The sequence below is a fragment of the Gouania willdenowi genome, chromosome 7, assembly GCF_900634775.1.
Source record: "Gouania willdenowi chromosome 7, fGouWil2.1, whole genome shotgun sequence".
NCBI lineage: Eukaryota > Metazoa > Chordata > Actinopteri > Blenniiformes > Gobiesocidae > Gouania > Gouania willdenowi.
Window position 1 is genome coordinate 25355685 of NC_041050.1, and position 144179 is coordinate 25499863.

Consider the following 144179-nt stretch of genomic DNA (forward strand, 5'->3'; position numbering starts at 1 on the left):
CGGGTTCTAATGACGAGTCCAGTCTGTGTATTCACTCCACCTTATTCCTGCTGCTGCTACTTTCTGACCATGGATGTAAACTACACAATTCAGAGACTACAGTACAAAACTACATATGCTTATGACCCTGTGTTATGTGCATTAGAACTGATAACCTTTATTTATAAAATGACATTTTCTAATGAAGTTTCATTGCTTCAAAGTAACTTCAGCACACTCAACCATATCCACATTAGTTCAAATAAGTACAATAGTATGAAGTGCATTATATACAAAAAGTAGATTTGGAATCTCTATAGGTTTCCTCACTGTTTTCACCACATAACTAACATTCTTAAACATGTACCAAAAGTTATTCTCATAAATCCCCAGACAGAAATTTTAATTACTCAAAAAAGTTTTTTTTTTTTTTTTTTTTATCCCATTGGTTTGCTGTCTGTCATATGGTCATTTGACTTGAACTTTGGAAATGTTTTGCGCATTGCATTGTGGGATTTGGAGTCCCATAGAAGAATACAAAGACAGTACTGAAGCAGAAAAGTTTTTACATCATTCTAACCATGATTTCTTACGTTACTTCGTCTTTCAATTTTGTTTTGCTTTGTTCGTTGTCACCGTGATATGACATCAGTCCAGATTCACCGTTTACGTGGAAGCTAAAATATCAACATCTGTCTTCGTTCTGTCGGTGAAATCAGCAGAAATGTCACATTGAGTTTAGGGTCACAATGGTATCATCAGTAGTGCATGAGAACAACTTTTGGATGAAATACAGGTAGAGTTAAAACTAAAACATAATTTACAGTATGTGTTTAAGCAGCTCTAACATCTTATTTTTGTCAGTGCACATGTTTATGTCACATTCTCTTGTGACTTTAATGGGAAAAAGCTCCTTAGACAGTGCTGATGGTCAACAGACTGTGCACACTCGCCAATCAACCACAAATGATTTGTAAGAAGCACAATTACAGCAATTTATTGTTTAGAAATGCTAAAGTGAAGAAAAAAAATGAACACAAAGCAGGTAACACAGGTCAAAGACTTTTCTTTACAAGTAACTATTTCTCTCACTGCGATGGAGGTGTGCAGTCTCAGAAAGGTGAAGAAAAGTCGAGTCCAAACCGTCAAAGTTGAAGCTAAAGAACAAAAGGACGACCAAACACGGCCAAGCTTCTCCATTACAGTCTGAGACCAGAGCTCTGTGCCAGAAAGCACACAAACACAGCAATCATACAAAAATAGAGTCCAATTAATCACCAGAGAACAGTTACTTGGTTTATATGTGGATATATTACTTATCAAAGGCTAGATTTGTTAAAAAAAATTAAATAAACAGAGAAGATACCGGCCACCACAGCAACACATTATTTAGCATAGCGATGAGGAACAGAGGAATCCATCGCACACACAGCGACAAAGAAATGTCCAAAATCTGTACACATTTACACAACTCTGAGGAGAAGGATATGAAAACTGTTGAGTCATGTGGTCAGCTTTAAAGCTTTCCTTCCAAAGAACCCTGTACGCCACCAACACACGGGCACAGGAAGCCCACTCGCCCCCCAACACACACATAGGGGGCGGGACTAGTCCGTCTGAGCCTCGCCTAACGGCTTCCTCAGCATGCTGCCCTCACTGTGCAGCGACCTGGAGTCGATGCAGGGCAGCAGGTGGGGTGTGTCAGTGTGTTTTTGAAAGGGGGGGCAAGGGTGATGGGAGGGGGGGAAGAGGTCACACCTGTTGTTTGCCCAGCTGGGCGCTGCCGTCTCTGCCACTTCTGGCTGATGATGGAACAAACTTTGGGATAATTATGGGGAGAGGGTTTCTCTCTTCAGCCCGAGGTCTCCCCGACCCGTCATCAGGTCCAAACCCATTTTCCACATGTCCACCTTCTTCTTCTTCATCATCATCGTCGTCGTCGTCATCCTCGTCATCATCATCAGACATATCATTAACATCTGAATTTACTTTGGCCTCTAGCATTGGCTCTGGTCTGGCCTCAGGTAATGAAGGGTCTTGGTTGCCATGGAGACCTGTTTTTTCACAGCGATCTTCAGCATCGCTGTCGGAGTCGATGGCGATTGGCTCAGAGATGTCAGGAGGTAGGCTGCTATTGATTGTCCTGGTATTGGCGGCACAGGCTCCTCCCCCCCCTCGTTCAGCTAACAACTCCCTGTGCCTCTGCAGTGCCTGCTCTGACACCCCCATTCGCTGCCTCGACGTGCGCCTCTTCCCACTACAGCCTTCGTACGCTGAGTCCTGTTCGAAGGGCAGCGGGTGAGCCACCTGGTTGAGTTCATGCATGCTGAAGCCAAGCAGCACACTGGAGCCTAGGGTCTCGCACTCCTGCACACACTTCCTCCGCTTATTGACAAAATGGCTGGAGATGTCGGACTTCCACAGCCACAGGCTGGCGGCCAGCTTTTCCACCTCCCGCTGTGTTGGATACGGAGCTTGATTGAAATACTGCGATAGAAAGGACTTCCTGGCTTCATACGATTGGTTCTCATGTCCTTTTGGGTCCAGAGCGAGAACTACAGGTTTATCTGAGCTTTCTACATATGAAAAAGGATCGATGAGGTCCCGAGGGTGGGCCCTCTCTCCGGGGGGGCCGGCCCTTCTCCGTTTGGGAGCGCTCGATTCGGAGCTGTCAAAGCTGGCCCGTTTCATGGCCGTGCTGGACGCCTGGTTGAGGCGTGGGGGCCGGCTGTCCTGGCCATTCTGGGACTTGCCCACGCCTCGACAGTGCACCAGGTGCAGTGTGATGGTGGAGGCGGTCATGTTGCTCGTGTAAACTCCCAAACAATGGATGCACTTGTAGGTGAGCTTCTTCTCCACGGGGTGTACGGTCTGGATCACCTGGTGCCGGTCCCTCAGATGGTGTGCGAGGGAATCCGAGATGGGGCCTTTGAGGATGGAGAAGCAGAGCGGACACAGCGTCTTGCCCACGTCCCTCTTGTAGGGCACGGATGCCTGTTGAGCAGCCGGCGAGCACCTGTCCGACGGTGCGGGGGCTGTTTTGGGCGGGTGCGGAGGCATCAACCTCCGTCCTGCAGTGGTCGAGGACGTCGGGTTGTTGCTGTTTTGAGCGTGAAAGGCCACAGATTCCTCCGGGGCGTCTTTCATGTTGTAGGTTGTAACAATCAACTGAACGTTTTTTGGATTGCCCTGCTGCAGCGTGAGGTCAAAGGTCAGGGGAGAGTCTGTGCGGGGGCCAACCTTCACGTCCGGGTGCGATACCCTCATGTGGGCTACCATCTTCTCCACATCATTAAAGGAGGCGCGGCAATGAGGGCAGGACAGGCCATGAATTAGCATGTGGTTCAACAGTGTGTCACTGGGAAGGTAGCGGTTACAATACAGACACTTACTGGTGAAGTTATGGATCTTCATGATGTAATTGGCCACAGCCGGCACTTTCTCCGCTTTGTGCTCTTTTTCAAAGTGAGAGCTGTAGACGTTCTCTGGGAAAAGCTCGTTGCAGATGGTGCAAATTTTCCACTTCTGGGTGTAGGACGTATTGAAGGCCGACGAGCCGCCTTTCTTGGCCGTGACAGAGGCAACGGTCGTCGCTGCTGCCTGAACACGTGGGCCCAGGGAGTGGGATTTAAAGGAGGAGGAAGCTCCGCCCATGACCGGGCTCCGAAGGGTGCTGCCAGCTAGAAGCTGCTTTGCTGCGTGTGACTGCTGAGGTATGGACACCTGAGCGTTCCCTGGTAACGTTACCCGAACCTGTTGACCACCAATGGTGAACGGCTGCGTGTTTCCAACTTTCAAACCTGCAGTGTCATATTTCAGTCCCGATAGAAGACTCTGGGCGCTGAAAGAGCCTTTGGATGGGATGGAGACCCGTCCCAGCTGCTGGGAACCAGCAGACCTGGTGTTGGCCAGGACGGCCCCTTTGGGACCCATTCCAATGATGGTTTTGTCTCCTGGGCTTTTCTGGGGCATCATGATGACGGCTTTGGGACGGGGGATGATCACACTCGTGTGTCCTATCATGGCGGTCACCTGGTATCCAATTCTTTCGTGGTCCTCGATGACATGCTGAACTAGAGCCTCGTACGTGCGTGGAACAAAGAGACACTTCTTACAGTGAATCTGGTTGATGCTAACATTGTTTGTGTTGCCTTCTCCGTTGGCTGTGTTGCTCTTCTCTCCTGGTCTCACGATGTAGGGCTGGGCTACCTGCTGAAAGTGTTCCCTGTAGATGTGCTTTCGCACCACGTTGTACAAAGGATCCCTGTACGTGCACTTCTTGCAGTAGTACACTGCCTGTTCCACGTTTTCGCTTCTCTTCAGCAGCCCATCCTTCATGATCCCGCCGGCTGCTGTTGCCATGCCGACGGAACCTGGACGTATGTTGTGATTGGGCATGTGAAAAAGTTTGATGTGCATTTCCAAAGTCTTTTTCTTGCCATTGTACGTGCAGTAAGGGCAGTTGAGCAAAATGTTGTTCTCAAAGTCCTCGCTGTGCACGTTACGAAAATGGCTTTTGTATGCAGAGAAGTACTTGGAGGAGAAGAGGCAACCCGAGCAGCAGAAAGGTTTGGATCTGTAGTCCTGCAGACAGAGAGACAGAAGTCAAACACACGACGACCCTCGCAGCACCATCAGACAACAGAAAGTACGACGTGTGCCTTGCTCACCTGCACTTTGGTATGTGAAGGCTCCCACATGCAAACATCCTCCCAACTCGTGTGTTTCATGTAAACATCTGGAGGAGTGAACTCTTTGAAATCCTTCAAAACAAAGAGAGCAGAAAAAGAAAGAGGACGTTAATCAGTCGTCTTGTATGACTTATTCCTGGAGTGAGTTGATGACTTCAATTATTTGAGCTAATAAATTAAGCAATTTTATATAGTTCTGTTAGATTATACTCCCTTAGTTTCATGTATGTACAGCAGTCGCTTCTTTCAAGGCCTAAGAACTGCTTGGGTTTTTGTTTAAAAAAAAAAAAAAAAAAAAAACATTAATCTGATTGTAAAAATTGCACACGCAGTAGTTTCTATAACAGAACTTATTAAAAACAGAAACAAAAGTTGAAATTCTGTTGAAATCTTCGTTTAACTGTTTAATTTACAAATAATATTTTGTAATGAAAACACTATTTTTAATCAAAAAAGCAAAACACAAACACAAATGTAAACATCTTGGCAGTCTTGCATCTTTTTAGGATTGTATTATATGGGATTGTGAACTAATTGGTTTGTATTTTAGCTCTGTAAATCAACAAAAAACTAACATGATGTGAACATTTTTAGCTCATTTTGAAGCTATTTACATCAAACCTTGATGATATCTTTTAAATTAAGATTTTAAAAACAACAAGTTCAGCTGAACATACATTTTTTCAAAACTTTAAATTGGGACTAATGTACATAGGAATAAACAAGCAATTCACATTCAAATAATCACAGTAAAACAAAGACTGAGAAATTTTAAGTTGTTTGGGACGATAATTATTTTGAATCAGATGAAGACAATGTTGCCCCATAGATAAATAAATCAAAGATTATTTGTTTGAAAAAAAGATGGAAAAGGTTGGATTTGTTGCAGGAAAGTTTGTTTTGATCTCCACTGTAAACACTTCATTTATCATTTATATTGCAGAAAACGTTTGGTGCATTGTGGGATATGGAATCCTGAGATGGATGCATAGAAGTGTTTTTACCGATTATTGTCCTCCTTGTCTGGAGAAGAAACAACAAATCACAGTAAGAATGAAATAAAAACAACTTCTCTTCATCCATCTACGGGATTCGACATCCCACAATGCAATGCACCAAACTTTTCCGACAATGTCACCAAGAGAGTGTTTACAGTGGAGATCAAAACAAACTTTGGAGCGGCAATTTCCATTACAAAGGCTTCTCAATGACCTAAAAATGAAGAAGCCAATGTCAAATCCAAATACCATAATTTCATTTTTGCAATATCACTTACTGTATCAGCACTGTTTGTACACAAACGCAGTCCATACACTTGTATATTATCCAGCAGAAACACAGCACATTCTGACAAAGGAGAGAAGAACATGCACTCAATGAAAACTTACATCCAGGTGCTCCTTACAGAAGTCCAGGCCAATGTCTCCCAGGACCTTTTTGACATTTTTCCTCGCTTTGCGCAAACTCCCGAGGTTATTGACAGGAAGCTGGAACATTCTGCCAGCCTGCGCAACAAAGACACACAACAGTCTGCAACTATCTGACAACACCAAACAGGTCAAGATGACTGCTGACAACCCTCACATTACAAAGTTAGTGTCCATATGTTTATGTAAGGACATTAAAAACATGTTGAAATAAGAGCTGTGGAAAAAAAAGAACAATTTGGTTTATCTCAATAAAGGATTGATAATTGTTTTGATTAGGAAACATTTCTGGTGTTGGTCCAGTATTTCATTTTATTTCACTTATTGTTATTAAATTCTTTCACTCCAAACTTACCATTCTGGGATTTAAAAGGTACAAATACGTAAAAACAAACAATCAAATATGATCAAAACAAAAGACTGGAATAATTTTCCCTGAAACCTTCCAGAGACAGAACAATTCAATATGAATGTGGGCCACTGGCAACAAAGTGCTTATTTTCAAGGCGCCCAGATGCTGTAAAAAATAATTTGAAGTCTGAGCCATCATCCTCCAATGGAAGACAAAAAGATCTTCAACCTGTCCTTCCGACAAGCTGTAGTCAACAGAACGTGCCAGAAGTCCACCACCACATGCCAAAGAAACTGAATACAGCAGCATAAGAACAACTAAATCTGAAAAGGCTCTGCTACAGGGCCTCTGATTATCCACTATCACAAAAAGCAGAATTCACGTTTTGACACAGAAATTAAAAAAATAAAAAATAAATCTGACTTATTTTGGTTTCCTCCTCTTTATTTAAAATCAAGCCCCAACATGACATGAAATGCCTCACATTCATGTTTTGGGATATTATCAGGCATTTATATATTTGTCACTGGAAAACGAATGAATTAAGTTCCAGAAAGTTTGTCAAACGGAGGAATATGTCATGATAATGAATGCAGAGCTTCATCTGAAGTGCGTTTTTAATACGGCTCTGGTACAAAGACAGGTTTAGCTGTTGGTGTATTAGTTTACCTGGTGACCTCGTTATGGCAGAAGCATCTACAATCACATGACTGCGCGGGATTTTGTGCCAAATATGAGGGTGATTGGTGGTAAAGGTTTCACAAAAGTTTTGGGATCATAAGGATCGAAAGCAACCAATTAACAGGCCAGGCTATTGGTCCAATGTAGATTAATCTGCGATAACTAAAATCAGTCCGATTATCTGGCCGCAAACATTTATTGGACTGGCTTTATGAAGTCATGTAAATAAGTTGGTAAGTGAACTACACTGAATAAAATATAAACGCAACACTTTTTGTTTCGCTCCCATTTTTCATGAGCTGAACTCAAAGATCTAAAACATTTTCTATATACACAAAAGACCTATTTCTCACAAATATTGTTTGCAAATCTGTGTTAGTAAACACTTCTCCTTTGAGAGATAATCCATCCCACCTCACAGGTGTGACATATCAAGATGCTGATTAGATATGATTATTGTACAGGTGTGCTTTAGGCTGGCCACAATAAAAGACCACTCTAAAAATGTTCAGTTTAATCACACAGCACAATTCCACAGATGTCACAAGTTCTGAGGGAGCGTGCAATTGGCATGCTGACTGCAGAAATGTCCACCAGAGTTGTTACCCGTGAATTGAATGTTCATTTTTCCACCATAAGCTGTCTTCAAAGGTGTTTCAGAGAATTTGGCAGTACATCCAACCGGCCTCACAACCGCAGACCACGTGTAACCACACCAGCCCATGACCTCTACATCCAGCATGTTCACCTCCATGATCGTCTGAGACCAGCCATCCAGACAGCTGCAGCAACAATCGGTTTGCATAACCAAAGAATTTCTACACAAACTGTCAGAAATCGTCTCAGGGAAGCTCATCTGCGTGCTCGTTGTCCTCATCGGGGTCTCCACCTGACTGCAGTTAGTCATCGTAACTGACTTTAGTCGGCAAATGCTCACATTTGATGGTGTCTGGCATGTTGGAGAGGTGTTTTCTTCATTGATAAATCACGGTTTTCACTGTTCAGGGCAGATGGCACACAGCGAGTGTGGCGTCGTGTGGGTGAGCGGTTTGCTGATGTCAACGTTGTTGATGGAGTGGCCCATGGTGGCGGTGGGGTTATGATATGGACAGGCGTATGTAATGGACAACGAACACCGGTGCATTTTATTGATGGCATTTTGAATGCACAGAGATACCGTAACGAGATCCTGAGGTCCATTGTTGTGCCATTCATCCGCGACCATCACCTCATGTTGCAGCATGATAATGCACGGCCCCATGATGCAAGGATCTGTACACAATTCCTGAAAGCTGAAAAAATTCCAGTTCTTGAATGGCCAGCATACTCACGAGACATGTCACCCATTGAGCATGTTTGGGACGCTCTGGATCAGCGTATACAACAGTGTGTTCCAGTTCCTGCCAATATCCAGCAACTTGGCACTGCCATTGAAGAAGAGTGGACCAACATTCCACAGGCCACAATCAACAACCTGATCAACTTTATCAGGTTGTTGAAATAAAGCAAAACTGCACATTTCAAGGTGGCTTTTCATTGTGGCCAGTCTAAGGCACACCTGTGCAATAATCATGCTGTCTAATCACCTGTCAGGTAGAATGGATAATCTATCAAAGGAGAAGTGCTCACTAACACAGATTTGTGAACAATATTTGAGAGAAATAGGTCTTTTGTGTATATAGAAAATGTTTTAGATCTTTAAGTTCAGCTCATGAAAATGGGAGCAAAACAAAAAGTGTTGCATTTATATTTTTGTTCAGTGTACAGTGTATACAGCTATTGGCATTTAAGACCATTTATTATATCAGTAATATCACTACAGAACAGAACATAGTCCTGATGACTCTGTAAGCAATTGTAATATTGATAATCAGAATGAAAGGAGCAGCATCTTCCCAGTGTGAGGTCAAAGGTCATCGATGCTGTTCCAAGCAGAGAACCTGCAGCTTACATTCTCCTCTCAAACAGGAAGTAAGGCTCAGTAATGAGAGACTGCTTGAATAGTAACTTTCAGGTTGGTTTTGTTCTGTGCTTCACGCTAACCGTTAGCGGGCGCTACAGAGCAGTGCCATTATGTAAGCTTTCCTACATTTTGCCAACCACCCCCCCTTTTTCCCTCCCTGCCTTTAAACACCATCATAGAATGGAGCCTCCCATTGAGTCAGCAGCAGCAGCAGCCTCTCCAATATGTCTGCAGTGGAGGAAGAGGGGGAAAGGGATGGAGGGGGTGTTATAGGGAGGAAGGGGAGGGACTGAAGGAGAGGAGGAGGACAGAGGGAGAAGAAGAGTGAACAGGGCAAGGTGGAAAAGTGTGAAAAGGGGCCGTGTGGAGATGGAAGGGGGGAGGGAGGGCAAGCTCAGATGGACTGGGGGAGTGGGTGAGGAAAGACAGGGAGGGAGCTGATGGACTGGAGGGGGGAGGAACGGGTGAGGAATTAAACAGGAGCAGAGTGTTGGGTGGGGGGTAGTGGGGAGTGGAGCAGCGTTTTCTGCTGAGCACAGGGAGGACTCCTCCATCTGCAGTGCTGAGGGACAGTCAGGATACCCTAATCACAGAGACATATAGGGACATCTATAGACATCACAGAGACATATAGAGACACCTATAGACTTCACAGATACATATATAGGGACATCTATAGACATTTATAGAGACATCACAGAGACATATATAAAGACATCACAGGGACATCTATAGACATTTATAGAAAGATCTCTAGACATCACAGAGACATATATAAAGACATCACAGGGACATCTATAGACATTTAGAGAGACATCTCTGGACAATTACAGAGACATATATAAAGACATCACAGGGACATCTATTGACATTTATAGAGACATCCATGGACATCACAGAGACATATAGGGACACCTATAGACATCACAGACACATATATAGGGACATCACAGGGACATCTATAGACATTTATAGAGACATCACAGGGACATCTCTAGACAATTACAGAGACAAAAAGACATCACAAGGACATCTATAGACTTATAAAAACATCACAGGGACATCTATAGACTTATAAAGACATCACAGGGACATCTATAGACTTATAAAGACATCACAGGGACATCTATAGATAAGTATTGAGAGATATATAGACATCACAGAGACATCTATAGCGACATCACAAGCTTGGTTTCCATTACAGATTTTTGCAAAATAAAAGCGATTTGTGTAAATGTTCATTAAGTGTAGAGCTTTGAATGTGTGTCAATTAAACGTTGCTTTGGGCAGGAGCCTCGCAACTCCCGTGAAATCTCTTCCCGCAAGACTTTGCCGCAGGAAAATGGACGCTCCAAACCTCCTTATAACACTCCTTTGTTGTTTCACATCTAATGTGGCAGTAATCATTTTTTAAGTATAACACTAAGAAATGTCCCGGTATCCTCTTCTGTTTACACGTACTGAGTAATGAGAGAAGTGATCATGTGACCAGGTACGATGACGTGTATTTGCGGAAAAAGTGTTTCCATGGCGGTTTTGCGACACATTTCATTATCAAAACGTCTGAAATACCTCCTCACGAAAGCGTAAAAACTTTTTTGCGATATTTGAGTGTTTTTTCGAAATTTGGGTGTTTCCATTACCAGTTTTTATTGCGCCATTTAGATTTTGCGCATTTCCAAGGGTAATGGAAATGCAACTACAGAGACATACTATATATCCGACATCAGAGACATCTATAAAGTAGGCCTGAGCAATATAACAAGATTTCGGTTTTTGCAAAACAGAAATTTACATTATCGACTAGGGTAAAACAGTAGATCTAATACCTTATTTTGTATCAAAATACTTGCTTTCTCTACTTCTCAGAACATGATATGCTCATTTAGATAGATTGCTGAGTGCATCCTAACCCAAAACTTCCCCTAAACAACTCACTCACACATGCTGTCTCTTAGAGGAGAAAAAGTAAAAATGGCACATATTGTGCTGCTGTTTGTTAATAAATGTGTTTGTGTGGTATTTTGCGTCAGCAAACTCGAGCCAGAACTGTCTTTCTGGGAAGAATTGAGTTAAAAATATTAAGGTTCACATTGTATATCGTCATTTAAAGGAGAAAAAAAAAGTCCAGATATGAGTTTTGGTCCATCAGGATATATCAGACACGCAGCAGATGACTTTCAGACAGACAGTAAACAGCACATCTATTATTGTGTCACTGTGTCAGTGATGCCTGACACAGGTTGGACTGTATAACTGACTGTCAGTTCGTGAGAACACAGAGTTGTGATCGATAATCTGTGAGGTTCCACTGCCTTCTCCAACCAGTCCCTCACTGTGTTCAGTGTGTAGTTCGATTCCTGGAGTCTCTGACAAAGAGCACTGTACAGCTAGCAGGCTAAGCTAACTGACACCAACAACAGACAGCTCCCTAACCACAGAACACCGTCGGTTAACTGACGGTGTTCATCGGTGCGGTTAACGGATACACGGCGGGTTTCCAGCTGCCCTCGGCTCCGTGTAGCTAACGCTCACCTGGCTGCTCCACTCCTCAGAGCGAAGGGAAGCTTCACCGCGGGTCTATCCCCCAAAGATCCCCTCAGGCCACCACAGGCAGGGCTCCGACCCGGGCCTTGGTGTCCCCGGCCGGCTGCAGCGGTTCGCCTCGGTCAGCTCGGGAGTCCCGGCTTCATCAGGCACTTATAGCCTCCATTCCCCGGAGCGAAGGGTCCAGACACGTCGCGGGTATGAGGAAAGCACGGAGTGTAGCTCTCCGTTAGTATTCCTCTGTGAGTGAGGCGAAGATGCAGCTCACCGCAGAAGAGGCGCAGTCCATTCTCTGCGCTGACAGACAATACACCCCCAGCTCACTGCACATCCAAAATGGCGCAAATGGAACGAGCGGAAGTGACATCCTCTGATTAGCATAAATAAGCGTATGGGGAGCCTCGCGAGGACTGACTCATTAAAGCGAGTGATTATTTCGTGAGTCAGTCTGGTGTAATTAAAGCCTTTCTGCTGGTGAACGTGTTGTGTTGGTTAGTGCTGAGTGTTCCTCTCTGGTAAACAACCAGGAGCAGCAATGCCAGCAGCCCACCGACAGGTGGCGCTCTGCTACACGGGGGGGGCAGGCTACCGGTTGAGGCGCATGCGCAGTCTCACACATCTGGCCTCCCACTGACAGGAAAATGTTGTTTCCCTGAAGTGCCGCAAGGTGGAGCTGAACAACTGTTCTGTATTATAAGCAGGGGCGCACATAACTTTTGTGGTGTGGTGGTCAGGGAAGCTAACCATCCATCCATTTTCTGACCCGTTTGCTCCTTCTCTCAGGGTCACAGGGAGGGAAGCTAACTTTATTCAGATAAAAGTTTCCCATGAAAACCTCACAGGAGGAAACGAACTGAGTGATGTTTGGATTACGTGACATTTCACTTGAATTGTAAGTGAAAATGAATAAAAACAGCACCACAACGTGTTTGTTCTTTAAAACCTCACAGAATGTAAAGCTAATGAAACGACTGAAAACAATGCACAAAAATCTGGAAACCAAATGAAACAACAGCTTTTTATGCATCAAAAACATTTAATATCTTAAAATCTCAGATACCAAATCCCACACTCGCCTCAGGGCCATTGGCTGTAGTTCTCTTTCTGGCATGGACTCACAATCGATAGATGGTAAATGGCAAATGGACTTGATTTTATATAGCGCTTTATCACCACACTGAAGCAGTCTCAAAGCGCTTTACATATCAGCTCATTCACCCAATCACTCTCACATTCACACACCAGTGGGACAGGACTGCCATGCAAGGCGCTAGTCTACCATTGGGAGCAACTTAGGGTTCAGTGTCTTGCCCAAGGACACTTCGACACATAGTCAGGTACTGGGATCGAACCCCCAACCTCTCGATCAGTGTAGTTCCGATGCCCTTTCTTGGTCTCGATGTCGATACCCAGTTGCATAGTATCGATCGATACCGATACATGTCAATACCGCAGTGTTTAAAAAAAGATATGACCCGTTTTTCTTTTAATTGTTAAGAGCTGCATACTCACTTCGATGTAAAAATCATTGCTATCATGGCTTGGTCTGGCACTGCTTAAACCTTTGTGAAACACCAACACAGAGTAAATGCAGGATAACTTTTTTTATTACTTACCTCTGACAGAAGAGTACACTATAGTAGATTGCTGTCTGAAAAAGCTGTAGCTAGATTTAAAGATTTAGCTCCATCATTGCTTACCTCCGATCCATATGATATTGCAACAGAGAGTAGCTGTCAATGTCCTACGACAGAGAAAATAGATTTTCTTATCAACAGTGCAATGTTGTCACTGTACACAGCTCTGGAAGCTGTTGCACCACTTAAAAAGAAGATAAGTCATAAAAAGGTTGCCCCCTGGTATAAATCTGAATTGCGTCTTCCAAAACAGGCATCGCGAAAATTAGAAAGCTCTCCTCAAACATGGCGGAAGTTCATATTGCCTTTAGAAAAAGCTTGTTAGCTTATAAAAAAAGCTGTCCACAAACCTAGAACCTCTTATTATTCAACTTTAATAGAGGAAAATAAGAATAATCCTCGGTTTATATTCAACACTGTAGCCAGACTCACCAAAAGCCACAGCTCTGTTGAATCAGAATCAGAATCAGAAATGTTTTTAATGGCCATGTACAGTTTTAAGGACAGTACAAGGAATTTGTCTTGGTAGTTGGTGCACAAAAACAAACAACAAAAAATAAATAAAGAAACAAAGAACAACCCAGCAACAATAATAATAATGATAAATATAAAGGATGAGGGATAAATAAAGGATAGATAGAGAATAAAGGATAAATATAAATATATATATATATATATATATATATATATATACAGTGCAGCAGATAATGTCATCATGGAGGTGGTGATCGGGGGGGGGGTCATGTGGATGGTGGTAGAGGGAAAGAAGCTGTTTTTGTGTCTGGAGGTTCTGGTCCTGATGGACCGAAACCTCCTTCCAGAAGGGAGAGATTGAAACAGTTTATGACCGGGGTGGGAGGGGTCTGCCACAATCTTTCCTGCATGCCTCAAAATCCTGGAGGCGTACAGGTCCTGGAGGGAGGGCAGATTGCAGCCGATGACCTTCTCTGCTGAGTGGATGATACGCTGCAGTCTGGCCTTGTCCTTGGCAGTAGCTGCAGCGTACCAGATGGTGATGGAGGAGCAGAGGATGGACTGGATGATGGAGCTGTAGAAGTTCACCATCATCTTTGTTGGCAGACTGAACTTCTTCAGCTGCCGCAGGAAGTACATCCTCTGCTGAGCTGAACCATCTATTCCTGTTATTCTGAGCAGTGAAGACTTCATCAACTTCTTTACTGATAAAATTCTAACAATTAGAAACTAAGCTAATGCCCCCCCTGCAGGAGTGCTCAATATTTTTTTAAACAAAGCAGCTCCTGAAACATCCCCAACATGTAGCTTTTGTTTGCATAGTTTCACTCCAATTGGTCTATCTGAACTGACCTCAGTAGTTATTGCTTCTAAACCAACAACCTGTCTTTTAGATCCAATCCCAACTCCACTTTTTAAAGATGTTTTTCCACTAATCAGCACTATGGTGAATTGGTTTAACACATCTCTAGTAACAGGTCATGTGCCACAGACCTTACTAAGGACTCTTTTTTTTAATTTTTCTTAAGCGCTTTGAGATGACTTTGTTGTAATTTGCACTATATAAATAAAATTGAATTGAATTGAATTATGCACTTTTTTCTGAAACCTGAGTTTTGAATCTCAACCATATGTGTTTCTGTGATCAGGAATGATGAGCTACGGGGTAACGCAAACACTGTCAGTAGATTCTTCTTCCGTTCAGGACTGGGTATCAAAAGTAATTTGAAGAGTTTGATGCTGTAAATGGTACCGGCGTGTTAGTTAATACTTGCAGATACCAATCCAGGGACCCCTCCCGATACTAGTATCGGTTACGGAACAACATTAGCATTCACCATCTGTGAGGTGATCAGTAATGACAACAAGCTTGCTAAAGATACGCTCTATTTTCCACATCTACAGACTTAAACGAGTGATGTCTGGTGATCTTGGGAAGCTACAGACCAGAGGAACACTTTGGTGCTATAGCTAGAAACATCCTTGACCCTGTGTCAGTAAAAGCCCTAAAAACTGACCTCATCAGGAAGGAAGAACATTAACACAGATCAACTGAGGTAGATCTGCAAGTGGACTGAGATCATGCAAAGAAGCCTGTTTTTGGACTGTAGGAAGAAACCAGAGTACCCAGAAATAAACCCATACAAGCAAAAAAAGTTCCCACAAAAAGGTAATGAGCTGTTGTTTTGGCATTAGAGAGAACAGTTATATACATATTTAACTGGCTGCAGCTACTATTACTATAAAGGAAAAATCAAACCCAAAGCTCTCAGATTTCACACCTAATTTATGATCCTAACAATTTAAATATTTAGAACCATTTCCATATTCATTGAATGTTGTAGAAAAAAGTTGTTAATTGATTATTTCACAAAAGCTAAAATAATGTGTTAGTCTGGTTTCAATTCAGCTCACAGCACACCAACAGCTCTTTTAAAAGTCACCAATGATCTGCTATTCACTGCAAACGACGGCCATGGTTCATCCATTAGATCTTAGAGTGGAGTTAGAAACCACCACAGTGTACAGGGTTCCCACACTTTTTTCACAATGATTTTTCAAAACTTTTCCAAAATATTTTACCAGATTTCCATGACTTACCGCGGTCCTTTCTAGTGTACTAGAGGTCTGAAAGTGTGGAAATAGGCTATATTTCCAAAACGGTTTCATTGTTCCATGACTTTTCAAGACTGCTGTTTTTCAAATTCACATTCTAGAACATAAATGGACAACTATTGGCCGGGGGGCCACATGTGGTCCTCTGTATAATTTAGTGCACCCCCCCCACCCAAAACAAATACATAAAATGCCTAAAACATAGACAAAAAGGCAGAAAAAAAACTTACAAAAAAGACATACGACTTTAAAAACAAAAATACACAACAAGGCAGAACACAAAAATGACTCAAAAAACACACAAAATGACAACAAAAATTCATAAAATGTCTAAAAAAAACCATAATAATGTATACATTATTAATCACCATAGTAAAAAATTTTCTCTGCATTTTACCCATTTTAGCATAACACAAGTGGGCTGTCCATTGTAGGCGCCCCGGGGAACTGTTGAATGGCCCAGGTGAGGTTCAAACCAGTGACCTGCAATTACAAGTCCACTTCCTTAACCACTAGATAACCAGAGTACCAAATGGCAGAAAAATACAACAAAATGACAACAAATATATACAAAATAGCTAAACATACACAACTAAAGTAAACAAAATGGCAGAAAAATACACAAAATGATTTCAAACAGACACAAATGGCAGAAAAACACAACAAATATACACAATAGCTAAACATACATAACTTAAGTACACCTATTAGCAGGAAAATACACAAAATAGCTAAACATACACAACTACAATATAAAAACGGCAGAAAAACACAACAAAATGACAACAAATATACACACAAAAGGCTTTGTTGTTTCCTGGATTAATGTTCCAATCAGTCATTATTGTATTCTATCCCCAGATGGAACAATCACATTTTTTGTGTAATAAAAATTGTCCATCTCTGTTCTAGAGGAATAGAGGAGTGGGTAGTATGAGCTGGAAACAAAACTTTCAATATTTCAGTGCAAAGAACAGTTTTGACAACAGATGAATAAATCTAGAATCCTGAACAACACAGGCTGATGAAGGAGCTTCTTTAAACCCTCGTGTTAATCCCACACTGATCACTGCCTAAAAAAGAAGAGTTTCCATCCATCCATCCATGCATCTGTTTGTGCTGAATGATTAACACATGAATCAGGACTGAAAAGCTTGACAGCATTAGAAAATAGAAGCAAATTAGATCAAAAATGTTGAATATATTTTGATCATTTATTATAACAAATGCAGAACTATTTATAGGCCTCAAATTGAGTGAGCTACTGCCATGATGCATTTTAGGTTGTATAAATACATAGAGCTGACACAATAATAAAACAGAGATGAGCGTAGCAGGGAATGTGTGGAGGAGCTCAGGGCACAGCAGTCGCTCTCGTGTTGTTTGGAGATCTCTGGTCTGCACCCATTCACCATCACTGATCTTCTAGTGTTAATGCTAACAGCTAGCAGTACTGCAGCATTAGGTCACATAGTAATCAATTACTCTTAGTTACTGGTCTACATTAGCTGTTACCGCTGAGAGAAACGCTGCACGCTCTTAGAAAATTTCATGTCGTGGCGAAGAGAGTGAGAAGTCCTTTTACAAATGACACGATCTCGTTTCCTCCCAGTTTGGACTCACCATACACTCGATCCACAAAGGAAATGGGTACCTAGGAGGGAAGGGGAGAGGAGAGGTGAGGCCTCTGTGTTCTCAGCAGGCTTCTTTTTCACAGTGTCTGCCAAAAAATTCCCAAATTCCGTTTCAGGGTTTACCCATTTCCGTGTCACATTACACTTTCCTGTTTTGTTTCCGTTCCATCACATTTCCCTGTTTAGATTACTTTACTGGCTATTAAACTTTCTGAAATCATACCAAACATGATAATTAGGGTTAATACAGTCAACTACTGTTATTAATTTGACATTTAATATGATTCAGATTAAAAAAACAGAATGGTTACGTTAAAATCTCTCCAAAGTAGAAATCGACCGATATCGATTTTTTTAGGGCAGATACTGATTTTTTCCCATCAGCCTTAGCCAATGACCGATACGGACTGCCGATTTTCTTGAGCCAATATTTGGAGCCGATACTACTTTTGCTCCCTCAATTTACATCATAATAATTACACAATGATGATAAATGCTACGAGTCTCAATTTAAAAAAAGGAAAATTCCTTGAAATGAAGAAAGGTGAGGTAAAATGACAACAATTAAAAAATATTTAACAAATATTAAAAACAGGTGATGTAGAACAATATTTCTGCTCTCTGTCAATATTGCGCATCAACAAACGCAGCAGCCCGCATCAGTCGACGCCAATACACGTAAAAAACGCAAAAATCAGCCGATAATAATGGCCGGCCGGATGTATTGGTCTATCACTACTCCAAAGCAACACTTTACACACTCAGCCTCCCATTTAACAGGAAAACTACCAATGGATGGAAATGTGTGAAACTTTTAATCACAGTAAACTAACCAGAGAATATCCATCACGTTTTGCACAAAACCCTGCACAGCCGTGTAATTGGAGACGTGTAATTCTGCCGTGACATGTCACCAGAAAAAACGATCACCAGTTCAGTTAATACACCCACAGCTAAACCCGTCTTTGTACCAGAACCTTTTCACATTTGAATGCAGTCATAATAATTTGAACCACTTGTTCATCACAACACATTGAAAATGAATGCAGAGCTTCATCAGGATAACATGTTCATCACATTTAAGTGTTCTAACAACAAACCAGTTTGTAATCCATTCATATGACAAGACATGGACTGTGTCTGATAACTCCTCACCTCTCCGACTGTGTAGTTGAGCTGTCTGGCCCGGACGATCATCTCCATCTGAAACACGTATCCTTTGGACACGCAGCGCTCCACCAGACTCTCCAGGACATGTTTCTTATACAGCCTGAAGGCAGAGAGACGAGCAGAGCTGTAACCAACAACTACCCAGTCTACAAATAACAGGAGTGTGTTCAGGACAAACTCCAAATATGACAAGCACAAGAATTTCTAAAATTAGAGAATGTTACAAAAACTCTCGGGCAGCAGTGTGTTCTATTTCAGAGGCAGTTTTTAAACTTTGTAACAGGGTACACACATAAGGATTTCCTAAATCTGTTTTAGAGATGTTTTGTTGGTTACACAATCCACATATAAAAGGTAAAAAAATGACAGAACTTTCTGTCCCACCATTTATTTTCCTCCAAGACATACAGTAAATCTCACTTGATCAAACATCATGATCTAATTCTGCATTCCAAGCAACTCGGAACTCTGGATTTTCTGACCTCCTACTTAAAAAAGTGATTTTGAACAGCAACTGACGTCGGAGCTCCTACTAAATAAATAATAGCGGTCAGCCATGTTGGAGATATTTCCCCATGTTGCTCCTGAACTCCGAGTCATGACTCAGAGTAAGAGACATTTCTTCCACATGAACGCTACCTAAAGCTGCCTGTGAGGTCTGAAGCTCCAGGTCTAAAGTCAATTATATACCCAACAATAAACTCTCTATACAAAGACCTATATACAGGTACATTTGATTATGTCTGTCATCTTGTATGTAATCATATGTTAACAATTAAGTGATTTAGTGTTAACACATCCCTCCCAAAGCAGCGGGCTTCACCTAACCAAACATTATCTGTCAGACAGAAGCCGTTCTACGATTCTTGATTATAACTTGCTAAGTTAAGTGTGTTGATTTCAGCCTGGCTACATGCGCGCTCTAGAGACAAAGGTGAAGATTACAGCGTCAGACCAATCACAGAGAAACTGTAGAGCAACTTACATCTTAATTGAGAAATATTTCTTTAAAAATATTGTAAAATATGCAGTAAAAGCAGCAAGTAATTAATGCAGGAATTGATGAGTGTTAATGCTTAAATTAGTGAGATTATAAACAGACATCAACTGTTCAGTTTTACTTTCTCTTTCTCTTTTACCGTGTCCGTGGCTCTGATGCTGCGTTTATACAAATCAGCCTAAATCATAAGGTGGAATATATTCATATTTCATATTATATTACAAGACTGAGGCTCTTTGCATCACCACAGAACACATAAATGAATTAACTAATTTATTTATCGCTCTGAAAGCGTCTGATGCACGCAGGTTTTATCAGCTGAATTATTTTACTTATTTTACTTTCTCAGTCCATCAGATAAAAATCTCTATATTTCCTTTAGGATGTCATCAGTAAATGAAAGGATTGCATCGATGCCTAAATATTCTCTCCTGTCAGCGTCACATTAGATCCACACAGTAACTTGTTCACAATGATCCTCCTTTTATTCGACAGGTCGTTTTCTAAGAGAGCTGATTGGTCAGGAGGCGGGGCTTTAGTACTCGCTCAGATCCTAGCCAGAACAACACCTGGTCCCGACCAAGTTAGGTGTTCAGCCTGTTACCGTGGTGATTTAGCTCCGTAAAACAGCTTTGTAGTCCAGCACACACTGATTCAATCCCGTAAATTAGCGCGATGAGAGGAAATCTAGCTTTGTAGTACAGGCCCAAAATGACTTAAAAAACAAAAACAAAAAAAAAACACAAAATGAGACGGAAAAATACATACAAAATGGCCCAAAAAAATACAAAACAAAAAAAGAAACTGTGCAAAATGACTTCAATGACACAGTTAATGACAAGGAAAAAAAAATCACTAAACAACTCCAAAAACACACAAAATGAGAGAAAAATATCCAAAATGACAGCAAAGACAGATCGTAAGTTTGAACTTGGAAATGCAGAGTTCTGAGTTGCCTTGAATGAAGCGTTTCGTGTTTCTCAGTCAGCTGCTTATTAATTGGCTACATTCCGTTCCACGTCACAAACCACAGGGTCATGAGTCGGGAGCTTCCCTCACGCACACAGATGAGGTTTGGTCGTAAATATTAAACATGTTCAATATTTACAACCAAAGCTACTCGTGTGTGTGTGTGTGTGTGAGAATTGTCGACATCGACCCGTTTCAGAGCAGATTCAAATTCACTCTGAACAAACTTCAGAGCACAGGATCATCTTATAAAACATCAGATAATCTGGAGTTAGCATTTTTGAAGTATTTCACACAAAGCCACATTGTTTAGATTTTTTTGAGGATTTTCTGATGTAATTTGAAGTTTTGAATCATGTCAAACTAATCAATAGCGATGCACCAAAATTCCGGCCACTAAAAATTTGCATGATAATTTATTTCGGTGTTTCGGTCTTGGCATTTTATTTTTGGTTTCGGCCAAGAATTTTCCTTTCGGTACTTTCCAACTAACCAATTAAACTTGTTAGAATTTTCAAGCATGATAGAAATATGAACGCTACCTGAAGCTGCCTGTGAGGTCTGAAGCTCCAGGTCTCAGCAGCACTTGACTCAGAAAGTTGGCCCCACGACTGTGAAAGAGAAGAAAACATTATAGATAAAGGAGAATAAAGGCAGCTCCAGTCTGTTGCTGGAGAAAAAAAAAAAACTCTGAATCGTTACCTAATGAGTTTCCTACGCAGGTCCCAGCCGTACACGCCCCCATTCCCTCGGTACCGAGTACCGGACACCAGGTCATAATCCCCCTCCTTCTGCTTCCTGGTAAGATAACAAAAACATACACGGAGGCATCAGAACTGTTTCTTCTGTATATGACCCAAAAGGATTCAGAAATAAAATGTGGACACTTACTCAATAAATTCTGGGATAAATTTGGGCTGAAAAAAAAAAAAAACAAGACAAAAAAATAAACACACTTGTTTGGGGAATTTGAGTGACTTCCACTGAGTATGTGTTGATGAGCACATGGTGGAGGGCTGCACTCACATGGTGGGAGAGATCTGCATCCATGATGATGACAAAGTTCCCAGAAGCGTGTTTCATCCCATGGATGTAGGCAGTACCTACGGCAGGAAACGAGAGGAAGTTTGTGACTGAACACACTTTATAACAGACAGTGCACACGTGTTGGTCCTACCGAGTCCCAGTTTCTTTTCTCTGGGTCGGAGAAGCTGAAGCAGAGATGATGCAAGGCATTATTTCCAAACAGTTTCCATTACAATCCGTTTTTAATATGACAACAATTAAAGCTGCTCAGCAGCAAAGGTCGGGGCCAGGCAGTTTTAGGAAATTCTGAGCAACAAGTGGAGTGTGGGAAGATGACAAAAGGTGGCATCTAATTTGCATCAGTTTAGGCTAAAACTCACAATTTCTGGCACAAGAGATGATGCTCTATGTCACTTTTAAAAGTCTGTCAACAATTCAGTTTTTATGACAAAAATCCCCAAAATATTGCATCAACATTAGTTTTTAAAAGTAATTATTGGCTCAATAAGTTAAAAACTAATGTTTGAAAATGACATTTTTGCATTGACTTCAATTGTTAGCACGAGAGTGAAATTAAAAATTCTATTTGAAAAATCTGTTTTTGGGATACATTTCTGATCATTTTTAAACATTTACAATGACTCCAAACTTTTGTCATTTTTTAAAATTAAATTTGAAAATGTATTTAGCAAGAATTACCATTAACAGTCAAACATTTTGTTGCACTGTACACTTAATTATTGATAAATCCTAAATCTGTGTGGAGAGTTTGTGCAGGACAGTCTGAAGATGTCGCTGTAACAAGTGTGGTGTCAATTGATCAATAATTGTGGGGGGAGATAGGTTTAATAAATGAAATATGCAATAGGTTTAACAGTAAAAACATTTCTACAGTAGAAAAAAAAAGAAACAAGTAGGAAATTAAAATCAAATAAACAAATCTGAAAAATAATATACACACAAAATGACTTGAAAAAAAAAACATACAAAATTACAGAAAAATACAAGTAGCACAATTGTACAAAAAATAAATAAAATTACACACAAGACGACTACAAAAAAATAACTGAAAAATAAACCAAGCAAAATTACACAAAATGAGAGAGAAAATACACAAAATTTTAACAAAAATACACAAAATTTCAACAAAAATACACAAAATGAATCCTGCATTTATGCTCAGATTAGTTATTAGTCTAAATGCTGACATCAATGTTGATAATGTGACCCTCAGATCAGATACAATCATACTGTAATAACACTGCTCATTTCTGGAATAGGAGATTATTAACTGTTCAAACTCACTATTTTGTTGGATCCATAGATTTTCTGCAACTGCTCCGCTACCTCCAACGTCCCATCGGGGCTTCCGTCATCGATGATAATAATCTCGTAGTTATATCCGCTGAAAATCAGAACAAATAAAGATGGTTTGATTACTAATTGCTGTAAAGTAGCGTCTGTTTCTCCTAAATGAGTTGAATTATTATTTATTGTTGTCTTGCATGAAAACTGTGGTATGTTCAGGAAAAGCTACAGTATGTAGGCCTTTAAAATCACGGACATATGAGAACAGACGCTGCATTTAATCGATCTCAAATGGTTTGCTCACAGTGATAATAAATAGTCATCCATAACAATCGATCCATGACAAGAACAATGCAATTATAATGGTAGTGATGGCAATGATAACAGCACTAATAATAATAATCAAATGTAATATATACCCTAAAATAAACTCTCTAAATAAAGATATGAATACATTTGTATAATGTCTGTTGTCTAGTATTTATATATATTTTAGAAAAATAGAACATGGATTATCCTTATCTTTGATACATGGATTATGTAAATAGATCCACTGCACCCCTGTTTGTGTTTGACATTCGCTTGTTACCTCGTGCACTGATCTGATGTTAACATTAACAGTTGTTTGTTAATAAAAGTGGGCTTACCACTAAAACAAACATACATATGTTATTTGTATGAGGATAAAATTAGGTTATAACAGTCAGGTTCGGATATAAATATCTGAATGCCTGTCGGGTTCGGGTAAGAATAAAAATGTGGCCCGATCCGCACTCCGACTGTGAGGCGGTTATTTATTTATTCACCGCTCACGTGACTGTTTACTGCAAAACCTCCGCGGAACCAAACAGTAGTTTGGTCCAAGCCGTCGAGAACACGCATCGGCGCCATTTAACGTCACGTACGAAGGACTACGCGGGAAAGTCGTTACCGAAATTGCAGAACAAAATCCATCACACAGCCTGTATAAGGCAATAAGGAGAAACAGTATGTGTGTGGGTTCATTCTCTTTGGTTTTGAACGCTTCATCCCTCATTAGCATTAAGACTTAAAATGTATGGTTTTTTTTTTTTTCATAAATCCTGCTCTAGATGCTCCTTTAACGCACTAGTTGCAATTAATAAATTACAGGAAAATAAAAAAAATAATAAAAAAAACGCCTTTAATAGCTTTTCATTGCACAAGGTCCTGGTATACCCATAATACTGATGCACAGACTACAACACACAGACACTGCAACAACTTTATGAGGTGCTTTGTAGACGTTAATTTTAGTTAGTTTTTTTCTAAAAACAAAAGCCCAGTTGTGTGCAAATTGTGCAAGAAAGAGTTTGCCGAATACCGATCACCAGAGCTCATAGAGCCTTCAGAGGTCCTAGTCCGAGCAGACAGTGTCTCCAATCCACACTGGACAATATGACAGGGTTCAAAGCCAAAATGAATAATTCCACGACTGACAAATGAACAAAGTCACTGGATAAATGATTGTAGTGGACAGTCAACCACTCTCTGTGGTAGAGGATGTGGGCGGGGCGAGAAGCGGTCCTACAGATAGCATCATCTGATCCACTTTATGAACTGCTATGTAGAAAGACTTTTTTTTTTTTTTTTTTTTAATTCATCAGCTTCATCAGTTCTTCTGTTTATTTCATGCCACAGATATTCTAAGTATTTCAGAATCAGAATCAGAATCAACTTTATTGACCAAGTAATGTATGTTATACACACGAGGAATTTGCACTGTTTCCAGTTGTCAAGAATATTCTGTACAAAGTGCTATTTTTTATATTTTAATACACAAAAACACATTTGTTTCAGAATAAAAAGCATAAATATAGCTTACTTACATTTCTGCTTTATGAACAATGCAATCATGATATTGGTTTTCATTGATTCAGTCATATACCAAAATCCATTTCAATTGTTGCTTCTTGTGTCGAATATTGTAATAAGATTAATATTGATTTATCAAGATAAACTAATTACAAAGTCTCCAATTAATTTGATTTACTTTTTTTTTTTTAAATGTGTCCCACCTCTAAATAATAATACACAACACTACTCAAAAGACAAACATAATGACAAGGATAATACACAAAATGATGCAACAGTTTACAAAAACAACTAAAATAACTCCAAAAACACAAAATGATGACAAAAATGCACATAAGTACTCGTAAAACACACAAGACTACAACAAAAAGCACTAAATAACTATTCAAACCACACAAAAACAATACTACAACAAACGCACACAAATAAGACGTACAAAATGACATTAAAATAAAAATGATGATTTTTTTTTTTTTTTTTTTAAATACACAAAACGGCACAAAATTGTACAAGTTCAATAACACAATAAATGAGAAGAATAAAAAAAAAAAAACAATAAACAACAACAGAAAACAACAATCAACACACAATGAGAGGACAATATCCAAAATGACAACAAAAACAATCAGAAACTCGTTGTTCTTTCTTGTATTAATGTTCATATTGGTCATTATTGTAAATGCAGCCCAAATGAGTTAAAAATGAATAAATAAATAAATAATATGATATGAAGTTCATGAATGACGTGGTCAAATATGGTCCCAGACCCTGACGGGTGACAGATTATGAGAATCGTGATGAGCGCTAAGCAGACAGTCTGTGTGTCTGTGTCTGTACCTACGGACGACTCACCTCTCATTGAAATACTTGACCAGCAGCCACACGATCAGAGGCAGGTTCTCTCTTTCGTTGTAGGTCGGAAGCAGCACCGAGTATTTATCCTCCCCTTTACCGCCCGCCATGTCACCAACTGGCTACAAGAGATCAACGTTTCCGGTGTCATGAACTACTTCCTGTAGGTCACTTTCAAAATAAATGATGGATTCATAAATGTACTAGTTATTGTAATGGTTTTTATAACTAACTTAAGTAAGGGGCTTCCTGTCAGCAGAAGGGCCCGTTTGAATTTGTATTTTAATTGTTACATTAATTACTTTAAAGGAGGAACAAAAATACACTTGCTTGCAGCTGCTTTGAAAGAGATTTAATTTGAAGTTGAGTGGGCTTCTTTGATCCGCTTCATGTTCACACAAGACCAAACAAACTGGATTTGCTGGTGTATGCATATATAATGTCTATGGGTGTATGTATTAGAGTGGACATGGGTCCTACAGGGGCATGCACACTAATAGCGTAGTAAATATTTACACGTATACGTACAATATTTTTGGTATTTTAATTTTTCCTATGGTAAACCCTAATTCTAACCCTAAAAATTAAGATTTCCTTTTTTTCAAAATGACTAACGCGCATGCGCTGTTCGCAGGTGCGCATGCCCACTGTCTACCTGTTAGTCTATTCATACGGAATCGTATGAATAGACTAACAGTCTTTTCATACGGGAAATACCCTAAAATGTTTTGTTTTTTTGTATATGTATTTTTAAAGGTGGAATTTGCCGTGTTAAATATTTTAAAATGAAAAAATATGTATGACAAAAGTGGGACACGAACACACATTAGCAGAAGGAAGAATTCTTGAGTGCAGTCCCTTAGACCAGGGGTTCTCAACTCGTCTCGCCCTGGGACCCACATTTTGCCTCGGTCATCAAATCGCGACCCACTTTTTTTTAATTTTATTTTTTTTTAATTCAACCAACCACATGTAGTTTTTTTTTTCAAAGATAACTGTTGAAAACACGCATATATAATCTTTTTTTTTTTTTTAAACATAACTATATATATTTTGCTGTGCAACATGCATTTCATAGCATGCCTGTCAGAAGAAAAGTTTCTTTCAATATAAAAGACCAACATGACAGACGTTAAGTAGTTTTTTTTGCTCAGCTTTCCTTGACCCACCCAGTACAGGTCCGCGACCCACTTTTGGGTCCCGACCCACCAGTTGAGAATCACTGCCTTAGACCACTCCTACATCCTGGCACAGCGACACAAAGCAGGCACATGTTCTTCGCTAACTGAGCACATGTGGGCTGATATTTCTTTTTTTTGAAAGGCAGATTGATCTTAAGTCTATTGATTGACAAGAAAGGTCCATCTATAGGCATTTACTCTGTTTATACATTCATTTTTTTATGTTCACAGAATAACTTTTAACACCAAAAAATGCATTTTTAATATATTTTTGATTTTAGTTAACTAACCACACATGTGTGGTTAGAGATTAAATTACCTGAGCTGGATTTAACAAAGCTCAGAATTAAAAATGTAAAGACAAGAGCTCAGTCAGCTTCATAAAAATGAATGTAGTAAAGACGACTCATGACACAAAGGACGAGAGACACTCTCACAGTATAACTCACACCATGGTGTTTCCTAAGTGTGGACACCATGGGCGATGCTTTTCATTCTCTTTGAGGCAGTTAAGGTTAGAATGACAGATACAATACAGCGAGGCTAAAATACAGTGCATGAATACATGGACATGATAACTAAAGTTTCCAGTGCGAATGCTGACAGAATGCTTTCATCCATCTTCAGAGACTTTTCTACATCACAAAGCTCTTGGAGTCAGTCCCAGCTGATGGGAGGGACCTTTATGGCACCAGGACACACAGACCCCTCCCCTCCCTGGGATTTGTCCTTATTCTACATCAGGTTGAGCTTCAACTTCAGTCAGCGTTGAGTTCAGCTTTGACAGCCCCCCAGGAAAGCTTTCCAGCGCGATCCTCAAACTGTCCTTCAGCAGTCACTGAGTCAGAGGGCCCCTCCCTCAAGGCTGGTAGCCATAAAAAAGGTCCTCTGGAAGCAAAGATAAAACAGTCATCAGTAGGAGTGGCGAAAAATAACTTGATATTTTATTAATCGTGATTTTATTGTTGATGAATATGAAGCAATTCTAAATCAGTTGTAGATATGTTAGCACCTCCAAATACACAAATTCAATTAAACTCCACAGTTTCCCCATGCTTCTATCACATGATGACAACAATTTTTAATCTCAAATTGTTTAAAAAAACAACCTTCTAAATCCTTTCTATCTCATGCATTTTACCTATAATTATTCCATAAAATTACTCAAAATTAGACAAAAAATTGGTCACAAAATCTTGATATCGTCACTTACATTAATGATAATAATGTCTTGGATTTATATGGTGACACTATGATGATAAAAAGGTGTAATCGCTGTCGTGTGGTAGGCCACATCTACATCAGGCATGAGCTAACCTGTTTGAGGGGGGGCTCTGTTGCAGCCTCCACTGCTGTCACACACACCCGGGGGTCCAATTTCACCTGGCTTACCAGGAGCTCCGGGAAGTCCAGATTTTCCTGGCTTACCAACCTCTCCTTTGGGACCTGGGACCCCCAGCTTGGATTCACCTGCTGGTCCTGAGACACAGAGACAGAACAGGGCGTGTTGATGGAGAGCTGAGGTCACAGTGCATGGTGTGTGTTGGAGTACCTGCAAACCCTTTGAGCCCCGGGGGCCCCTGAGTGTTGGTCCCTGGGTGGCCTTTATCTCCGAACGGGCCCCTCCTTCCTGCACAGAACCCAACCCCTCGGTGAGCTCCTGCTTCATTTCATCAGACCAGGAACTTCAGAGTAATCTTACCCTGCTCTCCTGGATATCCAGGCTTTCCAGGTCTTCCTCTGGAGCCCACATGCCCCTGGGCCCCTCTAGCTCCTGGTGGACCCTTCGGCCCCGGTATACCAGGTTCTCCTGGGGCTCCCACTGGTTCCTCGATGGGAGATGGTTTCCGACTGATCTCGTTAATTAATGCGTCGAGTTTGAGGACTTCCTCTGAAAAAGAGAACTTCTTAGCTTCATCCTGTGACGAATGAAGCTTTAACTGTGTGTCTACTAGTCCCTCCCTATAGCCCCTTCCTCTGGCCCCTCCCTGTCCACTCACTGTGCACCAGTTCTTCGCAGGCCTGTGTGACCAGCTGATAGATCATGGACATGGACTGAGGCTCTCCCTGTGAAACAGCAGCAGATCCATCAGTGTAGGTTTGACTTCAAGTGAGTGTGACATTAAAGGCCCCTCCCCCCCTTACCTTTTCTCCTCGTTCACCTTTATTCCCCGACAGGCCCTGTGAAGCATAGCATAGAGCTGTAACCATGGATACTGCATCATGTACCTGATTGTTTTTGGTACTCTGGTCCCACCGTAGGTCCGACAGTTCCTGATGGACCCCGATCACCTATCGGTCCTGGGTATCCTGGCATTCCTTGCAGACCCTGTAGGAGACAAAGAAGCTTGAATGGTGAATGGACAGACTCAGAGATATAGATCTATTATAGATCTATGAGCAGTGCTACATAGTCATGTGACATAAGGCAGTAACTGATACTTGATGCTGCATTACTCCATTAATTTTATGTAGATTAGTGAATTAAGTCTAATTTATAGATTAGTGAATTAAGTCTAATTTATAGATTAGTGAATTAAGTCTAATTTATAGATTAGTGAATTAAGTCTAATTTATAGATTAGTGAATTAAGTCTAATTTATAGATTAGTGAATTAAGTCTAATTTATAGATTAGTGAATTAAGTCTAATTTATAGATTAGTGAATTAAGTCTAATTTATAGATTGGTGAATTATGTCTAATTTATAGATTAGTGAATTAGGTCTAATTTATAGATTAGTGAATTAAGTCTAATTTATAGATTGGTGAATTAAGTCTAATTTATAGATTGGTGAATTAAGTCTAATTTATAGATTGGTGAATTAAGTCTAATTTATAGATTAGTGAATTAAGTCTAATTTATAGATTAGTGAATTAAGTCTAATTTATAGATTAGTGAATTAAGTCTAATTTATAGATTGGTGAATTAAGTCTAATTTATAGATTGGTGAATTAAGTCTAATTTATAGATTGGTGAATTAAGTCTAATTTATAGATTAGTGAATTAAGTCTAATTTATAGATTGGTAAATTAAGTCTAATTTATAGATTGGTGAATTAAGTCTAATTTATAGATTGGTGAATTAAGTCTAATTTATAGATTGGTGAATTAAGTCTAATTTATAGATTGGTGAATTAAGTCTAATTTATAGATTGGTGAATTAAGTCTAATTTATAGATTGGTGAATTAAGTCTAATTTATAGATTGGTGAATTAGGTCTAATTTATAGATTGGTAAATTAAGTCTAATTTATAGATTAGTGAATTAAGTCTAATTTATAGATTAGTGAATTAAGTCTAATTTATAGATTGGTGAATTAAGTCTAATTTATAGATTAGTGAATTAAGTCTAATTTATAGATTAGTGAATTAAGTCTAATTTATAGATTGGTGAATTAGGTCTAATTTATAGATTAGTGAATTAAGTCTAATTTATAGATTGGTGAATTAGGTCTAATTTATAGATTAGTGAATTAAGTCTAATTTATAGATTAGTGAATTAAGTCTAATTTATAGATTGGTGAATTAGGTCTAATTTATAGATTAGTGAATTAAGTCTAATTTATAGATTAGTGAATTAAGTCTAATTTATAGATTAGTGAATTAAGTCTAATTTATAGATTAGTGAATTAAGTCTAATTTATAGATTGGTGAATTAGGTCTAATTTATAGATTAGTGAATTAAGTCTAATTTATAGATTAGTGAATTAAGTCTAATTTATAGATTGGTGAATTAGGTCTAATTTATAGATTGGTAAATTAAGTCTAATTTATAGCTTGGTGAATTAAGTCTAATTTAACCGGTCACTTAAAGTAAAAATGAGTTGGACAGCCCTGACCTATAGGGGCCGTTTGAAGACACTTACCCTGAGTCCAGTGAGGCCCGGCGGTCCGATGCTGCCCTCTGCCCCCCTGATGCCCTGTGACAAAGGTTCAGAGAATTCACAGATAAAGAGTTAAATTTGGAAGTCAAGTCAATTTAAAAAAAAATTATGAAATAAATAAAAATACAGAACCAAAAATGCCAGAAGCTGCTGCTGTGATCACTCACCTTTGGACCGGCCATCCCCTCCTCACCCTTTGGGCCAGGAGGTCCTGGTACGCCCTACAGGGAGGGTTGAAAGCAGATGGTGGCTTTATGAAGTGCACAGCAAATACTGACTGTTGGGCTATGAATCTACCTGTATCCCAGGTCGCCCAGGGTCTCCCTTCTCTCCCCTCGCTCCCGGAGGACCCTAATAATCCACGAGAAAAGAAATTAATGCAACACAGATATTTCACTGACACACACACGCACACACGCACACACACACACACACACACAGACACACACCATTTTTCCAGTCACTGCCATCCCTAGGGGGCCTGGACTGCCAACGGCTCCGAGGCCTCCTTCAAAGCCAGGTTTTCCTGGGGGGCCCACCTCCCCCTGAAACACACATCACATCACAGCATTAGTTTAGTGTAGAAAGTCTTTTGCTGAAAACTCTCAGCACTAAAAAGGCAGAATCAGACCTTCTGACCGGGCTCCCCTTTCTCGCCTTTTGCTCCTCGAGGACCAGGTTTCCCCTGTGAAAGTAATTAGATCATCAGAGAGCAGTTCAGTGCTGGTTCAGTGCTGGTGAGCGCACGGGATAATAGAGGAACAATAGTGACATACGTTTGGTCCAGGCTCACCAGGAGCTCCAGGGATGTCTGAGGAGCAGGTACAGGAATAGGCAGGAGCAGGGCAGCTTTCCTCATCCCTCTGAGACACACACACACACACACACACACACACACACCACAGAGTCGACCTTACAGTAGAATCCACCACCACCACCTGCTCCTGCTCACATGAACTACACCACATCACAAGATTTCCAACACAAGTCAGTTTAAAACTTCTGGTTTTAAGCTCTGAAATAAGCTGATATGCGATTTATTTGGTGGCAGGTTTGAAACACAATGATCCTGATTTATCAACCTTTGCGTGAAAACAGGTGCAAATGTGAGTGCACGTTGTGTCGTAGGACAGGACCAACGTGGGACTTATGAAACATTCATATCTGACCAATCACAGCGTACCAACGATTGGGTGATGACAATGAATTGCTGAATTTGATCGTCATGAACATGTTACGCCTTCAACTATTCCTGGTTCGGAGGCCCCGCCCACTGAGGTCAAACAAATATTGGCAAGGAAATAAAATATTTCCGTGAAATAAAACAAAGATGTGCTTTTCAGTAGTGTGAAAACTGGAATGTGTTGAGCTCATTTAAAAATTCTCTGTGGAAGAGAATAACGGAGGAAGTGAACAGCGTTTCTGTATTGGAACGGACTCAGGCTGAGGTTTGAATGAAATTTTCAATAATGGCAAATGATGGTTTGAATGAAATGTTACTCATATACAGCCTAAAAGCGTAAATCCCTGCTATTTGATCAAGACAATTCTTTACATTTAGACAAGGCAGGCTGGCGAGTGCAAACAGCGCTCCTCTAATCCGTGTGCATGCTGCTGAACCTATGCGCTCCTATTGAAGGAAAACCAAAAAAGTGCAGGTATCAGTAGCAATGTGGGCTTTTTACAATGTATTTTCTTTTCTTTTAATAATCCGTTTTGATCTGTTCTAAAAGTGTGTCTGCGGGTGCTTGAATGACAGCTGAGGCTTGTTTAATACTTTATTTTTAGTCTCAGACACATTAGGCTCGGCTGTAGCACAAATCCACGCACTCAGATTTGCGTACACGAAGTCAGACCTGACGTGAGATCTGATCATAGCGTACGATCACATCAGAATTATTACCGAAGCTTGCGTGAATGTACGCTCAGATCTGAAAGCACGCACAGTTAATAAATGAGGGCCATTGTGTCGACCCTCAGATTACATTCAGAGGTTTACATGAACCCAAACAAATAGTAGGGTAAAAATTATCCTAAAATTCTTGTTTTTTGGAAGTCTGCATTTAAGATTCAACCTTGACTCTTTGAAAAGTGTTTTGAGACACAATTTCTGTATGTCAGACTAGAAAAAGCCCAGAGGTATGAACCGTAAGAGCTCATTAAATAAATAAAAAGGGGCAAATGCAGTGAAATGATCCGAGCATCTCAGCTGAAGTGGCTGATGTTGGACCACTGTGTATGACGTGATGTAAAAATGCTTCATTGTTTTCATGCTTTTCTACAAAAAATCAAACCCTAAATAATAATTCACATGCTGACCACTCCAGGAAGATCACAGCAGGTATCCTCTGAAGCCCACGTGGTGTTACAGACGATCTCAAAGGACTGCAACTGGAACTGGAATCAGAGAGCAATGCAGGTCAGACACACACACACGTACAATCGCACACACGTGTTCCCTACACGTAGAACACGTGCTGTGCGTAGGGAATCATCTTCCATGGGACGCCACAATTTGCACTCTGGGAGGCACAGAAGGCGATAAAAGAGAGCTGTAATGTGACTGCTGCAATGACCAATCAGAGGAGAGAACTTGCAGATATGCCGAACATGAAATTCACATCACGAGTCAGGATTGTATGGAAAGTCCAGTGAGTAATTATTAATTGATGTCACCTTGATAAACACAAACTAGTTCATTAGTGAGCTGCAAAAACTCTGACATGTTAACTAGTCAATCATTGATTAATGTAGTTAACTAGTGCATACAGTTGTATGTTTAGTTAGTGAAGGCAAATGAGACACTTCATACCCCGCCCCCTCTCCAGGTTGCAGCGGTGACACTCGGTTCAACTCCACCCTGTTCGGTCATTTTTGTAGTTTGATAGAAGAGATACGATTATCTATTATCTATTGTTATTTACACAATGTCAACAACAGAAGACTTGTCCATCCAGCCTTACATGTTGGAGCCAGAGTCGGACCCGGCGGAGCGAGATGAAAATGAAGATGATGAACCTGCAGAACTCTAACAAGTGAGCTAACACAAGCACCGAGCTAAAGCTAGGGCCAAGCTAACGTCACAAAATGCATTTTAATAAAGTCTTTTCGGAGACAAAAACGGCAAAATGTAATGACTAATGAAAACTTTAGACTTTAATTAAATCACGTAGGCCATATCATTAAGAATCTAAAACGAGCACACAGCGCTAACATATGAAGACGGTGCAGCTGCTAATGCTAACAAAACAATGACAGGGACGTCTTATCATCACACTTTTTAGCGTTATTTACAGCTTACCGAAGTGCTGTGTTTGTCGTCTCCAAAGATAGAAGGAATTGAACCCTCAATCAGACAAAGTCTTTCGGCAAATCCTTCTTTATACTGGTGGAGGTTGCAGAAGCAGTCATCATTGAAGTGCTTCGCGCACACAAAAATGACCTTACCCACAGATGTCGGTACATTTCTGTGAAAAATAAAACTCAACCAGGCACTTTGAAAAGGTTCTGATGCTGGGAGACATTGTAATGAAGCGTGTGGGTTACTACATCCAACAACTGAACATTTTGACTTATCCTCTCGTAACTTCGGCATCCTTGAGCTTGGACTACAAAATAAAAGCGAGAAATAAAAATGGCGGATTGCTCGAAGTGTTGGGCCTGGAGTCGATGTCCTAATTTGGCAGATCCGCTGCAAATACTGTGACGTTATTCTTCAAAAAATGTAATAGAGAATCAAAAAATCGAAACAGATTGAAAAATATGACCAAAACAGAATATGAAGATATCAACAAAGCACCTGAAGAGATTAATTTAACTTTTCTGTACTTCTAAACACTCTAAATATACAACAAAATGCATTTAAGGGCTAAAAAAGTGGATTTAGCATGATATGTCCCCTTTAAGCCTTTGAGCCCTTACTAGTAAATAAGGTGGACCCATGTTTACTAGTGAACTACTAGAAGTAAGACATCTACTAGTAAAGCTAAGTAAAGTAATGATGGTCAAAGTGTGTACTAACTATTACTAGTGTAGGGAAAATTAAGCACTAGTTAACTAGTTACAGAAACAAAAAAAATAATGATAAGGTGGGAGGAGCATGCACCGAGGCTTCCTATTGGCTCCCCAGTCTATATTGAAACATGACAACCGATGAAAACTCAGGATTTAGTTGTTGTCCGCCTGTTTCATTTACACTATAGTTCACTAGTGACCATGTTACCTCAGGAAATGCAGCATGTTAATGTGAAAGTGCATCTTAGTGTGTACATTTTAACACGTACCATGAGCAGTCCTTACTAGTTAACTGTTTAGGGTCTATTGTGAATTTACATTTCAACTAGTGAAACTTCACAATTGTACTAAATTGTATCAGATGCTGAATGGGCGAAAAAAGAACACGTTTATGTTTAGTTCTGTTTGTGAGTTTAGAGGAAAGACACGCACATCGATGGCTCTAAATAAGCGTGCCGGATCAAAAAGCAGCACAGTGAAAAAAAGTGATAGAACCGCACAACTGTGATGCTCACCAAAATGTATCTCACACACACACACACACCCACACACGCACGCACGCACGCACGCACGCACGCACGCACGCACGCACGCACGCACGCACGCACGCACGCACGCACGCACGCACGCACGCACGCACGCACGCACGCACGCACGCACGCACGCACGCACGCACGCACGCACGCACGCACGCACGCACGCACGCACGCACGCACGCACGCACGCAACACACACACACACACACACACACACACACACACACACACACACACACACACACACACACACACACACACACACACACACACACACACACACACACACACACACACACACACACACACACACACACACACACACACACACACACACACACACACACACACACACACACACACACACACACACACACACACACACACACACGTACCAGTGCAGACCCACTGTTGGGTCCTCGGGTTTTCACCAACTTTCCCAGTATCTCAAAGCCGTCGGTGGGTAAGTTACCCAGAGGGCGGGCAGGCCTCTCCCCGACAGGCTGACAGTCAACAGACAGGGACACGCCCACCTGGCTGACGGACAGGTGAACCTGTGTAAAGAGAGCAGTGAGAAGAATGACGTGGGCACGTCAAGTTTTCATTTTAAACCCAAATACCCTTAAAAAGGAAGTGAAACATTTCGATGAGGGAATATGTTTCATTTGCTAAGTCGGTGCCTTATATTCATTTTCCCGCAGTTAATACAAGTCCATACACATTTGTTGTTGTTGCTGCTGTTGTCTTTTTCGAAATGCACATCTTTGCACAGGATCTGAACATTTTTGAAAATCTGTCCTTTTATTTTGATCCTTTATATTCTCTATGTATTTTAAAATCCTTCTACTGTTAGTTTACACAGTGGCTCAGAGAAAAACTTTTTTTTAGATTTTTCTGTATGTCCAGCAGATGACTTTGACTTTGATATTTTGATTAAATGGTAATGGAGCGGGATGCTACACTGAGTTCATGATGTGATAGAATAGACTATAATGGGCTTGCAATTACGATATGATACAACATTTTTGGAGAAGAAAAACAGGGAGTTTTACAAATTCATATAAAATGTAGATCAAATTGGAAAAAAAATCAACAGTTTCCTAAAGCAAAGAAGTTGCTCTTTACAGCCAATACTGATGATTATGATCATTTTTCGTGATTGAAACCAGTTGTTTGATGACAGTTACAGTATATATGTGGGACAGAGATAAAATAGATCAAGAGGGACTGAAAGAGGCCAAACATGGGCAGATTTTATTGAAAAATGTGAATACCAACTTAAAAAAAAAACCTCCACAGAGATTCAGAACATTTTGAATGAATATTGCTTGGCTTTTCTCTCATTATTCTTTTCTTTGTTTACATTAATTTATATTTCTAGAAGGCAATTAGGAATATTATTTCTAATCCTGTTTCAATGGTTAAGAGATATACGCATGCATTTAAGATTTTTCAAGGACAGATAATTTTAATGCATGTCTGATTTCAGATTTTTTTTTGTCTTTGTTATAAAGGTAAAAATGCATTTTTAAACCATACAGGGAGATAACTACATATATTATCTACTATATTGTATATTGGAGTTACAAGGCATATTTAAATACACGTAGAGTACCTATTGAGTATATGCTAAGGCCGGGCAAAGTGTCCTCTTTTTTGGAAATGAAAATTCAGTCATCCAATGCTCTTTATAATTTTTATTTCAGCAGAAATTCTAAGGTTTTCATGATTAATTATCATTCAACACGTGTTTTTATTTTTATCCCACCTTATGGAAGCTGCCATAGAAGAGCTTGTGGACCTGCGGCTGGTCAAAGTTCAGTTCCTGCACTTCTCCCCTGTAGTCCAGACTGAAGTACATCAGATGCTTCATCACAGCTTTAAAACACACAAATCAAATATACAGAATCAATGCATTTGCTTGTAGCTTACACAAACGCACAGAGGACAACTAAGACATTAAACATAGAGCACACAAAACCTCTCATTGGTTAAAAAAAGGTCAAAAATGAAAGAAGAAAGCATAAGAATGTGTCATCATGGCTCTTTTTGTAGCTGCAGTGTAAAATAAACTGTAAACTTTAGAGCTATATCCTCCAATGCAGTGTTTGACAATCGACTATTTCAGGGTTTGACACGAGTCACTCACGATCAATAACAACCCCCATCTTTGGCTGAAAGTCATTGTCCGTGAGCTGCCACAGAGCAAAGGGCTCCCTGGGTGAGTCGGGCAACACACGGAAAGCAATGCTGATGGTGTGCTCTGGAGAGAAACCAGCAGGGTGGATGAATCTAGGAGACGGAAAAGGACAGAAATGTTTACAAGATTTTTAAAAAAAGTGTTAAAGAGCTCCAGCTAATGATTCATGATGGCAACTGGGAGCTGCAGCAGAAGAGCAGTGAGGCCCTCACAATCGGCCCTCGTTCTAAATTTGTAGGGCCCCCAAAGAAAACGAATATATGAAATTACAAAAATACACCCAAAAGGACAACAAACATAACATATATAGCAACAAAAGTACAAAAAAACTTTATGGAATGACAAGATAAATGGACAAAATTAACCAAAATAGGCACAAGACAAATACAATTACAAAAAACAAAATGACTCAAAAACACACAACATTACAGAAAAATATACAAAAGAACAACAAAAATACAGAAAAATTACGCAAAACTATACAAAATGACAAATACAGAAAATGAACCAAAAGTTGCACCAGACGGCTAGAAATACACAAAAATAACAGAAAAATGTACAAAATAAAAACAAAATTACTTAAAATAACAAAAAACCTTTATATATTACAGAAAAATACACAAAAGGACAACAAAAATGCAGAAACGTATATATAAAACAACCAAATTACAAAAAAGAACTATATAAAATGACAACAGAAATACACAAAATGAACCAACAGTTGCACAAGACAAACAAAATGACATTCACAAAATGAGAGCAAACATACACAAAATGACTCAAAAACTAAATTACACACAAACACACAAAAGGACAACAAAAAGATGGCAAAATAATGCAAAAATGTACAAAATGACAACAGAAATACACAAAATTAACCAGAATTTGCACAAAAACAACATTACATAAAATAACTAAAGAAAACGTAATAAATTACAGGAAAAATACACAAAAGGACAACTAAAATACAAAAGTTGGACAAGATGACTGAAAATGCACAAAAATAACATGACAACCAACCACAACACAAAAACACAAGAATGACTCCAAAAACAAGCAAAACAAAAACAAAATGCTATACTTCTCTCCTGTGTTAATCCTCAGGTTGTTCATTATTTTAAATACTGACATGAATGTTGAAAAGGTGGCCCTTAGATCAGAGTCAGACAATCACATGTTAGCGTTCCTCGCTGTGATCACAGCGCTCTATCCATGAATGAGCGTAAAGGCGTGTCTCACTTGGTGCTCTGTGTCAGCTGGACGTCTCTGTACAGGGTGTAGGTGGGCAGGGTGTTGAAGGCAAACGGCTCTGCAGCTACACCGTCCACTGATGAGTAAGCGCTTTGGGTCAGACCAAAGGCCTCCATCATGTTGAACCCTGAGGCAACGCCACAAATCACAAAGGATGAACAGGTGAAGCGTCTTCAAAGCTGAAGTAGGTTTGGGCAGACTGGGGCTAGGTTTACCTTTCACTATGCTGCTTCTGATGGCCACTTCAGGACACACTGCGACACAAGAGGAGAGTGTGGATTACTTTACTAAAACAAAGTCAAATCTGCAAGTCTTCTTCACTCACTGCAGAACAAATGGAGGCCATTTATCCTGTCTCTTAATTGGAATGATTACTAAGTTTCTAATTGTATGTATTTTGAATTATTTTAAAATACACCTGTCAATCACTAAGGACAGAGATGAGCAACTATTATCACAGCGGTCGCAGAAAAAATGTGATTGTATGTGATCTGAGAGTCACATTATCAACATTCATGTCATCATTAGAATAATGAACAAACCAAGCATTAGAACAGGAAAGAACAAAGGGTTTTGTCTGGTTTTGTTGTTGTTGGTTTTGTGTTATTTCAAATTTTGACTGTTTATTGTTGTTTTGTGTGTTTTTCGAGTCCTTCTGTTGCATTTTGTTGTCATTTCGCGTAATTTATTGTCATTTTGTATATTTTTCCTGTTATTGTTGTAGTAATCCTGTTTGTTTTTGAAGGACATTTTTGCTAATTTTAGTGGCCTTTTGTGTATTTTTGTTACCGTTTTGTGTATTTGTTCTCATTTCATGTATTTTTTTTCCTCTGTACATTTTGCTGTTGTTTTGTGTATTTTGTAGTAATCTTATGTGTTTTTGGAGAAAATTTTGATTATTATAGTTGCCCTTTAGATATTTCTGTTCTCATTTTGTGTATTTTCTGTTTTTATTTTTCTGTTATTTTGATGATGTCCGAGGTGCGTTTGTGCATTTTTGTTGTTTTGTATATTTGTCTGTTATTTCTCTGCAGTATTGTATTAATCGTGTGTGTTTTGGGAGTATATTTAGCTTATTTTAGTTGTCTTTTGTGTAATTCTCTTGTCATTTCTGTTATCAAGTGTGGCCCCCGGGCCGCCAGCTGCCCGTGTCAGGCACAGGCCCTCGATGTTAACTCAATCCTATAAAGAGAGGGCACATTGGCTGATGTGGGATTATATTTTTAAAAGCAGGGCTCTCAGTGGGGGGGTAGGAGTCACCTTCGTTGTGGATGGGGTACATCCGAGGATGGATGGGGATGCTGGCTGGAGCTGATGCTGAAAAGGAAAGCACATGATTCAATACAGTTCTGCAGTGCCGTAAATACTCCACAGTTTAAACTTCAGGAGCTCTTCTTCACTGTCACGCTTTATAAAAACACATATAAATATATAAAAAACTGGTAAATAAATGGGACATAAATAATTAAATGTCTTACATTTATTTCTACACTTATTTATTTCTACATTTATTTATTTCCACTTTTCTGTGTCTGTATGCTAATGAGGTAGGAGGGACTAACCTCAATCTCATTCAGGATTGATCAACTGAGCGATCCAATCAGATCTGTTCCCGGAGAGACTTCCTCTTAACATTACGGGAAGTTGCCAACCACCTTGATAATTGTGAGTTTATTTTGAGTATAGATGGTATAACTAACAGAAGTGATTTTGCCAATATATTAATCTTCATCCAAGCCATGCTGGTCTGCTGTAACAGGAAGTGGATCTGATTGGATCACTCAGTTGACCAGTCCTGAATGAGATTGAGGTCAGTCCCCCCTATCTCATTAGCATATGGACACAGAAATGTGGAAATAAATAAATGTTGGAATAAATAAATGTGAAAATAAATAAATCTAAGACATTGAATTATTTATGTCCTATTTATTTACCAGTTTTTATTAATTTATTCACACATTTCATTATTTATTCCAATATCTATTTATACAGTTATTTATATATTTATACTTTTGGCAGATTTGGTCCTCCATAAACAGAAGGTGCGTGAGAGTTAGTAGATTGGATGTTGACCTTTATTGGTCTACTTCCAGTGTGTGGCAGTGTGTGTGTGTTTGTGAGGAGGCGTAAGCAGACCTGTTGGGTGGAGTATGGAAACAGCAGCGCCCTCTGCAGAACCAAGAAGAGAGTGCACGCTGATGCGATACAGAGTCGCAGGATGAAGAGCGGTGAAACAGTGACTGCTGCTAGAGTCATCAACGATTTCCTGTGTCGTCCTGCCTGAATCTATAGAGCGCGCACACACACACACCCACACACACACTGAAAGTGAGCACAGACACAAAAACTGATAATTCCTCCTTAGTCGGAGTGGATTACCTTTGACAGACTGGATGATGATACGATAGCCGTCGACAGCAGACACTGGTCTCCATGACACACAGATACTAGAGTGGTCTGACCTGACCACACTCACGCTGCTAACTCGCAGACTGGCTGGAGACACAGAAACAGCTTTCAGGTCCACATGGTGACACATCTGTCTTTATATTACAAAACCTCAGTGCTGCATTTGACACTGTTAATCACATTCCATTCAATAACCTGACTGTGCTAGTTCAGATCTTACTTACAGGACAGTGACTGCTTTGTCTTTTATACAGTATGTGGGGTTCCTCAAGGGTTCATTCTCGGTCCACTTCTATTGAACATCTACATGCTCACATTATAGAACATCACAACATCTCTTACCATACGACCACTTTATGCTGGTCCTCAAATTACTACACTGGCTTCGTGTGAGTCAAAGAACCAATTATGAAATCCTCCTCCTTGTTTACAAAGCCCTAAATGGCTTCAGAGCAAAATCCATCTTTGACGTTAGAATCAGCATTTATTTAAAGATCCTGGAGACAATCTCTAACATTTTTTAAATCGTACCCTTATTTCATCCAAAAGTTGTTCTTTTCCACTTCTGATGCCAGTGTGACCTTAAAAACTCGACCAAAATGACATTGGTTGTGCCAAGAAAAATCTGGTGGATGTTGATTTTGTGGCTTTCCACGGAAACACCCGAAATGTAACATCTCACGGAGTGACGTTATATCATAGGGGGACAAACCACTGTCCTCCAAAGAAACACAAGAAATCAAAGAAAGAATAAAGTAAAAACACATCTTGAATATTAGAAATGTACGTTTGAACATCACAGTCCTATTTATTTAATTGTGACAAGGGACAATGCACATTAACAGACAAATATGTAAATGTTCCAGATTGTAGCCACAGGCTAGTTTCCATATGTCTAACCTTGTGTTGTAAATTTAGTGTGATAACAAGAAGCATTTCCTTTAAGTTGTAGCGAAACCATGAAAAAAAAATAGATTCTACTTCCTCTGTCAGCTCAGATTTCGCCAATGCTTGCCTAATCTGTCATGAAACTTTTCCACTATAGCGGCATCTTTGTATTCTTGGATTCCTCAATCCCACAATGCAATGAACAAAACTTTTACAAACTTCAAGCTCATCACCATTTGTCAACAAACCCAATGTTTGTGATGGAGTCAACAACTATATTGTGAGCGGGAATTCAACCTTCAACACTTGTTTGTGAGTAAACATAAAAATATTTGAGGCCTTTATCTGTGTTAAAACAGGTGATGATAGTAGGGATGTCCCGATCCGAGATTGATATCGGACATCGGTCTGACATCAGCCAGAAAACAAATATCGGATTTGATCTAAAATCTTTGATAGATATTATATTATATTTATTCAATTGTAGAATACTGTAGATATTATGTTGAAGGTTAAAATTTACAGTATGTTAACAATTGGTTAATAATAAATGGGTGTGGAAATTGGAAGTGAAAAAGCTGTATCAGGACATTGCTAGATGATAGCTTTAAGTGTTTTACTCAAGACCACAGTATTTGAGACCAAGACTTGCCCAAGACCAGAATGCATTGAGACCAAGATGAGACCAAGACCGAGAGAAGACAGAGGCCATGGAAATCTATTTAAAAAAACCATGACAAGGTTAAACTGTTAAGAAACTTTCATTCTTTAGTTTTAGTTTCTTTTAAATACATTTGACAGACAAAAACTGTGTAAAACTCTATCAAAGAACAAGTCAAAATCTCAACTCTTAACAAATTATCTTAACTCTTGCATGGATTAAAAAGCCACTGAGAGAACGAGACAAGGCCAAGTACTTTCGAATCTGACATAAGACTGAGACCTTTAAAACGTGGTCTTGAGACTGAGACCAAGACCGGTCTCGAGTACCACAACACTAGCTTTAACCCACAAGTATTCTTCCACCTTTGTCAAGCAACATTAAAACATTAATGTTTACCCATAACGCAGGCAACATATAATTAAATAATAACTGGTGATTTTGAATGACACACAGACAAAAGATGTCTTCACTCTTTAAAGTGAATGGATGTAAGCTCCCTCTGCACTCCCTGAAAACCTGAAAACAAGCCCCGAGTGTCACTTACTGGTTTTGCCTTGAGCTGAGCTGCTGCCCCCCTCTCTGTTGTGGTACTCTGCAGTGACTAAGATGCTGTAACGAGTATCTGGTTCCAGTGACTCCAACAGAACTCGGTTCTCATTACCTGGAACCACCACCTGTCAACAGAACAAACCGAGGTGTGAGACGTGTGTGTGTGTGTGTGTGTGTCACACCCTGATCAACTGCGCACTCACAGTGATGTCCTGGGGTTCAGCTGCTGTCAGTTCCATATACGATACTCGATACTGCAGGACGTGAGCGTTGGGAGGAACCCAGCTCACCACCAGGCTGATGGCCGTCTCCTCAGACACCGTCACAGTGGACGGACCTCCACCTGACACTGCAGCCACACAAGCACAGCATCAACTCTCATCCACCGGCAGCTCGAATGCTTCAGACATCATAAGCTTTAATGTAATCTACACTGGGAAACTTACAGTTCATCATACAGAGTAGGAATAAATAAGTGGAAAAACCACAAAAATATTACTACACAAAATATTTACTGCTGTCAGCAGCAAAATAAGAATATCAGTGTTTCATGTTGTGGAGAGTTTTGTAAACTAATAGTTTTAGTTATAACTTTCATTGACTATAATTTTTGAGTGACAATAACTATGAAGAATTAAAGAAAACACATGCAAACAAAAATTAAGATATAACATGAGACAAAATCTAATCAGAACTAAGTTTCTTTTTTGGAAAGTAACCAATCAAAAATGTTTGTTACGTGGAAGGCGGGACAAGCTTTAATAACATCACATGTCAGGCTGATAAACGAGAAAATACGACAATATATTACCTGCACTACATATATACAGTATATACTGTATATGTTCATATTTCCTCCTCTATCTTTTTATCATTCTCTATCTAACCACCAAAACAAATTCCTTGTATTGTAAAAACAAGACTTTTTCTGTGGAGCGTTCTAACAAGATCCAATGGCACCAAATATCTTGCAATCGAGCACAGAAACACAGAAAAATAGAAATATTACTTTTGGTGACATTGCCACGTTTCCCCATGAGATGGAATTACGTGAAGGTTTGTAACGGCAATTTGTGGAGGTTGCATGTTCTCCCTGTGCCTTTGTGGGTCTAATTACAATACATAGCTCCATTCCAAAGACATTACATGTCTTTGGAATGGAGACAAACAACGTGTAAATGTTTGTGTGTGTGTGTGTGTATCTCACTGGTGCTGTAGCGTATGGCCACAGCTTCACTCTGGGCTCCATCTCCATAGAGGGCAGACAAAGAGATCTGATATTCCCTGTTGTCCTCCACCTCCTCCAGAATGGCTCCTTCACTGTCACCACTCGTTGTCAGCTGAACACACAACGACAAAACACACCTTCATACTGTGTACGCACACACACACACACACGCTGCTCTCCACACCCGTGGTCCCACCTGACGAAGGTCTCCTCCACTCAGAGAAATCCACTTGATGAGGTAAGAGACGACATCTTCTGCTGCAGCTTTCCAGCGCACAGTGAGGTCCGTGCCTGAGAAGTTTGCCACCCTCAGATCTGATGGAGACGGTACCTTCACTGAGAGACAAGGGATGGGATTAAAGCTGCATGCACAGCACACAGTGATGGACGGAGTCTGTTCAAGACGGCTTACATGTGGTGATGTTCGAGGTGAGGGCTGCAGACAAGCCTTGTGTGTAGTGAGATTGGACTGATACAAGGTATCTGGACAAGGACGACAAGTTCTGCAACAACACCGAGTTGGACCCTGTTACCTCCACCTGCAAAGACACTTCATGTCAAGCACTTAGAGATGAAGCAGCTGAAGCTACAGTTTGCACAAAGGAAGAACTTTAAACACCATTGAGAAGATTAAATTCAACTTTGGACGATTATCGGATCAACGATTCTGGATCAGTTTGAAAAATAAGAGTTACATCACTTGAACTCGACTTGGACTGGAGTCACAAATTTAATGACTTTAGACTTGACTTAACAAAATCACAAAGAACTTGTAACTCGACATAGATTTGAACACAAATGACTCGTGACTAAACTCGGACTTAAGCCTATTGTCTCAGGAAGACTTGACTTCCTACTTTTCCATGACAAAAGATTTTATAAAATGCAAATATTAATAATGATCAATAAGTCTGCTCAAACCCCTGCGGGACTGCACTCTGCCATCTGAAGGCAAACTGGACTGTAATTGACAGGTCCAGCTTTAAACAAACTGACAGCCAATCAAAAAGCAGCTAAAAACATCAAGGTGGGCTGAGACGTGCGCACACTAGCTGAATTTATTTGTTTATAAAAGCATTATGTCAGATTATATCATTATTATTTGACAAATATGTGTACTCTGTACTCTTTATCAATTAAATAAACTTGCTCTGTAAAATGGGACTAGCTGTGGTATAATATGGACTCATGAGGACTTTTGACTTGGACTTCAATGGCCTTGACGTAGGACTTGACTCTGGATTTTTGTGTCATGACTTGATACTTACTTGAGACTTGAGAAGCAGTGACTTGTTTCCACCTCTAGAAAAATCTCTCATAACTAGAAAAAATTTAAAAATTCATATCTCGGTTTGTAATTGACCGATCTTTATGAAAATTGACAGAGTTATGTCGGGTTGGTTCTTTAAATACTCCACAGAGTTTCATAACTGACAATATCTGGAAAGAGGAGATTTAGCTTTGGGAGGGGCTTTGCACGCTATGAGTGATCTTGTTTACTAATAGTTTTACTCATTAGCTTTAGAACAAGGTTTTCCAGGTCTGATCGTGTGTGCTGGGAGGTGACCTGTCTGAATGATTGGGTGTGGTTAGAGGGGATATGTCTGAATGATTATGTGGGGAAAGAGGTGACCTGTCTGAATGATTCTGTGGGGTTAGAGGTGACCTGTCTGACATCACTGCCATGGTTGGTGCTGTAGGTGATCCTGTGAGCGGGAGCGTCTGAGGAGCCTGGCACCCAGCTCACCCTCAGCTCGCTGTGGGTGATCAGTGGGAACTGAATGCTCAGCGGAGGAAGAAGGGGCACTGCCACAATGAAGGAGGAGAGAGAGAGAGGAGATCAGTGGAGATCCGATGATGGTCCCAGGGCTGCTGCAGCTGCTGCTTTGAGGCGTCTTACACGTGGTGCCGATGGCAGTGACCGGGTCACTAGGCTCCTCGTCGTAAAGAGCGTACAAGGTGATGGAGTAGTCTGTGGCCGCCAGTAACCCCTCCAACTCCACAAGCCTCTGTTCGCCACCAAACTTCTCCTACATGAGCAAACGGAAGCAGAAAAGGTCAGTGAGTCCAAGGTCGTGCTTCATCTCACGCTTAACAAACTGCTTCCACCTCCTTGGCATCATCGGGCTCCCCGTGGCTGATCGCAGAGTACAGGACCATGTACTGGGTGGCACCAGGAGCTGGATCCCAGCTCACCCTCAGGGAGCTGAAGGAAGGCGGAGTCACCTCCAAGTTGGTGGGTGTGGCCAGGGGCACTAAAGGAGGAAATGTGAGAAAATGATCTGAAAACCAGCTTCAGAAATCCATTTTAGAATAAAACGTTCTTGTTTCTCATCACTAGTCCTCAACAACCTGTACCATGAAGCTTGATTCATGTGCCATGAATCAAGCTATAATAACAGGCTATGATAGCCTGTTATTATAGCCTGATAACAGGCTACAATCATAATGGGGGGTGAGTTCTGAATAGATTAGGCAGGCTGGATAATGAAGGACCGAGGATGTTATCCAGCTTCATTGAAGCTAAAACACAGGCAGGAGGTAAAGAGTTTGAACCATCTTAATTAGCTTAGCATTCATGTAACACTGGGATAAATGGGATTATTAATAAACATGGGATAATATCTCCTGCAACAATTTATTGCGACATTAAAACGTCACAAGATCTATAATGAATGGTGGACGCGGGTTAGCGATATCGCCATGTCTGTCCCAGATCAGCATGTCTTTGCAACTACATGAGACAAAGTCAATGTCCAAAGGTCTCAAGTGCTGCCAGGAAATGTGGATAAGCTAATATTGTTGAATTTTTTTTTATGAGGTGGTTTAGTTTTAATTTTAAAATGCCATGAATTGTCATTCTGCGTTCTACTGTATTTGCAGAGTGGAACATTTTGCACTTTAAACAGAATTTTTTTGGTCTTATTTGTGTTGTTTATTTAATTTTTTTCTATTCCTATTCAGTTGAGAAGTTAGTATCCGTCAGGTAAACTTCCAGTAAAAGCATTGTTACTTTTACAACAGTAACTATTTCGTATCATGAACTCTGTTTATCCTCCCATCTCTATTTCTATTTTTATATTGACTTGCGTCATGTTTTTTGGTAAAAAATGTGGAAAAAGACGTTCATCTTTGAGAAAATTAACCACCCGTGTGGTGTAGAAGTCTCTAAACACACTCCAGTCCAGCAGGCAACAGTAAACATCCTATTTTATGTGTAAGTGTTGTTGATGTGAGGATTTTCGTTCCACACACAGGTATGTACGCATTGGTCAGTGAGGTTGTAATGTGCTGCACACAGGAGCTGTAAAGCTGATGGAGGATATAAAAAACCTTTATGAGTGGGTGGAGCACCTGACACAGACTGTGGTAAAGCCCACTGTTGCCAACGCTGTGGGTCCGTTACAGAAGTTTAGGGACAATAAAGCAGGAAGATTAAGTACTTAGGCGCATGACAGAAAAGTACACAAAACGACAACAGAAATGCACAAAAAACAAATAACAGCCAAAAAAGAACAAAAAAACAGACACACAAAAATGACAGAAGTATACACAAAACGACAACAGAAAAACACATTGAAAAGCCAACAAAATGCAATCAAAGAAACATCTCCAAAGACACATGAAATGACAAAATAAATACAGAAAAAAATATTTTAAAAACAGATAAAAGAGACTAAAAATGCACAATAAACTCCACAGACACACAAAATGACAGAAAAACACACAAAAGAAGAACAAAAATACACAAAACTGACTCCAAAAACAAACACAAAACCACACAAACCCTTTGATCTCTCCTGTAATTCTCAAATCATTATTTTAAATGCTGATATATGTTGATAATGTGTCCCTCGGATCAGACAATCACATTTTTGTGGCCTGTGATAAAGGCTGTCCATCTCTGATTTAAATACTTCCTAGAGCTCCAGCCTCTCCTGATTCAGTGAAACCAGGGCTGGTTGGGAGTGATCTGGATCGTGTCTGATTCAGAGGCCTCCCTTTAAAGTAACCAATCACCAGATCCATGGGGTGGTTTAGTAAACGTGTGTTAAGAAGCTTTCTACAGATATCTTACATGTAGTGACGGTTCCTCTAAGTGCCAGGCCAACGTTGTCCTTATAAACCGGAAAGATGGACACGTGGTACAGAGTCTGAGAGGAGAGGCCATGAAGCTGTGCGCTGGACTCTGAGCCAGGCAGAACCACCTGGAGACAAAACACGGTCACACAAAACTCGGTCATTTCTGCACAGATCGCTCTCAGCATCTCACATTTACTAATTCAGCCGACAAAGCAAAAGGAGCTGTGGGAGAAATTATAAGAGTTGGACTGTTTTTCAGGCATTTCCAATGCAGTAAGTGGAGTGAGGTATATAATATATATATAACTGAATTGAACAAAATGAGGGAAAAGGTACACAAAAGAACAACAAAATGCACAAAATAACAAAAAAAACACAAAAAACAACAGAAATTATGACAACAAAAATACCTAAAATTACAGTGAAACACACAGAAGATAGCTTAAATAATAGGGTGTGCCAAAATATCGATATCGATATAACGCAATATTTGTCTTGCCGTACGTTATCAATACACTGGTGCCAAATATCGATTTTTTAATTCTTTATTTATTTACTTTTTATTGATTCAGTTCAGTCAATAAATTCTGAATTTCTTCAGTGACAGATATCGTAATGCATCGTGAATGAAATTTCTTGTAATATATCGATTATCACAGAATCGCTGTATTGTGATATTATCGCAAAAATATCGTGACAGTATCGTATCGTGAGGTACCTGGCAAAACCCAGCCCTATTAAATAATCAAACTTACTCCAAAAACAAACAAGATGACTACAAAAATACATAAAAATAAAAGAAAAATATACAAAATAACAAAAAAATACACAAAATGACAATGAATTAAGCAAACAGCAACAAAATCAATCGAAAAACATACAAAACAACAACAAACACACACAAACCCTTTTTTGTTTCCTGTGTTGATGCTCTGATTGGTCATTATTCTAAATTTTGACTGGAATGTTGATCATTTGACCTTCAGATCAGGAACAATCACATTTTCGTGGCCTCGCTGTGATAAAAGCTGTCCGTCTTTCACCAACAACATCACAATTCAATGAAAAGTAGATTTCCCTGAGGAGCTTTGACTTTGATAAAGCGTGTTTGAGTGTTTAAACTGTGAACAATAACTTTAGAGATCATTCAAAGCATCTTCTACCTCCTGTGCACTCTGGCCCTCAGCGCTGTGGTAAACCACTCTGTACTGCTGCACTGGCAAGGCTGGGTTGCTCCAGTGCAGCTTCACCTCTCTGGAGCCGAGCTGAGAGAAGCGGAGGTCGGTGGGGCTGGGGTAGGAGAGAGCAGGGTCTGCTGTGGGACCAGGATCCATTCCTGAACACAGAACCACAGAGTACACTGAGAACCTGATGCACAGACGCTGCTGCTGCTCAGACGCACGTACGCTTGGTGATGCCCCGATCCTTGATGCGCCCACACAAGATGTGCACCAGTCTCGCCACCAGTTTGCTAAGCAGAGGGAAGTCGTTGACGTTGTACACGTTCAAATCCACAGGCTCAGAGGCAACCTGTCTCAGCTCAGCTTCGTCAGCGTTTTTCACTCCTGAGTAACACAAAAGCACGACAGAATGTTGGACAGAACCAAAGTAGGAGGAGCTCAGACGAACTGGGACGACTCTGAGCGATGACCTCACCCACAGCCATGATCTCCACGCCTGCGTTCTTCAGACGAGTGGCTGCAGCAACGGCGTCATCCTGAGACTTCCCATCAGTCAGCAAAACCAAAAATACAGGTATGTTTGAGCGCGCCCCAGACTCCTCCCTCATGTTCTCCTCCATCACGTGGAGCAGGGCCTGGCCTGAGTGAGGAAAGAACGGTCACAAACCAGCAGAACACGATTCCACATACATTATATCACCTGTGAACGTGTTTCCTCCCTTATATCGGAAATTTCTCACGGCCTCCAGCAGCTGATGTTTGGTGGTGAAGTTATTTAGGTGCCACTCGGTGCGGGGGTCCCCACTGTACTGGGTCAGACCTGAGACAAGAACACAAAGCTCTAAAACACGTGTCAAACTCAAGGACCAGGGGTCAAATCCGGCCCTTTGGAGCGTCCAATTCAGCCCACAGGAGAAAATGAAAATTACAGAGAAAACATGAATCATTGTGTGAATGAACCTCAACAATATTTGCAGGTTCACAATTTTCCCAGTGCTTATATCGCATGATGGCAATCATTTTTAATGTTAAACTGTTGAAAAACATTTCTAAATTCTTACAAAATCTTTTGATTTTCCTCAAATTATTACATAACGTTTTCCTTAAATAAATAGAAATTGTCACAAAATCAAGGAAAAGACCCGGTTGTGAGTGATAAAAGTCACTTATTATTTGGATATTGTCTGTTTCTTCCATGTTTTGTATTTTATGTATACGTAGAAGAGGAAACTAGTCCACAATAATTAACTAATCACTCGATTTAGGGTGAATCCTGGAGTATTTTAACCCAAAAGTTTGCCTGAAAAGTCTGCTTCGTTTGGGGCGGGGTCAGGGTGAACACCAAGACAAAGTCAGCTGCAGTGTATAAAACATTACAAACAGCTCGTATGCAGACAGAAAGCTGTGAATAGAGGCAGGAAGTGTGTGGATGTTTGAGGAAACCCATTTTTAGCATCTTTAGGGCAGACCATGCAGCCAAGTTTTCCCTGAGCGCCACCTGCAGGTACCTCCTCGTGCTGAGTTAAAGCGAGTGATTGAGTCACTGACGAGCTTTACCTTCACCCTGTTATCCACATCTCCACACTGTATAGAGTTATTGAAAAATCAAAAACAAGCAGTTCTGTAACTGACAGGGTTTTCCTGTCACTTTGGAGCAGATCAAAAAGTGAGCCAAATCAAGGTGGTAGAATTATTAAGGGTGTCCCGATATGATATTTATATTGGTGCAATATTAGCAGAACATAAAATAATAAAATATCAGATCTATATATATTGATTTTATTAGATTTATTGAAGTTATTTTGCAGGGTCTTTTTTAATTTTGATTTGATCATAGAATGTTCTTCTGTTAAAGGTTACAGCAGCTCGACTGTGGTGGGAATTAGTCATAGTTTGTCAAAGATTTGCCTTTCCGCTCAAAAATTTTAAAAAGAAAGTGCCTATTCGTACGGTTGCAGTACGGACAACCCCACGTGCTATTGGTACGTTTACCGAAGTACACGTATGTAGTGTCTTAGGGTTAGGTTAGGGTTAAGTTATACCCTATATCGCAATCATTTTTAGGTTTAGAGTTAGGTTTACGGTTAGGTTTAGTCTTAGTCACGTGACCTAAACTTGCCGATGACTGACCTATCACGCAACCTAAACTGGCCAATGAGGGGCACTGCGTTTGGATAGACTGTTGGTATATTGATACGGTAACCGTACGGACAGCCACTGCCTTTAAAAAACATGAAGGACAGTGAGGTACCAAATTAATGCTCTGAAACATGGACTTTCATAGAGAATGTACATCTCTCTCTTTCTCTCCGACTGTGATTCTCACCAATCTGAACATGATTGGGTCCGATGTGGAAAGGAGTCATCAGGCCCTCCAGGAATTCTCTGATCCTTCTGAAGTTGGTGCGTCCGATGCTCCATGAGCCGTCCACCAGCAGCATGATGTCCGCTGCTGCATCACTGTCACAGGCCAAAGGTTTTCTTGGAGACGTGCCTTAATACAAAGCAGGAATCGGGGGTCACAGGAGCAGATGGCAGAAAGGTGTCGTGTTTGAGAGCAAGCGTGTAAATATTGTGTGCATGTGTGAACAATGAGCACAGGCATTTCTGCATGTTTATTTAGCTTGTTTAAATCAGCTTAGCAAATTTAACTAAAATCTGTCTAGAATTTTTTTTAAATATCCTTGCTCAAAAACCTCTTCTGGATACTGTATCCACAATACCTCCTGAATCATCTCCAAAGTCCTATGAACTGTTGCCGGTCAAAACAGGAATTGTGTTTTAGTTGTTGTTTTGTGTAGTTTTGCATGTGTAATTTTATTGTTTCAGTGTTTTTGTTGTCATTTTTGTGTTTTTGTTGTCATTTTGTATACATTTCAGTTATTTATTTGAAGATGCGTATATTATTGGAGTCATATGTAGTTTAAAATTACCTTGCTTAAATGAACGTATTTATATCATGCTTCATAGGACAGTGGATCTCTGACGGAGAATTTTTGGATAGGTGAAGCCCGATAATGGAGAGATATCCCTGGCATACGTATCCAGCTTTGTAGTACAGGCCCTGGGTGTTTTTGTCTTGTTGTTACCTTCGAGGTAATGTTTTCACCGGCATTCATCTGTTAATGTGGATGTTTGTTAGCAGGATATCTCCAGTAGTTCTGAATGGACATAAATTACATTTTGGGAGCTGACAGACAATGTCAAAAGGAAGAAAGAGTTTGATTTTGGAGATTATCTGACAGGTATTGTGGATACAGTATTCAGAAGAAATTTTTGGAGCATAAAGTGGATGTATGACAGGTGCTCTTTGAGTGGTCTTGTTTTCTATATTTTTGTGCATTTGTGTTGTCATCTTATTTGTTTTTGCAGGTACTTTGATTATAATAGTAGTCTTTTGTGTATTTATTTTCTCATCTTGTATGTTTTTAGAGTCATTTTGAGCATTTAAAAATTAGTCAAAATTAGCCTGAGGGCCACCAGTTGCCCATGTCTGCAGTAGTCGGTGCTTCCACAGGAGGGTTTGAGGTTTAAATGGAGTGCAGAGGGTTGAACAACTTTAAAGAAAAGCTCAGAATAAATCTGCACTAAAATAAATCCAGTCAGTGCGAGTAACACATTTTACATCAGAAGTTGATCACAGGTTACCTGTAACAGGCGGCAAAAAGAACGGTTTCCCATCCTGCTCTTTGGTGTCACGCTCTTTCTCTTTCTTCCTCTTCCTTTTCTCTTTCCCGCTTTTCTCTGGGGCCTCATCGGGGAGTTGAGAAGGCGATTCTTTTGCCGAGGTCTCTGTAGTAAAGAAAATAATTCACATGGGGAGTAAGTAAATAAGTAACAAAGGTGTCCCGATCCGATATTGATATCGGTCCGATATCAGCCAGAAAACGTATATCAGATTTTACCGGACTGCATCTAATATCACTGATATAGGCGCTCCGATAAAAATTTCTGCTCCAGTACTTCTATCCATAGGTGACTGTGGTTCACACTCCAACAAAGTAGGTGGCGGTAATGCACCTTAACTTTGATGCTGGTCTTGTAATTTTATTTTTTAATTATTTTATTCAATTGTAGAATACTGCAGATCTTATGTTGAAGGTTAAAATGTATGTAACCAATTGGTTAATAATAAATGGGTCAGTTTTTCTCATACCTACTGTTGCTGACTATTGTTCTCTGTTTGAGTAACATCACTTGATCGCGACTTTTCTTACATCCCACACTACAAAATAAGTGATAAAGTATGTATGATTCGTGCTGATATCGTATCGAATCAATATCGGTATCGGCCGATACGCAAGGCTGCGATATCAGCAATGTATCGGAAGTGAAAAAGTTGTATCGTTACATCCCTAGTAAGTAAGTACATTTCATTTATAAAGCGCTTTTCAGAGGTAAAAAACCACAAAGTGCTATACAAACATTTCAGGATAATCCCGTCCAAAGAAACATGGAAGACAATCACATATAGCATAAGAGGACAAGAATGGGAGACACTGTGGGTCGCCATAGGCATGGGAGGTACCCCATATTTAGATGAAAAATGGGAAAACAACAGGAGGAGAGGTGAGGGGAAAAAGCAGGTTTTAAACTAACTTCCCTATTGGGGAGGACAGTATAACAATAGGAAAAAACCTCCATGGCGTACATGCACAAAGTAAAAACACAGTCACAAACTTGGAGGAAAAAAGAATGGATTGCCAGCCACTGGGGGGCACCTGCGTACAGCCTCTGTAGGTGCTTCACATGCTCCTTTGTAGCTTGCGGAGGGGAGGGGGGACGTAGGGCCGTTGGAGGCATTGAAAAATAAACCCTTTGCTTTCCCTCCTATACAGTCAGATGATGTGTGAGGATCTTGGTAGATCTGGTTCAGAGAACAAAAGTCCAGGTGGCAGTGGGGGAAGAGGAGGGGGAGATGGAGGTCCATCAAGTCGGAGCATTAAGTCTACATCCTTGGTGAAATAGAAGGCAGCCTTGAGCGGCTGGCGTGTGAGGGAAGCCAATGATGATAAGGATTTGTTTTCGATCCAGGCTAGCACAAGTTTGGTAACCTTGAGTCTTTGGTCTCCAGCAGTAAAATCCAAAAATGTGGCCACGTAATACAGACTTTGCGATAGATCCGGAAGCTGCAAACTCCAATCAGCAGCATCCCTGCTACCATAGTTCCAATCATGTAGATGTCCTCCATGTCCTCCAAGGAAAGCATGGACAGACACACAACCTTCCACTTATTCCTGGAATTCATCGTGTATCCGGCCGCAAAAATTCTGTCCGGACAGGCGGGCTCACCCCTGCCTGGTCTCTTTTTCGAAAAAATATGATCGATTGCATTGAGAGACCAGCATAATTACAGTTTTTGGATAAAATGCAGAGAGAGTCTCCTATAAGATCTACAAGACAGAAGACAAAACAAGCAGCAAGGGCAGATAGGGGAGGAGAGTGGGAGCAGAGAAAAATGTGATCACCTTCACCGAGTAGCAGAAGGGAGAGGCCTTAGTTAAATGTGCAAAGGGGACATGAGTGTGGTTTCATTTTGACAATGGGAAAAATGACTGATTTACATTTATATTTAACATTTTTAACAATGATATAGAACATGCTGTTTTCTGAATTTCTGTCTCAAATGAAAGAAAACTGAGCTAAATGTTCAAGATATGTCAGCACCAGTGACGTGCGGTCGGGGTAGGCAAGGTAGGCAGTGCCTACCCAAGGGTGAATTGATATTTTGATTATTTGTTTTAATTATAATTATAAATTATTCATTTTTCAATTTCCGATAGCCTACAGTACCTAAAAGTTTGAAAGTCTCAGCATTTTGTGCTTTTCATAGCCCAAATCACTAAACATCGCAATTTCCTAAGCACTGTAAGGCATGAGTAAGGCACACCCCTTCTCAAAAGCACATTGCTGCTCTGCCTCTGGCCCCAAAGCGTGTTTTTATGTGTTTGCGCATGCACAGTCAGTTCCCCAAGATGACAACAATTTACGTAAAAAGGCAGCTCTCTACACTGCCTTTGGACGTAATCGCGCTATGCTAAATGCTATATGTAAGTTTACAGTGCATTAGTGAATTGATATCATGTGACCGCTGCTGCTACGTTCTCTAGCTAGTGGGCGGGATAACACTACAGGCAGGATGACAGCGCTAGAGACGATAAACAAACTTTTTCTTTGAGGAAAAACGACAGCTTTTAAAAGATGGGAGACCAACACCTGAGTTACCAGACCTTCAGCAAAGGTAAGGTCAGAACATTGTTGGTATTTTCTACAGTGAAAGGAAGGATTGGCTTTGTGGATGCGCCGCACTGAGGCTGTTCCGAGTTGTTGTTGTTGTCATTTCCTCCGTGTTTCTTTGTTTCCAACACAAACAACAAATGTGCTGCCGTGTCATGAGATATATCTTGTTGGGAGAGTATGGAGGCTATATTAAATAATTGTTTATGTTTCTTTAATGGTTGATTTTGTTAGATGGCTAAATGCTTGTTCATGTGGATCTTGTTGGGTTTTTTTCTTTCTTATTATAAATTTTGATAAGCGCATTGAGATGACTTTGTTGTAAATTGCTTTATACAAATAAAGTTGAATTTAACTGAATTGAATTGAATTATCACTTCCCAGCAGAAACATATTAAATTGTTACTGGTGTTGACATTGGTGGTCTTGATTTGGAACGCCCTGCTTACCCTACCCTAGTGCTCACGGCACGGCACTGGTCAGCACCCCATACAAAGCATGTCTCTGTCTACTCCACAGTTCCTTTAAATGTTGATATTTTAACCACAGCAAACATAGTGATGCTGCTTTTAGTTCTTGTGCTGCAAAGAAGTGGAACAAACTGCCAGCAGAGCTGAAGTCAGCATCCAATATGGACATTTTGAAATTATTTTGTTGCTTTATTAAAAAAAATGTTCTTTTAAAATGTAGTTTTTTAAAAATAATACAGATTTGCAGCGGAACTGCCAAATTAGGACATCGACTCCAGGCCCAACACTTCGAGCAATCCGCCATTTTTATTTCTCGCTTTTATTTTGTAGTCCAAGCTCAAGGATGCCGAAGTTACGAGAGGATAAGTCAAAATGTTCGGTTGTTGGATGTAGTAACCCACATGCTTCATTACAACGTCTCCCAGCATCAGAACCTTTTCAAAGTGCCTGGTTGAGTTTTATTTTTCACGGAAATGTACCCACATCTGTGGGTAAGGTCATTTTTGTGTGCGCGCAGCACTTCATGGATGACTGCTTCTGCAACCTCCGCCAGTATAAAGAAGGATTTGCCAAAGACTTTGTCTGATTGAGGGGTCAATTCCTTCTATCTTTGGAGACGACGAACAGAGCACTTCGGTAAGCTGTAAATAATGCTAAAAAGTGTGATGATAAGACGTCCCTGTCATTGTTTTGTTAGCATTAGCAGTTGCACCGTCTTCATATGTTAGCGCTGTGTGCTCGTTTTAGATCCTTGATGATATGGCCTACGTGATTTAATTTAAGTCTAAAGTTTTCATTAGTCATTTCATTTTGCCATTTTTGTCTCCGAAAAGACTGTATTAAAATGCATTTCGTGACGTTAGCTTGGCGCTAGTGTTAGCTCGGTGCTTGTGTTAGCTCACTTGTTAGGGTTCTGCAGGTTCATCATCTTCATTTTCATCTCGCTCCGCTGGGTCAGACTCTGGCTCGAACATATAAGGCTGGATGGACAAGTCTTCTGTTGTTGACATTTTGTAAATAACCTCTGAATAAAAAGTTTATGAGCCGCTACATAGCCGTATCTCTTCTATCAAACTACAAAAATGGCCGAGCAGGGTGGAGTTCAACCGAGTGTCACCTAAAGAGGGGGCGGGGTATGGAGTGTCTCATTTGCATTTAAAGAGACCACACCAAAACGAGTTGCTCTCAGAAGCACATCAGAAAAGGGGTAGAAAAGGGGTCTGTGGAGCTATAATAATGAGGAATTCAGACCCAAGCATTGCAGTTCCGCTTCATATAGACCACAACTGTATGATTTATATATAAAAAGGAAGGATTTAAAACCATGATATGTCCCCTTTAAGTAACTTTAAGTTCCGTTTCATGGTACCATGATTGTTTGATTGTTAGCAGGATTACATGAAAAGTCCTAAACGGATTTTGACAGAAATTTTAACCAAAGATAGACCTGAAGACATGAAAGATTCCATTAAATTTTGGAGGGGATCCGGATAAGTAAACTGGTTTTCGATCAGTTTTAAAAATCTAAAAATCCCTATCTCTCCTCATGAGTGAAATATCAAAAATTCCTAACTCGATTCATAATTGACCGATCTTTATGAAATTTGACTCAATTATGTTGAGTTGGCTCCTTAATCACTCTACAGAGTTTCATCTGGATCTGTTCCAGATGGAACATTTAATCGCACATTTTCTAAAAGAAATTGTGGGTGTCCATACATTGTTACCTACTGTATGGTTATTAAGGGAGAAAGAATGTCTTTAAGATGTGAATGATGATGGAAGCATGATCAAGATCAATGATCCAGATAACTGCCAAAATCTGACAGAGGAAATTTGGAGAAAAGTGATCTGGAGAAAGTACATAAGCATAATTTCCCACAATAAAAGTTGCAGGATACTGAAAGGTTAAAATAGTAGTAGCGAGCGCCCTCATGTATGCAGTGGTGTGTTGGGGGGGCAGCCTCAAGAAGAAGGACGCTGGACGCCTGGACAAACTGGTGAGGAAGGCAAGTTCTGTTGTTGGCACAGAGCTGGACAGCCTTACATCTGTGGCAGAGAAACGGACTCTGAACAGGCTACTGTCCATCATAGACAATCCACACCATCCACTGCACAGCGCCATCTCCAGGCAGAGGAGCAGCTTCAGTGACAGACTGCTGTCATTGTCCTGCTCCACTGACAGACTGAGGAAATCGTTCCTCCCCCACGCCATGCGGCTCTTTAACAACTCTAGGGGGGGGGGCGATAAAATCAATCATAGAACACTGGACTTAATGCTAATCACACCATGCACCCTCTGTCACACACGCACTTTATCACACACACACACACATCTACAAGTTGGACTCTAAGTATGTTTTTATACCATTATATTTTTCCTTAGTACTTTTTTTGCACTGTTCTAAATTTTTAAATTTCTACATTGTACTTTCCCTGCATGCCCCTGTGTTTTCATACCTGTAAGCTGCTATAACTGTGAATTTCTCTTGGAGATGAATAAAGAATCTATCTATCTATCTATCTATCTATCTAAAAGTTTACGTGTTGTGGGTGTGCGCGTGCCCCACCTGTCGTCGGTGCAGTGGTGGTGTGAGTTTCTGGATAAACGACTCCTGGAAGTTCAAGCAAAGTCACATGATCCAGATCTCCTGATCCTGAGCCACCGGGGAGCATCTTTTTCTTCTGCTCGCGGCTCCCACTGCGGATCATCTCCTCCTCCTGAAGATTCTCCACTGCAAAGACAGAAACAGGATATTCCTTAATGCTTATTACCTCATCGTGATACTTTTGTTCTTCATGCAGCAGCATGAGGTCGCAATGTAAAAGGTCAAGAGGGGAAAAATGCAGAAAATATGCAGAAATCCTGGAGGAAAAGGTTTGCAGTCACTTTAGCCACAGGGCCAGAAAGAGTCTAGAGACGGTCATCACAGCTGCTCCCTGATCATACTGTGCAAATATTTAAAGGAACATTTACTAATATGACTGTGCATGCACTCAATAAAAATCCATCCATCCATTTTCATACCCGCTTATTCCCGTTTAACAGGGTCGCGGGGGTCTGCCGGTGCCAATCTCCGGCTCTCATAGGGCGCTGGGCGGGGGTACACCCTGGACAGGGCCCCAGTCCATCACAGGGCAACAAAATAAAAATAACATCTTTAAATCCAAGGCCTTTGCAGGGATTTGTTTATGTAGCTCCGCTGTTCATAATATGGGTTTATAGTCTGTTTTTAGCTCTGTCTGCACTGACAGATCAGACATCAGTCATCAGAAGATGTTTCATCACGTCCCTACAGTACTTCTGCCTGGAGCCTGAAACAATGCCAACAGCTGCCAGTTGAAGGTGAAAATGCCTTGTGCCGTGACATAGTAAATTACTATTATTCCTACGGCTTAATTATGCACAGGCCTCACATGGTTTAAGATGGAAAAAAGGCGGAGACGCCTAAGGAAGGAATTCCCAGACTACTGTCATTCCAGCATGTTCCCCTATGTTACACATTTTCAACATGAGAAGTTTTCTTCTACTATGGCCTGTCTGGACACGCTCGCCCCTGACACAGTAACCTCCACGCACTCTGCAACGGTATGAAATCAACTGCAGTCACACAGCACAGCTCCAGAAACAAAAAACAACCTGGACAAAAGCAGTCAGGAGCACAATTCACCGTCACTGAAAACAACATATGTCACATTAACACCACGGAGTGAAATGGTTCTCATGGGGCCACATGCAACACTTGGTCTAATTTTGTGCAGCGTTCAAATTAAATGCACAAAATGACACAAAGATACACAAAAAGACCAATAAATACACAAGACAAGAGCAATGAGACATCTACCAAGCACCAAATCTACTCTTTGCCAGATATTGGCAGTTATCTGGATCATTGATCCTGATCCATGATTGTTTGTTTGTCACAGGAAAAGTGAAAAACAGATTTGGGCAAACTTTTAACAAAGGATAGAAGATAGGCCATGGAAGATTCAAAAATGTTTTGGAAGGGATCCAGGGATCCTCATTGGTGAAATTTCTTTGTTCGTATTTGATCAATCTTTATGAAATTTGACTCAGTTACCCGTCAATTTCTACTGGATGTGTAACTGCTGCGTATCTGCTGCGTTACAGCAACAGAGCTGATACGTTTCCATTAAAGTCAATGTGTCAATTTAAATTTTCACTGCATGCATATGCAGTGAAAATTTAACAGATACACAGCCCTTCTTTTTTAGAAGCAATGCCGCATAAATTCAGCAAAAATAAGCTTGTGCGGGACAGGAAATAGTGCACAGACACAGAATAAAATATCCAGTTTATTTTCAAAATAAAGTACTCGTGTTCAGGGTGGATCGTATTTCCATACATTTTCCGACCCTCTTGCTCCTTTTGGATCGTATTTCACATATAAATATTGACCTTATCCATGCTTGAATCATAATAATCTCCACAAAAGTGGAAGATCTAGGACTACTTCCTTCTACTGAATTAGCAAGATCTCCTGAGTCCATGCCACAACAGTTACGCATCACAGATAAAGGGGGTGGGGATTGACGAACAGCAGTTCCGCAGCCGAGACATTATGAAGTGGTTACGCATCCAGTGGAAATCCGGTGTTGTTGGGTTGATTCCACAAATATCCCACTGAGTTTCATTGGGATAGGATCCAAATTGTGTATTTCATCGAGATTTTTCAAACCAATGGGGGTGTCCATACATTTGGACCTACTGTATGGTTATTAATGAGCCTTTAAAGTGTGAATGATCATTGTACCATGATCAGGATAATTGATCCAGATAAACGACAATATCTGGCCATTAACTGGATCAAGGATGTTTGAGAACTCTTGTGTTGTATATTTTAACTTTTTTTGTAACTGCTTGATTAGTTATCTCTCTCTGTAGCATCTCGATCCACTCATTCTGGTTTTATCATGAAACTTCTTCAACATTGTCCTACTTTAAATGTGTTTTTATGTCTTATCTCAGCTTCAAACTACGTCTGTTAACTACGATAATTCTGCTTGATTTGGGTCTGATTCAGGTGACTGGAAGGTCTCAGCTGATTCACAGTAGACATAAAGAAAAGTGGTCTGAAGAAGTTACCACCAGTATCTATTTCTGTTCCTCACTCTGTGGACGCATTGCATGGAGTAACCAGTAAACACTCTTCTTTGCTTGTTGGGTATCTTACTGGTGAATTTTCTTTTGACCAGCAGCTTCTCAGTTGTCCCATTGAGCACAAAGACTTGGAGGGAATATTCCTGACCAGAATCCAGTCCTGCCACTGTTGCTCGGCCCCTGGTGGTGGTCAACATCAGCTCCGGTGTCGGCTCCTCTGCCAGAACACACACAGTACAGGTGTGAGATTATAAGAATAAAAAAAGACTCCCAATGTCACATTTTAGCAACAAAGAAATGAATAATATTTTTAAAAACCATTACAGTACAGTGGTTGAAGTGATGCAATGCAGATTATATGAAGCCTGTCTCAGTTTACAGCAGAGAAGGGCAACTTTTATAACAAAAATGTGATTATATCTGATCTGAGGGTCAGATTATCAACATTCATGTCATCATTTAGAATATTGACCAATCTGAGGATTAATACGGGAAAGAACAAAAGGTTTGAGTCTTTTTGTTTTGTGTATTTCCTTTTGTAGTTTTGTGTGTTTTTGGAGTCATGTTGTAGTTTTTGTTTTAATTTTGTATATTTTTCTTTTATTGTGTATGTTTTTCAAGTTGTTTTGGGCCTGTACTACGAAGCTGGATTTCCTCTTTTTGTACCAACTTCTGGGATATATTCGGAGTGATAAATTGAGAGGACTACCTGAATAGAAATACGTTTGTGCTTTAATAAAGTGAAACTGGCTGGTCAAAGCACTGCCATGTTATCAGATCATGGATTAATATTGTATAATCTCACGCTTTTACGCATCAGCAGCGTCTGCAGCTTCCTGCCTGTGTTACTTCCTTCCTGCTTTTTCTGCAGTATTGTTTTTGATCTGAATTATGGGTTTTATTCTTCATATTTTTAAGTAATTCTTCTTCAATTGTGATGTAAATTTCTCTAAACAGTTTATCCGTGATTGTGATTGGTCTGACGCTGCTATCTCCACCACTTAAGCAAGGCTGAAATCGCCAAGCTTAAGTGATTGTATTTATATCCTGCTTTGTAGGACAGGGGCTCTCTGAAAGAAAACGTTTGGTTAGGTGAATCCCGCTAACGGAGAGATAAAAAGTAGATAGAAAGGGACGCAGGCAGGAAGCTGCTGACACCGTTGAAAGTGTGAGATTATACAATATGAATCCATGCCATGATGAACAGGCAGCGCTCAGATCAGCAAAGTTCACTTTAATAAGACGCAGATGTGTTTCTATTCAGGTAGACCTCTTCAATTTATCACACACACACTGGGATGAGAGCGCATTGTTTCACTGTAATATGTTACTGCTGATGATGTCAGCATCACCATAGTGCATGAATGAATGAATGAAAGAATAAATGAATTACTTCATCCGTTTGTGATACGAAGAGCGCCCGACACAGTCTTCATCAGCTGACTGTAGATCAGTCAATCAGATGTAAATCTATAACTTTCCTAAAGGATGTCATCAGTAAATAAAAAGGATTGCATTTATCCATTAATAATCTTTCTTTCTTAAACACAGCTGTCAGATCTGCACCAACCAGGATCTTCTAACAATGGGCAGGTCATTTTCCAAGAGAACTGATTGGTCAGAAGACGAGACTTTTGTACTCGTTCAGATCTTATCCACTTATTAACCTGGTCCTGACCAGGTTAAATGTTCAGCCTAAATTACCACGGTAGCCCGGTAAGACGTTAGCCATCGTTGTAGTACAGCTAATGGAATAAGATACTGATATATGGTAAGCAAAGTGCCAAATGATGAAAATGTTTAATTAAACATTGTAATTTTACTTCCTCCCGGCATCCAGTTTTAACTTTGTTGAAAGTCCAACATCCTGCCTGTGACATCAGCGGAGAAACTCTCAGCTCATGATTAAAGAAATCTCAGGAATGAAAGAAATAGCTAAATATATTGTTGACCTTTCATGCATTGGATCATACACAAAATTATCAAGTAATTGAATAATAATTGGTTGGAAATAGACAATGTTCAGTGTTGTCTCACCTGAGATAGGCTTCACTCGGACCTTGTAGCCCTGCACAGGTCCATCAGCCTCCTTCCATTTCATCTGCAGTCTCTCCTCAGACAGGACGGTGAGCTTAAGACGACCTTTGCACAGAAGAAAACAACAAACACCCTCTGAATGGTGTGCATTTTGTCCGGGACCGGAGGTAGAATGCGCGTGACAGATGTTTTCTATAATCCAATCCTTCATTTGTTCCGATTTCATCTGCATAATTTCCCTCCAACAAGCCTGTCTTTCATGTGTCTGCCCTCCTGTCCTCCATCTATCACTCCAGCTGCCTTCTTCATCACTCAAAGCACACTCTGTTTCCTTTCTGCTACAGAAACAGGAACAAGATGCTAGTTTGGGACTGGGGGGTCAAAGGTCATTTCACTACCACTGGGTTACACTGAGACAGGGTTTCATAGAAGAGAGGGGCGACGAACGGAAGCATGGAAGACAAGAACATGAACCAGCGTCTTTATCACTTCTGTGCACATATGACCCTCCGCGTAGCCTGATCCAGTGCACGAGTGTGTGTGTGTCACACTGTGCCGCATTGTGCTCTTTGATGGAGGGCCAAGAGCAGTTGGAGCCTCAGTTTCACATTTGGATTGTTTACCTGAATCTATTCAGGATAAAATAACACCATGAATGGCATGCGGTTTTTAAAGCATTAACATTTCTGATGTGTTATCTTTGTGAGATGTTCATATGGCTGCAAAGATCTGCTGTGACTAGTAATGCAATGATATTGGATTTTTGACCTACATGTGATGTAACTCATTTGAGCAGTAACCAATGTCTATACCAATGTTTTTCCCTCACACATAATTGCAAAGATCTTTTAGTTTTGTGGAATTAAAAGAGTTATGAGTGGAATCTTCTGCAGACTCTTTATCATGTTGACCCACTGGCAAATTTGACGAGGTGACTACGTATATGAAGTCTATGGCTGTGTTCAAAATGTCCCACTTCGTACTATACACTACAAACTCAATTAGAATATACTGTCTGCTATATACTATAAGTAAGATTAGGATGATGACCAATGATGAGCGTTTCCACTAAAGTATACTTCCAAGTTCCCAGGATGCATTTGGAACCTACAACGACAAAAACCTGAAGCACACTGAGGCTCAATATCTTCGTTGATTCTCCACCTTTGAAAGTTCTGAAAGCATTTAAAGTGAGAAAGTGACCATAGAATGTCAACATGTGGTCATTTGATCCATAAAACTCACGTATACACATTTCATTCCCACATTTCAGGGGTTTTCAGAAACCTGCTATTATGCTACTAAAAAAACTTCGGGTTAACTTTAAAATAAGAGCCCCATTTACAAAAGCGTTGAAAAACTAATGGAAGAAAAGAAGAGAGGCTTTTATTTTGAAAAGAGGATGTTTGATTTTTAGCTTGAAACCAGTCCCAGGACTATTTTACATTCTGCTCGCAATGCATCATGGGCTAGTTGAGTATGACTAGTATGCTCAACGTGCATACTAAAATGTGCCGATATAGTATACATCCGGGTATTTCTCGTGTACTCTTTTCATACGATCTAATGTGAACGCACTAGATACTAATTTTGACGTCAAACTTAGTCTGAATAGTATTAGTATTAGTATGACATTTACAATACAACCTATGAGTTGATCAAGGAAGGAAGTCGATATATGAAACCGATAAATTGGTAGAATGGCCGATATCTGATACTTAACTTACTTATATCAATACTGATAACGGGCCGATAATATCGTGCCTCACTCGCTGTGACTTTCAAACTGATCAAATAGAAATCACCGGCAACGAATTCTTTGTAAGACTTTCTTAGAAATAAAGAAATATTTTTGTCACTGGTTTAGCCGTAAACAGAGCAGTGACAATAACTTACTGCATTTACTGGGAAACACTGGACAATAGAAAGAGGAGGCTGGGCCACAGTAGGGGTCAGCCTACACAAACAGAGTTTACATGTTCTCCTGAGTGTGTGCGGATTTAGAATTTCCTTTCTTGGTTAGTCTGGATTCCGCGGGCTAGTGAAAGACGAAGCAGAGACGAGGCGACAGTCGGCTGTTTGATTCTCCAACTCATGTAATGTGAAGGAGCTTGAGATGTTTGCAATAATCCCAGAACCTGATAAATGTTCCCAAAAGGCTAAAACTGTAGCTGCTGAATAAGGGAACTCACCAAAGAACCAACTTTAAGGGAATGAAAAGTTATGCACGTGGATGTTTTTACTAATAAATGTATGTTACAGAAATAAAACATAGTTGTGTAAAAGCTTCAGTCAAAGTCTGAAGCAGAGAACATATCGTGAGTGCACGTCACATTATAATGCACTACCTTGGCCATGGACTCCCCAACACAGCAGCAGGACACTGAACAGGAAACGCTGCATGAGCCAAGATGAAGATGACCACAACGACGATGATGATGGTTGGAGCCTAGAAACAGAATGTAGGATGATAGTCTTAGTTATTCAAGTGTGAGACGTGTCTGCATCGTTCCCACGGGAACATGTTTGTAACTGCTGCACACTCTCGATGTGTCCGCACTCGTCTAAGTCACATCCCCCTCAAGTCCTCACCACTAATGACACACTGGACCGTAGCATTAGCAACACTTTAGGAGGCCATAAAGAGGACTGACTTCTGTTTCTAGAAGACAGCCTCAAACACACGTACGTCTCCTGACTGAACACATTCACACGCAAAACTGCATCAGAAGGTCAGAAAAACGTTCAAAATCTAAATATGTTGAACACAGAAGCATTTTCCTTCTACCAAACTTTGTTAGAGGAGACATGTAGCACACTGCAGAGAACATGCAATAATACCCCCAATGCATTTCACTATTAGAGGTTCTAATTTTACATGAAACAGAAATGTCAATAATGTTATTACTTTTTTTAAACAAAATATAGCAATATGATATGAGATGTTTTGAGACAATATTGTGCAATTTTTCAACCAAGTGAGCAAAGAGAGGGACAGGTCCTGTGTAAAATATGACATGATATGACAGAGTTCTCCGCCTGACAAGGAAATATCTATTTGACACGCACTTAAACCCCACCAACATCTTTAGAGACAATATCACCCATCCATCCATTTTCAGACCCACTTATTCCTGTTTGTCAAGGTTGCGAGAGTCTGCCGGTGCTAATCTCCGGCTCTCATTGGGCGCTGGGCGGCGGCACACCCTGAACAGGGCGTCAGTCCATTGCAGGGCACAATATCACCCATTTGTAAGCAATTCTTCACACTGAAACAAATTATCTAATGTGTAGCAACTTTAGCGCATGCATTTGATGCAAATATAGCGGAGAAATATTAAATGAATAACAATCGTTAACTCAAACGAGTATATTAAAGCATGTTTGTTATAATTCCGTGAAGTTTAAAAGCCTGTAATGACATCTGATTAGGGAAAGAGATTAGGGGCCGCACAAAATTATACTGAGGAAACAATTTAAAGTCTTGAGCGTAAAAAACATAGTAATAGAAGACATACTGAAAAAGTGTCCCAGTTAACTTTTGTATTTATTAGCTTTATTAGATAAAGTGCTTTAAATAAAGAAATAACCCATGAATAAATACCTTTAAAGTAAAAGCACAGCAGTGTGAGGGTCAGTATTGCAGAGATTGTGGGACTTTAATGGCACTGTGACAAAGTCGCTACAGAGAACAAGACATTGGATTATTATTGTCTTTTAATTAAAATGATGATTTATATCATGCATCAGTCAGTGTTAAGAATAATACGTTAGAAAGTGAAGAGACATGCAGGACACACGCATTCAAAAAGATTCAAGACACTTGTGAATCACAACTGTTACATTACTGATAGCGTTACAAATGGGCAGCAAATTTCCACAAGAACTTAAGCTCAGGAATAATCAAAAATGAACTTTTCATGCGAATTATTTGTTGGAATTCACTGGAAATTGGGAATCATTTCAAATAACTGATACTGATATCCAAGATATAGTATATTTAGATTTTCTCCCTAACTACAGTATATCTAACATTCCAGTTAAGGGCAATGCTTCAACTTCCCTGCTTTTCCCGGTAATTCCCATAGAAAGTTTCCAACTTTGAAACGTTCTGCCAATTATTTGTTTAACGCAGAAACTGGTAAACTTAACTAGTAATCATTGTCCAGTAGCTAGCACTACATCGATAGCGCTTCAGCATCAGACAAACGCTGGTGAATTCCCAGCATGCCTCAGGGCTTCTCCAAGCAGGTGACGTACACTGACTATGTGCGGGATGTGCTGAGGTTCGATTCCAGTCTGCGTGTTTCTTTCTATGTTCCACATGTACCAGCTTGCCCAGATGTTGAGGAAACATCAGTCATGTGTTAAGAGTCAAGAAAGTCTCCCTCTTTCAGCGTGACGGGTTTAAAACAACAGAAAGAAATCCTCTCTGTAACAATCTTTTCATGCTTGTGTTTGTGAAACTGATGGATTTGATCTCAGGTGGGTCGAAACAGAAAAACACTGATTTATTTGAGGAAAAATGTCCAATTAAACCAATACTGTGTCCTACTGCACTCTTTACTGTGTAAACAACAAATGCAATTCTCTTCGACCATCTTTAAGCGTAAAGCAACAACATTTACAGTATGTCAAGTATTTAAAAATGGTTGAATTTGCGTAATTCGAAAAAAAAAATTATAATCTCTATCTGACTATTTGTGGGGAATTGTGGCGTTTCGGGGGGAAAATTTGTGATATGAAACAATTTGTGATTTCAAAATAATGGCCTGTGAGTTTTAACCCCCCAGGTCTACATGGTGGGCTTAGAAATCATGGGAAGCATTGGAAATAAGACCAACTACTGAAATTAAATCAAACATTGAAAAGTTTTCCAAACTGTCTCTCAGTGACTACGTACGCTTCCATTTGTTTCAAAATTTTGGTCACTTATTATCTAGAAAGCATTTATTTGTATGGTTGTGGTACGGCAACAATTTTTAGGGTCAGGGTTAGGTTTAGTCTGAGTCACGTGACCTAAACTGACGAATGACTGACCTATCACGTGACTAAAACTGGCCAAATAAGGGTGCTGCGTACGGATAGAATGTCGGTATATTGATAGGGCAACCGTACGGATAGCCACTGCCTATTAACTAACTCAGACAGTTATATCGGTCAGGCTCCAAATAATAAACTTCCCTTTTGATTAAATAAATATAACCCGCTTGTTTTCTTTTCTTTTTTCATGTTTGTTGCAAACCAAATCCGATTCCTCTCTTCTTTGTGCTGCAGGACCTTCAAAAGAACATTATTAAATTCTATTTTTTTTTTTTTAAATGAAACATTGGGAGTTATTCTGGCGAATATATTTACAGTGAACCGTAAATAAACATTTTAGATTTCACATTTTGGTTTTTAATCTAGTGACCAGATGCTTAATTGTCATTCCTAAAGAGGCTGAAGTGTTTTAACAAATTAGCTTTTTAAAAGTAAAAGCATATCTGCAATTTAATTCCTCTGAGTCAGAATGGAAATTACAGATATTCATTTATGTATTATTTGATAAAGACGATACAAGTCAACATTATTTTCGTACAGAAAAAAACAACTGGTGTTTATTTATATCTTAAGTTTCTCATTCTGGTCCCTAGTTGTGCTTTTACATAAAGTTAAATCAAAATTTACAGCATATATATTTATAGAATCTTAAAAGACGTTCGATATTGATACATGAAATGCAGAAGCCAAAACATTCATTTATGAAATATACATTTACAGATATAACAAACTAATAAACAACACACACACACACACACACACACACACACACACACACACACACGCACACACACACACACACACACACACACACACACACGATAGCCAACCACACATCTCACCTGGACACTCGGGAGGGGCGGGGAGATCCCACCTGGAGTTCGCTATTTCCGGCTTGCTTCTTCCGTTCAGCTCGCGCACACAACTACCGACAGAGATCAGAATCAACAGACGGTGTAGGTTCTGCTGCACTAAGAGCCCGCTCCGGTGATTCCCATTACCGCAGCCCTGATCTAAAGTCTGTGCTCTGAAAGAAGAGAAGCCCCGCCTACCTTACCGGAGGGGGCGTGGCTCCTGTGTTACTGGAGAGGAGCCCACTTTCTCTGAAGTTTTTTATTTTTTTTATTTACTAGGACCTCATTGAGAGAGAGAGAGAGAGAGAGAAAGAGAAAGGATAACTTCGAGAATTTAGTCTAAATTGATTAATGAGAAGAAGAAAAAAAAACCTCTTAATATTATTAGAATAAAGTTTTAATGTCACAACAGAAAAAAAGTAATTAGCTACAATAAAAAAGTTGTGACTTAAGTTTACTTTGCGGCCACACAAAAATATACAGAGAAAATAATCATTTAATATGCGATAATAAACTTTTAATATCATGAGAATACTGTCATGATATAATGAGAATTATGTGATAATGTTACGAGAATGACAAAGTCATAATTTTATGAACAAAACGGCTACATAAATGAACAAAAATGACTCCAAAAAACTCTTACATAACACAGAAAAACACAGGAAAAAAACAAGACAAAAAAAAACTACGAGGAAAATGCACAAAAATGACCCCAAAAACAAAAAAAAAAACACTAAAGGAAAACAAACAAACAAACAAAAAAATCCACACAAAATTACTGTAAAAATAAACAACAAAATAAAGTTGTAATATTACAAGAAGAAAGTCAAATAATCTATAAAAGGAAAAGTGCGTTCAGGTGTATGGGATGCCAAGTGTAAAAATTTAGCATAAAAGTTGTAGCTAACACATTTTCATTATTTATCTCACTTTTATTATATTTAGCACATTTTCCTACATTTAACCACATATATAGAGGTTAAAAAAAAAGAAGCATTAAATCGAAATATTTAAATCAAAATCTAAAAGGTATATGTTATATCTAAATGTTAAATCTATATCTAAATTTTAAATCTAAATCTAAATGTTATATGTTATATCTAAATGTTAAATCTAAGTCTAAATGTTAAATCTTATATATAAATGTTAAATACATTTTTAAATGTTTAAATCTAAATCTAAATATTAAATCTAAATCTAAACGTTATATATCATATATAAATGCTTAATCTTATATCTAAATGGTAAATGTTAAATCTAAATCTAAATGATGAACTTAAATGTTTTGCACATATGCTAATTCACCCTGCCCCTTGTAACCTCAACCAATACACAAGCAGAGACACACACAGCCAATCCCACCCACCGTTTCACCCTTCTTCATGCTTTTAACATTTTAACATTTAGATACAAAATTAAGCATTTAGATATGATATATAACATTTAGATTTAGATTTAAACATTTAGATTTAACATATATTATTTTGATTTCGATTTAAAATTTAGATACAGATGAAACATTTAGATATAACACATACCATGTAGATTTAAATATTTAGATTTAATGCTTTTGTAACCTCTAAATATGTGGTTAAATGTGTTAAATGTAGGAAAATGTGCTAAATATGAGAAAAGTAAGATAAATAATGAAAATGTGTTAGCTGCAACATTTATGCTAAATTTTTACACTTGGCACCCCATCCAGGTGAGCTATGCACGGTTTTATAAATCAGATTTTCTTTTGGTATAGCACATTTTTAGATTTTTGACATACGTCCACTTTTAGGTTTTTAACAAAAAACCTATGAGCCTATAGGCCTATTTAAAATGTATTTTAGAAATAAATAAATGGCATGAGGTTCACTACTTTATTGTCATATACACTTCAGTGCACACAGCCAGGGTCTGTAACACACAGACCCCCCCCCCCACGGCCGAGCAGCCCCCCAGACGCCCCTAAGATCCCGAGCCAATAGGCAGCCACCGCCCCCCACATACACACCCCGAGAAAGTCCCAAAGAGCCGAGGACCCACCTACCCCAACCCCAAACCCCCCCCACCGGCACCCAACTCCAGCAGAACAAAAAATAAATAATTATTGATTAATCATCAGTGCACAAAGTATAATTTATGTGTAGTGGGTCATGTCGTATAATAAAACATGACAGTTAAAATAAATAATTATATAGATAAATAAATAAATAAATGAGCTGCATTATAAAAATCCCCCTCCTCTCACCACTAGGGGGTGCTGCACCTTCACTTTCCGCGGCTCTGACTTTTAGTGTTTTATAAATGGGGCCTCTGGTGTTTCCATGCAGGCAGACCTGATACTACTGTATCATGTTTTTCTGCAGTATGTGCCTTTTTTCTCTTTTTTCTGTTTCAGGTGTCTTGATGCTGGAACTGACAGTTCCTGATCTGAGCTCATGGCTCAACTAGTCTGGGATGATGTTCTATCTCTCTATCCTGTTCTGTCCACTAAGTCCAAGCAGATGGCTGCTACATCTGAGCCTGGTTCTGCTGGTGATTTATTTCTATTTCTCAGCACTGTAGCTGGGGCTGTTCATGTGGCATTGTTGGGTTTTTTCTTAAGAATGTTATATTTTGATAAGCGCTATGAGATGACTATTGTTGTAATTTGAGATATATAAATAAAGTTGAATTGAATTATTCTCTGGGGCCACATTCAGCCCTCTGTCTAATTTTGTGTGGGCCCCAACATACAAAATGACATAAACACTCCAAATCAAAATACAAACTATGAGAATAAAGAAAATGACAACAGAAAAACACAAAAATGATTTCAAAAACCCAAAACAACAGAAAAACACAAATTAGTTTAAAAAACACAAACCCCTTTGTTGTTTCCTGTGTTGATGCTCAGATTGGTCATTATTCTAAACGTTGTCATGGAAGTTGATAATGTGGCCCTTGGATCAGACAATCACATTTCTGTGGCCCCCGCTATCATAACAGTGGCCCCTACCTGTTCAAATAGGAATCAGTGTATGGCAGTGTTGTGTGCTTGTGTTGTTTTTCTGCTTCAAGAAGAAAAGCCTTTTGTCTGTGGCTGTGTGTGGAAGATTCAAATGATGTCACCAGCATTAGGAAATTAAACAATTACAAACGACCCTTTCACTGATCCTTTAATTCCTGTAATTTAAATACTGACATTTCTGAAGGTGCATGGAAAGTTCTGGAAATGTTTTTTTGTTGCACAGAAACACAGACTGTAAGAAGGTCTTGAATACGACTCCCTGTTGGGAAAAAGGCACTCATTTTGGCTCCTGTTAAGTTCCATTAACAGCTAAATGGAAGCAATGTGTGTGAACGTTCTTAATTTAAAACCTTAAAAACAAACAGAACAGCTTCACTTCGGCCGCCATTTTTGCAGAAACTAAGAAATGATCAGAACGACTATCAAATCCATCAAAACAAACATTTTGTGATGTTTAACAATATGGAAGACGTGCTGTGCATTAGTAAATAGAAGACAAGCTTCTTAATAGATTTATTTACATTTTAATGATGGAACGTTTAATATTGAGAAAAGTAGCATCAAAAGCAGTATATTATAGATATTACAATATTTTAATATGACATTATATATCATAATATATAGTTATTAGATCATCTAATAAATATATCATACTATATAGTGCATATACAATTTGCATTGCATGTATTTTCATATTAAGTTATAGAACAGTCCGGCATCTTTAAGGCATCAGTGACGTCTCATTTGTTTGATGTGGTTAGAGTTACAGTGAAATTACTGCTTTCAATGCTGTTTTGGTCAATATTACACAAATAGTTATGTAAATTAAACCACGAGACATCTCATTTACTGCTTCATATATTGTTAAATGTAACAGTTGTTGTTTGATCAGGTGGATTTGAGTCACCCAGTGCCATTATAAATATATATATATATATACTGTATATATCTCAGCACTCATGGAATGTCTCTTGTCCAATCAAATTACTTAGTCAGAGCTGTTGTAAAAATATTACAAATAGATTTATCTTTTAGGACATAGAGTGCTCTAAAGCAGGGGTTCTCAACCTTGGGGTCAGGACCCCATTTGAAATGCCTATTTTTGCCCTTTATCTGCAACTACACCAAACTTGCCATATTTTAACCTATATTTATCACTTTTTCCACTCCTTCATCCAATGTCAATGCTTTTTCTGCCATTTCAAGACATTTTTGGCCCTTATAAACCCTTTCCACCATTTTTCACACCTAATGTAGCATAATTACTTTGATCCATTATTGTTACTTTGAACATCTTTTCACCATATTTCATGCTTATTTTTGCCAGCTTAACCACATTAGCAATTTGTCATGTCCATGATTTGCCAGTTTAAAATAAATAAGTGTTATTTAATACTTTTTAAATTACAGTACCACCACCATTTTTGCCACTTTTAAGCCAATATTGACACTTTTAACCCTTTTTTTCTCACATTTTTGGCCACTTTAATTTGCAATTTTTAACTAATTTCTGTGGTTTTTAAAATCCCATTTCACCAACTTTTCCGCCATTTTGGTCACTTTTAACCCACTATTTTATTTCTGATTAAAACAAGTATTTACATCTTTAAGATGACTATACACTACTGAGAAAATAACAATTAAGTTCATGGAAAACAGATATTATTGAAATAAATAAACAAATGTGGTTATCACAGATTGATAGAACAATGCTGACTTTATGGATGGGCACCAAAAAGTTCTCCCCTTTATTCCCCCTTATAGACATCCCTGTTTCCACATGACTGTTCTTCAATGTTCATGTCTGTGTTCAGGTACAGTGGGGGTGCCAGAGATTTTGGGGGTCGCGGGCTGAAAAGGTTGAGAACCACTGCTCTAAAGAACCGCAGTCTGACCTCACTGAGTGTCAAAGAGAAACATAGAGACATTCACATTCCCAGAAACACGTAACAATGTAATAAATAAGGTTTTAGCTCCAGTAAACAATCCTTACAAAGTCCAAAAGGATCCAAGTTATTATTTTCTGCTTTATCTGGAATTGAAATATAAGAACCTTACAACGCCCCCTGTTGGACAGGTCTGTAAAGCTGCAGGTGTGAGCGTAAATTTGCTACACAACAACAGACTGAGGTAGGATAAAGAGTCAAGGTTGGGCCTCTGTTCCAGCCTTTAGGACCCGGGTCTCTCTGTGGATTAGCTGAGTCACTGCTCTACAGACCGCCTCATCCTGTGGGTCAGTCGCTCAGTGCAGGGTGATGATCTCCTGCTCTTCATCTGTCACAGAATCATCGTCACCTCTGTCATCGCTCTCCTTCAGTAATGGCAGCTCCAGTTCTGGACTCCTACCACTGAGGAGTCGCACACCAGGACCTTTATCTGAGGGATGATATCACACTGTCAGTCACACTGACATTACCATGTGAAGAGCTTCCCCTCAGCAGCACAGCACAGCTAAAGCTAAAGCTACAGTCACTGTGAGAAAGGAACAGAATTCACTTCCTGAAACAGAAAAAACTATCTGACCTATTTCTCTTTTCCCTCTCTCCCTTTATTTGAAATCAGCCCCCAACAAAACATGAAAATGTCTCAAGTGCATGTTTTGAGACTATCATACATTTACGTGCCATATTTCACCGTAAAACAGGTAATTAAATGTGTAGAAAGTTTGACAAATATGTCCAATTCCAGCAATAATCCCGTTCCAAATCTTGTGCTACGTGCTACGTGTTAGTAGCGATGGTGTTATCCTGTTATTGAAAATTAATGCGGAGCTTCATCTGAAGTGTGTTTTTAATGTGTTGTGATGAACAAGTGGCTCAGATTATTATTACTGCATTCAAATGTGAAAAGGCATGTTTGGCTGACGGTGTATAATCTGAGCTGGTGATCAGTTTATCTGGTGACACGTCACAGCAGAAACACATTCAATCACACGGCTGTGCGGGGTTTTGTACAAAACTTGAGGGTGATTCTCCGGTTGGCGTAATTAAAGGTTAAACAAACAATGTTTTGAGATCAAATCACACATTTCCATGGGATTTTATTCCCATTAAACAGGTGGTTGAGGGATTAGCAGTGTGGCTAATCTTGTGTAATTTCAGGTTTTTGTAAATGATCTGAAGCATAGAAAATGTAAAATTAATATCAGTAGTAGGGGGGCACTGATTGCCATTTTCTGACCGATCACCAATTTTTTTTAAAAGCCCGACCGGCCGATACCGATTTTTCTTCATAACTGACATCATACACCTTGAATGTACCAAACAAATTTTATTGTAAAACATTAAACAATACCTGTTAAACAATATAAACATGTTGTTTTAACTGCATATGAGGTAGTTATCTCAAATATAAATTAAAAGTTTAGAACAGGGGTGCCCAGCCCTGGTCCTCAAGAGCCCCTGTCCAGCATGTTTTAAATGTTTCCCTCTTCCAACACACCTGATTGAAATGACTAGGGCTGTTATCAGGCTTCTGCAGAGCTTGATGATGAGTTAATCATTTGAATCCGCTGTGTTGGAAGAGGGAAACATCTAAAACATGCTGGATAGGGGCCCTTGAGGACCAGGGTTGGGCACCCCTGGTTTAGAACATTGCTGTCCAAAATACTAAATTATATCTGTTTCTTTAGTCTTTCATTTTTCACATTTTAAAAACTAAATAAACGTGTCCATCAGGTTACACTGCAGACCTGTTTGGAGCTCTTCTAATCTAAAGAACAAAATAACAAAACATCTTAACCTACCAATAATGTGTCCTGAGTTTTAAATTTCCTTGTAGAGCAAAAATAAAATAAAAATGTCCAAATGAAGCAGCTTTGTGGATATTTAAATGTAAAAATATTATTCTAAAAATAACTTGCAACAGCTGACAGGACAAAAGCTGAATAAATAGTAAAGTGCATCATGTGTAACATTTTCATAAGTCAAAGGGTGATGACAGATTGAACATAGCACAGGTTAGTTCTCACACTTATTACAATCACTTATACATTAGTGGAAGGTTTTTATTCAAATCTAAAGCCGTGAACTCCATCATTTTCCTCGTAGTAGCTTTGCTCTTTTCACTGTTAAACGCTCTCAGCAGACCCCTGGCTGTGTTTACCGCAAGCTGTAGCTTTAGCATTAGCTTGATTACGAGCTTCAAATGCTGCATACTAGCGGTGTGGTGATTTATTAAATGTTGAATGATGTAGCGTTTTGTTTGTGGCCTTGCGGGACAGTGGCTGACTTTAAGACCTTTGCAGAGGTAGAAAAGATCGGTGGAAAAGATAGGTTTCATATGCAAGGATTGGCCAATCGCCAATCACCACCGAACGATCGGCCGGCCGATCGATCGGTGCATCCTTAATCAGTAGCTGAATCAAATAATCTTATTTATCATGTTTGGTACAATTTCAGGAAGTTTAATAGTCAGTAAAGCCATCTAAACAGGGGAAGATGATGAAACAGAAAGAAAAGCAGAAATGGATAAAACCAGTAACAGATTTTGGGATATATTGAAATGGAAAATCGGAGTCCCTGTTTAAAGGAAGTGGTCTTTCCTGCTTTTATCTGAAGTCTAAAAACACGTACAGTATGTAAAAAAGATGGTAACAAAGGGATCACTTACTTTTGGAGTAGTACATCTTGAGTCCCACGTGCAAAGAAATCCCACACAGACACACGACAAATCCCAACCAGTTCAGGACACTCATCGTGTCTCCCATCAGCCACGCAGCCAGACACAGAGTGCAAATCTCCTGCAGGGAAACAAAGTTACAGCAGGTGATTCCTCTTTCCATGAATCCCATCTGGTGGACGAGCTTTTCAGCTGTGCTACCGTGTAACTTAGCAACAGTGGCGTCACTATGGGTTTTGGAGTCATTTTGTGCATTTCTGTTTTGTATATTTTTGTGGGTAAACAATTTACTTGAAGTTTTATACACAAGGTTGACATGACACTGTCATTAGCATGAATAAGGCATCACTAATTGTTGTTTGCTAAATTGTGACACCTTTGGAGCTATGTTGGCATTTTTTGGGTTAGGTAGAGGGATCTAGTGGAGTTAGGGTGGAGTTTAAGGTTAGGGTAACAAATGACACTTAATGACAGCCTATTCATGCTAATGAAAGGTGTAATGTCATAATCAGGGCTCGAGGCTGCAACTAAAATGATCGCATATGTGGCTATTTTTTCAGTGTGTGCGAGTGAAAATTTTGTCTGGTCGCATCTGTACGAGTGAAAATCCAAAAGGAGGAAACTTCCTCGTCCTCCGAGTCTTCCTCTTGTGAATCAGGGTCCGACATGGACACCACACACACTGCCGCATCCTCAAACACACAGTTGCTGCGTCATCAACACTGTGGTAGTCTTGTGTTTTTGGAGTCATTGTGTGTATTATCATTGTCATTTGATGCCTTTTTATTTTTGATCTGTGGATTTTTGGAGGTTTTTTTGAGCATTTGTTTCCCTTTCTGTTTTGTTGTCCTTACCTTTATTTTACGTTATTTTATGTTTTCGCAATTTTGTGTCTTTCTCTTTAGTTCTGTATGTTTTTTGGGAATCGTGTGTATTTCTGGTGTCAATTTATATATTTATCTGACATTTTGTGTGTTGTCATTTATGTTTTCTCTATTTTTGTAGTCATCTTGTGTGTTTGTTGTGAGTACTTCTGTATCTTTTTGTTCTCATTTGTTTAAATTTTGTATGTTTTTTGGAGTCATTTTGTTCATATTTGTTGAAGCTTTATAAATTTTTCTGACATTTTGCGTGTTTTTGTTGTTATTTTGTGCATTTTTATTGTCGTTTTCTATATTTATGTAGTGATAGTGTGTTTTCTTGTAATTTTGTATGTTTTGGAGTGATTTTATTTTCAAGTTTTGTCAATTTTGATGTCATTTTGTGTATTTAGACCGAGGGTCTGACATGGACACCACACATGTGGCCCATGTCTGATGTAGATAATGTAAACTAAGGGCGTATAAAAAGTGTTAAAGAAATCATTGGCGTGGCAACCAACATAAAGCATGTAACTGTTCATTTAATAGCGTGCAACACTCGTGTGCGTGTGTGCGCTTCTGTCTATATTTGAACAGGGAATTCACAAACAAACTAAAAAACAATTGAAACTATTATATTTATAGAGAAAACAAATAAATGTGTGAACAATGAAGCTAAAGTACCTTAAAGATGCCGGCTATGGCTAAAGTGAGACTGGAGGTCCGAGAGACAAGGAGGAACTCTGAGAAGCACAAACCGAACGCGAGCATGCCGCCAACGCTCAGCATCAGCAGTGAATGCAGGAACGGCAAGAGCCTCGATTCTCCGAACAACTTCTCTGAGGTGCTGAGGCTCACTCCTGCAGGCGAAGAGAAGATTCCACCATTAGTGCAAGGCAAATACGACAGAGATTGTGAGCATCAACTCTGATCGCTGATCGACTAATCTGTTAGAATTTTACTATCAGATTGAGATGATTGATCTACTGCCTAAAGACTCCAGATTCTCCAGATGTCGTCTACAGTCAGCTTTTGTTTTGGGAGAACATTTATTTGAACGTCCTTTCATTTCTTAGTGGACGTGTTCACACCAAGGGATGTGATGATGATGATTTACCTTCATTAAACAGGAAGAGAGGGAACAGGCCGAAGAACATGAGAGGTTGGAGGTGGTACATGGTGTCGATGGGGTTCTGAAGGCCTGGAGGAGATTCCAACATGAAATCAGAAGGACTGCGAGCACAATGCAGTGTGACACAGCCGCTCAAACTCGTTAGGGGAACACGTTTCACACCTGAACTCTGAATGAAGACTGCACTCCAAACTCAATCTGTAATCCCACATTTATCTTATCAATTTAAAGTAATTGGATCAAACTTTTAGGAAATATGCAAAATGGGATAAGGAAGAAATGATTACATTTTGGGGATGATGCGAATCAATATCCTGAATCTGGATCAGTTTAAGAAATTGATAACTCCTTATGTTCATCTCTGTGAGTTGGTTCTACAACACCTCCTGCTGGTGATTTTGCACATTACATGCTCTAGTCCAGTGGTTCTCAAACATTTGAAAAATTTAAAATTTCAGCAACTTCATCGCAACAAAATGTAACCTGTATTGTAAAAGGTAAAAATTATGATTATTCCTCTTCAAATCTCATAAACATAAACATAAATTGTGTAATCACATGTTTTTAACAATAATTATCAGACCTTCAAAGAATTCTATCAATGCAAATTCAGCCAATCTCTGAATTCTGCACGGCCCTGCATCTATGACCAATCACCACAACATTTCCGCAATTTTGACCAACCTGACAAAGCCTAGGGTGTATTACAACAACGCTACAGACAGGTGTTGCGACAAATTCCATGACGCAACAAAAATGTGGTTCCAGTCGATTTGACAGCACAACGTGGCTGAAGTCCGTCCGCCTTGTGTAAGCCACTATCAAATTCTGAAGCCGGTGGCTGATCACTGATCCAGATAACTGAAAAACCACTAAAACAAAGGTACTGTATTTGGAGGTTGGCGGAGATTTGCGCTTACCAAATGCTCTTGGCATCGTTTTATTACAAATTGATTATTAAATCAAGGTAGATAAACTGTTGTAGGAACACATTCAACGTGTGAGGGGGAAACCAGAAGACTAAAGTTCTACCACTGACCAAGGTCTGCCTTCTGCATGAGGACCTGTGTCAGCGTCCAGCGGATGCCGCCGATGAAGGACGCCAACAGCACCATTAAAAAGCCCTCCAGGTTGAACTGTGTGGACTGAAACGTAAACATAAAGAGACCGCAGGCGATCAGCAGGACTACCAGCACCAGGAATGGATTCTGTTTAAAAAAGGAGGGGAGAAAAGCTGTCAGATGTTGGGATGGAGATGGGCACCACTTTAGCTCCCATCACATGTACTAAAGATAATTCAGTGTGAGTGATGGCCTCATGTAGGGAAGCAAGTACCTGAGTCAGCTAAGGTCTGCACTAAAACTAAAGACAGAAAAATACACAAAATGACTCCAAAAATACTCAATATGACAACAAAAACACTAAATAACACAACACACAAAATGACAGTAAAAAGGCATAAAAATTACAACAAAAATGCATTAAATGAAAAAATAGACAAATTGTCAGATTAATTCACAAAAATACACAAATTGACCAAAACAACAAAAAAAATTAATAAAATGACAGAAAAACAACAACAATACACAAAATGACAGAAAAATACATAATATGACAGAAAAATGTATAAAATGACTGAAAAATACACAAAATGACAGAACAATATACACAATGACTGGACAATAAAGATTATGACAATGAAAATTCATAAAATGACTCCAAAAACAGATCACACAAAATAAGAGAAAAATACACAGAACAACAGAGAAATAGACAAACTGACATCAAACACCTTGTTTCTTCCCTGTATTAATATTCCTATTGTCTCTCAGCTCCCTTCTGTAATAAAGGTTTCCTGTCTCTGGGTCAGAGGAGATGTCTTACCGGCTCCTCCAGTTTAAAGAGCAGTGTGAAGAAGAGGATGAAGATCACTGCTGTGGATTTTGTCATGGTGTACCTTCAGAGGGAACAAAGAAGGCAACCACTGAGTAATGAGTATGACTGACAGCATTACGCTTTGGTTTCACCAGTGAAACTTACAAACTGATGGTAATGAAGAGGAAGCTCCAGTTAGAAAGTCCAATATCCAGTGCTGTTGCAAAGGCTGTGGGTGGATCAGCACAAAGTGTAAACAGTGATGGCAACACACATAATGTGCTGGGAAATCCTAAAGCAGCATGTTGAAATATTAAAGCGGTAAATGTTCTGTGATTTAATTAGCTTCAAGTCGGGCTTGAAACCGGTGAGTGTCTTGAATCCTAGCAGCTCTTTGGGGATGTTTGTGATTCTGTTTTGTGGCATGTTTCCTTGACTCAGATCATGTGGATTTAGAATGAAAGAAAGAGAGCTTAAGTAGGATACACATAAAAAAACAATGGGCTGTTTTTTTCATGATTCTCCTACATACCAACCAAGGACGGCAAACGGCCAGATTAAACTTGCGTTTCATAAGATCAGATGATCCTGTCACGTGATCATGTGGTTTGAGGTTTGTTCTGAGTCAATTTGTCCTCATAACCTAAACTGAAACAGGTTGGGGCCGACAATCGTAAATATCTAACTTGTTCAATGATCCCCTGATTTGAGACGTGGAATGGAATGGTAAAATGGTAAATGGACTTGATTTTATATAGCGCTTTATCACCACACTGAAGCAGTCTCAAAGCGCTTTACATATCAGCTCATTCACCCAATCACTCTCACATTCACACACCAATGGGACAGGACTGCCATGCAAGGCACTAGTCGACCACTGGGAGCAACTCAGGGCTCAGTGTCTTGCCCAATTACACCGACACATAGTCAGGTACTGGGATCGAACCCCCAACCTCTCGATCAGAAGACGACCCTCTACCACCTGAGCCACGGTCGCCCATGGCTGTAGCCATCAAGAGGCAGCTGACTGAGGAACACGTAATGCTGCCTTCAAGGAAACTCGGAACTCTGTATTTGCCAGTTGAAAATTTCAAACTCCGAGTTCAACCGAATTCGGCAGCAGCTCGTGAAATTATCAAAAACAAACATGGCTGACTGCTAGAATATTAGATTTTATCCTGACTTTATCGAGAGGAGAAGCTCTGACTTCAGGTGGTGTTCCAAGTCACTTATTCAAGTCGGAAGTCTGAAAATCCAGAGTTCCGAGTTGCTTGGAACACGGAACTATATCAGAGTTAGATCTTGTGCAATATTTATCTTGGAGGAAGATCAGTGGTTGGACAGAATGTTTCTAAGTCTGATTTCTATCTTCATGTGTGGAGTCCGTAACAGATAAATCATCTCTTCAGATTGAGCAAATCCTGATGTGTGAACCCCGCTTCCCTAATCTGTCCCACCCTAAAGTGGGTGAACCCACCCGTGGGAGCCACTTTGCGGAGGTAATCCGTCCAGCTCAGAATAATGCGGGGCTTCCCAGTCCAGCACAGCATGGCGTGTCGGGTCAGAGTCGACAGGCTGAAGATCATCGTCATGTGCACTAATGTCATGAACAGAGGATAATGGAAGCCCTGAGATGGACACAGAAAAAAACCAGGATGTAGATCTGAAGCCTCATCGAATATGTAGCCTTTCAACAAGTGACTGAAAACTAAATGAAGAAAAATAAAACCAAAAACCAAAATATAATGACACCTTTTTTGGAAGCTGCACCAAAGTAAGTGCTAACAGAATGACTACAGTCTTAGAACCAGTTGATTACTGATGGGAACGTTGGCTCCTTATTAAGATCCATCTCTTTTGGCTCCCAAGTTAATGCTTACATTAGTCACTAAATGATCCATTTAAAAAATATTAATTAATAAAAAAATATTAAAAACAGAATTTCTATCATGCATGTCTTATTTATACTAATACATTTTAACTTTACTAACTTGGAAGCTCTGATTTTCCCTTAAAAAAAAAAAAAATTGTTTCCGTTTAACGTCTTTCACAAATCAGATGTTATTAGTTTTTAAACTTCCAATATTTTCCCAAACCTGCTTATTACGGTTAATGGATTAGACTATTGTCTTTACTTTCATATTTCTCTGCTGTATTTGCATCAAATTCATGTGCCAAAAATCACATTTGATTTTTCCTAAGATTTGACATCTGTCCATTTGCTAAAGTTGCTACACATTAGGTCACACTTTTGACAGTGAAAAATAGTGCATAAAAAGTGTAATAATTATCCCAAAACATGTCAGTGAAGAAGGTTTAGTCTGTGTCATTTGGTTTATGACCACGGTGAAATATTCCTGTGTAAATGTGTGATGTTGTCTTAAAACAAACAGGCATCATTCAATCTCAAATTGTATTTTCTGCTTCATTTTGATAAAATTAAATAAAACAATAACAATATTGATTGGTGGAAGGGAAAAATTCTAACCAGAATGTAAAAATAAATCTTACTTTAAAAATAAATGTGAAAATATATTTAAAAAACTATCATATAAGGTAAAAAATATATGTAATATGAAAAAATATAAAAATATAAAACTATAAAAATAAAGATAGATAATTTTATAATAAATATTAAATATTAAAATAATTTACTTTATAATTAAATGCTATACAAGCTAGGTATTTTTATAGGACTCTGCGTTATGTCTTCAATATTTCTATGTCCTTAAATGTCCTCACATATATACATAAATGTTCATGAATATGGATTGTCCCTTTGAGAAATAAATCAATTCATATTGCCATTCCCGTGTGAGGAAATGAAATAAAATTTCTTCTGACCCTTCTCAAGTTCACGGATCATCAGAGTATGGTGGCTGAGAAGTGCAAAACACTTACAAATGCCACAACAAATTTACAATTTTGAAAACAAATATACATAATTAAAAAAAAAAAAAAAGAAATAGCAAAACATTTTTTTTTACTAATGTTGATAAATTTACAAAGGCACATTGTAATTGTTAAAGTGTTTCTATATTTGTTAATTAGTTTTGACCTTAACATTGACCTTCTGGGACCTCCAGTGGGCCCATTTCAGACTCTATCCAAAAACCATGCACATAATCGCACTTGGGAAGACCAGACCTTTGCGTTGATACCACGCTTGGCCAGATCCGAGCACTTTTAAAATTGTATTTCATATATAAATATTGTCTTTATCCATGGTTGAATCACATATATGGCGGAGGGGATTGAAGGACAGCAGACTGCGCTGCAGTTACGGAGAGTGGATCAGTTTCTGAGCAGATACACATCCAGTGGAAATCCAGGGTAAAAGTGTGTGCGCGCTCACGTGAAGGGGGTGCATTTGACGGTGGGGCTGCTGTATTTCAATCCCCACCGCCTCCAGTTTTGATGTGTATCTGTTGCAGTAAGGACTCAGAAGATCCCGCTAATTCAGGCGTAATCACACGATATATAAATGTTATATGTGATTCAACCATGGATAAATACTAGGGATGTAACGATTCACTCAACTCCCGATACGATTCGATTCACGATACGATTCTTTCTTTTTTTATTTATTTATTCAGTTCATTTCCGACATGGTTGCAATCACAGAAATTCATTTTGACATTCAGAGCAAAATCGCATCATTGTTTTTTGTTTTTTTTGTCCTTTTGCATGCCGGAAAGGGCGATGGAAAAAGCATTATGCTTATCCAGATCCGTCCCCTGATTTGAACACATAATTTTACATCAATCCTCGTTTCTTCCCTTGTCAAACATTCTCATCTTCTTCATAATTTCATCTTTTCATTAACGTTTTTTTTTTTCTGCGTTCTCGTCTGCAGTCATTGTTCCTGTTGTTACTCTTCCTCACTGTCCTTTTTTTCCGTATCTCTCGAGCTTTCTCTCACGATTCATTTTACAAAATGGGACTGTACTTAAATGACTGAAAAATATTCCTTTATTTTTTTGGGGGAAAAAAAACTCGAAAATACTGTACTATTTTCCTTTTATTTTTCATTGTCAAAAGAATCCCTTGATGAACTATTCAAACAATGCAATTTAACTAAAAATAAATCTTGAATGAAATAAATAAAGGAATAATACAAATGAAGCCTATTCATTTAAATTCTGGTTCCATAGTAAACAATAAAAAACTGCATAATAGTTATTTTTCTTTTTAAAAGTGCAACTGAAAATGTATTTTGTGCCTTAACAATTGGACCTTAAAAAAAAAAAAAAAAAAAAACAGTCTGCACTGTATTTGCGTCAGATATTTGTTTGAACCAGCAGAGGGCGCTGGTAACCCAGTGGTCGGTTGGCATGCAGCTAAGTGTAGTGAAGAAGAGATGCTATGCTAGCAGACAGAGCTAATAGAAAAACGTGACTTTTACAGATATTCACGTAATATTACAGATATTCTTTTGGTGCTAAAGGGGTAATGAATGATTTATTAACATATTTAAGAGTAGAAGGCGGCCAGAAAGAAAGTATTAGCAGATTTCGCCCGCCGCCATGACTTCTGGATTGCGTCCTCTGCTGGTTAAAAAAAGGACTGCGATTCAATTTTCACAGCATCGACGTGAACCTTGATACCTATGAATTGATTTTTAACTGCCTTACGATTAATAGTTACATCTCTATTAAATACAATTATCATATGTGATATACAATTTTAAAAGTGCTCGAATCGGGCCAAACGTGATATCAACAGAAAAATCTAGTCCTCCTGAGTCCGAATATGTGCTTGGTTTTCGGACCAACCAGGAAGGTCAGTGTTTTCCTCTGACAGGGGTAACCTCCGTCAATGGAGGAAATGACTGCATTTACGTGTTTAAGGCAGTAATTCCATCCATCCGTATTTTATTTTGAAAATAATACCCCCTTTTCCGTTGGGATTTCACATGACACTTAACAAGCGCAATCCATTTACAAATGATCTCAACAAATTAATGGAAACACTTTTACAATTACAATGTAACTTTGTAAATCTATGTCAACATTTCTAAAAGTGTTTGCTATTTGTATTTTATTTTAGATAATTATGTATATTTATTTTCAAAATTGTAAATTTGTTGAGGCATTTGTAAAAGTGTTGCAATAATTTGTAAATGTGTTTTGCACTCCTCAGCCACTGCATCAGAGGCCCAACATCACGGATCAAACTGGATGCTGATGGACGACCTGCTCTCATGTCTGTACAGCTTGTGATATTATATGTGTAAATTACACAGTCTACAATGTAATGTGTCCAAACGTTGAGCAGATTTCTTTCACGTACTTCCCACCACCTTTTCACCGTGTAGTTTCTATCTGCATCCCTGGCTCCTCTCATCACTACCTCCTATTTGTGAGCAGGGCACCGTGTCCCATCTAATTTCACTTTCCTGCTGATTGTTCTCTTGGTCAGTCCCACATTCAGCCTCAGTGATCAGTTGATCATCTCTTCTTCACCTACCTTCATCATCCATTTGTTATAGAAGGTGATGCCGATAGAGAAGCCGTAGTAGAACAGCACCAGTCCAACAGTGCGAAGGCTGCGGCAGAGGAACTGGACTGGGCACGCCATGGAAGGATTCTGTCAGGTCCAGCTTTACATCTCCAGCACCGGCTGTCCTAGAACACAGCAGAACCAGATGAACGAGTGTTGGGGAGAACCGGGAAAAGAAAGGAACGGATTGTTTTTGTTAACAGTGTACCAATTCGTTAATCAGTTAAAAGTTTAATCAATAAAGTGATGATTTTAATGAAGCAGACATTAGTCTGACCCACAGAGGCCTGATCTTCATCTAAGGACTAGTTAAAATCACGCCAAAACCTCACAAACACAAAAGGTGTTTTAACACATGCTCATCGATTCACAAAAACTCAGTGAGGTTTACAAATACAAAACATCGTTCCCAAACTAATGATTTTTGTTTTGCAAATAAGAAACATACCCATTGAACAAATACAGCAAGTTTTACACCAGGGATGGGTTTAAAAAAAATAAGAAATTGACTAATCAATTTTAATACATTCTCCTTTGAAAGGCCTAATATTCATTTAACAAATCTTTTCTAATATGTCTACCAAGTTAGAGTTAGTTTACTATTTACTGCATTAGTTATCTGAGAATCTCTTCCACATTCAAGTAAAATTGTAACTGGAATATCCTTATGTCTCATCCTCATGTCTGATGAAGGGCGGTCAGCCCAAAACGTCGCAGTTTTTTTCGTGTAAATTAAAAATGAAATTGGGAGCTAACCAAGCAGTGGTGCGGACCTTTTTTCTTAGCATCTTTGGACCTTTTAATCCAGCACACTGCCTCCAAAAAAAGGGAAGTGCGTGTTTTTTGATTGTGGAATATCTTTAACCAAATCGAAAAATTAATGGAATCACTAATCGAATCGGGCCCTTGCTAGTAATCAAATCGATTTTGGGAAATCTGAATCGACAGCCAGCTCTATTTTACACACACAAAAAAACATGTCTTCAAGTACAAATAAACAATTCTACAACAATGAAAAACTGTCATATTACAATTTCTCTCAGAGATGAATAAAGCATCCGTCATGTGACATTTTTCACCTTGTAAATTTTTTTTGTAGTTGAAGTCATGTTTCTTTTTGTGTTAAACATGCTGCATTTGTTTGATGGGTACGTTTCTTATTTGCAAAAATACATTGTTAATGATGTTTCGTATTTACAAATAGGGGAGAAAAACATGTTTGTGAGGGTGATTTTAGATGAAGCTCAGCACTGTGCGGGTCAGTCTAATGTCTGGTTCATTACAATGACCCTCACTGTTGGAACCTGATGAACCAGTTATTAGACTAAGTCAGTAACAATGACTAACAGCTGTGTGCACTCACACTGACTAATGACTAGTCACCGTTACACTGTAGTATCACTGTTACACTGTAGTTACTGTAAATCATGTAATGGAGACTGACTGATGCTTTCATCCGTGTCAGCTCAGGTAACTTTACTATATGATGCCAAACCAATGAAACAGACATTACCGACCACCTGTAGCTGCTGACAGTGACAGTTGTGCACGGGGGGGATTCGCACGTGCAACGCGCCTCCCTACCTTTACACAGCTGGTGCACGTTCACGGTTCCGCGTGGAGTGTCACAGACGGAATGTGTTCGAGGTCCACTCGCTCACAGATGGGGATATTTATGCCGTGTCACCGGAGCAAAGGTCGGACAGTCACTATCAGCGCTGCATTCAGGCCTCCCGCCGCAGGGGGCGCTGTGTCCACCTGATATCCAGACCGCGTTCCTGCAAAGCACTTCCTGTGTCACAGTCCAGACTCGGAAGTGGGAAAAAAAAATCAAGCAGAGAGGTATTAATACGTTGTTAAGTCAAAGTTACCGTTGAGTCGTTGTCCATCCGCGCTAAGCTGAGCTGATGGCGGATGAAGAAGAGGAACCGGGCTTCGAGGAGGAGCCGGAGGAAGGCGGCTGCGCTGACGTCTTTCACGGCAGGAGGAAACGGTTGTTCTCCAAGGAGCTGCGGTGCATGATGTACGGCTTTGGAGACGACCAGAACCCCTACACGGAGTCCGTGGACATCCTGGAGGACCTGGTGATCGAGTTTATCACGGAAATGACCCACAAAGCCATGTCCATAGGCCGCCAGGGACGAGTCCAGGTGGAAGACATCGTTTTTCTCATTCGGAAGGATCCACGAAAGTTCGCCCGGGTCAAAGACCTGCTGACCATGAACGAGGAGCTGAAGAGAGCCAGGAAGGCCTTTGACGAGGCAAACTATGGCTCCTGAACGCACCACGGATCAGGGCATCGTTTCTGCCCTCCAGGTTTCAGTAGAGACCGATTATCAGAGGGTTCGGAGTGATCCATTTGACTGTTAAAGATACTTCAGCGGATTAAAGGAACTGTATGGATCCATTAATGAAACTAAAGTGTCTCCTCCTTTGTTATAACAGCGACTCCTACAGGCCAAAATGAGTTAGTTCAGTTTATTTACATGATTTCTTTACTCAACTGTTTCTTATTTTCTGCATGTAACTTGAATTAAAGCAATGTTTTTATTGATCGGGTGTCTGTACATTTTTTTTTTACTATGCATACTGCAACACAAAGAGCCTTAGATTTAGAAATAAAGATTAAATGGCTCTTTAACCATTTAACCAATCATCACATGATTAGATTTTCAGAGACACAATCTTATCTTGTGTTTGAAAAAATAATATAGCTTAAATATGTGAGGCGGCATTTCGATGATATTGTAACTAACCTTTTCAAAATTAAAGCAAAGTGTGTTGATGGTAGTTGCAGTGTTTCTTCCTTACTGCTGCACATGTGAAGTGACAGCTGCATGTAATATAAGGAGATGTTTGGTATGATAAATATAGATTGTGACTGAACACCATTTTATTATTAACACATGAAGAAGTAATGTACTAATCCTTAGTTTGTCAACTGCCATAAAACCTCAAAAAAGGAAAAAAAAAAATCCAACATTTTTCAGTAAGCAGTAATTTAAGAGTAGGAAAAAGTTACTTTATATTTGGTTAAACCATGTGTGCAGCTTTTGTGGATTTTAGTGAATTTTTAAAACAGTTTTGGAGCTGGAAACAACAGTTTATAGATGTGTAGTAGAGTAGTGCAGTGTTCTTCAATATTCTCTGAGGCAGAGATGGGTAACTGGTGGCCTTAAATTTGATTTATTTCATCCCAAAAACAAATACTACAAAAATTGTTATTCAAGCAGTTGGAAGGACTATAATACCCAACACGATATACAAAAAATAACCCAGAAACCACACAAAGCAACCAAAAAATGCACAAAATGTTAAGAAAAACATAAAAAAAGATCTCAAAGATACACAAAAACCTAGGAAAATACACAAAAGACAAAACTATACAGAATTAAACTAAAAATAAACAAAACGAGAAAAATATGCTTAAACACTTAAAGAAAGAAAAAAATACACGACAACAGACAGAAAACATCAACAAAAATACACAAAATGACACCAAGGGCTTGTAATATGAAACTGGAAATCCTCAACGCGCTAACTTCCAGGCCTAAGCCTGCGTTTGCACTGTACTACAATCCTGGTTAAGTTATTAACAGGGTAAATCACCATGGTAACTTAAGCTGAATGGCTAACTATATTATTTATTTATGAGAGATGCAATCCTTTCAACTTCCAGATGACATCCTATTAGAAAGGTATAGATTTTCATCTGATGGACTGACCAACATTTGTATTTATTCATCAGACAATAAACGGACACACTCTGACATATATTACAGCACAAACATGTTTCTATTTACATATTCACCTAATTTTGGGTGCAGTCTGTGGCTCGGGTGACTCTAGTGAACCCTGTGAAAGGGACATTATGCTCAGTAAGCCTACATCATAAGGTGGACATTATTTGTATTTCATATATAGCCTATATCATCTCGCCACTTTGTGTATTGCATCGGTTTAATGAAAGGATCGCATCTATCCATAAATATTCTTTCTTTCCTAAGTACACCTGTCAGATACATTTAGTGTCATATTGCAATTTCCACTTGATTTTGTTAGAAAAATAAATAAAGAAAAATTACATGAAAGAAAAATAACAACAATATTGCCATTTCCATTTCAGGAGCTGAATTCCATATTTCCCGCGATCATGTAAAATCGGAAACCCCAAATCAACCTTATTTACCCTAAGTAGATTTGAAATGCTTTGAAGAAAAGCAGGAACGTTCACAGTGAAGCTTCCTGTTTTATTCACCTGAGGGTTAAACAAAAAGGACCAAAAGAAGAAACAAAAACATTTTATTGATATTCCTCAAAACAAGACCTATACACAGACTATAAATATGACAAGACCAAGTACAAGTGAGCATGTGTTAGTTCATTTATTCTGATGACACAAATGACTTTTTTTTACAGTGAGGTGGCTGATGAATTGGTCTACGTTGCAGGTCACATGCTGCCTATGAAATCTAGACTTCATCATCTAGATCAGAGCTTTACCAGCAGGTCGGGGGTCACTGATGATGTCATATATGCCATGCTATCTGTGTGCAGTACATTTGCCCATTTGTTGTCTTTTTGTTGTGAGATAAATAAGAGGCCAGTGCAGCATCAAGCAGCTGTGACCCCGCCCACTTCCCTGGCCGTCTGTGGAGGTCGTTGAAGATGGAGCGAAGAGGCGGTGAGCCGGCTGGACAAGGAGGAGGGAGGAGGGGAGGACGGTGGAGGAATGTTTGTCTGGGTTTACTGCACATTCTCCATCATTTTGAGGAATTCTGAAAAGAAAAAGAGATTGAAGGGAAATCCAAGTGAGATGGAGTGTTGTGAAATATCCCAAATAATCTTAGAAGTTCTCCTCATGAGGACTCTGGACCAGAAGCCTAGACTTATACCACAACTAACTGTATATGCAGCAAAACTGCTACATTCACAACAATATAATCCAGACATGTGGCCCTTGTTCTTCTTTTTTCCAGCCCCCAAATTAAATGAATAAGATGACTAAAAAATACACAAAACAACAGCAAAAATACACAAAATGACTACAAAACACAAAGTATTGTCCAAACCAATTAAAAAAATACACATAAATGAAAAGGAATTACAGAAAAATACACCAAAGGACAATAATAATACACAATATGCCTATAAAATGCACACAAATAACAGAAAAATATACAAAAACGACAACAAAAATATACCAAATGACTGCAAAAAAAAATATTCTCTATCACTGCTTAGAGCTGTGATTTTTCTAAATACTGACATGAATGTTGATAATGTGGCCATCAGATCAGATACACAGGCAACCTCTGTGATAGAAGTTGCCTATCTCTTATAAAATAATTTCCAAGAACGGTTGGCAGTTGGCAATGTAAAATGATCTACTGTCCTCATCACTTACCATCAAAGTCTAGCATGCCATCAGCGTTCTTGTCTCCATCCTTCATCAACTCATCGATCTCGTCCTCTGTGACGGGCTCCCCAGTGCTGCGGATGATGAGGGCGAACTCCTCTCTGTCAATGTAGCCATCACCGTTCCTACAGGAAACACACATGATAACACTTAGAGGGGGTGTACAGAGGTGGACTGACGACCTGGCATACCGGGCATCATCCCTGGCCAAAAATGGAAAAGAAAGGAGTGCTAAGTGACTAAAATGAGCCAAAAGCAGTCAAAAGTGGCCAAAATTGGGCAAATGAAAAGGAATCACTTTAAATAGGCAAAATGTGGCAATCAATAGTTAAAAAGGACAAAAATGTAGAACAGAAAGAGGCAAAATGTAGGATAAAAAAGAATCAAGTGGTGTTTATTGGGCAAAAGTTAGGTTAGATATTAAGTGTCAAAAAGAACGTGCAAAAATGGTAGTTGCTAAATGGACAAATTAAATAGAAGAGAATAATATATAAAATTAAGACATACAAAGCCACATGTGAAGCATTACTGACTTAATAACAACTTCTACGTGTTGTCGCTGATAATGTTGTTGGCTGGTAAAAGGATTATTTTTGTATTTCTTAATGTGTGCCTGATAGGCCCTGAAACCCTTCATGTTTGGTTTGAACACTGTGCACTGTTTTTATGACCTCAAGGTCAGCAGCAGAGGAGCTACGAAAACAGACGTCTTCCTCTACCACCTGCATGTGGGCTTAGACTAATAAGCTTTGCTTATAAATATACCTCATTGAAATTATATTACTCTTGTCATCTGTCCTTGGAGCTGTTCAATAAAAAAATAAGAAGGTAGAGAAGTGTGTGTGTGTGTGTGTGATGGGGAACGCACTTGTCGAAGACACGGAAACACTCTGCCAGCTCCTCCTCGCTCTTTCCGGCCTGGTCCTCCTTTAGCAGCCTCACCATCATGACCAAGAACTCCTCGAAGTCAATGGTGCCGCTACCTGGGGGAGCGGAGGGGTGGGTGGGGGGTGTACTTTTATTAAACACCACTCAAGAATTTATTATCGATCGATGAACCTGATCCTGACTCTTCATTTTACAGGCAGTGGTTTCCAGTTTAAAATGAGAGTGTGATGGTTTATGATATCTTCCCCCATAATAAATTCAACTCCAAACTGGCTGATTCTCCATTATTAAAGGACCAAAGGGTGTCCCATGCATCCGATATTGATATCCGATATCAGTCCGATACCAGCAAAAAAACGAAAAAATAATTAGCCTGTAACAAAATCTCCGATAAAAGCAGTCCGATACATAATTTGTTTTTATTGATTTTTTTTTCAGGGTCTTCTACTTTTTAAATTTTTTTTCATGAATTTCATTCAATTGTAGACATTTTTAAAATGGGTCAGTATTCTCATCCCTAATGTTGCTACTATTGTTTGAGTAATATTACCTCATCAAGCCTTTTCTAACATTCCACACTACAAAATACGTCATAAAAGTACGTTTGATTCCTGCTGATAACGTATCAGATTGATATCGGTATCGGCCAACACCCAAGGAGGCATTATCAGTATTTCATCCAGCTCTAGTTCCTAGTTTTAAAATTTATTGATGTAACTTATTTATTTAAACTCATTAAATCATCCACTGCTGATTAGAAAAATAAACTAATATTGAACATCTAAAAAAGTAGATATTTTGCAATTTTGCTATTTGCTAACAGGGTTCAGCCTGTGTGTCGTTTGTTTGCTTCTGTTTTGAAACTTCGGGCTCAGCCGGTCGATGAGTTTGAGTCGACAGAAACTTGGCGTCTCACCATCCTCATCAACCTCCTCGATGATTTCATCCAGCTCTTCTCTCGTTGGGTTTTGGCCCAACATCCTCATCACGGTTCCCAACTCCTTGGTGCTGATGTCACCACCACCGTCGGTGTCAAACATGTCGAAGGCGGCCTTGAACTCTGGACAGAGGAAGGTCACAGGGCAGTGTGTGAGAGTGGCCAAGTACACACAGGAAAGGGGAGGAGGTCAGGGACTTTTCAGGAAGATACTCACCGGCCAGCATCTCCTCGCTCAGGTAAGAGCGGGCCTCTTGTTGGGCGTCAGTCTGGAACAAAGCATCATCACTTTGTCAGTTTCCCCAGAATTATCTTTTATTTTGTTAGGTGCATTTATGTGCAGAGTTTGCATGTTCTCTCTGACTGTGTGTTTACATTTGAGTGAAATAAACTGTAAAGAGAATGTGTGTGTTTGTTGTAGAGTGATCTATGGTCATATTCTGCTGTGGGTGTCCATGTCCTGGAATATGGTGAAAATTAGTGGGGCTATTTCGGACTCAACACATTAGGCCGTCTGTATAAGGCCTGCAGACACTCAATCCCAGAGAATCTGTCACCTAAGCAGAATCTGACACGCAGCGTCCCCTCAGCTCTACTGACTGTCAGCTCGGACTTAAAGTGATTAATTAAATAATCAAGTTTAATACTCTTGTGAATCTGTTCATGAATATGAATCAAAACTAACCACTTCAAGTAGATTGAGCTATTTATTGAATACATTGTAAATACAATTAAGGTAGAAAAATCTCATCAACCATACTTTAATTAACAATTACCAAAGCCTTTCCATGGGAATTATTAAACACTATGATTTTTAATGTCTGATCACCTGCTATAAGCTAACTTTGTTCTTACCATGTTTGTGGATTAGCTTTTCCCTGTAAATATCCAAGGAAAAAAGAAAAGCCCAAAGGAGTGGTCAATCCGTGTGCACCCCAGCAGAGAGACTAGACGTCAAGACCAGGTCCACACACACTTTAAACAGGCATGGCCAGGACCCGCCCCCTTGCCTCCCCCAGGCCTCCAGATTTAGTATCGTGAACTTTTAGGGTTCTGAGGACAGGCCAAGCCAATCATACTTTGGAGCCGAAAGCTTTAGTTTCCTGATGTCGCACTGGTAATAACGTGAAATGAGACAAAAGCAGCGTCACTGGCAAACTGACAGGGATTTGTGAAGGGGAGGAGGACAGCAGCATTGCATCCTGGGTGGGTTTTTTTCAGTTTGGTAAAGGTTTAAATACAGAGGATGAGAGTTCACTCTGCGTTAAAGTGGCATCATGGCACCTCGGCTCCAATAGCAACAATCTTTGGTTTTAGTCTCAATGAGAAAATTAGTTCACATTATGAACGAACGGTGATGCTCCTTACATGGTAGGGAGTTCCTGAAAGGAGAAACTTCAGGGCGGGGACACAAAAAGGCGAGGATGTGGCTAGGTGGATGCAGGTCTGCGGGCTTTACACTCCAAGGAAGACCAGGACTGTCCAAAGAGAACAAAGACCGGAGCATGGTGGTGGCCTGCTGCTACTGCTGCTTTCCTCCTTTTCTCATTGCCCTGATTCCCGTGAGTCTGCTCCACCAGGATCTTGGACCAGTACTGTATCTATAACAGGCCCAGGACGACCAGTGTCTATGATGCACATTACAGAATGGTTCCACTGATGCTGAGAGTCAGATTTGTGAAAACAGACTGGGTGTATGTGTGTGAATAAAATGTAAAATAGGATATAAAGCCAGTCCAGAAATCAGCAAAGGAGCAAAATGGGGAGCAGAAAGGCAGATTTATTTAAAAACAGAGGAGGGTTAAGCAAGAGGAGCACGCAGGCTCGAGGTCTAGAGTTTCCTGTAGAAACAGCAGCTGCCAAGAAGACAGCTGGAGGCCACCAGGGGACAGCGCCTTCGTCTTAAAAGGTTTGGATGGATATTTATAGATATCCTCAACAAACCACTAGGATACATGTAGGGGTGGGGGTGGGGCTGAGTAATATGGAGGAGGCTTATATTTTGATCATTATTATGGCATCAGGTGGATAGCGTGACAGTTCCCTGAGCAGGTTCTCATCATCACATGCATTGATGTTCTGAAAAGGAGCGGTCATGGAAGGATTTGAGCCTGGTTCAGTTACTGGACATTCTCCATCATCTTCAGAAACTCTGCAGAGAGAGACAGACAGAGGAATGCTCAATCAACCAATCCAGCATGGGGTTTAATAGAGAAGTCAGAGTCTACAATCTCCTTTTTTCCAGATCCAAAATCAGAAGAATCAGAATCTGAACTGTTGTATTTGCCAAGTCCAATTTAAAAACAGTACCAGGAATTTAACTCGGGGGTTGGTTCGAAAAACATAAAAGAACAAAAAACAAACCAGAAACATTAACAATAATAAATATAAAGGATACATATATACAAGTGCTGCAGGTAATATTGTTTTTATGGAGGTGGTGATGGGGGGCATTGGGGGACCAGGGCTGTGTTCATGAGGCGGGGGCAGAACAAAATAAACTGTTTTTATGTCTGGTGGTATATGTGTACAGATTAGTGTGAGTTATCTAGATCGGTGATCCTGATCATGGTACCATCATCATCCACACTTTAAAGACTTGGAATAAACAGAAGAATAGAAGAAATAGCAGGTGTGTGTTTTAGGGATTGGTTGATACAGTCCAAATACAGTTTATGTCTTTATTGAATACCTTGGAAAGGAGCTCTAAGTCAACTTCTACAATCAGAACAGGAGTTAAACTAAGAGTCATGGAGTGAGTGATCTTTTTTTAGACCTTAGAGACAGGTTAGTTTTACCTTACTGATGATGTGTCGTTGCAATAGTAGTCCTAATAGTAATCCTGCTTTTTCTTCTTTGTGTGTGTGTTTTTTTTTTCATGGCGGTTGGCATCCAGCCATTGTATTACCACCACCCATCAGATTACGACTGGACCAGAACTAAAAGGACCAAAATATCTTGAAATGAAAAAAGCAACAACAAATTATTTCCCCGTATCTCTCTCTTTCCTCTTTTCTTTTCACTTCTTCAGCTAACTGATGTCACATTCATGTCTCAGATGTCAATTCTACCTCAGGTGTGTCGTATAGGTTTTCAGTGAAATGGTCCCAAACTTTTGAAACTTTAAGTTGGTTCTTCTTCTCTTTTGCAATTCTTCTTCACAATGTAAATGGTGAAGCGACACTGGACCCAGCAGTAGTCAAGACCACACTATCCGAGACCAAGATTTGCCCGAGACCAGAATGCACTGAGAACAAGACTTTCGGGAGCCGAGACCGAGTCAAGACCAAGCTCGAGACAAGCCGAGACCAAGACCAAGACCATAAACTTTTTTTTTTATTTAAAAAAATATATAAATAAATAAAATTATGACAAGGTTCGACAGTTATATAACATAATCTCTTTAGTTTTAGTTTCTTTTTTATACATTTGAGGGACAAAAAAGGTGCCTGCAAAAAATTAACTAAAATATTAAAACTACTACTGCTACTGATAAATTCACAATTATTCTTCATATTTGAAAACAAGATTTTTATATCAACTGAATGTACAGCAAGTGTTTAAAAGTATTTCTGCCAAGAAAAAACACGGCTGGTCACCTACACACCACAGAGTGTTTCCTCTTTGCTGTGCTTTTACAAATGTATTCTTTGTGGTTCGTGAAACCAAATTTTACAACCAACAAGTTAGCGGACATGTTTAGCTCCCGCCTCTCTCTCCTGCTTGTGTGTGTGAGTGTGTCACACACGTCACTCAGTCACATTAAGGAAGGTTGCGGTCATTATACAAGGTGGATTAAAGAATGAATAAAGGAGTGTTTTATCCCGTTCTTCTCCTTGTTATTATCACATTATAAAAAAGTTTAAAAATAGCAGGAATTAGTGCTGGTCTCCAACGGTCTTGACGGAAAATCCAGAGTCCAGGACAAGACCGAGTCAAAATGCTTCCAAGTCCGAGATGGTCTTGAGACCAAATTTTAAAGGTCTCAGTCTCGAGACCGGTCTCGACTACTACAACACTACCCAGCAGCTCATGTATGGTACTGCAGCAAAAATGAAGCAGAAAGCTGATTTTTTTCATGACATTAAGACGCATCGACACAAATTTTTGTAGTCAACATTACCAATTGTTAGTAATCATTTTTGCATTATTGTATATGTTACACACATTGTGGTTGGCACAAATCTCAAGACAGTCAATGTATTTAACTCTATTTTTTCTTTTGCCCCCCTGGTGAGAATCTTAAACTCCACCTATGGCTGCACATCTTTGCTACACACCTCAAATATTTGTTACGCTTCAATTAGGACTGTTGCCACATGTTCATATCTCTGGCACATTAACACATGAGTGGAGGGGAACATAGAACCTCACTGGGAAACTCATGTATCCTATCATCATGATTTAAGGGAGAACCTCTTCTTTATACTATCATTACTGAAGGACTTTCAACCCTACATCCTCAGTTCTGAACAATTTCTTCACTCGTTTCACTCCTTTAACCTCATTTTCCAGCCTCTCCAAGTTACCCTCAATTGCAATCCCAGTTATTACCCCTCGTGTTACTTTATTTTCCCCTTTGACAAACCTATCACAAACCAACTTTCGACAAGCTTTCTTCATTTTCATTGCCTTAGCTGGTGTTTCTTCGTTTTTGTCACGTGCAGGTGTAGGTGCAGACCCAAACGCAAGGACGGAGGCGGAGCTCAGGTGTATTAACCCAATATTTATTGGTTTTTGAGGCATGGTCAGGCAAGCAGGGATTAAGCACACAAGTCCAGGTCAGTCCAGGGAGGCAGAAATAATCAAAAACAGAAACCAAAAACACAGGGCAGGGGTAAAGAAGAAGATCCAAAAGCAAGAAGAAACACTTGTTGTAGTATCCAGGAATTACTGGCATCAAACCAAGCCCAGATAACAAGTGAGAACCCATAGTGAATGTCCCAGTGCTGAACTGAACCAAAGTCTATACCATTTATACACAACAGTTAATCAACTGCAGCTTGTGACCAGTCAGCAGGAGAAAGCTGATGGGAGGGAGGCCAAGAGTTCCTGCCTGCCCTCCAAAATAAAACCCCATCCTGACCGTTTTACAAAACAATCAGCAAGCTTCCATCCCTTACAAACTTTGCCATCTCAATCTCTTCTATTTTATCCTTTAACTCTTTAGCTAGCACAAGAGGACTTGGTCCAATCACCTGCTCGCCCGCCCATTGTAACTTCAATATTGCTCTGTATCGTACTTGTTCAGCTTTCCTCCTTTAACCTCCCTCTTTCTATACGCTGTCCCTGGAGTGGATAATGTGTGATTATTACTAATGAGGACCTGAGGGGTATTCCATAAAGGCGGGTTAACAAACTCTGAGTCTATCCATAAACTCTGGGTCAACATACCCCGCGATGGGAAACTCTGGGTATCGGATTCCATTAAAGCTGTTATGAAGTGGGTCAATCAACCCTGAGTATGTAAACCTTGGGTTACTTACGTGCACACGCGCGACAAAAAGCCATCATCAATGGATCAGAGATTTAATCGAGCTGCCATGGCAACCAAATGGAAAATAGTGATTTATTCACCGTAATGGGTGAAAAAAGCCGGTGTTTGATGAATATGAGCCTGTTCGAAAGGTGTGTTCAGTCTTCAGTGACAATAGTGGCTTAAATCACCCGTAATTAAACACACTTTTTGGTCACTTCATCACTTTATTGCTTCAGTGACGTGACGAGCGGTGAATAATATGAATAAAATGTGTCTGAGGAGACGTGGCAGCTGCATAGGACGGCTGCATCGAGAGCCCTCCTGTTACACTGGATATAGAGACAGTAAATGCCGCTTGATATTGCATCATTTATATTGATTTTTTATGTAATATTGTCGCCAGAGTCATCTCAACGTCCTAAAAAAACACTGAAGGGGGACGCGAACCCGCAACTCGTCACTTTCAAGCGCAGCGTCACAATTCACTGCACCATCATAACTTCAAAGACGTATGATCTACAGATTTAACTGTATAACAATATAAAACAACAATTGAGCCTTAAAAGTGGATTTATTTAAATTATTATCTCCTCCTTTATATTATCCACAGGTTTGTATTCAGTGAACTTTACTACAGACGTCAGTAGATGTTTTAATGCAGATCAACCTCTCAGTGTCTTTCACTTAATGATCTGTATCCATAATGTTAGAAAGAAAACTACCGTTTGCACAAAAAAAAAAAAAATAACAAACCGTAAAGCAACACATTAGTAATGATGTGAACACGTCTGTGGTGTGTGATGTTACTAATGTGTTTCAGAGAAAAGTGTTAAGGTTTATTAAAGTGTTCAGAAACGGTGTTTAGGTGGGCGGAGCCAGGTAGAAACCCAGGGTTTCTTTGATAAAACCTGCCAGCGACCAGGTTTAGTTCACGGACAATGTTGCCATGGTAACATACTCAGAGAAGAACATACCTCGCGTTTAGGAATGGGATACTCAGAGTTTCCCTCATTTGAGCCTGAACATACTCAGAGTTTGAACATAACTCGCTTTATGGAATACCCCTCTGGTGTGGTTCAGGTGAGAGGAGGAGCTGGAGGGATTGACTGGTTGGTGAGAGAGGAACAGTACTGGTAGCAGAGGATTCACTGAGCACTGCGACACTAGTGCTTCGATTGCTTCTAAGGTTGGAAACCGCAGTTGGACTTGTTTACATTTTATTTTTACTGTGCCTTTTAGCTCCACCCTCGGACTGCACTGGATAACTCTCACGACCGACTCGTTCCCTAAGTGTTAGTGTTTTTTTTATATAGATTTTAAGACTGTTCAACACCAAATACTTTAAAACATGCGTCTTACATTGTATGACTGGAACAAACTTTGATGTTTCACACACTCATGGGGATCATGAAGCTGTCACGTAAATTAATCTATTGTTTTTTGCATTCCAACAAAATGTAATTGTTTTTTTGTGTGTGTATGTGTGTGTGCTGCTTAGAACAAAATTTCATACTGATGTGTTCAAGTTGGAAGTTATGTCCTGTTACGTAGAACAGATTTCAAGTTCGGCGACAAGGCATTTAGAATCCTTTTAGGTTAGGCTTAGGATTTAAATTCAGGTTTAAAGTTTGGTGGTTAGGTTACGCTAAATACTTGTACTATGACTAAACTTCTCAATTTGTAACTGTATGTAAAGATTGAAACATAATACATAAAAAAGTCTCTTGATCGAAGTTGCTCAGTCTCACCATCAAAATCAATCTTTCCATCTTTATTGGTGTCGCCCTCCCCAAACATCTCGTCAATGTCTTCCTCTGTGACGGGTTCTCCAGTAAGATGGAGGATATCTCCAAATTCCTCCCGATCAACAAATCCATCTGCGTTCCTGTAGAGCAAAGACAAATGTAATTTTTAAATGGAAACACAAAGAAGCAGTGCGGGCGTCAGGTACCAGCAGTGTGAGTTTTTAGTTGGTTTGTCACGCTGGTGTAAATGTTTTATCTGTGTCAAACTCAAGGCTTTGGGGCAAAATATGACCCTTTATCCAATTTGGATAAAGGAGAAAGTACAAAAGACAGAGAAAAGATGAATCATTGTGTAAATGACCTAATAGAGTTTGAATTGAGTAGAAAATTTAAATAGTATTTCATGGGATTGTCGTTGATCTCATTTTGTTCTACTGATTAATCTTGGACAGCAGAGGAAGTATGTTTCATTTTTGTTACGTTTCTGCTAATTACAGGAGATTAACAAAGACTGGAACTTCTGTTTGTCTTCTTGTGTTTGGTGGATGAAGGCTGAACTTGAACCCATTGCAAACAATTAGAAACTTATAAATTATAACAAAGTAATTTTCCACTTGTCGACAATAAACAGCATCACCGGAAACACCAATAATGTGCCATGACTGCCTTGGAAGAGGCATTGAAAGTCAAAGCCATACATATTATCCTCCCAGTGATCATTTAAAAATACAAAAAATAAAATGACAATGCTCTGAAACAGAGATGAACACAATGTTGAGGGGGCCCCCCAAAAATGTGATTGTCTGATTTGAGAGCATTCATTTCAGCATTTAATAATGACCAATCTGAGCATCAATACAGGAAAGTTTTTCTTTCATATTCATATATTTTGGAGGTGTTTTGTGTACTTTTGTTCTTGTTTTGTGGGTTTTTGAAGTCATTTTTGTGAAATTTTTGTTGTCACCAAATTTTTTTCTTGCCACTCCTTCTTAGACATAAAAATGCAATCATTATGCATTGTTTTCATTTGCTGTCTTTGGTAAAGTATTTGTTTTTTGTAAATTTCTTTTACATGTCAAATATACTACTACTAATACTACTACTTCACAAAAATAATGAAATTACAACAAAAATACACAACATGACTAAAAATAACCCCAATACAAATTACAGAAAATTACACATACAGAATATGTAAAACAAATATCCATAAAATTGACCAAAAGTTGCACTCAAGAACTAAAACTGAACTTGGTCCTTTCACTCGTCAGCAGTTAGCTTAATGTAAAATATGATTCTAGAGAACTTGAATTGTATCGTCTAATACAATAGATAGATATACATCATGCTGGCTGTAGTCATTGAAAATCTCATATCTAATCAGTGTGTCTTACTTGTCAAAAATACGGAAACACTCTGAAAGCTCCTCTTCACTTTTTCCTGCCTGGTCCTCCTTTAACTGCTGCACCATCATGACCAAGAACTCCTCAAAGTCGATGGTGCCGCTGCCTGAAGAGAGAGAGCGAGGAGCTGAGGAGAAGCTACACAATTCACACAGTCTTATCATAGCTTTACTCCTGTCTATAAGTTCAGACCTTCACGAAATGAAGCATATCATCAGAACTACAGTATCAGAAAAAAAGACTATTTCCAGTTTTTAATAATTATAGAATTCATCAGCACGTGTCCTGACAAAGACCAGGAGGCTGGAACACATTACACCCATTTTAAAATCGCTCCATTGACTCCGCGTGTGTTTCAGGATCAATTTTAAGGTTCTGTTATTGGTTCTTAAATGTCTTTCAGAACTACTTTTACCCTATGAAACTTCCCGGGCCCTGATATCCTCCGGCGCTGGCCTTTTAATAATTCCTACAGTCAGGACACACACACAGTAAGGCATGGTTCAAGTTCTACGGCCCCCATCTGTGAAACAGTCTTCCGGAACACCTCAGGGCTACAGAGAACGTTCATATTTTTAAGAACAAGCTTAATTTAGTTTTTAGCTAATTATTTAGTTGATGTTATTTTAGTTTTTCATTGTTTTTTATTTTAATTTGTCGAAATTACCACAAATTACAGTTCCTATTGTTTTTTTTATGGCTTTATATTTCTTATTAGTTTTAATTGTGTCTTATCCTTCTTAATCATTGCTGTTGTCCTCTCCCAGTGTTTCCACAGAGGGATCCCTCTGCACTGGGAGCTGTGGTGGATTGACGCCGTGGTGATTTAATTAAATTAGGGGCTTTCGCCTTTGTTTGTTGTCATATATGTTTACATATATATGAAATGGGTTCTCTGCATTTAACCCATTCATAAGGAGCAGTTGGGGATTAAGGAACTTGCTCAACATCCCACAGTTATGGCCCGGGTGAGATGTGAACCGGTGACCCTTCGATTACAAGCCCACTTCCTTAACCACTAGGACACCACTCCTATGTTGTCTCATGGGCCCTCAGTGCTGCTGAAGGACTTCTCTCTTTGCTGTCCTGGGGGCCGTGTGTCAGCGTCTTGTGGCTGTGGTCTATGATCAGCTCCTGGTGCTCCTTGTGACAATGTCCTCCCTCTAAGATCCTCTGTACCAGCCGGGTATCATGTGCCAATGTCCTTATCTTAATTCTATGTGTCTGTGTGTGTGTGTGTGTGTGTTTGTGTGATGTTGTTGGGGTTTCTTGTGGATTGTTTGCATGAGGTATTTTTTTTATTGTATGTAAGATTGTATGTTTGAATTATATTTTATATATGAAAAGCGCTCATGAATAAAGTTTGGTTTGATTTGATTCCCTGACTCACCATCCTCATCAACCTCCTCAATGATGGCATCCAGTTCCTCTCTGGAGGGGTTCTGGCCCAGCATCCTCATGACTTGGCCCAACTCTTTGGTGCTGATGTCACCGCCACCATCAGTGTCGAACATGTCAAAGGCAGCCTTAAACTCTAAATTGAAGATGGAACGAGTCAGACAAAAATAAATCTACAATAATAAAAGCACTTTCATAATAGAAGCTGTTTAGGGTACCTGCAATCATCTCCTCTGTCAGGAAGGAGCGGGCGTCGCTTTGGGCGTCGGTGGGCTGATGAGAAAACAGAAGAAAAGCAAAGCGATGAAAGCAAACAGAAGACATGGGTTAGCAGAAAACAAGCATGTTTTAAGTTGGGATTTCTGCTGAAAGGATGTGTGAGATTCCTCTGCAGACTTTTCACACCTGGTCCAACCAATGAGAAACAACGACGGTGTGACCAGTGTTGGGACTAACAGTGAATGGATAGATGTTTGAAACAATCTTTCAAAAAGAATAACAATGTCCTGTAACAGCTGTAACTAAAGTGGCTCACTTTATTAACTAAAAAGGGGCAAACAACATATTCTTGAAGCACAACTATTTTGTTTCTTTACAAACATCCATCCATCTTCATACCCGCTTATTCCCGTTTAACAGGGGGTCTGCCGGTGCCAATCTCCGGCTCTCATTGGGCGCTGGGCGGGGGTACACCCTGGACAGGGCGCCAGTCCATCGCATCTTTACAAACAATATTTTCTAATTTAAAAGAATTTAAATTGAGCATTCCTTGTAGCATCTTATGAACCTACTTCAACCAACACTAAGCTTGTTGTTTAATGGTGCAGTCCAACTGTAATATCAAAATTTCGGTGAGTCGTGATGTAAGCAATTAAACAGAATAGGTCCCACTTTAATTTATTGGGTTCACTGGTCCCTGAAACAAGAAAGCACAAATGAAATGAATGAACTTGTGGTCCTTCAGTGTTCTAAAGCTCGATGGTGAAACTTGTATTTATGACTGATAATAAACTGCTGTCCCCGAACTAACCAAGAACAAACCAGCCACAATGTTAAGCAGTGAAGGCACTTGCCAATTAAAAAGCTTTAATATGCTATATTAAGCCTGTTTTAATATTCTATTCTCTGCCAGAAACATTTCCATGAAATACTTATTTGTGGTGCTAACTTTCTGTACATGTTCTCGTTATTTATTTTCTTTTGTGTAATGGTTTTACAAGCTAGATGTAAAATGAAATATCTATTTTGAATGACAAAATGAACATGTATTCCATTATAAAAACACAGATTTTAAGTATAAACAAATATTTTACAGTTTTATTAAATATGCTCGTTTTGCAGTACTTAAAAAATATATATTGCACGTTTATTTGATGTTTGATATTAGTGCTGATACACTGTGTTTCAGCAAGCGCTCTGCACTATATTGAGGACAAACACATTCAAACTATAAAAATTAAAGGAACATTTGTATTTCGATCCCTATTTCATGTTTTAGGTTCTTTCAGTAATGACTGAAAATGGTCACAAAAGGACAGTTTTAGATGTGATGAAGCATTTTAAGTGATATTACGTAAAGGATAAGCAGGTAAAGGCTACACTCTTTTAGAGGGCATTCATCATTAATTAATAAATGCTGGATGTACGTATGTCAAAAAACCTATATTTTTGAAGGCCCTGCAATGCAGACATGGGCAACATGAGGCCCTTGGACTAGTTTTGTGCGGCCCCCAAAATACAAGCAAAAAACAACTCCAAAAATGCCATAAAGACAAATGAATTGATCAAAATTACTACAAAACAAATACACAAAAATATACAAAACATACAAAATGAGAACTGAAAAATTCTGAATAAAAAAAACTAAAATACACAAACGACAAGTAAATTAAAGCACTTCAAAAAACATAGCACAATAACAGAAAATATAGACAAAACAACAAAAATAAACACACAAAATGACAATCTTCACAAAATGGCAGCAAAATTACACAAAGTAGCTCTAGAAAAGCACTGAAACAAAATAAAAATTGGGGAAATAATATACAAAACAACAAAAATGGGTCTAAAAGTAAACAAACCCCTTTGTTTTTTCCGGTATTATTGCTCAGATTGGTGATTATCCTAAATGATGACATGAATGTTGATCATGGATTAGATAACTGCATTTTTGTGGTCCCCACTATGATGAAAGGTGCCCATCTCTGCTGTAGTGACCCATTTTTCCAGTTCCTATCCTTAAGCTCAGTTTGGAGCAGCAAAGGCCAAAGACAGACACGTGTCACAGACAGAGTGAGAGCCAGGAGGAAGACGGAGCTCCATGACAGCTCACAAATCACAACCAATGTTTAATCCTCCTCAGCTGGCTCCACTTCTCTGGACACACGTCAAAGTAAGGCTCACTGAGGTCAAACTGAACTCGGTGCAGATATTGTTTTTATATATGTCAAAATATTGGTTCAATCAGAGTGGGTAACTGACGGCTCGGGGGCCACATGCCGCCCTCAGTCTAATTTTGTGTGCACCCCGAAAGTAAATGCTCAAAATGACACTAAAAACACACAAAATAACAGCAAAATATACGATATGACAACAAACATACAAGAAAAATATACAAATCAAGAGAAAAACACACTAACCGAAACCAAAAACACACAAAATTTAAAAAAAAAAACAAAAAAAGCATACTGATGATACCAAGAAGACACAAACAACAAAAATACACAAAATGACAACAAAAACTCACAAAACAACATAAAAAATTAGAATAATAATGTTTAGATGGGTTAGATTCTAAATGTACACTTTAACTCTGATAATGTAACCCTCGGATCAGACAGTTACATTTTTGTGGCCCCTGCTGTGATAGCCGTTAAAGCTGCAGTATGTAAGGTTTTATTTGGCATTATTTGATCAAAAATCCATAATCATCTTTGTGAATGTTATAATTCAAAATGTTCAGAGTGGACAATGGACCTCTGGACCTTATCTTGGATTTAGAAATCCAGGAGCGTGACGCTGGATTTTAACCAATCAGAGATCTTTCTACAAACAGAGTGCTCCATGAGCAGTTTTGGCTGCTCAACTGAAGTCAATGCGTGTTCACGTAGCATCGATAGTAAAAGTGTAATGGCGGATGTTCCACCAGAAGTTTCCATCACAGCATTAGGCACAACGCTTACACGGAAAAGCTAGTGGAAAAGGAAGACTGAGCTGGAGAAGCAACAGAATAAAGTCACAAGTGGGCCGTTTCGCGGATCTCTGTGACTGCGGAGGGTCCGCCACACACACACACACTGGTGTCAAGAGGGAGAGTGAGAACAGATTGGATACATGGCATGTAAACCTAAGAGAATCATATCCAAGGTGGAGAGAACATGTACAATTAATTTGCAGTCTGGACGTGGAGTGTGTTACTCTCCTCATAGCAGCGAGTCAGAGTCATGTCAGAATGAGAAAACTCTCCAATAACACAAGATAAAGTCCCTACATTTGGCACTACTCTCAATTGAGAAAAGAGTCGCAAAAATCTCCATAGTTGTGCACATTCATGATGATACCGGTAAGTGACGATACATTTCGAAAAACAGGGAGGAGAGGGGGGAGCATGGCGCGAGGAGCGATTCTACATACTGCAGCTTTAAATTATGGTTTTATTCTTTCCTCGGTGGTTGATATGAATTTACAATTTTGAGATTTATTTTTTACAAAAAGGTTAACAGATGTGGTTTGTTTTTGTTTTGTTCAGCTATCTTACCTTGAAGTTACAGTGTGAGTAATTATAATAATAATTTAGTGTCGTATCTTGTGCCACTCAACCTATGATGCATTTCTACAGCATTGATTTCAACTCAGTTTTGGATCAACTAAGTCCTACTTGCCTGTAGTTATGTGTTGTATCATATCACCAGATATTTATTTATTCTTGGTTTAAAACAAACCAGCATTTCAATTGTACTTTCACTGGTCCAAACCCTATGTAAGACGATTAGAGCCACGAAAAAAAGAAATCAGAATTCTATGAATAAAGTCAGAAATCTGACTTTTTTTTCTCTCAGAATTCCTACTTTTCTCTCTCTGAGAATTCTGATTTAAAACTCAGAATTCTTACGTTAAATAGTGGACCTTGTTTTTTTATGTTTTTTTCCTTAATCCTCTTCCGTAAAACTCAGCTCTTTAAAGGCTCTCTTTAGAGGCTATACTTGGGAAAGGATAGGACAGGGATTAGCTCGAGGAGTGTCTTTGCTCTTTGCCGTCTATCTTTAGTATCACTCCCTCTTATCTGAATATCAATCCTAGGGGTTCGGTTACAAAGTGGTGAAAGACAAAAGCAGCTACGAAGCACAGAAGTTTGCAGCAGGTTATCAGTCAGAGAAGTTTGGGCCTTGAATGAGGAATCCAAAGAGTCTGAGAAATTGTCGAGTTCTTGCTGAAGAGCCAGGGGTGCTGTAGGATGATTAATCCATCATCGTTGTCTTTGCACCTAAATGTAACCATCACCAGCTGATAACAAACATGGATAACAAACATCCACAGGGTTTAATATAACCCTCAGATCTTTCTGTATCGGGTGTCTTACCATGTCGGCCGGCTGTGCTATACAACACACAAGAAGAAATGAAAGCCTCCTTTCTCAGCAGCTCAGGTGGTCCCACAGCCTGTCCACTCAATAAGTACCCCCTCATCCCATGACCAGTTCACTAAAAATCACCAGGATTGGGCAACAGACCCCCTCCTTCCTTCCTCAATAGGAGCCAGCCAATCAAATCCAACTTTAGGTTTGTGTCCTCTGACAATCTCTGGAAACACTGATCTGACGTCAGGCAGCTGGGTGTTATTCTGGCCGTGGATCAACGGGGAATCTTTGCAAAGATGGACGCCTGATTTCAAAATGACTCAAGTACACGTGCACGTACACGGACACGCGCAGAGCTCAACACCTCACTCCTGTTTGTTTGGCCATCTATCTGCTGCTCCAGCTGTCCTTGCTGCCGCTGACATGAGTGCCCTTGCACTGATGACATCTGTAACTTAAGAAGTGTGCACTCAAACTTTTTACAGCAGTGCCCTGTCTGTCTTTAACTATTGTCACTACATCAACTAGTAAACACATCGCACCCAGCGACAAACTCACAACTAGACTGTAACTCAGTGTTACGGCCCTGCCCTATGTGTGTTTTGTTGTATGTTCTCTCTTTGTATGCAAAACAGGCTGTGTTGGTGCACACCTGGGATTGGTCCCTGCCTCTTTCAAGACTCCACCTACATTCAAAACAGACTCGCTATGTTCAGAATGCCACATGCGTACTATACACTACAAACTCAATGAGTATATACTGTCTACTATCTACTATAAGTATTATTAGGATGATGAGTGTTCCCACTGAAGTATACTTCCAAGTTTTCCAAGATGCATTTGGAACCTACAATGACAAAAACCTGAAGCACACTGAGGCTAAATGTCTCTGTTGATTCTCCACCTTTCAAAGCTCTGAAAGCATTATAGGTGAGAAAGTGACCAAGTAGACGATCAACTTGTGGTCATATGATTCATAAAACCTGCGGAAAACACATTTCATGCCAACAATTCGGAGATTTTCACAGACCCGCCATTGTGCTACTGACAAAGCATCCGGTTAACTTCAAAACAAGAGCTCTATTTACAAAAGTGTTAAAAGGACAAATGGAAGACAAGAAGAGATGCTTTTGTTTTGAAAATGGGGATGTCCCAGGAGGATTTTACATTCCGCTCACAAAGCATCATGGGGTGTTTGAGTATGACTTGTGTGCCTCCATAAAGTATACATCTGGGTATTTCTCGCTTACTTAATCTTTTCATACTATCTAATGTGAATACACTAAGTACTAATATTGACGTCAAACTTATTATGAGTAGAATGGTAGTGTGACATTTCCAACACAGCCTTTGTTTCACTTTGATTGAGATGGCGGTTAGTAATGATGTCATCGCTCATGGCATTTAGCCATTGCAGGGATGCGTCAGGTGAAGTGTCTAATCTCATTCACACCCTGATGAGGCGGCTCGGGCACCTAGTTAGAACGCCTCAGGGAAGATTTAGGAGATGCTGAAGAGAATGGCATGGGAACACTGGGGATCCCTGGGAAGAGCTGTACAGAGTAGCCAGGATGAGGGAAATCTGGGCTTCCCTGCTTAGGATGGTGCCCCCGTGACCCGACCTAGAGAAGCAGTAGAACAGGGCTCACCAACCTTTCTGAAACTGTGAGACACTTCATAGGTACTGTATAGTTTGTAAAGGCTACCAGTGAGAAAATCACCTCTTAAATCCTACATTTTCACAGTTTCACTTTAATTAGAGGATAAGGTAATGAGGAAGACTGTAGCAGTAACTTAAAAAAGGTAGGAAATGTTGAGGTTTCATTTCCATTAAATTTAATAGAAAATCCACCTTGCATTTAAAAAAAATACATCTTATATTATATTATACTGTATATAACATACTAATGACCACACACCAGATCTGCAACACTTAAAAGCATTTGTCACAATGTTTCAGTGAAAATAGACATTTAAAGGTGGTTAATTTCATACTAAAACTTTATCAGCAGTATTTAATTCTACTAAGTACTAACTACATATGTCATATATTTATCTTTGTGAGTTTGAATCCTGGAAAGTAAATCAGATTTTAGGACATCTCACATGGTCCATGCGGGCTATCTGGTGCCCGCGGGCACTGTGTTGGTGACCCCTGCGGTAGAAGATGGATGGACTCTTTTCTGTGTTTATCACTGGACTCTTTCTCTTCCATTCCACAGCCTCACACATTCCCAGTCACCTTCCTCATTCAGAGCAGGTTGTTAGGTCTTCCTCTTGGATTCAGGATGTTTGAGTGTATGGATGAGGAATAGGGGCTGCAGCAGAAACAGAAAAGGAATTGCTCTCTGATGTCTGATTCTATTCATCCCTCTCTTTTCTGTCCTTTCATTCCACTCTTGGTTTATTTTTGGATGTTCTCCATCAGAGCAGCTGAGCGCTCCAGACAAACACCCACTAAATAAGGCTTAAGGTATGCCATCCCTCCTCCTCTGTCCCTCTATCTTGATCCCCACGCCGATCTGATGTCTCTCACTGTCCTCCATTTGTTTCCTTTCTTTCAAACCACCACCTGTCGTCCTGTAAAAATACAAATAATGACACTTTTCACAGTGTAAGTGAGAACAAATTACAGAGCAGAAACAGGTGTCCTATTTTCAAAATAATAAAAATTAGCCCATCATTATTTGCTCCAACACTTAACGAGTGTGTATTGTGCTTAGCTAGCACTCACAATATGGAACAGAAAGCTGAAAGGAAAAATATTTATTAATAAGAAAAGCCAAAACTGAGGCCCAGTGCCTGGGTGGCCATATGTCTGGCTTTATGCTCGAGACAGTTAAAGGCCTGTCTATGTACCGGCCCAGCCCAATGCTCCTCCTTCTGCTCCTTTTGGTATAATCCCCATTTTCTTTATTTCATCCAATTGTTAAAAATGGCAAAAAATGAAAAATAAATCATTAAACAAGGAATAATAAATAACAGCTACATAAAGTTATACATGGGATATGAGCAAGGCAGACGCTACGTTGCCAGGTTGGGTTTAGAGTGTCTGAAAGAGGCATGTAAGCCACATTGTGGTGGAACTATTGCCACTGCAAAGCAAAGCAGACTGTGTGGCTGAGACAACCAAAACTGTTAACAGATATTAGATTTTATATAACGATATCACTCATCTCTAGGAAGAATGATAATGATTATAAATATAGCTGCTGTGCAGCAATGGTTGGGACCAGGCAATTTTAGGCAAAAAATACAGCAGCTGTTCGTGTTTAAAGGCAGATTTCAAACAGCTGTGAAAATTTCAGTTATTACAACAGCATACACATATTACATCTAGATAGCACGGATATGTTAGTAATTTTTTTTTCAACAGTGAGATGCATTTTATACTTTGTTTTTCAATTCAACACTACTGATGAATCAGGTTAACAAAGGTATTAAAATGCAGAAAAACAAAAGTATTAAAATGAAGAAATGTCTAGCCAATATAACTTTAAAGATTATTATATATATAATTTTATATCCCGACATCACATCCTTCTGACAGTGGAGAGGATCTCAGAGTGGAGGTGGCTAACCGTGGAGGTCTGCAGCTGGATTGTCTTGACACAAGACCACCTGATGCAGGCCTGAGAAACTGTTTCTCTGATTTAGACCATTGTAATGGCAAAAACTAACCACCTGATGGTAGTAGTAACACTTACACAGAAATGTGATCTTCTGATCCGAGGGCCACGTTATGAAAATTCAGGTCTGCATTTAGAAAAATGACGAATCAATTAATATAGAACAGAACAAAGATTTTGTGTGTTAGTGTTGTGTGTATTTTGAGAGTAATTTTGTGTATTTTTGTTGTCGTCTCATGTGCTTTTGGAATCTTTTGTATATTTATCTGTCATTCTGTATATTTTTGTTATGTTTTTGGGAGGGGATTGGAGTCAATGTGTGTAGTACTTTTACACTGTCTGTTCTGACCATCTGGCAATACAAAAAAAAGACATTCCAATTTTTATATTCTCAAAAGGGGCAATATGCATAAAGATTTTTACCAACTGGTGTTGTCAACTGTAAGGCTACAGGTCAGCCTTGCAGGTAAAACATTTCTTACAAACATCACAAATGAATGGTTTTTCTCCTGTGTGGATTCTAATGTATGACATAAGGTTAGACTTTTTATTAAAACATTTCTTACAAACATCACATTTGAATGGTTTCTCTCCTGTGTGGATTTTCATGTGTTGCTTAAATTGACACTTACAGGTAAAACATTTCTTACAAACATCACAAATGAATGGTTTTTCTCCTGTGTGGATTCTAATGTGTGACATAAGGTTAGACTTTTGATTAAAACATTTCTTACAAACATCACATTTGAATGGTTTCTCTCCTGTGTGGATTTTCATGTGTTGCTTAAATTGACACTTACAGGTAAAACATTTCCTACAAACATCACAAATGAATGGTTTTTCTCCTGTGTGGATTCTCATGTGTGACCGCAGGTGAACTTTGCGGGTAAAACATTTCCTACAAACACCACAGGGGAATGGTTTCTCTCAGCCAGCTCCAAACAGGTGAGTTGGATTTTTCCCCACTAATACGTCATAATGGGAAAACTCCTCCTCCTGACAATCCTCACTCCTCCCACCATACATAACAATGTGAGCTCCCCCCTCTCAAACTACCTCAGAGGTCAAAAAAAAACCCACTGCGGTTTGATATAGAATATACATTATACTATTGTCATATATGTAGAGCTACATACACAACATTGGTTGTTTGCATTTAACCGCTCTCTGAGGAGCAGTGGGCAGCCACAGTGTTGCACCTGATGAGCAGTTAGGGGACTGATCAACATCCCACAATGATGGACCAGGTGAGTTTCGAACCAGTGAGCCAATGATTATAAGTCTGCTCCCTTAACCACGAGTCCCTTTATCCATAGATAATATATTTACGTTCAGTATATAGATAATCTAGTGTATACTGTATATAATGCAGTATGTAGATAATCTGAAGTGCAGCGTGAGTGCTGACAATCAGTTTCATTTTTCATATCACCTCGTATCGCCTTTGACATGATCTGACATGTTTGTGACCCAATGCGAAGCAGCGGTAGAAAACACAATGGACGATCACCTTAAATGGACTATTCCTGTTGTTAGGAGAGGTGAGGAGGAGAAGAAAGCGACGTAGCAGCTCCGCAGAGTGTTTGAAACAGATGACTGACTCTGACTCCGCTGCTGCTGTGATAAACACACCCTGAAGCAGCGTTTGTCAGACTCACAATCACAATAGCCAGTTAAATAGCTGTGTTTCACTGTAACGTGCATATTTTTTGTCTGAAAACAATAACAAGAGTGTGGGGATAGCAAAGGACAACCGCTATGGTAATCACCATCCAAGAGTGAGGCATGAAGTCTGCGTCTACAGACACGCCTACTCATGCATATGCATTAAGGCCCCAAAACAGCCTGTTTTTAGAAGAATCATTAAAGTGACTTTTCAGAGGGCTAAAACTCTGGAAAACAGGTGAGTTTGGGAAAATCAACCTAAAATACTATGTTGCTGGGGTTCTTAGAACAAATGGAGATGGGTGGAAAACAGCATAATACTGAACCTTTAAAGGCTTTAAAAATAACCTCCACTATCAGCTGAGAGCTCATCTCCCTCAACTCTAACCATCAGTGTGTTGTACACTTCCAGTGCATCTTTGCCAACGGTATGAGGTAAAATGTCAACCTTTATTCTTCATCTTTCTTCCCTGAGGCCGCTATAGCGATGAAAGCTTTGTTCCCAGCTGTGCCAGTTTTCAGCAGGCTTACAGGTGAGAGAGTAATGACGATGCTTTAAACCGTTCCATTTCCTCCTCTTTTTCTAATGTCTACTTTTAATTCCAGTAGCATCTCGGTGGCACTAGCTCTTCTGCTAGCTCCTTGCTAGCTCCTCTGCTAGCTCCTCTGCTAGCTCCTTGCTAGCTCTTCTGCTAGCTCCTTGCTAGCTCCTCTGCTAGCTCCTCCGCTAGCTCCTTGCTAGCTCTTCTGCTAGCTCCTCTGCTAGCTCGGTTAGCATTCTGCTCCAGCCTCTCTCTGTGTCTCTGCACCTCCATCTTCTGACACCACGTTGTGCTATTCTTGCCTTTCAGTGGAGCTTTAAGGTACTATCATTATAGTGTGGCCTGAATCCGTCTGTTGGCTGGATATTGTATTAATAACCTTCACAGAGACACTTCTTGTTTTCCCTCACGTTTTCTTCTTCTGCGGCTCTAATTTAGCGGTTCATAACGTTTTTTGTCTCACGTACCCTGGTCAATGATGTGACACCTAAATATTGTGTCCAACTGCATTTCTTTTAGTTACAAAAGGTTTAAATGTATAAAAATATACCAAATATGTAGTAACTTAGTATATATGCACTCACTTTGATAAAAAAAAAAAATGTATCATCAATTTATATAATTTATCATTTATTTATTTGTGTAGTTTTGGCTCTTTGTTCATGTTTTGTTAACTCTTGTGTCTTGATTGGTAATGCAGCACACCTGAGTGCAGGAGGGAGTCTGATCACTCACAGCACAAGCACACTGACGAGACTGGGAGGTGGAGACATGAGCAGAATACGTAGAAGCTCAAAGACTCAAAAGTTACTCAAATATAACTGACTGAAAAGGTATGACAAAAAGAGGCTCCACACAAAGCTGAAAACAACCATAATATTACAAATCAGAGTCATACATCAGATAACCACAGTCAATGGGAGCCAAGTTCAATATCTTTGTACTGCTTTGAAAAGTGTTAAAATATATCAAAAAGTGAGGAGACATGAGATTAGCAGCATACATTGTTTTTCTTTTCATAGTTTTCACAGTGTCTCATTTTCTGTCATTGGTTTTTTCTTTTGTTACAAGACTCATACACATGGGTGTCTTCGTAACTCCTTGAAAAGTGGGTCCATGAATTTTTTTTTGCAAAATGACATTTGAAGAGGTTCAATTGGAGGTGGATGGACTTCTCTATCTGCTGCACAAACATTTAGTAACGTAGAAAATGAAATAAACAAAGAAAAACTTTTTTTTTTTTTTTTAAACAACTTTAAAACCTAATGATAATGTGGCTGTTCCGTCAGGCCCTGTAACTTTGCTCTGATCAGTCCATGAAAAACAGGCAAATTTGGACAGAAACCGTCCTATTGGTTTGTTGATGCCATCCATTGATCTGAGTTAATACAGCAACAGGGTCTGTCAATCAGTCGATCAGCACCATTTGAAGATGGTCTACTGAGCATCATCCAGCAGGTCTGAGCTCCCGAGCAGCGCCTAGCTGATTCTGGCCCGACGCTCCTGCCATCAACGTGATACAGTCAAAACGTGGAGAGAGAGACATAGGAAGTCATTGGAGCGGTGCGTCTGGAGCGACATCCATGGATCTCCGCTCACAGCATCCTCTGCACTGCAGCGTCACCGGACTCCACACACGAGCCACCTCGGGTGTCCAGCTTTTTCTCACCCTCACACACACTTTTCTTTACTCTGCATTTTCTTATTCAGTGGCTGTTAATATTGACAATTGTTTTATTTAAAAAAAATACTTATACTAGAAAAGTTCACTGGAGTCTTATTTTCCATCTCCGCTGTGTTTTGTGTCAACATTTACTGCAGTTGATCTGTGTGTGTGTGTTTGCACTTCCTTATCAGTCGTACTATTTCCCGGTGCCAAAACAATCACCGCAAACAGTTCCAGATTTGATGAATTGCATTGAGCCCACTCCATTCATTTATTTGCATTTCCTCCTCCCATTTTTTGCGCCCCTTGTTAGATCCGCCTACTTTACATATTCATCAGAAAAACACACTAAATGGATTGTGGGTGCATTGTGACGCGCAGAAGATGCGCAGTCCTGATTCCCTGGAGGTTTGTACCCCTTATTCGCGGGTGGAGTGATATTTGCACGCATGCACATGCTCAGATTATTTCAAAAAAATTTGGTCCAGTTTAAATCTGAGGCAATAAAGAAATATCTAAACACTGTTGAACGAACAGAAAAGTGAAAAGAAAATGAATGATGAGAGGTGGTAAGCGACCTCGACAATAAATAAAAACAAATATGATAAAAATAAGAAAAAAAATAAGAATGAGGCTTATTTTGATCTAACTGTAGGTAAACACTGTTGCAAGGATAAATCTTCTCCCCAAAAAGCAGAAGACACTTTATATGGCCAGGTAATTGCTTGCTTACTCCTGGTTCAGGCCCAAAATCGGGTCCGAACCAGGACTTTAGAACCTTGAATGAGAGTTTAGTAAATAGTAATGCCAGACTCACAGAGGTTTTACAAATACTTTTCCTTCCTATAGTTTCTCTTTAAACCCTCAGGAGAACAAGCAGAACAGCCTAAACAGGTTCACTGAATTCCAGTAAGAGGTTAGAATTAAAAGGTTTTTGTCTTCCTCTTTGCTCTGAAAGACCATCACATCTCAGAGAAAATGCATCAAAAGCATGTCCAAGGTGGAATGTATCTGATCCTTTGTCTTGCAAATCTGTGTGTTGAACTGTTTGTTGCAGTGTGATGGTATTTTTTATTTATTTTTTGTAAGACTAGGAAGTACTCTGTGGAATTCCCTGCCCTGCTGCGAGAACAGAATGAGGAAGTGTGATGACAGCAACAAAAAGAGAACAGCATCATCAGACAGGTACACATTCACCCTACCTGTGGAAACAACAGAGCAGCACCAGCTTTGGTAAGTGAAAACATGGCCTGTCAGTTTATTCTGTTGAAAACTTGAAGTTTTTACTGCACTTTCTTATTTTTTGTCCTGTTTATAGTTTCAATGTGTGCAGCAATGTTGCAGAGTCCGGTGGTTAATCCAACTTCTTTGGAAAGTCCCTCAGCAATGTCCACGCCAACGTGTGAGAACAACCTGAGGTTTGTGTGTGAGTTTCAGGCCATGCCCGGCTCCAGGCGCTCCTCTGTTGATCAGGGTTACAGCGGCAGGTTGGATTGTGAGCCGCTGACAGTCACTCTTCCTGCACATTGCAGCGTCTACCAGCTGCGCCTCTGCATCTGTATTGAGGTAGTGTGTGTCCTTTGCATGTGTGTCGAAAATGATCATAGTGTTCTCAAAAGTGTATTCTACTATAGAGCAGAGATGGGCAGTTTTCATCACTTTCATCATTTACAAATGTGATTGTCTGATCCGAGGGTCACATGATCAACATTCCTGTCAGCATTTAGAATAATGATCAATCATTAACACAGGAAACAACAAAGGGTTTGTGTGTTTTTGTTGTCGTCATTTTTTAAAATAATTTTGCAGATTTATGTTGTCATTCTTTTTTGTTGTTGTTGTTTTGTGCGTATTTGGAGTACATTTTGCATATTTCTGTTGTCATTTTGTATATTTTTAGTTATTTATTTGTAGTCATCTTGTGTGTATTTTGGGCCAGAGGGGTATTCCATAAAGCGGGTTATTTTCAAACTCTGAGTATGTTCGGGCTCAAATGAGGGAAACTCTGAGTATCCCATTCCTAAACGCGAGGTATGTTCTTCTCTGAGTATGTTACCATGGCAACATTGTCCGTGAACTAAACCTGGTCGCTGGCAGGTTTAATCAAAAAACCCTGGGTTTCTACCTGGCTCCACCCACATGAACACTGTTTCTGAACACTTTAACGAACCTTGACACTCTCCTCTGAAACACATTAGTAACATCACACACCACAGACGTGTTCACATCATTACTAAATTACTTTTTTTGTGCAAATGGTAGTTTTCTTTATAACATTATGAAACAGATCATTAAGTGAAAGACACTGAGAGTTTGATCTGCATTAAAACATCTACTGACGTCTGTAGTAAAGTTCCCTGGATACAAACCTGTGGATAATATAAAGGAGAAGATGACAATATAAATAAATCCACTTTTAAGGCCTGATTGTTGTTTTATATTGTTATACAGTTAAATCTGTAGATCACATATTTTTTAAGATATGATGGCGCAGTGAATTGTGACTCTGCTCTTGGGAACGGTGGGTCACGGGTTTGCGTCCCGCTTCAGTGTTTTTTTTATGACATTTTTTAGGACATCGAGATGACTCTGGTGACAATATTACATTAAAAATCGATACAAATGATGCGATATCGGCAGTCACTGTCTTTATAGCTGGTGTAACAGGAGGGCTCTCTATGCAGCCGTCCTATGCTGCTGCCGCATCTCTACAGACACATTTTATTCACATTATTCACCGCTCGTCACGTCACTGAAGCAATAAAGTGATGAAGCAACCAAAAAGTGTGACTAATTACAGGTGATCTAAGCCACTATTGTCACTGAAGACTGAACACACCTTTAGAACAGGCTCATATTCCTCAAACACCGGCTTATTTCACCCATTAGGGTGAATAAATTACTCTCTTCGTTTGGTTGTCATGGCAGCTCGACTCATCTCTGATCCATTGATGATGGCTTTTTATTGCGCGCGTACACGTCAGTAACCCAAGATTTACATACTTAGGGTTGATTAACCCACTTCATAACAGCTGTAATGAAATCAGATACCCAGAGTTTCCCATCGCGGGGTATGTTGACCCAGAGTTTATGGATAGACTCAGAGTTTGTTAACCCTCCTTTATGGAATACCCCTCTGTACTACAAAGCTGGATTAGTATCCAGCTTCGTTTTACCAATCCAGATCAATCACAAACACGGATAAACTGTGCAGAGCAACTTAAGTAACAATTAACTTAGACTTAGACTTTTGTTATTGTCTTTCAAACTAAAACTTCACAGTACAGATAAGAAAGAAATTTTGTTGCATTGGCTCGCATTGCAGGATTAAAAACAGGATAAAGAAACAACAGTAAGTATTTACAAAAGGTAAGCAGTATTAAAAAAATAAATAAATAAGGTGCAGATATAAATAGATATCAAGAGGAAAAGCTATGTGTAAGATTCCTATATAGATACTGTAAGTATATGGCACGTTTTGTTGTTTTGTGTCTGCTGTTTTGTCTGTGAGGAAGTCAAGCAGTCAGTCAGTTACATAGGGGGTGCTGAATCCAAGGGGGGCCAGTTTGCTCACGAGATGCTGTGGGATGATTGTATTGCACACCAAGCTGAAGACCAGAAACAACATCCGCACATGTGTGTCCTCATCCAGAAGTTGTAAGCTCAGATGGAGGGCAGAGGAGATGGCGTCTGTGGAGCGGTTAGGGCGGTCAGCAAACTGGTACTTATCAAATGTGAGGGGAAGTCTGGAGACAATGTGGTCCTTTACCAGCCTCTCAAAGCACTTCATCATGATGGGGGTGAGTGCTATGGGGCGGTAATGATTGAAGGAGCAGATTTTTTTTATTTAGGCACTGGTATAATTGTAGCTGTCTTTAAACATGATGGTTCCACAGCCTGGGTCAGCAAGGTCTTGAAGATGTCTGGGATAACCCCAGCCAGCTGGTTAGCACCCATCTCGGTCATAGACTGTAAAAAAGTATGTTGTCAGGTCCTGCTGCTTTCCGGGTGTTCACCCTCCTCAGGGTTCTCCGAACATCAGCTGTATCCAGGCTGAGTGGCTTCTCATCAGAGCGAGGAATGGATTTTGTCCCTGCGATGTTGTTAAGTGCCTTGTAAAGTAGTTGTAGTTGTTGTCACAAGGGGGAAGAGTAACTTTATAGTTTGTGATGACTTGTATGCCCTGCCACATTCATCTGTTGTTCGTGGGGTCCCCGAAGAAGTCCTGTACTTTCTGACTGTGGGCATGCTTTGCAGTCCCAATGGCACGGTTCTGGTTGGCTCTTGCTGTTTTTAGTGCCACCATGTCGCCAGATTTAAAAGCTTCATGCCGTGCTTTCAGCATTGCATGTACCTCACTGGTCATCCAGGGTTTTTCGTTGGCCCGTGTGGAGATGTTCTTGATCACACTAACATCCTCCATGCACTTCTGAATGTATGCGGACACTGACTCGGTATACTCCTCCACACACGTGTGGTGATTGTCCGTAGCAGCCGCCCTAAACATGTCCCAGTCCGTGCATTCAAAGCAGTCTTGTAATGCTTCCATTGCTCCCTCAGGCTAAGCCCTCACCTGCTTCACTGGCCTCAGTTACATGATGTTTTTTTAATTTAGAATTAGTTATTCCAAATTAAATCATTCAGAATTAAAGTGTTCTGCTTTGTGTTTACATGGAAATGGTAATTCCCAAATTGAGGTTTATATGGAAAACAGGTTTATTTGGCTTTAGTTAATTCTACTTTAGGTCTGAGGGTTGGGAAGGGCTCTGATTGGACAGTGGGCGAACGTGACGTATCACGTCTATCGAAAAAACACACAACAAACCTTTTATTCTCGGCTATAACACAGAAGACCACATGAGAACTGTTTTCACTTTTATTTTGATTGTAGTTTTGAAGCAGCAGCTCGACATTTACACACGGTTTCAGTTTGGACCTTGGAACAGAAGGGAGATAGGAGCTAATCATAGGTAAAAAGCCCAGTAAAACTCCAGAAAACAATCACCAGGAATAAATAATTTCTCCCTGGTAAAGATAGTAGCTCTAACAACAGGTAAAATGATAAACCTGGTGATATTACAGCCTGTGCATGCAGTACGGGGCGGCATTTACTCCACCTCCGGGTCCTAGTGCCAGCCGTTCAGTGAAGCCTGTTCCGTTTATCGTGTTTACCGAGGTCCGTGTAACTTTAATAAGTCCGTGTGTGCCCCTGTGAATGTCTGCATGTTTATGCTTCCATCCATCCACTCTTTTCATTATATCCATATATTCTAAGGCTCTTATAAATAAATTGTCTCGGCTTTAGTCTGGACGGCCATCTTGGATTATGTTGTCATCGCGGTAAATTGCACATGCACAGAACGACCCAAATTAACTTAAAGCAGAATTAAGCAAGTTAAGCGTTTACAAGAAAGAGGAATTATCTAATTCGGAATTAACATTGGAATAGCCACTTAATTTGGTTTTATGTTTAATTTGGAATTTAATTAGCATTATGTGTTTACATGGTCAGTTTAAAGAGGAATTCACTTTTATTTTGCTTTAAAGAGGAGTTAAAGCTCAAATGTAAACATGGCCATTGTGGCAGGAGACTTTAATCAAGCAAACATGAAAACTGTTTCCTCATTTCCATCAATTAAATTTAAGGAATAATTCTTTAAAATATGATTAATTAAAATCAATAATTCAGGCCAAAAACAACACTGTTGTTGCAGAAAAAGCAGAAAGAAAGGAACACAGGCAGGAAGCTGCCGACACTGTTGATGCGTAAAAGCATACAATATTAATCCATCGGATGATAAACGGACAGCGCTCTGATCAGCCACTTTCAATTTATCAGAGCACAGATCGTGTTCGTAAATAGGTTGTCATTGGTAAATAAAAATAATTGCATTTATCCAATAATATTCTTACTTCCCTAAACATAGCTGTCAGATCTGCACCAACCAGGATCTTCTTACAATAGGCAGCTCATTTTCCAAGAAAATTGATTGGTCAGGAGGTGCAAATTTTGTACACACTCAGATTTTATCTACTTCCTAACCTGGTCCCAACCAGGTTAGGAGTTCAGTCTAAGTTACCATGGTGATTTAGCCCGGTAAGACGTTAGCCAGCTTTGAAGTGTAGGACACACCAAATAAATCCCAGAAGTTAGCGCAATAAGAGGAAATCCAGCTTTGTAGTACAGGCCCTTGGAGTAATTTTGTGTTTGTGCTGTTTTGTGTATTTTTCAACATTTTGTGTGTTTATGTTTTTTTTTTGTTGTTTTGTGTTATGAGTGATTTAGTTGGGTTTTGTTTTGTAATTTCTACTGTATATTTTTGTTGGGGTTGAGCCATTTTGTGTATTTATGTGACTATTGTGTGTTTTTGAAGTCATTTTGTGTATTTATGTGACTATTGTGTGTTTTTGAAGTCATTTTGTGTGTTTTGGGACCACACAAAAAATGACGCTGTTGTCTGTCTTGGATAAACTAAATTGATTCCAACCACTGGATTCTCTTTCTTCAGGCTCAGGAACAAAACATTCATCCCGACCCATTTGCAGTGTTGGACCCAGAGAAATACTCTTTGCTGTATACCAGAGGAGACGAATTGTTCGAGGCCTACGATGACTGTCAAGTCATTCGCACGTTAGACATCCCGTGGCTGAGGGACGATTCCCAGTGTCTTTCTGCACATTTGCTGGTTAAACCAGTGGTGGCAGCAGATCCAGAGGAGATGAGGAGACAGCAGCAATGTCTGAGCGAGCTGATTGGATACGATCTTGAGAGGGAAGTGTCCAACAGACTGGGTGAACTCATGTTTACACGCAGAAAACTGGCGTCTCCGCGGAGGCTTGAGCTAAGGAACAGGAATGACACGCTGTATGCTACAGAGCCGTGGATCACCACTGCCCCCCTGTCAGAGGATCTCCAGGACTGGCTGAAGCGGACGTTCTGCGTCAACCTTCATTACATAAAAGTCATCAGCTTAAGCATGCAGGCCAACCTTACTGATACTCCTGAAGCTCTGCTGGAGGTGTTTAGGAGCGCAATGAAGGAGCAAGAGCTGAAATATGATGCCTCTGAAAGCTTTGTGCTGAAGGTCACAGGAAGAGAGGAGTTCCTCTCTGGAGAACACAGCCTCCAACAATTCTTCTGGGTTCGACAGTGCTTGAAAGCTAACCAGGACCTCCACCTGACCGTGGTCCCAGTGTCCCAGCTTCCCCCTGAGACTGTCACCTCTGTTGACTGGCCACTAGTAGATGGCTTTAGTGGCAACTTTAGCTCCCATGATGACCTCAGCCTTGAAGGAAAAGACTTGGATGACATCTTCATGATCTCTTTGTGGGATTGCGACAGAAGATTTCGAGTTAAGCTGATCGGTTTCGATATACCAACACTTCCAAACAAATGCCCCCAGTCTGTTTATGTGGAAGCAACCATTCTTTATGGCAGCAAAGTGTTCTACTCAGTGTCCTCCAGTCCTAAAGCTTTTGCAGACGAGCTTCTGTGGAACGAGTGGCTGGAGTTTGACGTTCTCCTCAGGGATCTACCACGAGGAGCCAAGTTGGGTCTCACAATAGTTACAAGTGCGGGAGGAGATCCAAAGTTAGCACCATCAACATCATCCAGGCGGAGTACTGAGCAGCAAAAAGTGAAAGGGAAGGTGCTCTACTTTGTCAACCTCCTCCTCATAGATCACAGGTACATCTTTAAAAAAACACATTCACAACATACCACTCTTACCCTGGTCGAGAAAATAAAAGCTTAATGTTTTTAATCAGATAAAGACTAATGGGCAGATTCACTAATACCTGAAATAAAGTGTGGTAAACCAGTTGCTTCCCTTAATCCTTTGGTGACGCAGTTTTCTCATGGAAGAATTCACTGAAATTGCAGCACTGTGGACGTGCAGAAGTGGTAGAGACCGCTCTATTTAAATGAGCGTTTTGTACGTGAACATTGAGCGTGAAGGAGAGCTGAGTGCGCGGAAGCGAAAAAATGAATTTGAAGCAGCAGAATTGGAGGTATTAGTAGAGGAAGCAAATTTAAAAAATTATAAATTACAGCAAATACAGTACATAGATACAGTAGATAGATAGATGGGGAAATGTGCGTGGATGTGAGTGACAGAGTGGGCGCATGCGCGCGGCTGATGCGTGTACGTGTGTGAGAGTGGGCTGCGGAGGAGAGGTGTGTGCCTATAGAGTCAGACGTGGCGAACGGGACAGGTAGCGAGCTTATGTTTATAGTGCAGCCATATAATAACGTGCAGCTCTACAACAACAACAAAACGGCGTTTACGTGGTACCATCTTTAACAAGCGTTAGGTTTACACGAGTGATCCCCCTCCGGCCATGGAGAGTGGGGATCTCCGCTGTGTCCCCCCAGCCACAGTGGGGAGACACGTTCTTAAAATTGTGAATTCATTCATCCAAACTATATTAATTCTAGGTCTGAAAATCCCATCCCTCGGTTGTCTTTCCCCTGCCCCGTCTCCTCACAAATATCACTGATGCTATCACTGCGTAAAAAGCTTTGACAGTTACCACCTGTTTGTGGGCCATGCTAAATTTATACCGAAAAAGAAAGGCAGCAATGAAGTCCAGCTTTGATGAATTGCATTGCTTCCCCTGCCGTAATTTATTTGCATTTCCCACCTCCCATTTTTTTGCTCCCCTTGAGGGCGCATTGCTACGTGCAGCAGCCGCGCACTCCTGATTCCCTTGGGGGGGACACAAAATTACAATGAAGGGCACTTGCCCATGTCTGCTGTAGAGTAACTAACATGCACAGATGTGAGTTATTCATGTATTTTCCTGTTTGTCCTCTGCAGGTCGATCCTCAGCCAAGGGCTGCACACACTGCACATGTGGTCCTACCCTGAGTCAGGGGAAGGGTCCGTCACGTATCAAGCAGACAAGCTTTCTTCTACCACCAATCCAGACACATCTAAGTCTATGGCAATCAGCTTCCTCCTGGACTGCTACAGCTTCCCTGTGGTTTTTCCAAACCACCTCAAATTTACAGATTCTTCAGGTGCTCCCTCACACACGACACCCGGCACCTCTCCAACCTTGTCGTCACTATCTTTGACCTTAAAAGATCCTCCTCCAAGTCCACCTGAAGACACCTCGACCATGGGATCACAAAACAGAAAAAATCAGCGAGGGAGCTTGAAAAGGTTCCAGTGGATCAGCGCCCGCTACGTCTCCAGTTTGCCTGAATATCTGCGCAGGATTGACTGGATGAACTACAAAGCAGTTGACGATGTCCACTGGCTGCTCAGTAAATGGAACCCTATGGAGTTGGACATATGTGTTGCCTTGGAGCTGTTGAGCACTGATTTTCCTGATGAGGTAGTCAGGAAACTAGCCGTCCAACGACTGGATATTTTGTCCAATGACGATGTTCTCAAGTATTTGCTGCAGCTGGTGCAGGTAACGCGTTCTAACATCTACTGTTTGTTTCCTCTTTTTCTTAAACAAATTCAAATATCAGTGCAAGGGAGGGAAGAGAAATGCAGGATTGCCAGACTACGGGGTCAGGCTATCAAGCACGCATTGGGAGAAGTTTCACGCATCAACAAATCAGCTCCTAGTGGGTAACTCGTGAAATAGTCTCTGAAATGCATAGCATCATCTTTCAAGTAACAATAGCATAGATCAGATAGAACAGAGTTGGGCAACTTTTATCACAGCGGGGCCACAAAATGTAGTGTCTCTCTGGAGTAATTTGTTTTTTTTTTTGTTGTTGCCATTCTGTATATTTTGTTGTTTTGTTTGTTGTGAGTCATTTTGTTTGTGTGCAGTTTCTTACTGCAATTACTATGGGGCCCGCACAAAATTAAACCGAGGGCCACATGTGGCCCCCAAACCACCACTGGCTCATGTCGGCTGTAGTTGTGCTTTGTGTGTGTCTTGTTGTTATTTTGTTTGGTTTTGGAGTCCTTGTGTATTGGTGTTGTGATTTTGGTTATTTGTCTGTTATTATTTATGTTGTCGTCTCGCGTGTTCTTGAAGTGATGATGGTGGGCGTGTACTACGAAGCTGGATTTACACTTATTGCACTAACTTCACAAACTATGACGCTTGCTAACTTCTTACCCGGCTAAGTCACTGCAGTAATCAGTTGTTAGAAAACGACCTGCCTATTGTTAGAATATCCTGGTTGGTGCAGATCTGACAGCTGCTCTTAGGAAAGAAAATGGATAAACACAATCCTTTTATTCACTGATGAAGTCCTTTAGGAAAAGGTATAGATTTACATCTGATGAACTGATTTACAGTCAGCTGATAAAGCCCGTGTCAGGCTTTGGGGGCCACACAAATGCAGACCGAAGGACAAGGCTGCATGTGGCCCCCGGCCAGTGACGTGCCGTGACCACTATTGTTGGGTAGGCACGTTGCAAATCGAGACCACCAATGACAATTTCGTATGTTTCTGCTGGCAAGTGTTATTTCAATTCATATCAATTTTATTTGTATAAAGCAATTTCCAACAAAGTCAACTCAATGCGCTTATCAAAATATAAAATTCATAATAAGAAAGAAAAAACCCAACAAGATCCACATAAACAAGCATTTAGCCATCTAACAAAATCAACATCGTAAAACACCATTAAAGAAACATAAACAATTATTTAATATCGCCTCCATACTCTCCCAAGAAACTGTCTATATCATGACACGGCAGCGCATCTCTTGTTTGTGTGCGCAGAAAAAGACAACAACAACAACAACTCGAAACAGCCTCAGTGAGGAGCAAAGCCAATCCTTCCTTTTTTACTATTCACTGTGAAAAGTATGAAACATTTTCTGACCTTACCTTTGCTGAAGGTCTGGTAACTCAGGTGTTGGTCTCCATCTTTTAAAAGCTGTCGTTTTTCCTCAAAAAAAGTTTCTTTATCATCTCTGGCGCTGTCATCCTGCCTGTAGTGTTATCCCGCCCAACTAGCTAGAGAACGTAGCAGCAGCGGTCACATGGCATCAATTCACTAATGCACTGTGAACTTACGTATAGCATTTAGCATAGCGCGGTTACGTCCAAAGGCAGCTCTATACGCTGCCTTTGGACGTAAATGGTTGTCATCTTAGGGACCTGACTGCGCATGCGCAAACACGTAGAAACATGCAATGGGAACAGAGGCAGAGGAGCAATGTGCCTTTGGAAGGGGGCGTGGCCTCCCTCTGCCTTACAGCGCAGTGAGACTGTGCAGCTGTTCCAGGAAATAGCACTGTTTAGTAATTTGGGCTATGAAACGCACAAAATGCAGACACTTTCAAACTTATAGGTAAGTTAGGCTATAGGAAATGGAAAAATAAATAATTTACAATTAAATCATAATTAAAACAATAAATCAAAATATTAATTCACCCTTTGGTAGGCACTGCCTACCTAGCCTACCTAGCCTACCCTGACGGCACGTCACTGCCCCCAGCCCACCTCTTATCCATATCTGGTAAAGAACAGAAATGCTTTCCCTGCCCTTTTTGTAGTGGTGGAATTCAGCCTTTGAGTAACTCATGCCTTTTACTTACAAACTATCCACAAATACACCCATGAAGCACATCAAGAGGTATCCCAGAGCTTTCTGTGTGACAGTGATCATGTTATTCACCCACTTCCATTCAAAAATCGGGGTTTGGACTTTCACCATTCATATTTCTATTATCTGATGACTTTTACATTTATCTTGTTTTATTCTTGCAGACTTTGAAAGTGGAGACTTACCATGACAGTTTCCTTGCTCGCTTTCTGATCCAAAGAGCTCTGCGCGTGAGTAGTGCTGAACGTCTAACATCATGCTATGTGTTATTCCACATGTTCAATTACTGTAGTTGGTAACTATATAATACATATACTATAGTAACAGCAGTATTTATCAGACAATTCTTCTACCTTTTTTTTTTTACTGCAGAGCAAAAGAATTGGCCACTTCTTCTTCTGGTACATCCGCAGTGAGGTGGCAGGATGTCTGTACTTCCGTCAGCGAATGGCTGTGATCCTCGAGGCCTTTCTCCTTGGCTGTGGACAGGCGATGCTTGACGGTTTAACCCTACAGGTCCAGGCTGTGGAGACACTCCACAAGGTCGCTTTGGACATCAAGGCGCTCTTTCCTGACAAGTCGGATTTAAGCTATACAGGTAAAATGCAAAAAGGGAATGTCATTAAAATATCTTGTGCCCTAAACAGCTACATTTAGCTTCATTTTAAAAACACATAGATTCCCTCCTCCCCTTTGAGATTCTTGCCGGGTGGGCAGCAAAAAAAAAAGAAAAAAAAGAATTAAATATATAGAACGTCAACCAATCTAACTGTTTTTATTATTATCATTTCTCATTTCTCTAACATAAGTTTTGAAAGCTGTATTATGGACCTGCCAAAATAAATCCAAAATGCAGTTTGAAATGTTCAGCACCCCCTGTAAGTTAAAGAATAACAGAGTAAAATTGCTCAAATTAAGCAGTGTTATTATTTATGATGTTCTACATGATATATCATACAACACTGGATACATTTGGTTTAATATGGGAGATAAGCTAACAGGACACACTTGCTGGTAATTGTAAAACACTAAGTTAGACGGGCGGGCGAGTAGATTGGCACAACACCGCTCAATCCAGCGTTTTATATCCAGACAAGCGTGGGGTTTGCTCATTCAAACAACAGATTATTGAGTCTATGGAGCACCTGGCGTGTCCGCTATGTTGTAAACAAAGCACTGAGCTGTTACGGGAAGCAGGAGGGTCAAATGTCATCAGCTGCGGTCCTTTAAAGGGCCCATGTTACGCTAAATCAACTTTTCTGTGCTTTAAACATCAGAAAAGTAGGCTTCATATACATGTCCAAAGTGTTTTTTTCATTGATTCCCTCAATCGTGAGTTAGAGGGCGATTTGCTCCTTTCTTACTGCCGGGCGAGCCCAAACACCTCGCTCCATTTTAATGACGCGTTCCCCCTTTGATGATGACTTTGACGCGGCACTGAGCTGGAGAAGCCACGCCTCCAAGATGCTCTCTCGCTGACATGCAAACAGACATGCCCACGAAGGTGAGCATTTCAGCGTCCTTTGCTCAGTGCTATGTATGTATTTTCTACAGTCTAATGTATGTACTGTATGTACCGCGAACGCCCCGCCCCACGCTCTGTCTTGTGTTTATAAAGCAGCATGAGCTTGGCTACGGAGTGGGTGGGAGGAGGGTGGGCCGTCCTCTGGCCCTACGTCACCATGCGGGGAGGAGAAAGTCAGTGTCCCATCTATAGACACGCCTACTCATAAATATGCATAAGTAGGCCACAAATCAGCCTGTTTGTAGAGTTGCTCAGAAAGTGACTTTTCAGAGTCTAAAACTCTGGAAAACAGGCGAATTTGGGAAAATAAACCATCAAATACTATGTTTTTGGGGTTCTTAGAAGAAATGGAGATGGGTGAAAAATAGCGTGACATGGGACCTTTAAAACGTTTTAAATTTATTTTATTTTGTGAACCTTTGAATTTTATATTGCCGTTTTTATCATTTCCTAGTTACTATTTTCGGCACCTACAATATTTGTATAGTATGTAAATTAGATTAATAATTTCATTTTTTGGAATGAATTTGGGAAAACTTGCCCCCCCTGCCCCCGCAAACTCCGCGTATGGTTAAGACAGAGCAATACAATGTAACAAACACATCTTAATCATGTGAGGAAGGACTTGTTGTGGCCTTCTATAATGCTTGAACAAACACAATTGAATTATAAGAAATCAAGAAATACTTTCATAACTAATATTATATATTAGTTTACTATATATATATATATATATATATATATATATATATATATATATATATATATATATATATATATATATATATATATATATATATATATATATATATATATATATATACATTTATTTTTGGTAATACATTTTGCCACGGTTCCTTTGCATATAGTAAACATCTCACTTATAACTTCAAAAAGGAAGACATAATTTTGCACAATTCAAACTTAATGTATTTTCCACAAAGGCGTCTGTATAAAATAAAAGATTTGTCAAAATGGACAGTTCTTCTTTAAATTAAATAACACAAATGCATTCAATTCAAAATGTAAAAAAATTATCAGACTCTAATTATAGCTATTTATTAACTTTAAAACTAAAAATTATCAGAATAAATAATAATTTACTCAGTAGCGGTTGGGTGTAGAAATGTAACTAATTACTTTACTTCTTTTAAAATGTACTCAATTACAAGTAAAATTTCTGATTTAGAAATATACTCAAAAAAGTACAAGTACCCACAAAAGCAACTATTACAGTAACATGAGTACTTGTAATCCGTTATTACTTCGGTAATAAAGCTGATTAAGAAATTATGAGGTAAAATTGACAACCAATTTTGAATTAGTTGCTTGCTCACTACTGGCCCTCTTCTGTAAGTTGCTAACTATTAGTACAGTTTTCATGCTTGTCTACACAAAATACAAGTATTTCAGAGGAAAGAAGATAATGTTTTTCCTACAGTATAAATGACATCATATTGTGAAACATTGTCTAACACTTACATGTTTGCCTGTTTTAGCTTCACAAAAGCTTCAAGAGCTTCTCAGACAGGTTCGTCTGCCAGCTGAATTCCTGCTGCCCTTTGATCCCCGCATTAAAGCTGGAACTATTCTGGTAATGTCGGCCTATCAGGTTCTGTGTGATGCAGTGTGTAACTGTGTGCTAGAGGGCTGCAGTTTAATATTGTTCTTATCGTTCCATCTCACTAACCCAATGTAAGAATCAAACACTCACCAGATACCCAAATACATCCATGTCTGCATAAACTTTTAGAACACACATGGGCAACTGCATAAAATTACTCCAAAAACACAACAAAGGAAAATTACACACACCCAAAAAAAAAACTGCACAAAAATACAGAAAATAACTCCAAAAACACACAAATAGAAAAATACACATCAAAAATCAAATTAAAAAATGTACAAAATATTTTGAATAATACACTAAGGGGAGGATTCACTTAAGGTTTCCAGGTATTAAAACGTGTGCAAACATCACTCCACATGCAGATAAGGGGTACAAACCCCAGGGAATCAGGACTGCGAATGTGCAGTGTGCCACAATGCGCCCACAATCCATTTAGCGTGTTTCTCTCTGATGAATATGTAATGTAAGCAGATCGTCTTAACCTGGCAAGAGCCAGATTGATGTGTCGCCCTCCCTTTAACTCGAGTTCTCCACATCAATCTGGGTCTGTGTCTGGCGAATCCTTTTGGAAGCAGGGAGGGACATGAACAGAATGCTTGAAGCTGATTGGTCGAAGCACCTGTCCACCATGATTTGTTTTAGCTAATCACATGGTAACAAATTATGATGTCGTCATCGCCATGTGCCATAGAGATGCTGCTACAACAACAACAAGGCTCCGCTGGTGAAAACCTTCTTTTGGTATAGTAATGCTGCTGTCATTATGTCATTGACTGACTTTTGCCATTTTTGCATCACGAGTATGCGAGTCAACTATCCTCCTGCGTCGACATCTTTCTATTTTGATTTGGAGTTATGCTATTAGCGGTAGCCCAGCTAGTTCCTCTCCCCGCAACTGCACATACACCAGTTTTGCTTTGGCGCTTCTGCCTTCGTCACACCCGGATATCCCCGCCCTAAACGACAACACTGCCTCATGATTGGTTCTAACCGTTTCGGTTCGGGTTCGGATTCGAAAGGCAACAGTACAGTACAAGATGGATTCTGGTGTTTGTGAACACCAGGAGAATCCATCTTGCAGGCAAGATTAGGATCACATTGTTTTCCAACTCTTCTTTGCCTCGTAAACGGAAGACCCTGTCCACTCCCAGTCAGGGTGGTCCTACTGTCCTAGGTATTGGGGCAATTCTATCACCCAAACCCAGCTGTCCTACAGCTGTGGGAATGGTTTCAGTCTACCTTTTGGGGTCTGACTGCAGCTGTCTTGGATACGATAAGCAATGCCAGGGCACCCTCCACACGGGCCAATTACCAGAGATGGATGTCATTTTTTTCTTGGTGCCATAACAAAGTGCTGGACCCTGTCACCTGCCCTCTGGCTTCTGTGCTCCATTTTCTTCAATCTCTCCTGGAGTTGGGGAGGGCTGCTAATATCCTGAGGGTTTGCTCTGTGGCCATCTCTGTGTTCCATGAGCTGGTAGAGAGGCGTTCTGTGTGGGAGCACCCTCTGGTATCCCAAGCCATTTACAACCTGACAGGTGTCTGAGAACACCTTCATGGGATCTTCCTCTGGTGTTGAGGTGATAAGTCAGGACCCCATATGAACCACTGGAGCAGACAACTCTTAAGTTTTTGTCACATAAGACAGCCCTTCCTTCAGATATGTACTCTGCTAAAAGGGTGAGCGAGCTCCACGCACTCTCTGTGAGTAATGACTGCTTAAGGTGGAAACCTGAGAATGCTGGGATGTCTCTTTAGACCAATCCATTCTACCTATCCAAGTGAGGACGCAAGAGTCCTCAAACAGTGAATCACGCTATTGATCAGGAGGCCTTTTGTCCTGTACCAGCCTGTCAAGGGGGAATAGCTCTCGACACACTGTGCCCAGTACGGGCATTGAGGGCATATGTGGACCAAAAACAACAGCTGAGACAGGAACCTACTAAGCTGTTTGTATGTTTAATGGCGGTAAGCGCTCAGGACAGCCACTGTCTAAACAACGCCTTTCTCACTAGCTGGTTGAAACTATTTCTCAGGCCTATTCATCTCAGGAGCTCTCAGTCCCTGGGAGCCTGGTGGCCCACTCTACATGCAGAATGGCTACCTTGTGGGCAGCCCTAAAGGGGTTGGCTCTCAGTGACATATGTATATGCACTAGCGTCCTGGAGCACTACCTGCACTTTTGCCAGGTTTTACAGAGTCAATGTGATAGTTGCAGCAATCGGCCCCAGTAGTAAGACCGGGCAATGGTTTGAGTGAGGTCGAAATAGATTGTAAGTTGTGTCCATAATTATGGATCTATGAGACCGTCACCATCTCTGGTTGCTCAGGACAGACGGAGGCGTTCCAGGCAAGAGGATGAAGCATCTGCCCCTGGTCAAATTGGTAATTTCTCTAACTGTTGACATGAATGTTGATAACGTGGCCCTTGGATCTGATACAATCACATTTTTGTGGCACCGCTGTGATACCAGTTTCCCATCACTGCTATACAACGCAACCAATTAGGCAATGACCTCAGTAAAAGCATTAAAATCTCTGTTTGACTAAAGTGATGGTCTGATCATTTTTTGGGGTCTCTCTTACTTCTCCAACCTAGATCGACAAATGTAAAGTCATGGCCTCCAAGAAAAAGCCTCTGTGGCTGGAGTTCTCTCCCATGGCATCGCCAACCCTAACGACACCGGTGGGCATCATCTTCAAACACGGAGACGACCTTCGCCAGGACATGCTGGTCATTCAGGTGTGAGCTCGGCACTCTTCAGCTTCTCTTACCTTCTGCATGGTCTCATTCAAAGATTTAAACATGGATCACTCCTCTCTAGAGTCTGGTGTTGATGGATTCCATCTGGCAAGAGAAATCTCTGGACCTGAACCTTGTCCCTTATGGCTGCATTTCTACCGGACTCAACGCAGGTACAGTATCAACATTATGTGGGAATCAGGACTGTCTCTGGTCTCTTTGGGATTGATATTCAAGCAAAATTGGTAATGACTGAAATGTCCTTAACCCAATTAGAAAAACGAATGCAATCAAATTCAATCAGGAATCGAATTGAATCTGACTCGATACCCAGCTTCAATTCAAATGTAAATTTTTTTCAGTGATTCAGTTTATTCCACACAGAGGGATGAATTTCAGAAATGATTATTATTGTAATCTATTTACATTTATCATTCTTTTTTTTTGTCTGCACATGCTGTCAAAGGTCAACACAACAAGAAGTGCAATCTTTTTTAGACAGCAATGCATGTTTTGTTTTTGCAATTAGATAAATGAATTTATTTTATTGCATAATTGTGACCATCACCAGCCCTCCCTAAGGAAGGGTAAGAAACACTTTATTAAAAGGAGAATATAAAAAGAGAGGGCAGTGGTACATCTGGGTGAGGGGGTGGGGTGGGAGGTGGAGGGGGAAGAGAGCAGGGAGGAGAGATTCAAGGTAGAAAATGGAAGCGTGGGGAAGAGTTGATTGTAAAGTAAGAGTGAGATGTGAAGTTGTAGGCGTGAGGCTTAGGTATAATGGTGGTGGCTGTGGACAGAGGGAAGGAGTAAGTGGTAATACCTAAAACAGGTATTTGGGATCAACAAGTCTAAAGGTAAGCCCACTACAAGTTTCATCCCACAGTCCAAGGCATGCCAGTGCATCGTAAACCAATGTATGTGCAAGAACCGTCACTGCAAACCCAAGCGCTGTCCCGGACCCGAATATGCAGCCAGGGTAGCAGAAAGAGCGGGGGCCAGGGAGCCCAGGCAACCCCCCCACGGCCGAGCAGCCCCCCAGATGCCCCTAAGACACCAAGCCGAGAGGCAGCCACTGCCCCCCACACACACACCCGAGAAAGCACCAAGGAGCTGAGGAAAATGCGCCCCAAGACTCCCCACCCAAAGACCCACCCCCGACGCGGATCCGCCCCCCCCCCAAGTGAGCCAAGGGAGGGGGGGGGGGGCTACCGCCAGCGACATCTCCGGCGACGGTGCTCTGCTGGGAATAAAGCCAAAGCGCCCAGACGAGCAGGCGGAGCGACCCACAGCAACAGTAACGCATGCACGCGCAGAGGCACCCATACACCCCATCAACCCAACGCTCCTCAAAGCAGGTTATTTTATTTTTTATGAGAGCCGACATCTTTTCCATGGAAATAAATTCTATCAGGAGATTTCCAATTCACTAATATTGTTTTTTTTGCTATGGTGAGTGTCGCAAGGATGGATTGTGATTGGTTTGCTGGAAGATCAAGCTTCGTCAGGTCTCCTATCACACATAGATTTGGAGAGAGAGGAATCCTGCAGTCCAAAATGGAGGACAGTTTTTCAGTAATTAGAAACCAAAACTGTTGAACTGACGAACAGAGCCATAAGGCATGTAAATAAGAATCACCAGTTCCCTGGGTGCACTGAGAGCAGATGTCTGTTGGGGAGAAGCCCATTTTATACATTTTCTGTTGGGTAACACATTTATCATTCTAAATTGTTCTGTATACGGTCATTTTTTATTTAAGCATCTTTTAAATATTGAGGGATTATTGGTAGTTTACTCATTGTTTTTTTAAATATATATATATATATATATATATATATATATATATATATATATATATATATATATATATTTCATATTTGGTTTTATCAAAGGCTTTGCATAACTTATGTTTTTGCAAATTCGAAATGTAGCACACTTTTTGTCACTTTTTTTTCCTATGCTCTAGAGAAAATGAACTAAACGGAAACAAGAAAACAGTGTTGTTTTATCCATGTTAAAAGTAACAAAATATAAACATATGCTTTGACTAATTCTCTGTGTGTACAGGTATGATAGAGATTGTAAGGAATGCCGTCACTATTGCTATGATCCAAAGGAACAATGGAGGAAGTGCTGGAGCTTTTAAAAATGATGCTCTGTTCGAGTGGCTCAAGTCCAAGGGTCCCCTCCAAGAAATTGTAGGTTGTCCAGAAAGCAAACGTACATTTGTTTGCTCATTTGTGTTGTTGTGCAGAGGTTAGCTTTACTCTCTTATTGTCTGAAGTCACTTCGGGCAAATGTGTTTGCATCAGAGGGGTATTCCATAAAGCGGGTTATGTTCAAACTCTGAGTATGTTCGGGCTCAAATGAGGGAAACCCTGAGTATCCCATTCCTAAACGCGAGGTATGTTCTTCTCTGAGTATGTTACCATGGCAACATTGTCGCTGGCAGGTTTTATCGAAGAAACCCTGGGTTTCTACATGGCTCCGCCCACATGAACACAGATTCTGAACACTTTAATGAACCTTGACACTTTTCAATGAAACACATTAGTAACATCACACACCACAGACGTGCTCACATCATTAACGTTGTGTTGCTTTACGTTTTTTTTTTGTGTGTGTGCAAATGGTAGCTTTCTTTACAACATTGTGGATCCAGATCAATTTAGGGGATGTCACTGAGAGGTTGATCTGCATTAAAACATCTACTGACGTCTGTAGTAAAGTACACTGGATACAAACCTGTGGAAAATATAAAGGAGAGATGACAATTTGAGATGGCGCAGTGAATTATGACACCGCTTTTGGAAGTGATTGGTCGCGGGATCGCGTCCTGGTTCAATTCTTTCTTATGACATATTTTTTGGACGTCGAGATGACTCTGGCGACAATATTACATTAAAAGTCAATATAAATTATGTGATTTCAAGCGGCAGTCACTGTATTTATTGCCAGTGTATCAGGAGGCCTCTCTATCCAGCCATCCTATGCTGCTGCCACGTCTCCTCAAACACATTTTATTCATATTATTCACAGCTCGTCACGTCATTGAAGCGATAAAGTGATGAAGTGAAAAAGCACGACTAATCACAGGTGTTTTAAGCCACTAAAGTCACTGAAGTGGCATTCAGTGTGAACGCACCTGTAGAACATGCTCATATCCTTCAAACCCAGGCTTATTTCACCAATCAGGGTGAATAAATCACTCTCTTCCGTTTGGTTGTCATGGTAGTTTGTGTAATCGTCGATCCATTAATCATGGCTTTTTATCACGCGCGTGCACATAAGAAACCCCAGATTTACATACTCAGGGTTGATTGACCCACTTCATACCAGCTGTAATGGAATCCGATACCCAGAGTTTCCCATCGCTGGGTATGTTGACCCAGAGTTTATGGATAGACTCAGAGTTTGTTGACCCAGAGTTTATGGATAGACTCAGAGTTTGTTAACCCTCCTTTATGAAATACTCCTCAGGACACTATTTTGTTGAATGGTCTTTCTTTGTGCTTGATAAGAAAAACCTTAGAAACAATGCAGATTTTTATGTCTAACAGAAAACAAAGTAAGAGAAGATTAAAATTTACTCAAACACACAAAATGACCTAAAAAAAACATATAAAGTTACAGAAACATATACAAAACAACATCAAATATACGCACAACTGGCCTCTTAAAACACACAAAACAACAGCAAAATGACTCCAGAAATTAATAAAATGACTCCAGAAACAGAAAACTGTAAAACTGTTTTGTTGTCATCTTCTGTGTTTTTTTTTTTTTTTTTTTGTAGTTTTGCTTATCTTTGAGAGTCGGAGATTGGCATCGGCAGACCCCCGCGACCCTGATAAACGGGAATAAGTTGGTCTGACAATGGATGGATGGATGGATGGATGTTTATCTTTGTTGTTTTTTGGGCATATTTCAGTCATTTTGTGTATTATTGGAGTCATTTTGTGTGTTTAGTTTGGAGGGCCACACTAAATTATACCGAGGGCCGCCCGTTGCCCATTGACCGTGCCTAAATCTGTTACCTCATATCATCTCCTGATTTTAGCACTTCACGACAGTTGAAAAATTTGTCAAATCCTGTGCTGGTTACTGTGTGGCCACCTATGTCCTGGGAATAGGAGATCGACACAATGACAACATCATGGTGACAGATCAAGGTGAGCCCAAATGATCAAGTTCACATTTTAAACACATTTTCAACTGAGCCGCCACTCAAAAAGTGAATTATTGCTATGTGTCCTCAGGGAATATGTTCCACATCGACTTTGGTCACATTTTGGGAAACAGGAAGAAATTCATTGGCCAAAGCAGGGAATATGGGCCTTTCGTCCTCACGCCTGATTTTGTGTATGTCATGGGCAGGGATAAAGGTTGCAACAGCCTCTCTTTTCGCCGCTTTAGGGTAAGAAGCCTCACTGTGGGATTTGAATGGAAGCCCATTGTAAAAATATCTGTCAAAAATAACTGAAAACACACAACGTGACACCAAAAATAAACACAACAAAACCAATAACACAAACAATAATAATGCCTTGGATTTTATATTGCAATATTAAATCAGGGCGAAAGCCCTGATTTAATATTGCGCTTTTTCATGGACACTCAAAGCGCTTTACATTGATGTGCATTATTCTTTCATTTCACACACGGTGATGGTAAGCTACTATTGTAGCCACAGCTGCCCTGGGGCAGACTTGTTTGCCATAGTGCGCCATTGGTCCCTCAGACCACCACCAAACACTTACTCCCACACCACATTCATACGAGGCAATGTGAGTGAAGTGCCTAAAGGACACAACGACAATGACTTGGCTAGAACGGTATTCAGACCCCCAACCCTTTGGTTATTTGACAACCCACTCTACCACTGAGTCACGGTCGCCGCATAGATCACTCCAAGAGCTCGAAATAACAATATTAATACACAAAATGATGCCAAAAACACACAAAATGATGCCAAAAACACACAAAACAGCAACAAAAAATAAATACACTTAACTACACAAAACTACTGAAAAACGTACAAAAATACTGAAAGATACACAAAAACAGCAAAAATTACTTTATAAAACATACTGTACCAAATGAAATAAAATAGACAAAGGACAAACTAAAGTTCACAAAAAAAAATGGCATAAATAGACAAAATACTGTAAAAAGTACACAGGACTCCAAAAAACATAAAAATGAGAGACAAATACAAACAAAGGCAACTAAATTAAATGAAAAATTAGCAAAAATACAGAAAATGACATTAAAATACACAAAAGGACAACTAGAATTAAGAAGAAAAAAATGTAAAAGTGCACAAAAACATCAAAAATACATTAAAAATGACAGAAAGATACACAAAAACTGCAAAAATGACAAAATGTACAAATTGACATAAAAATATACAAAAGGAGAACTAGAATTAGCCAAAAAACTGCATAAATAGAAGAAAAAAAACTAAGGATAACAAAATACAAATGATTCCAAAAATATGCGCAATGACATACACAAAACAACGAAAATACACAGCGACATGTGACCTTCAGATTAGATAGAATCACATTTTTGTGATTAAAGCTGCCTATTCTCTGCTCAATTGCACCTAAAGAGAAACTTCATTGTTTGCCTCTATTGATAATTATGGTAGGAAGCTGTGAAACAGTGGCAATCAGTCAGACTATTGACAAGTGTTCATTTTCATTTTTGATGATTCTCCCTTGTTTAGGACACGTGCACACAGGCGTATCTCTCCCTGCGCTCTCACTCCCGCTTGCTGGTCACCCTTTTCTCCCTCATGATGCTCACTGGTATCCCTGAGCTGAGTGCAGATAAGGACATGCGCTACCTGCGAGAGGTTCTCCATGAGGAACAAACCGAGGAGGCCGCCAAGGAGCATTTCCTCAAACAAATCTCCCTCTGTTTGGAGAATGGTTGGAAAGTGCAGACCAACTTTTGGGTTCACTTGATTGGAGGCCAGAAGTAAAATGAAGTTGTCAAAATTAAAATGACAGAGAAAACATGAATCAGCGTGTAAATACTAAATAATTCAGTTATTTAGTATTTACACAGCATTCAGTAGATTGTTCATTGTTGATTAGGATCGCCATTAGTCTTCCTACATAAAGATTCATTCACGAATTATACAATCATTAGTTTTCAAAGTAATACAAGTAAAATACTAAAATAAGAATCAATTGCAAATAGACCAGAATCACATAGTAGATGACCTTTTGTGCCTCTGGGATTTAGTGCAGGCTTATTTGCACTTTGTGCTGTTTTAACTTTACTTTTGTATATTCTTTTTATAACTAACAATAAGTTCCATCCTGTTATAGCTCGACAGTAGATTTAAGTAACACTGTTCTTGGTTTAGGTGCTTCAATATAATCTGAACTGGCTTGTCTGCTCATGTGGTTTTGTATATTTTGTGTTTTTTTTATTTGATCATAAAAAATGCTTTGGTCTTTTCTAGACATATCAGTCCTTCCAAATACACAAATTCAATGAAACTTCCTAATATTAGTTTTTTTTTTTATTGTTGTGAATTATTATTTGCTAAAAGTTAATAAAAGGGATTATTTGTTGAGATTTACGGGTCGCAGCAACGTAAAAAAAAAATGCTTTTATTTTAGAAGGTTCCGGGAAATTATGTTGTTATGATTGACTCGTGGTTGGAAAAAAGTTTATATTTATTGTCCTGTTTGAATGCTGACAAATGATAGGTAAACATCCATTCAAATGAGCTTGTCTGAAGTCACTGGCGCTCACAGCGTGCAACACCTGTGCTTTTATCACATGACTGCACTCATTTTTAATAACAAATTGTTGAAGAAACGAACGTTTTTTCCAAAACCTGCCATCTCTCCCACAAGATTCCCCTGACCATTACACAAAAATTGGTCACAAAATGAATGCATTTCGGACTAATGATGCTGCAGAGATTGAAAGCTTGGGTATGTTTAGGTACCTTACATATTGTTTACCATGTTTACATGTTCAAAGTGCAACCTAGGGAATAATAAAGTCGAAAGTGCTCTCACCCAGTGGAGATCTAACTGGCTTATATTCCTTTTGAGTTGAAAAAGCTCACGCACAGAGTAAGTCTGTAAGTATGTCCAGTGTCAAAGGCAAATAAAAAAAATGTGTCCTTTTTCCCTTTCCAACAATATTGTATTGTATCATTATCACAAGCCCATTGTCATCGATCGTATCATATCGTGAACTCAGTGTATCGTCCCACCCTTCTATTCTGTAAGCAACAAAAACTTGGTGTTGAGCATTTAGTCGTGACCCACTAAATGAAATTGGGCAGGATTTTATACAGTCCAGGCATGTGAATGCAGGTAATCACCAGCAGGTGGTGCTATAGAATTACATTATAATATATGATTTATTTAATCATATTTTCATATACTGTATATTATAATATTTTATCAATGAGGCACAGTGGCTTAGTGATTAGTAGATCCGCCTCATAGCAAGAAGGTCTTGGGTGTCATTTTTATATTTCATATTACATTATTTTATATTACACTGGTCACCATAGCACATTTTTGTTTGCATATTTATTGAAAGAAAAATTGTCTAATTGGTTGAAAAATATTCTTTCCAGCTTAATTTATTTTTGCCCATCTGCAGGCAGGCCTGCATGGGTTTGAATCTCTGGAACCTCTCTGTGTGGACTTTGCAGGTTCTCCCCATGCTTGGGTTTTTTTTTTTTTCCAGATTCTTCAACACTATTAAATGCGCAGGAGCTAAAATTCCCTGTCAAAGGGAACGAGTGTGTTTATGTGTTGGCCCTGTGTGACAGACTGGTTTCCTGTTGGCCACGATGATGGACACACAACACAACTGGACTATATAAACTAACATCATAGCAGGTCTATTTAACCCACTGTTTGCTCAGCTGAGTTTGACTTAGTCCCATCATCTCATGAATTATTATGTCAGAATGATTATTTCCTTCCCCCTTGGCAATAGCTAAACATCGAAAGTTGACACGAAGTCCCCTAGGTGACTAGGCGTGAACGCACGTGAACAGGCTGTGAGGAAATACGTCTGGGAAGGCCCAAGTGGGGATAGAGAAGGCAGCTGAAGCTCAAGAATACCAGGGGCCTGTGTGGGTGCCTGCTGAGGCGCTGGAGCTTCCCGCAAGCTGCGGGAAATGGCTGGTGGATCTGATACCCTCCGAAGGCGGCTAGAGTGCCACCAAGTGCAGTCGCTGAGGAGATAGGTTGCCGGACCCAGCTGGCGGGTGACCTGGAGAGGGTGACCTGAGGCCATCTTGTTGTTTAGCTCCTGCAGTGACACAGTTGCCTGGATGGGTGAATGCATCATCTGAATCATGTCTTTTTTGGCACATTCTGAATCCGAGTGTGGAGCTGGAGCAGCAACTGAGCAAGGAAGATGGTCAGCCACCACATTGTCCGCCATTGGATTTCGTCTCGTGTGACGTAAAAAAAAAAGTTCAGTCGATGAAAATAATCAATATATTTTGATATCGTTTTCGTTCACATGTATTTATTTTATTTATTAAGAGATATAACAATATAATTGTATACAACATTTTCAAACAAAGACAGACACATTGCTCATTACAACAAATTATTCATTTTGTGTATCATAGTCAGTCAACTATTTATACACACACATTATTATACATCAATTTCAGCAGCTAGGCAGTGCTCGAGAGGTGACCTGGCACCTCTCCAGCTACCTGAACGACTTCCATTTTTTTTGGTTTGCACCGGGACTTGAACCGACGACTCTCTGGTTCCCAACCCATGTCCCTACAAACTGAACCACTGCCTCCCATGTAGCAAAAGTTATACCTGTATAACTGTACAAACAATAAAGCAAAAGAGGAAAAGGGAAAAAAACAAAAAAATAAAACTGCAAGTGGTGATAACTGGCCCTCGCACCTGTCGCACATGTCAAGGCACGAGGCCACAAGGTCTGGTTGCAGAGTGGGGCATCTGTCTCCCATGAGCGTCTGTGTGGTGCCTGTAAAAAACATATTTCATAAAATGTACTTATGCTCTAAAACAGAGGTTTTCAAAGTGTGGGTTCTTCAAGGGAGGTGCGGTGTGCGAGAAGAAAATAAACCCGAAGAAATTGTGGTAATATTTCTCAGAAAAAGCAGAAGAAGAAAGGGGGAGAGTGTCTGTATCCAGGTATTTCTGAGGCTTTTTGTCTCTTTCTCCTCAACTCAGCTGGTTCAGGTGTTGTGTCTATGGTGGGTTTCTCAAGCATCTAACAACAGGTGCAAGTGTGCGTAGGTGTGTGGGAGAGTGATCCTGAACCGCTCTGTCTCAATTTTCAATTACATTAAAAAAAGCTTCATATGCATGACAATGTACACAAAAAGACATTAAAGAAGCATATTTACATAGCACAAAAATAATAAATGTACAAAAAAAAAGCAACATTTATGTCTCCCTGTATGTCTTTGTAATGTATGTCTCCATGTTTGTCTCTGTGTGTGTGTATGTGTGTGTATGTGTGTGAGACCGGACACCATGAACCAGTTTGGGGAGGAGTGAGAAATCAGTCACACATGCATTTGCTATATTAGGGTCAAGTTCCTAATTAACAGCATTTTAAAACCTCATCAATTTAACAAACCAATGAGGAGATTAAACATTTTTAGCCAGGCTTAAGAAGACAGGAGGTGATCAGGACTTGTGTTTAGTAAAATATTCATAGAAATTAAACAGTTAGGCCGATCTTGACCATTCAAACGTTGTTGGTAGGCTACTAATCAGCGCTATAAGCATGTCAATCAATCAATCTCAATCAATCTTTTATTTGTATAGCGCCAAATCATAACCAATGGTATCTCAAGACACTTTACAGTAGAGCAGTCTTAAGGACGGACTCTTCATTTTATGGATACACACATACAGTATGCATATATACGTATATACACATACATATGTATCCCACACCCAACATGAATTCATCATGGCGGCAAGGAAAACCTTCTGTTAAGCAGCAGGAACCTTGTGTGGATCCCATTCCTATGCATGTAAAATGGTGTGTTTCCTACATAAAGCAGTGATATGACATGTTACTATTGGGCACGAACAAACACAAGTGATGTGCACAAGTCTTTTTTGTGCTTCTTAATAAATTCTATAAGTGAAATTTTGGGATGTCTACTGCAAACGTGCGCTCGGGGCTGCAAATTGAAAAAGTTTGAGGGGCGCTACAAAAAAGAAAAATCAAAATTTATGACTAATTTAAACGTTACAGTAAAAATCAATTTGCATTTAGAAAATCCTGTCCAAATCACAGAGAGGCCTATTCGCATTGGATTAGTATTATCACGGGACCTCGGAGTTCAGCAAAATATAGTAGGTAATTTGTGGGGGAATTTTTACTTTACAAATTACTGACATGGCCTATTCGCACCGGATTAACATCACAGACATTCTCCGCAATTACTACAAATCACATGTGGTCCCTAGGTAAAACTAATCCCGTGCGAATAGGGCATTAGACAGCCCTACAACATTTTCCAATCTTCAACCAATCACAGTCCCTTGTAGTAACGTCACTACAAAATGTGTGCTCAGAAGTCAGTCATAACTTAAAATGGACACTAGTCTGACCAGAGCACCAGAGAAGCTCCATCCTGTAAAAACCACCAGCAATGTGAAGGATTATCACCTTTCATGTCATATTTGCTTTCATCAGAGTAACATGCACAGGTTTTGTGGAAATATAATCAGTGAAATGTGCAAACCTGTGTAACAATGACATTTCTTTCGTATTTTTCCATTTAAGCTTTTTTGATGCAATGATTTTAGACGTTATTTTACTGCTGCTTGAACAGACTTTTCTTCTCTTCTTTTTTTAGTGCATATCTATGGTAATCTTGTTTCCTCTTATTGTCTATAAACATGTTTGGTTA

General features: G+C 39.8%; 8 protein-coding genes across 12 annotated transcripts; 2 read left to right on the top strand and 6 right to left on the bottom strand.

The window, feature by feature from the left end:
- Positions 1-376: 376 nt before the first annotated feature.
- Positions 377-12180, bottom strand: adnpb (activity-dependent neuroprotector homeobox b). Its single transcript, XM_028453243.1, has 4 exons — positions 11629-12180; positions 6059-6175; positions 4650-4742; positions 377-4563 (listed from the first exon to the last, which is right to left on the bottom strand). The coding sequence occupies exons 2-4, from the start codon at positions 6164-6166 to the stop codon at positions 1732-1734; spliced, it is 3033 nt and encodes a 1010-aa protein (XP_028309044.1). The 5' UTR covers positions 6167-6175; positions 11629-12180; the 3' UTR covers positions 377-1731.
- A 4879-nt stretch (positions 12181-17059) lies between these two features.
- On the bottom strand, positions 17060-25795 carry dpm1 (dolichyl-phosphate mannosyltransferase subunit 1, catalytic). The gene is made up of 9 exons (XM_028453267.1): positions 25659-25795; positions 22971-23070; positions 21817-21850; positions 21666-21742; positions 21531-21556; positions 21342-21437; positions 21182-21250; positions 18656-18770; positions 17060-17520 (listed from the first exon to the last, which is right to left on the bottom strand). The coding sequence occupies exons 1-9, from the start codon at positions 25766-25768 to the stop codon at positions 17416-17418; spliced, it is 732 nt and encodes a 243-aa protein (XP_028309068.1). The 5' UTR covers positions 25769-25795; the 3' UTR covers positions 17060-17415.
- A 1477-nt stretch (positions 25796-27272) lies between these two features.
- On the bottom strand, positions 27273-69649 carry LOC114466744 (collagen alpha-1(XX) chain). 3 transcript variants are annotated; one of them, XM_028452453.1, is made up of 42 exons: positions 69477-69649; positions 65940-66040; positions 63592-63696; positions 61628-61771; positions 59003-59167; positions 53374-53517; positions 52052-52219; positions 50426-50545; positions 50201-50365; positions 49951-50109; positions 49708-49880; positions 48540-48669; positions 46571-46716; positions 46362-46491; positions 46128-46267; positions 44874-45000; positions 44658-44797; positions 44441-44573; positions 43437-43582; positions 43229-43358; positions 41103-41219; positions 40860-41009; positions 39984-40040; positions 38939-38977; positions 38712-38850; positions 37422-37564; positions 37041-37150; positions 35668-35826; positions 33042-33119; positions 31499-31585; positions 31354-31407; positions 31172-31267; positions 31020-31073; positions 30890-30943; positions 30705-30758; positions 29097-29168; positions 28985-29020; positions 28840-28906; positions 28542-28730; positions 28392-28469; positions 28157-28318; positions 27273-27727 (listed from the first exon to the last, which is right to left on the bottom strand). In XM_028452453.1, exons 2-42 carry the CDS (start codon positions 65992-65994, stop codon positions 27699-27701), a joined length of 4644 nt encoding a protein of 1547 aa, XP_028308254.1. In that variant the 5' UTR covers positions 65995-66040; positions 69477-69649; the 3' UTR covers positions 27273-27698. The 3 variants fall into 3 exon arrangements, with proteins under 3 accessions (XP_028308254.1, XP_028308253.1, XP_028308255.1); XM_028452452.1 differs by having other exon boundaries at positions 46095-46267; XM_028452454.1 differs by lacking the exons at positions 63592-63696; positions 65940-66040; positions 69477-69649 and adding an exon at positions 62948-62975 and having other exon boundaries at positions 46095-46267.
- Positions 69650-74286: 4637 nt separating this feature from the next.
- On the bottom strand, positions 74287-88385 carry slc35h1 (solute carrier family 35 member H1). 2 transcript variants are annotated; one of them, XM_028452456.1, is made up of 10 exons: positions 88066-88385; positions 86449-86601; positions 82457-82607; positions 81145-81208; positions 80989-81061; positions 80144-80312; positions 79090-79173; positions 78657-78832; positions 77104-77233; positions 74287-74868 (listed from the first exon to the last, which is right to left on the bottom strand). In XM_028452456.1, the coding sequence occupies exons 2-10, from the start codon at positions 86557-86559 to the stop codon at positions 74735-74737; spliced, it is 1092 nt and encodes a 363-aa protein (XP_028308257.1). In that variant the 5' UTR covers positions 86560-86601; positions 88066-88385; the 3' UTR covers positions 74287-74734. The 2 variants fall into 2 exon arrangements, with proteins under 2 accessions (XP_028308257.1, XP_028308256.1); XM_028452455.1 differs by having other exon boundaries at positions 86449-86606.
- Positions 88075-89035, top strand: taf13 (TATA-box binding protein associated factor 13). Its single transcript, XM_028452457.1, has one exon. It carries the CDS (start codon positions 88389-88391, stop codon positions 88758-88760), a length of 372 nt encoding a protein of 123 aa, XP_028308258.1. The 5' UTR covers positions 88075-88388; the 3' UTR covers positions 88761-89035.
- A 1818-nt stretch (positions 89036-90853) lies between these two features.
- tnnc2.2 (troponin C2, fast skeletal type, tandem duplicate 2) lies at positions 90854-94732 on the bottom strand. The gene is made up of 6 exons (XM_028453017.1): positions 94581-94732; positions 93943-93994; positions 93705-93848; positions 92769-92883; positions 91889-92025; positions 90854-91259 (listed from the first exon to the last, which is right to left on the bottom strand). Exons 1-6 carry the CDS (start codon positions 94581-94583, stop codon positions 91228-91230), a joined length of 483 nt encoding a protein of 160 aa, XP_028308818.1. The 5' UTR covers positions 94584-94732; the 3' UTR covers positions 90854-91227.
- A 753-nt stretch (positions 94733-95485) lies between these two features.
- Positions 95486-108461, bottom strand: LOC114467040 (troponin C, skeletal muscle-like). Its single transcript, XM_028453016.1, has 6 exons — positions 108330-108461; positions 103969-104023; positions 103743-103886; positions 102344-102458; positions 100953-101089; positions 95486-95877 (listed from the first exon to the last, which is right to left on the bottom strand). Exons 1-6 carry the CDS (start codon positions 108330-108332, stop codon positions 95846-95848), a joined length of 486 nt encoding a protein of 161 aa, XP_028308817.1. The 5' UTR covers positions 108333-108461; the 3' UTR covers positions 95486-95845.
- Positions 108462-116784: 8323 nt separating this feature from the next.
- On the top strand, positions 116785-140430 carry LOC114467039 (phosphatidylinositol 4,5-bisphosphate 3-kinase catalytic subunit gamma isoform). 2 transcript variants are annotated; one of them, XM_028453015.1, is made up of 14 exons: positions 116808-116828; positions 116923-117061; positions 117147-117394; positions 122338-123515; positions 124648-125251; positions 127524-127589; positions 127732-127957; positions 130384-130478; positions 133114-133257; positions 133340-133430; positions 135326-135456; positions 137319-137430; positions 137518-137675; positions 138990-140430. In XM_028453015.1, exons 2-14 carry the CDS (start codon positions 116977-116979, stop codon positions 139245-139247), a joined length of 3396 nt encoding a protein of 1131 aa, XP_028308816.1. In that variant the 5' UTR covers positions 116808-116828; positions 116923-116976; the 3' UTR covers positions 139248-140430. The 2 variants fall into 2 exon arrangements, with proteins under 2 accessions (XP_028308815.1, XP_028308816.1); XM_028453014.1 differs by having other exon boundaries at positions 116785-117061.
- Positions 140431-144179: the final 3749 nt, after the last annotated feature.

Excerpts from the sequence above, each read along its gene's own strand:
- adnpb (XM_028453243.1), bottom strand. The coding sequence starts at position 6,166 with ATGTTCCAGCTTCCTGTCAATAACCTCGGGAGTTTGCGCAAAGCGAGG. Across the intron at positions 4,743-6,058 it reads TCTGTAAGGAGCACCTGGAT|GATTTCAAAGAGTTCACTCC; the intron begins GTAAGTTTTCAT and ends TTTGTTTTGAAG. Across the intron at positions 4,564-4,649 it reads CTTCACATACCAAAGTGCAG|GACTACAGATCCAAACCTTT; the intron begins GTGAGCAAGGCA and ends CTCTGTCTGCAG.
- dpm1 (XM_028453267.1), bottom strand. The coding sequence starts at position 25,768 with ATGGCGGGCGGTAAAGGGGAGGATAAATACTCGGTGCTGCTTCCGACC. Across the intron at positions 21,743-21,816 it reads AGAAAAGAAACTGGGACTCG|GTACTGCCTACATCCATGGG; the intron begins GTAGGACCAACA and ends TTCCTGCCGTAG. Across the intron at positions 21,557-21,665 it reads ATGCAGATCTCTCCCACCAT|CCCAAATTTATCCCAGAATT; the intron begins GTGAGTGCAGCC and ends TTTTTTTTTCAG.
- LOC114466744 (XM_028452452.1), bottom strand. The coding sequence starts at position 65,994 with ATGCAGCGTTTCCTGTTCAGTGTCCTGCTGCTGTGTTGGGGAGTCCAT. Across the intron at positions 43,583-44,440 it reads GGCCATACGCTACAGCACCA|TGTCAGGTGGAGGTCCGTCC; the intron begins GTGAGATACACA and ends GTGTGGCTGCAG. Across the intron at positions 38,851-38,938 it reads CAGAAGCAGCATAGTGAAAG|GGTTCAACATGATGGAGGCC; the intron begins GTAAACCTAGCC and ends GCGTTGCCTCAG.
- slc35h1 (XM_028452456.1), bottom strand. The coding sequence starts at position 86,559 with ATGGCGTGCCCAGTCCAGTTCCTCTGCCGCAGCCTTCGCACTGTTGGA. Across the intron at positions 81,209-82,456 it reads CCGCAAAGTGGCTCCCACGG|CCTTTGCAACAGCACTGGAT; the intron begins GTGGGTTCACCC and ends ATCCACCCACAG. Across the intron at positions 74,869-77,103 it reads CAAGATGTACTACTCCAAAA|ATAAAGGTCCTGGTGTGCGA; the intron begins GTAAGTGATCCC and ends ATCATCCCTCAG.
- taf13 (XM_028452457.1), top strand. The coding sequence starts at position 88,389 with ATGGCGGATGAAGAAGAGGAACCGGGCTTCGAGGAGGAGCCGGAGGAA.
- tnnc2.2 (XM_028453017.1), bottom strand. Across the intron at positions 92,884-93,704 it reads CGAGGAGGTTGATGAGGATG|GTAGCGGCACCATTGACTTC; the intron begins GTGAGACGCCAA and ends CCGCTCCCCCAG. Across the intron at positions 92,026-92,768 it reads TGTTTCCGTGTCTTCGACAA|GAACGGTGATGGCTACATTG; the intron begins GTGCGTTCCCCA and ends TGTTTCCTGTAG.
- LOC114467040 (XM_028453016.1), bottom strand. Across the intron at positions 103,887-103,968 it reads GACAGAGGAGATGATTGCAG|AGTTTAAGGCTGCCTTTGAC; the intron begins GTACCCTAAACA and ends TCTTCAATTTAG. Across the intron at positions 101,090-102,343 it reads TGTTTCCGTATTTTTGACAA|GAACGCAGATGGATTTGTTG; the intron begins GTAAGACACACT and ends TTTGCTCTACAG.
- LOC114467039 (XM_028453014.1), top strand. The coding sequence starts at position 116,977 with ATGACAGCAACAAAAAGAGAACAGCATCATCAGACAGGTACACATTCA. Across the intron at positions 117,062-117,146 it reads ACAGAGCAGCACCAGCTTTG|TTTCAATGTGTGCAGCAATG; the intron begins GTAAGTGAAAAC and ends TCCTGTTTATAG. Across the intron at positions 133,431-135,325 it reads TTCTACCGGACTCAACGCAG|GTATGATAGAGATTGTAAGG; the intron begins GTACAGTATCAA and ends CTGTGTGTACAG.